The 144,179-nt window shown below is 40.2% G+C and overlaps 1 long non-coding RNA gene across 1 annotated transcript; it reads right to left on the minus strand.

Annotated features, from left to right (window-relative positions):
* Positions 1–43,299: 43,299 nt before the first annotated feature.
* Positions 43,300–44,091, minus strand: LOC149469147 (uncharacterized). Its single transcript, XR_016311633.1, has 2 exons — positions 43,938–44,091; positions 43,300–43,523 (listed from the first exon to the last, which is right to left on the minus strand). It is a non-coding gene; the product is annotated as an uncharacterized LOC149469147 (long non-coding RNA).
* Positions 44,092–144,179: the final 100,088 nt, after the last annotated feature.

Here is a 144,179-nt window from a genome sequence, read left to right on the forward strand (position 1 = left end):
ATTAATAAATTTGTGTTTACTGAGGTAATGCGCAAGGTTTGTGCTCTTCTCGTTTTTTTCGCTCTGTACTGTCCACATTGACCGTCATGCCTTCAATCCTTTATTTGCTGTTTAAGTTCCTGGTCAAAGCAGTTGTGGGCTGGGGCCGGTTTTACTGCACATGGGGTTTCTTTCTGTATGTGCATGCACTCACCAATGCCCGGGACAGGGGAGAGGCCGTGCTCAGGTGAAATCAACCATAAGGCAGCCCTCTTAGAGATGAGCCTTGCACTGTGTGTAATAATTAATGTGCAGAGTTCCACTCTGAATCAATGTCACTATAAACCTTACTGTAACTTTTGCATTTAGGAGGGACGCTGCTGAGCCCATGCCCTCTCCACCTGTCCAGTGTACCTCTGCCACCTTACTCCAAGTGACAAAATGGACCTCATGTGTGCACTTCATTAACTCCTCACACTCTCCCATACCATGTGGCTCAGCTGGTGGCCTCCATAAAGTGGGTTTGTTTCTGGTAGCTATGGGAAACCAATTGCTGGGGAGGTAGTCAGAACACTGCAAACACCTCACCTTATCCAGGTACCAAGCTTTATGAAAGAAATTCATTTTTTTTATTAACAATTGACATTTATTCATAAAAAGCAAAGCATATAAACATCAGTAAACAACAAAAAGCTTTGCAGGTTATAAAGTCATGTAGTACACGGTAACAAATGTTGGCTGCAGGAAAAGCTCAAAAGAACAATCAGATCAGTGGTCTACATGAAGCAGTCACAAATTGAGATGTTTATAAATTGCAGGTACAGACATTAAAACTGACATAAGAAAGCGCATGAACAGAAGAATGAAGTTTAGAAAAGAAAGAAAGAGAACAGCAATGGTAAGAACAGATCCAGTTCCGCAAGCGGTGTCAAGTATCTACCAGCATGATACGTACAAGTAAAAAAGTGTTATTTAGCCTTCTATACATTTCTGAGAAAGTGAAAGCATACCAACCGGACCATAGTTTGTGGAATCTGGCAACCATGTCATTAGTCATAGTCAATGTCCTTTCCAATTCCTGAACAACATTAACCTCTCTTATCCAATCTTGGATCGAGGGGGCATGAGTAGTCTTCCAATGCCTGGGGATTAGGGACTTGCCGCATTCAAAAGGTGCAGAACCAATGAGCACTCAGAAATATGGAGGAGACAGCATTTGGGGGCTAAGGGTAATGTGGTCTCAGTAATAGAGTATGTCAACTCGCAAACTTTCTCCTAACATGGCAATAGCCGTGGACATTGACATCAAACAATTAGCAGGGTACCTTCGGCTGACTCGCATCGCCAATATAAGCCTGACGTCTGGGGGAACCACCTCTTTAGCCTATCCAGTGTAGCATACCATCTTGTTAACAATTTGTACGAGGTTTCTTGGGTTCTAGTGCTAATGAAGCATTTGTGAGCAAAAATGCAGGCTCTTTTCCATTGCTCATCAGAGAACTCTACCTGAAGGCCTGATTCCCAACCTGTCCAAAAATTATCGGGGGGTTCAGAGTCAGTGTTTTGAAGCCATGAATAGGCCAAAGAGGTGGTTTTGTCAACTGGTTTACCCTTTAAACATAGCGTTTCTAGAGTTGTGAGGGGCCTAGAAAAACCTTCCTTCTGTCTGTGATTAGTCAGGTAATTGTGTATTTTGAAAACAAGTCCAGTACGGGATCAAAACCTTTCCGCATCCTTCACCCTTGCAGCAAGTGCATGATTTGTAAATATAATGGCACTAGAAAATTGAAGAGTGAATCATTTGTCTCCCACATCACCAGAAGGACTTATAAAATTCCACAATTAATTTCTTGTAATAGTAGATATGTGGTTTACCTACTGGAATGTCCGTGTCACAAACAATATGTGGGCCGGACAGCACGTAGACTGAGGGACAGGCTCAGAGAGCACGTTTATAATATTAAAAGAGGCTATAAGGAACATTCTTTATCAAAGCACTACAGGCACTTTCACAACAGAGATCCCTCGTCCTTAAAACTTGTGGGGATAGACATGATTAGGCATCACTGGAGAGGAGTGAATAGATGGAGAGCAATATCACAGTTGGAAACCAAGTGGATCTACGAGATCCAATCCTTAAGCCCCCGAGGGTTAAATATAGAAGTTGACATTAACTGCTTTATCAATAATAGTTAAAAGTGACATATTTTAACAGATTTATGAATAGAATAACCATGATTTTATTAGCAGAGCTTTTTACCAGCTCCCCCCCCCCCCTCCTTCTTTGGGTATGAGGGAGGTTTTTTTATTTTTTTTATGTATTTATGAGTTTTGGGTTTATTTATCGTATATGTTTTGTATTTTATATCATGTCTTATAGGTTATTGATTGATGCGTTTTAGGTTCATTCTATTCTGTATTTATAGCATGTCTTAAATCATTAGGTATTTATGGTTCGTCACTGTGTTGATTTTTTGCACATTCATTCGACCTCAGAGTTCTTTTATTTTTATATATTAACTTTTACACATACATTTTGATATAACGTATATTTTGATATATAATTTTTATAATCTTTGTAATGTTTATACATTTAAAATTTGCATTATTCTGTTTGTAATGGCTATTATTAATATTTTTTGTTATAATATTTTTTACTATGGTTTGTTTTATTTATATTGAGGTGTATTTGTTAATATAACTTATCTAGGCATCAAGTCTTTTCTTTTGTTTTATACCATAAATATCAGTAAGATGCTCACAGTGAGAAATCATAACTTCTCATTCACTATTCCTATGTCTAACACTATCGTATATATAAATTTATATATCCCCTATAATCTTCTTTGGGCTATGTATGTTTTCCCTGGTTGAATTGGGACTTGGAGTAATGTTTTTCCAGCTGTGGTTAACAAGATTGGCTTTTCTGCATAGATCGGTATTGCAGAGAGACCCGTGCATGCTGCTGTTATTCGGTCCTCTCTGTACTCTTAAAAAATTGCGCATGCACGGACGGCCATGCTCTATAAATAGAATCGGAGTTGACGTCCACCATTAGGCACACCCCTTTTGATAACATGCCAAAGCACGAAACGAGTTAAGGAGGAGCCCTAACGCGGTGATGTCACGCCGCCAAAGCCGCACGTGAGGTCCGGTGGCCATCTTAGATAGTGGCTGATACAGCCATCTGAATCTACTCTTACGAGATATCAATTTTAACATTTATTTATGCACATTTTACCCTCATTTTTAGAGGATACATTATTTTTAATGCTTTTACCACGCGCCTACAATAAATTTGTTATTATACAAAAATACTACACTATAAGTTTTTTCATATATGGCTTGGCTTTAAGCCATCTGCTCGGTGAGACCCCCAGAGGAAAAGGAGCTGTACTAGAGGCTGGTGTCCGGACAGAGGATCCACACTCCTGGCAGGCTGACTGAGCTACCTTAAAGGGGACCCTGCAGAGAGTTTATATTCAATGCACATTTTCCTTGTGCATCTGGTGAGTGCGCAATTTATACAATTGGAGCACGGAGTCATTTTTATTAACAACGAAGGAGAATTCACTTCCTTGCTGACTACCTCAAGTCAAGCCTTCATGAACACTCACACTCACACTCACACTCACATATTAGACTATTTTAATATATTTGGTGCAATCCAGCACAGTATGCATATGCATGTGACTATACTTGATTTTTTATCGTATTGTAGCGCTGCACCTATTTTATTTATTTATTCGTAAGTAAAATAAACTAGTATCACCTCATCAATTAAGCACATAACCATCGCTTAGGCAAAGCATATCAAACATAAATACACAAGCAAGAACAAACACACAGCAAGGGAAGCGAACCAACGGTGATTAGCCGCGGGCAAGGCCTCTCCTACCATGTGAATTCCCTATGCCCTCTCCATCCGAATAAAATCATGGATTGAAAAGAGCAACAAGGACTGTAAAAGAGGAAAAAGAAGGATAAAACCAACTAATCACAGTCAGGTATCATTGATTTCCTCTCTCGCTTTGAACTGCTTAGATTTCGGTGAGGACAAGCTTGAACCCAGACCGGCCTGCTTCTGGTGCCTGGTTTTCCTGTGCTATGATTTAGAAGGGGTTTGAGGAGGCGTCGATGTGATGGCAGGAACTGCTGATGGAAGACGGAATTCCTCATACCATTCCGGTAGTTCCACGTACGGAAGTTGGAGGTCATCACAGAAACCCCGGATATCTGCAGGCAGTCTCAACAGATTGTGCTTGCCATTCAGGGTGCCTTGCAAAGCAAAAGGAAATCACCATCTATAAGAAATTCCCTTCTCCGTAGAACGGTCAGTAGAGGGCATAGTGCTGTTCTATTTTTAAAATAATAGGGGAAAGGACCTGAAAGAGTGCAGGTTCATCACCATTAAAAGTTATGAGATCATTTCGTCTGGCTTTTTTGAGGAATTCTTCCTTCAGTGGGAAATTGGGAATACAGCAAATAATGTCCCTGGGCAGGAGCGTCTGCCCCCCTTGGCCTAAGGGCTCTGTTTGCTTTCTCAAAATCAATGATAGTGTCCGCAGGTCTCTCTAAAAGATTGTAAAAGATGGATTGTAATGCCGCCAGGAGTTGTTCAGCAGACACAAATTCAGGGACGCCTCTCACTCTGATGTTATTCCGCCTCCCTCTGTTATCTAAGTCTTCAAGGTGGCGATTCACATTAATCAAGTGTGAGGCATGTTATTCAGAAACTTTTTCCAGCCTAGATATCACCCTGTCCCTGTAAACACCATCCCTCTGCAATGTTGTTAATTGCTCAGAGAGAGCTAGGAGATCTTCTTTTAAATCAGTAATAGTAGATGTAAATGATCTCTTAAGATCTGCAGCAATCTGTGTCATCTCAGAGTATGTGAATGGTGGATCGAAGCAAGTGTCCTCTCTTACCATATCCTCAGAAGCTGGCTGGGACTCCTCACTGTGAACATCCTCATGATGTACAGGCGCCATCTTACTCCCAGCAGGGCCGCTCCTCTGTGTGCCTCTGCTTTGGAAAAGATCCTGGATGGACGTGCCAAGGACCCAGATTGTGTGAAGAAGGCTTAACAATCCTGCCCATGATCGCCCTGCAGTGTACCGCTTAAGTGGCTGTAGAGCTAATCTCTTCCTTGAGCTCTAGCAGTGTACTGCCATGCAGCTCAAGCTCCAAGCCACGCCCCAACCAGTCCTTAGTTACTCTTGGCAACATCTTACTTCCTTCACTCCTAAAGCTGAGTTAACCCCTTGTAATTGACTTGTTTCATACCCCAGTATGTTTTAACTGACCTCAATTCATTTAACTACCCTCGACCATCATGCACCCCTTTTAAATAAGTTCAGACCAGGCTCAGGAAACCCGCTACTGAAAGTCAAAGTATAAAACACAGTTCAATACAAAAGCATTCCTCACAAACTATTCTGACTTGTGGCTGCCCAGGCATACCCTACACAGATGAGAGGCCATAAGCTGGTGGAAGTCCATAGAGTGGCAGTTCTCCAGTAAGCCAGGCCTTCAGGTGGACTTTTGGGACCAGCAGTCCCCTTCGTAGAACAGTGTCACAGCATCTCAGCATGCAGGTCTGAAAGAGAATCCCCCTGGGTGGTTGCTGGTTGTAAAGGGTTACATCTTCCTCTGTGAGCCTCCTGCTTCTATTCCCATGTGGCCAGAGCATACAGAGCAGAACCCTCCTCCTTTTTATAATAGAACAGGGAGGAGGAAACTGCAGAGCTAGCATTAACCCTTCCTTAACCTGGGCAGACTAGCTAGCTCAGCTAACACATAATCCACACCTGTAGGCAACCTGCCTACACAATTAAATAAACCTTTTCAGTGTCCATAAAATTATGTAAAACATACAAATCCCCAAATAAAGTCCAAAAATCTTTCTCCAATTTCTGATTTAACTTCACTGTATGATTCCAATAATTGCCGTGTACCTCAAAAACAAAGACAACTCAGTAGTGTATTATCCTCAATAAATAGATGAAATTAAATTCATGAATAATTTCAAACCAAAAAGTTCTCATTATTTTTGTGCACAAAAACACACAAAACGTACAAACACTTGTGATAGTGAAACACTCTGTGTAATATTGCTATATACGCTTCTCCGTGAACACTCCGTGTGCACATCTAAGTGGCTGAATCACATACCCTTACCCTAATAAAATAATAAACCAGCCTCATATGAATCCAGAAATCCAGAAAGGGATATTGATCCACTGCAACCACAGGGATACCTTCTGATCCCAAAATGTTCACTCCAATACTCTTGCCTTCTTATACTCCATGTTATTCATAGAAAGAGAATAAAAGCCATATAGTGCTGTATGTTCAAAATGTAAAAATCCAAGCTTTAATGATTGTGCTTACATGTAAAAACCTTAAAACTCGCATTTAATTCCCATGACTCCACCTCAAGCAGCTTCCTGGAACGCCAGAATGTGATAACCACACTTAAGATGGCTGCTCCACCACTTCCGGTTTTTCATGCAATGTCCAATGTCTAGTCCCTTGATGCATTTCGTCACTTCCTTGACTTCCTTATTGGCAGTACAACTAGGGAGGGAAGTCAAAAGAAACTTGGTTTCACTGTAATTTCCTTTTTTCCCCAGAGCAGCAATCTGGTTGGCTACGCTGCATGAGGTGACCCTGTTGGACATCTTGGGTCATGCAAAGTCTTTTTAAGTCCCTGCCCCCAGGTTTTGGCACGCTTTTGCCAAGTAGCTAATGTAGGGAGAGCATACTCATTTGTCAGGGACAGTACCAATGGTAGGGACAGGAGCTGGAATTCGGTCATGTGACCTTGTAGCAAGGGGCAGAGTGGTGGTTGTTTGTCATGTTCTTCATGTTTTCCAACAAACTTGTTGAAAACAAAACAAGACAGGCTCTCTCTTCATACACATGGGGTACCTTTGCTTTGGTGCCATTTTTACTAATGCCCTGGGACAAAGCTGAGGTTGCCTTTAAGGAATACTTGACCTTAAGGCAGGCCTCTACACTTAGACATGAATTTACACCATGTACACTTGCAACACCTGTTCTCCAGTTAATGCTTGGGTCCTTGTGTAAATGTACATCTTCCCACTGTAGCTTGCATTTAGGCGGTCGATACCAAACTCTAACCATAGCCACCTGTCCAGCGTTTCCCACTACCAGTCCTGGTAGCAGCATGGAACCCTGCCAAGCACACAGCGGGAGCTGTGCATTTGACTTTGACTCTTGAACTCCTGTACCTCTATACAGAATGGAAACTTCTGCAGTGCAGTTCCTTTCCGATTGCTAGGGGAGATGGAGTGCGGTGTAGGGAGTTATGACAACATCTCTCTGGCAGCTGGATGCAATTCCACCTATAATCATTACACGTTTACGACAGGCTGTACCTTTGTTTCTCATGGCAACCACAGGTATAATTTGCATTAGAATGACTTTTAACATGCTGACTCTTCATACCCCATGTGCTATTGACCAAAGCTGTAGACTTAGTGCAAAGTTATGCCGACTCCTTGCATTACACCCCTTTTTAAAGGACTTTGGATCAGACAAATTACAAATTTTCATAGACTAATTAAATAAAGTGTAAAACAGCATACAGTCCAAGAAACACAAAGTCCAAAGAACAACAGCATTTTTCCCAAGTACTTTCAATGACAATCATTTTTCCTAATTCCCTAGACCCTAAATTTAACCAGGCTATGTACTGCCCTGGCATACCTGCAGATGTAGAGCCCATGTGGTCTCAGCATCCAAGAGAGGCATACTTCAGCAGCTGGTGTCTTCGGGGTGAACTCCAAGTTTTGATGACTTTACATCTTAATGGCAGGCTCTGTCATCTTTGTACGTCTTCCAGGTGTAGCTCTCTTTGGAGAATCGGGGAGACTGCCGAGACCGTAGGCAAGAACCAAGTCTAGACAATGGCAGCAGCAGTGATGGATCTCTGGACTCAGCCCACTGTCCATGTTTATATCAACAGGTGCAGTTAGTAGGACCCAAAGATCCCGTCAAAAGCCAAATAACTGGCAAAAACATAAACCCCTACCCTCAAGTCCAGGGCAGCACCTAACTAACTAATTTCAACCTCCTTACAACCTGACTGGAGAGACTTTAGAATAGGTAAGTATAGTTATCTTTTCTTTTACAGGGTAGATAGAACAGACTGAGAATGGGGGTGGGAGTAAATTTAAGCTTAGTGACTGTGGGTATAGAAAAGAATCACACCCCTTCAAAATAGTTCCATTTTGTTGCTTTTCAGCCTGAAATGAAGACAGACACAGTTTGAAGGAGAAAAAGGTGAATGCCCTTGTATGGCCTAAGAAGAGCCCAGACTTAAATACCCATTGAAAATCTCTGGAATGACTTGAAGACTGCTGTCCACAAATGGTCACCATCAAATTTAACTGAACTTGAGCAGTTCTGCAAAGAAGAGTGGGCAAATATTGGGAAGTCTAATAATGACATATCCCAACAGACTAAAGGCTGTAATTAAAGCAAAAGGTGGTTCAACTAAATACTGACACAAAGGGGTGATCCTTTTTCCAACTCAGTGATTATGATTTTTAATTTTTTAAAAAACATTCTGCCATGTTGGGGTTATAGCTTTCACTTGTATGTTATAGGTTGCATGGTTTAAATAAAGCTGGCTAAAACAAAAACAGTGTCTGTCTTCATTTCAGGCTACAAAGTAACAAAATGTGATTATTTTAAAAGAGGGTGATTCTTTTCTATACCCACTGTAGGTTTTGACTTGCATTCCACTCTAACATTTCAGTTTTGATAGCACTTAATGTATATGTCAATGAATCTCAATGCCTGCTGACATGCTAGGTCTTCCTCTGAAAGGGTACGTTGTTCATTAAGGAACATCTTATCCCATATAATCTGGTGCTGTTTATTCTGTCCTGGAGTCTTGAAAATCAATAAGATAACATAATATGGATTTGTTAGTTTGTCATTACAGTCATTCAGTGTAGGCAGCTATTTAATGAAGTTCTGTGCATAAGCAGAAGCTACAGTAAAAAATAGCGAACAGAGAAATATAATGCTTGTAATAGCCTATGCATAGCTGCTGTTGAACTGATTTGAAAACAATAAAAAAGTGCTCTTCTGACACAGTTCAAGACACGTAACTGCAAATTGCACAAATCAGTTCACAAAATCTCTACCTGTTAGCAGAGAAACACACAAAAAATAAATGCATTTTTCTGCTTGTATAGATAATAATGGAAAATAATGTAGAGCTGTTCTCTAAGCAGCAATTAAAACACTTTTAAAGGATAATGTCATCCCTAAAAACATTAAAATGATTCTTGCCACCGTTAAACATTTTCTGTGATTTGAGTTTATTGAGTGTCATTAAAGGCAAGAGAAAATGATGCTGAAAGCGATCACATCAGTTCAAGCAGATTTTTATGGTATTCACCCCATTGTCTTTTAACAGGTGAAAAATATGTAATCAGCCAAGTCTAGGATAAATCAGACTTTATATCAAAAGACATAACAAATGGTTTGTTACATTTTGTAGACCTGCATGTACAATATAATTCTGTCACTAGAGGTGCCAGCATGTCTGTGTAGATGCAGAAGCCTCACACTAAAAGGCTACACATTAAAATGAATTTAATGTGAAATAAAAATACACTACAGGGTCTGCAGAAATCATTATTGTACTATTTTTAACAGATATGTCATCACACAAAAATGTGTTACCCTATGCAGGTGCAAACTGACAAGTGGGAAGCAGACAAATGTATCCTTTGCAATTTTTAAATTATATTTTTGACAACCATTTATGATAACATCTATTGCAGTAATTAGCTTTTGATGAATTGCTGATCGTGTCACTATTAGTATGAAAGTATCTAATATACATAAAAGTACTGGAAAAGTATAAATTTTACATCTTTATTTAATATAAATGCTTCCATCAAATATAGGATCTTTTGGGCAGCCAAAAGACAGACACTGGAATTCATAAAGATTCTCTCTTGCATGAGTTCAAAAAGTGGTGCAACATTTGCTAAAATCATTAACCGGTCTAGAACTTGTACTTGAATTTGGAAGCATGCTGCGCCACTTTTAGAATGCAAGTGAGATACTTTTTGGAAAATCTGTCTCTGTACGCCAAAAGAGAGTTGGTCTTAATTAGCCCCACTTTTGAAAAATACAAAATGTTGGTATTTTATTTTGAATTCGGTGCAAGTATTGTGCCACGATACAGAAATGCAGCAAGCTAGAACTACCTGAATTTTTGCTGTCAAAACCAAAACTGTTGCAGATGTTTTTTGAATTAGGCACAACACATTAACAAGAGAAATTAATGCCAGAAATTGGCACAGCAGCTTTATTTAATTCCCCCAATATCTCTCTGTTTGTAAGTGTCCAAGCATTAGATAATTATTTTTGACTTAAATCATTTGAAAGCTTGTCTCTGTGTAAAAAAGTTCTCCCTTACCCCCTTACATTTTTTAGCTGTCTTCTGGAGCAGGGATTTACTTACCTAAATTGCTGTTTGTGTCATTTGTCAGTGCCATTTTTGGGTGAAGGGGTCAGTAATCCAGTTCTGGAGATGCATCCATGCATACCGGTCCTATTTAGCTGAAGTTGCTTCTCTTCTGTACATTGAGAGAACCATACCCCTTGATAGTCATTATCAGATGTACACATGCCTCATGTAACAGAGAAAAGACTCAGGACCTGAACTTCACATGGTCATGGAGTGTGGGCATGCATAGGTCCATATGTGCTTTCAACAGACAGGCCTGAATTGTTATCACATTTACTTTGCATAAGAAGAAACTTGCAGCTTTTTAATTTCTGTACTCAAAAGTGGATACTCTGCTCTAAAACCAATATTGAGCGTCTAGATCATTGGCTGGTGAACTATCAGATGATTGGAGAGTGGAGCAGGTGGAGCAGATGTTTCTGAAGCATTGATGGTGTTTGAGTAAAGTGCTATTGGACCTGTGTGGTCTGATTTGAAGGTGAGAGGCCACCCAAGATCACAGCTGGTGTATGCACGGCTATTTAATTCCATAGCGTTGGGTTCCTTTGGAAGTTCTTTACACATGAGAATGATGGAGCACTATTATGGACTGCACTTTGTAAATTGATTACTGTTAACCATCACAGACTTATATGGACTATATTTATATTTTTATTATTATTCCTATATATTGATTTTATTTTTCTTTATATAATCACTGTACATCTAAGGAATTCACTACATTTTTATTGTTAAATGCATTATGAATGTTGGTTGCAGAGTGATACAGATACGTTCGTTTCTTAACTATTTTTTGTTTCATACTCTATAGGTATGTAAGGATTTGTGACATAGGTGACATTTCGAGTTTATTGGAGAGGTATAAGGACAGTGCTAGAAATTTTATATTGCATACAAAATGATAAGCTGGCTAAAATGTATTGCTTGTCCATTGCTTAATATATGATACACCCACGCACTGGAACTTATCATTGGCCTTGCTGCAGAAGGACATCAATGAGTACTTGTGAGAGCACGGGACAAAGACAGGCTCTAGGGATCTGGGGTTCATTTCACCACATTAGGGGTTTATGATTTAGGATGCATGTACCATCTTATCACCATTAAAGACAAGCAGAATGGTAGGCTGCAATAAGGCAGGGAAAAGAAACACAATCCCTCTTGTATTCCATTTGGAAAACACACTGCATGGTATAATAGACCAGACACTGGAGGAACAGCAGCAGGAGGAAGGAGGCCAGCAGGATCCGTTGCCAACTGCCTTGTGAGTATGGATAAGCTCAAGCATGTTTGGTTATTAATCCAAAGGCATTCCCAGTCCTGCAACGCATGTATACAAAAAGCATATACACAAAAGGCTTTGAGAGAATACCTCTGTTGCTTATGAATGGTGGTCCACAGAGGCAACTTCCTGGTAGGATAGCTCAGGTGGGTTTGAACTAGTTTTCAGACATGCCTGATCTCATTTCTGCATGTTAGGCAGAGGGAGCAGTAGGCAGGGGAGGACTATGAAGAGAACAGTTGGGGTGCCAGTGGTGGGGAGGAGGAATAAATAGGACAGACTTCGAAGGGGATGTTTCACCCCTCCCACATGAGTGGAGTGAGGTGATTAGAGGCATCAAGGACTCAAAGTCCTTTCATTCATGCTGAAATGCATGCACAAGGAGCACAGAATTCATGCCATGAAAGAGAGGGACCGTTACTGGTTGGTTACACTTTAGTATCCCAAATCCAAAGGGGGAAATGGCACAGCTCATGCCACCATCCCAGAATAAGCAAAACATGTGCCAAGTGGAATAGGTGCTGTTTAAAAATCCTACTTTTCTGATTATGACAGGATCCCTTCTCATGCCCAACATGCCTCTAATTGCTGTCACATAGTTACATAGTAAGTGAGGTTTTAAAAAGACACTTGTCCATCTAACAAACAGAGAAAAATAAACATTGTAAAAACTCACATATACTCAATCCTATATCCACAGTTGATCCTCAGAAAGGCAAAAAACTTTAACAGATCCCACTCTGCTCACAGTGGCTGAGCGCAATAATATCTACCAGGACCTGTATTCTACAGGAGAAACCTATGGAATCAGACCTATATAATCATATGGGCCATGCACTGAGGTGAACATGCAGTCTATGTCGTGGGGGAGCACATTTTTGGTGAAGTGGATCATGGGCAAGATTTTATGAATTACCATAAAGTAGCACGGGTTGGATCTTTGCAAATTTGACTGTGGTGGCACTATAAGTAAACTGTTACACTGTAGTAGTTTTATTTATCACAGACTCACAATTATTATTGGGATTTATATATATATATATATATATATATATATATATATATATATATATATATTTTACTATTGAGCATTTAGGATCTTCAGCATTGTTTCAGTAGTATCACTTACTGACCTGGAAAAAATTGCTCATGTCATTTTGATTGGATGTTTTATATATTGATTTTTTCATCATTATAATTATTTATATTGTATGATTCACTTTATTCATATTGAATCTTTTGTGGGTGAGCATTTTTTAGTATCTTTTTAGATACATGTGATCATTTAAGATACACAATGTTTAGTGATGATTTTTTATTTTGGATTAGTGAAAAGCAGCACAATACTATTTAATATTTAAATCTTAATTACTCTTACATTGCAGTCCAATCAAATTGCTTACATACTGTCTAGCTATTTTCTATATGGGTTGCTTTGTCTCTGAAATATCAAACCCTAATTTTTATTTCAGGGTAAAAAGCTGTCTCATCTTTGGATTGTTGGGTTATGATTTTGAAGTGTTTTTGTGTACTCAGTTTTGACATTGTATTATAGTATTAAAACATTACAAAGTGGCACTGTAAAAAAATAGCTATACTATGAAACTGTTTTGCCGTTCACTGATTGGTACAAACGTGAGGGCTATAACAATATTTTAACAAGAGTAAACTTCCCTAAAGCTATAGATCTGTTGTGGCTCCTATATACTCTGTTAAATTCAGACCTATTATTACCATATAAAAAACAGATTCATTGAAATGAATCAGCTTGCGTGCTGCAGCTGCATTTACAGTGTACATTCTCCTTTCACAAAGATTTTCAGAAAATGCCCCTATGCAGTTCAACAATCAATGAATAGTACATACCATAGCTCCTCCTGTTGGAAATGGTGAAAGTGCTCCTATTACAGATGCAGCTTTGTGTCCTGCCCAGAAAAAGCACTTGCCTCTTATTCCTTCTGCCCTGCCATTTGCAAGCTTGAGCTGCGACAGGACACACTGAGCATGCACACAGTTTGAACATCTCAGAGTGGCCTCTAGGGGGCACATTATTGTGAAAGCCAGTCTCTCCTGCATATGGCCGGGCAGGGAGGAATGTGGAGCCAACGCTTTTTCTGGAAAAGCAAACTTACACTACACATAAGTCTCAGTTACACATTGCAAATATGTCTCTGGTGCTGTCCATGAGAATTGCATTGTCCAATAACACCACATACAGTTCAAAGGCATTTCCTAATCATTTAATAAAAACAATTTATGTTTTTTTCAATGTTGCCCTTGAAAACAAAATAAAATAAAAATCCTCTTATTAATGTACATACATTTTAAAGTGTGCAAAACCAGTATTCAAGGTCCCCTCCCCCCATTATCTTCTATAGGGACTGCAATTTTGGATTTTATGATGGATTTGATGAATGGCTTACAATCTAAACCCAGACAAACAAACTGATCCTTAGTAAAGCTTTGTTAAAGTGATCTTTTGTAGGAAATGGAATATTTGGGTGTTGAAATTATTTCACCTATAATTCAAACTTAATGGATGATACTGATGAGCGGAAGGATGACCTAATATCTTTGTGGCACAACATTTTGCTGAAGCAAACATTTGTTATCCTATACATTTTAAAGTCAAATAGCTGATTTCCTGTTTTAGGTCTGGAGGATTGTCCTGCCAGTAGTGGATTTAGCCATACAGAGCATTGGTTCAGCATTGCCTAATTGTCCATACCCCCCTCAGAGCTGTTCTTCACTATGCAGGACCCACATTCCCCTCTACATGCATTATTAGTTTCATATCCTCTCCCGTATCCCACAAGCATTGCTCACTGAAGATTGTCCACTTTTTCAGCAGTGTTCATGTTCTCAGATATTGCTCTGTGAGTTGGGACACTTACGGCTTAATTCACAAAGCTAAAACCCAAGGGTAAGGATCTTTACTTTCAAAGAAGAGACACTTATTCTCAAAGTCCAATGGAATGTGAAAATAACAAGTCCTTATCCTTGTGTAAAGTCCAGTGATCTAGGAGGCAGGGATGAAACAACAATTCAACAACAGTTTTTTCCCAATCACCATTGCAGAATGAAAGGAAATAAGAACTTCAGACTTCAGTGCAGGGGAAAATGTTTAATTCTCTTTCAGCAAATGTGTTGCAATGGCAGTGGGAGTTGGTGCATGCATATGTTTGTGTTAGCCTATGTAAATTTCAGGATTTTACATGTGTGTCTATCATGTAGGATTGCATGTATGTATGCATGTGTCTAGCTGTAGTTTACTAATGTGGTTGTGTAATGCAGGGTTGTGTCGGTATGTGGGTCTATAGTACATGACTCTTCGTGTGTTTCTATAGCACAGGAACTGTCTGCTGACAGCTCATATCCCGTATGCCAGCAGACCTGGTGGGGATTTGCGGCAGTTTTCGATACAGAAAAATATCTTTTAATATCTTAAACAGGTCTATTTGGTTAGTTAAAGTGGCACACATTGCTCCAGACAGTTTCCCAAATCAGTTTTCAGGTGTAAGAAGCTTATTTAATTCCCTGGATTTTGAGAGGAATGAATAAAGAGTGTTAGAGACAAACTTTGTCTCAACTGGAGTGAATCAGGTTTTACATCTCCCTTTTCTAGGCTGTCTGAGAAAAAAAAATGAAAAATATGGTGTCTGTGGTGCATTGTTCAGATTTTCTGATTCTCTGATTTTTATGCAAATTATTATCACTGCATATAATCTGTTCTGCCATTACATTGACTGTTTCTATATCCACCAACTACATACAATATATATAAATATATACAGTGTATGTACAGTAAATGTACACACACACACACACACACATATATATATATATATATATATATATATATATATATATATAAAATACAATAGTATATACTTTATGTACTATATCACTATATCACTGACCTTACACTGACTAATGAAACTGACTGTTATAGTAAGTGACATCACGGTAGGTCATTTGTCTATATATAATCAGTTACAGATTGTCATGCCAAATAATTTCTTACAACTGTCACAACTACAAATGTTAGTGTACATAAACTGTCACCAACCAGTAAAAATATCATCATTTGGATGACATACTATTCATTAAAGGGGCTATTTAATGACTACTGCATGTTCATGATGCACATGGTTTAAAGTCCATAGAAAAAATGAACTACCCAATTAGATTCCTTGTCTACCTATTTATGGCTCTTTGATACTTTTCATGAGATTCTAAGGACATGGTAACAGGAGTTCCCACACTTAATGGATGAAAGTGTCCTAATCTTATGATCTCAAATAAGCGCTTTCCTGTACAAGGGACTTTTAAAGTTATAATTCATGTGTCAGTGATTTTGTGCTGCACTATTCTCTCCTCTGTCCACTTTTGCTATAAAAATCTTCTCATCAAATGTAATGTTGTTACTTAACACACACAGTTTGTACACAAAATGCAAGATTAATATCTGAGATTATTTTTTTTTTCATTAAAGATTTCACAAGTACAAACTGACAGCAGCCAACAACATGCTTCCCCTCTTAGAAGTGCCCTATTGGTGAACAGACATATATTTATTAGTGATTTCAATTCCTCAAGGATATGTGTTGTCTGCAAATTGGTGTCTGTCTTATTTTTGGGAAAAAAAGCACTTTTTGTTATTTTTAAAATATTTATGGTATACTCACGATCTAACTTTTGGAGTATGATTGGTCAACATCATTGGTTGTGTCTATCTTTTTTCCAGGGGACCTCCAAGAGCAGCCTCTGAGGTAGGCTTTCATAACGGCCATGCTCCCAGCAGTGGATGCAATAGATATATAAAAATACAGCAAGCCCACAGTTCCTTATCTCTGAAACACATTTCCTCCCTTTAAAGGCTTGGATCCATATTCTACTTGGATCCAGTTTCTGATTGGCTAAGGTAAGCTGCAGCATGCAATGCTTCCTTTTGCTTGAGCCATTAATCAGAAGGCGATGCCCCATAAACTAAAAAGTTTGTTTGCATTAAACAATTTCCTTCTGCATCAGTGCTTATAAATGTATTACTGATTTTCCTTGGTAGAATATATTATTTCATAAATGTTATTTCCAAAATGAGCAACCATGTAATTAATATTAATATCAGGCAGCACAGTGGCTAAATGGTTAGCACTTCCGCCTGGCAGTACTAGGGTCGTTGGTTCGAATCCCAGCCACGGCACTTCCTGTCTGGAGTTTGCATGTTCTCCCTGTGCCTGCGTGGGTTTCCTCCCACACTCCAAAGACATGCTGGTAGGTTAATTGGCTCCTGTCTAAATTGGCCCTAGTATGTGTATGTATGAATGTGAGTTAGGGACTTTAGATTGTACACTCATTGAGGGTTAGGGACTGATGTGAATGAACAATATATATGTAAAGCGCTGCGTAAAATTGACAGCGCTATATAAGTAACTGAAATAAATAAATTTTGGAATGCTCCTGTATTCTTTGTTTGAATAGTCCATCCCCAATAATAGCCAACCTGTACTATAAAACAGGGGTCACCAAACTTTCTAAACAATGGGGCAGTTTACTGTCCTTCAGACTTTAGAAGGGCTAGGCTGTGGCCAGTAGGAATAGAACATGTCCTGGCATTGGTACCAATGCTCCATCATTGGTGTCCAAGAGAGGAATAGTACACCATTATTGGTCACATTGGGAGGTATAGTGCCCACTGTTGGTGTGAGTGGCAGGAATTATGCCTCATTTTGGTGTCAATGGGAGGAATAATGCCCCAAGGGCCACATGCAGCCCTCGGGCCGCAGTTTGGCAACCACTGCTATAAAATATTAAACGTGAACTCCAGACAAAACATTCAATTTAGTTATAAATAAATATTAGTTATGTATATATAATGCAATTAGCTATGTGTATAAAGATCACAAACTAGCCATTTCACACAATAGAGTTTGATTCAACAAACCTTCTCAATGATAGGTATTCTAATTTCTCATAACTGTAATTAGTGTTTCTAACCTTAAAAAAGGCACTTTTGCAATTTAAGTTAAAAAAGTGAAAGCTAATTTAAGTGTCAATGACAATATATTTATTTAAGTTTATTGGCATTGTTCTTCTTGGTTGGCATTCTACTTCAAAAGAGATCATGTAAAGCATGTTTAGCAGCTGAAAGATAAAATATCACATCAATGAAAACACTATTAGTGATGTCATAGTGAGCAAATAGGAAGCAAAATAGCCCAGATTTTGCACCTTAAGTGCTTTATTATTACCCCACAACAGAACATTGGATCTAAGTGGACTGGTAATTAATTAGAAAGTGTCAGCTATTTCATTATGAGGAGCAAATTGGTATTATGAAACTGTTACTGCTATAATTTCATTAACCAAAGTATTTCATAGTTAGTCAAAAGACACATATCTGTTGAGTTCAGTCATAAAAAACACAGAACCCTTGACTTCCATAGAAAGGCAAAAAAGAAACCTTATATAGTGTGGTCCAATGTGCCCCAACTGAGTGGCACATTTCATATATTTACAGCTCTTACAGTAAAGAATGCTTTATTTTTCTACCTTTTGTCCTACTATGCACGTAAGTTAAACCTCTTTTAATCCAATGACCATGAGTGCCTTGTTATGTCATATTTTTTGCTGTGAGGTCAACGCATTCTTGCATTTTTTGCAAATGATTGTATCACCCTTAGTTGCCTCTTCTCAAGGGTCAATTTTGTGGTTTGTTCATCTACTTTGTCACCAGTTGTGATAGCCAACTAGCAGACAAGACAGATGCTAAACTGATACAATGAGCAGGAGCAAAATCTATAGGCAGGTGGACTGAGCTGACAATCTATAGGCAGATGGCTAGAACAGGACAAAACAGAGTTCCGATACAGCTCAAATTACATGAATGGTCCTGAGCACAGCAGACAGAAAGAAGGCAAGCAGAACCTATTCTTCAGACTCTGGCTTGTGGGTGGGGCATTGGTTCTGTGTATGTGGTCTCTTATATATGATTTGAAGGCATGGGGGCTGTGGTTATGTGGCATCAACATTAAGGCAACACCCCAACATAGTAGGCAGCACAGATGTAAGTATTTGTTCACTAAGCACTTCCCGACAGGCAGGTAAAAAAAGGTAGGAGCTAGCCCTTTGAACTGTGAAACATAAGTGGTAAAACAAGAAAAACTGAAATACACACAACACAATTATAATTATACATCTACTTGATACTGTATGTGCAAATAAAAAAGTCCAAATGTGCAATTAAATATTGCCAATCACTTCATCCATATCAAATTGTTAGGTAACTTAATCTTCTTTATATCTTATTGCTATATATGTTATATAGTTATTTCTAAAACTTGTATTTTCCTAATGTTCATTTGTCATGTTGTATTCCAATATACCTTGGTACAATAAAGAATTAACAACTTAATCTTCTGTAAGTACCACAAAAGTGCTCCACCATATTCAAATATATTCCACACTCACCAGACCAATGCGGCTGACACAGCAGCCTGCAAGTACTCAAACAACTACCGTAAGTCCAGACCATGGGAGGACTTAGACTCATTTTTTTTCTAGGATTCACCAATGATTCTCATTCATCAAAGGTATACAATCCAAAAAAACAGAAGGAAAGTATATAATGTAGTTAGTATATTTTATTAAACACTAATACGTACAAAAGATATATGCCATATGCACTCACATAGAATAGTGCCAAAAGAAGGCAACAACATAAACAGGTCACTTGCCATAAACTTAATCCCAGACCTCCGCTTGTATTCAGAGAGCCAACATTGTTCCATGGGCCTGGAAGTTATGTAGGGACTAGACCTTGGAGTGACATCAGTGGCTCAAGGCTCAATGCAGTTAGCTCAAGGCTCATGCATCAGGAAACGTCTGTATATTTGTATATTTTGTACAGTATGTGTAACCTTTCTGAATGCAGCATACCACAGCAGACAGCACAGAGCCTGTGTCCCACTCCGCCAACACAGCTATGATTGCCACCTCACACTCAGTAAAAAACTGAGCCTCCCGTTTGTCACATAACTCAGAGCCATAATTATTCATGAGCTTTACATTATCCAAGGTTCTACTTCTCTCTCCTTCTCCCATGACTTCCAGGCTAGGTACATAGGTTCCCTGTGTTGGTTCCAGGTATGGGGCACCAGTTCCCAGGGAGGGAATTAAGCTCGCCAACTCCCTTGCTACCAGGGTAGGCCAAGTTACATAACTCCTGCTGGCTGGCTGCTTTAATATTCTCCTCTTCCCTTTTTCAGATACAAGCCCTGTTCTTTAATAAAGCATTCATGAACCCCTTGAGAGACCAGGCACAGTAGATGAACAATGGAAATTCTTTAATGGAGTAGTTAAGAATAACAAAAGGACAGTTCTCAAAGACATCTCCACACACCTCCTCCTGTGCAAAGATCTCTAAAAGCCCTTAAGGTAGGCATACTTAAGTTAGTAGCAAAGTTCTTAAAAATAATCCAGAGCAAGACAAAGTTCATAAGCAGTTATCCACCAAGACAGTAAGTAATCCACACAGAGTCCAGCAAAGCGGCAGAGTACCAGCTATATCTTGATAATATATCAAAGAGCCCTCTTCTCCCTGGGGCACCAGTGAGCCTTATTTATATGGGTAACCTGCAGGGGATGGCAATCTTCTAAAAAAAAAAAAAGCAGGACAAACCTGACCAGATGTTGTAACCCGTCCTTCTCAGATCCACCACCCCAAGTAGGTTACCCAGAACAAGTACTGCAGATAGTTAAATTGTACCACATATGACCTGAAAAGCCCCAGGGCCTGAGCACAACAGGAGTGTTACCCTTTGGAAATACCTCTTTACAGCCTGAATGTCCAGCAGTCTGTTAAAGCACTCTTGATTAGAGCAGCTGTGCTTTGCAGCATGACCTGAACAGAAGTGGTGACAGTGTTGAAGGTTCAATGCTAATCACTACAGTAAATGTAATAGGTTCAATTTATCTTTTCTTATAGCTTAGGTCCTTCATGCCCCTTACTAATTTAGTTTACTTTCTCTGCACAATTTGCACATCTGCAACATTCTTTCTATGAAGTTGTAACTAAAGCTGAGCTACATATTTATAACAAGTTTCTGCTAATGGATTGTATAGAAGCAAAATTATGTCTCTCTGGAGAGTATGTCTGTTTTACAACAATACCACACTAAATTAATAGCTGTGCTGTTAATTAATATCCGATCAGACAAGTCTCTATAATCAGAAGACATTTTCCAAATTTTTCTATTAAAGGATAAGTTCACCTTTGGGAACATATTACATGTTCCACCCATTTTTAGGGTGGAACACGTAACATTCTCCCAGTATGCTGCAGCCGCTGCCCACTGCATCATTCATTCACAGAGTTCTGTGAATTAATGAACTTCAAGTACCAACATTCGTTGCGGATGTCTGCTTTTAGTTCTCAATGAACTACCACGGTGCTGTGGAGCACTGTGATAGTTCATTTATTGTTCCTGTCAGTGTATCTGCTTGCCCATATGGGATGCATGGGCAAGCAGATATACTGACAGGTCTTCAGGAGTCCTGCATGGCACCAGTGATCTGCTGATCATCCTGCAACAAAAAATAATAATAGCACTTTGTTTTAGCTGCAAAAAATGTGCATTTAATATTTTTTGTCAAGATGCGAACGTATCATCAGGGGCGGACTGACAACTCATGGGGCCCCCGGGCAATAGGGGATCAAAAAAAATCAAAAAAACCTATGAAAAAGGTATCAGGGGCATCTCATGGGGCCCCCTACTGAACCCGGGCCCTCGGGCAGTGCCCAAGTTTCCATATAGTCAGTCCGCCCCTGCATATCATTTAAGTGCACATCACATTCTAGAGAGTTCCCTGCCTTTTGGAAATGGGCTACTCAGATCTTCTGGGGAACTGGAAGTTTTGATCAGTAACTACATTTAGTGATTGATGATCACTGTGACGGAGGTGTGGGTGGAACAGAACACACATGGAGAGCAGGAATACACTCAAGGCTTTTATTCAAAGGCAGGGATAACAGAGTTCTGGTAGGCAAAGGGCTTAGTCCGTAACAAGGTACTGGCACACTGCAGGGATATCAGAGCTCTGATGTGCAAAGGGTTAAATCCGTAAGACACTACAGGGATGGCAGGACTTCAGCAGACAAAGGGTTAAGTCTTTAACACAGGCAGGACACACAGCAGGGTTGGAAGAACTTCAGAAGTAAAGGGTAAGTCTGTAACACAGGCTGGGCACACAGCAGGGATGGCAAAACTCCGGCAGACAAAGTTTTAAGTCCGTACCACAGGCTGGGAACAAAGCAGGGATAGAAGAACTCTGGCAGACAAAGGGTTAAGTCGGTAGCACAGGCTGGGCCCACAGCAGAGATGGTAGAGTTCTGGCAGGCAAAGAGTTAATCCACACAAGGAATTGGACACACAGCAGGAATGGATAGGGATCTAGCACAAGAGGGGCTAAGTCCTTGGCACGGGGTGGCACTCTCGTAGAGCAGAGCTTAGTCCAGAGTCAAAGAGCAACCATCTGGGCCCAGTGAGTAGCAGGCTACAAACTGGTACAACAAAGTCCAGGAGCACAGGGCAGCAATTCAGGGACTCACCAACCAATAGTGGCCTCAGCAGAGGAAGTCTAGGCAGAGTGGCATGGAGAAGGAGGTCCAGAGGGCTGAGGTTATTCACCAACTCATCACGAGAGACCACACAGGCAACAGTTGACGGAAGAGCAGAGGGTAGAGGAAAGTCCCAGTGTCTGGAATACCACATAGACAATGCAGAACTACAAGTCACAGCAGTGCAGAAAGCAAAGCTCAACCCATACAGAACTATCTGTCTCAGCAGCTCATTGCATCTTCTCACGAGACCTGCAGCCATGAGCTCCTCATTGAATTAAGCTCTGAATGCTCTGACCCTTTCTGCCAGCATAGGGACATTATATTGTCCCTTCAATTCAACCAAACCTCAAGCACATGGTGCTGACACGTCTGGCTTTTTCCAGCTGCAGGACACTGCTGCTTGTGCATCCTGCTGAGATCAACCTCATCTCCCACCCCCTGCGGGGCACAGGAACTCATAGGTTTAATTAAGCAGACAAGCTTAATTAAACAGCTTAACACACTGCTGAGTTCAACAAAACAACACAAAAATAAAATAATATTTCTGATCTCCGTCATAACCACATAATCACCTTGATAAACCACTCATGATGAGGGGAAGTGCGTGCACAGTAACAAACTTTCCCTGTTGCCGGCTATTTGGTTTCACCTTTCCTCTCACTTATAGTGGCTTCAGGAGACAGACATCAATCAAAATCTAACAGAAGTTTTAGCACTCCCTACTTAGGTTAAAGCTGTATTAAACCCAAAAGCAAATATTTATTACTTTGCAGCTTACAAATTCTTAGATGTGATGACTGCATTAGCTTTCTTTTTTAGACATTCTTTCCTTTATGTTCACCTTTAGTTTCAGCCAGTAAGTCTATTGTTTTTCAAAGAACAAGCTCTTTCCAGATTTATCAGTTTACAGGGATGAGATGAACTACCACTGACAGGGGTGCTTACAACGATCAGCTTTTATTTATTCATGTAAAACCTTTATGCTGAAAGGAAAAAAGCTGTAGCTTACTATAAAATGTGAGCTGGAGTTTGGCTTAAATGTGTTGGTGTATTTAAATATGCTAGTACATTTAACACTCCCCCCCCCAGACTGACAGTGCTGATGTGTTGTTGTGCCTCCTGTACTCATTCATCCAGAGTGGGCACACTCTGATAAAGAAGGCGTGATGCTGGCCAGATCACCAGGTGAAGACAGAGGGAAAAAAAAGCCTAAAAAATTAAAACTAACGCAGCTACCACTTCCAATGATTGGTAAGCTGCAATATATTACATTTTTGGTTTTAACCAATTTATGACCAGTGACGTACCGGTATATAAATGGACTTTGAGTGGTTATACTGGGATGATGTCAGCAGCTATATATATATATATATATATATATATATATATATATATATATATATATATATATATAAAGCACAAGACAAATAGAACAAAAGTGCCTCATATCATGTGACCAAAAACCAATATATATATATATATATATATATAATATATAAAATCTTATTTTATGTCACTTGGAATAGTTATTGTAACTATTGGACTACATTGTATTTGCACATATTTTGCACTTTCATTAATGTCTTATGGTAATGCAGTCATGCACAATCTTTTTTTGGCTCACTCTTAAAGGGACAGTGCAACTGTTTTCACCTAGTCTATATTAGTTGATGTATTCTGGCAATTATAGAGTACACATCTGTGCCTCTTGAGAATGTCAGGAAGATGAAACACCACGTCGGGCATAGCAGGAAGGGACGTCATCCCACACAGCAACATCGGAAGTGGTTAATACAGGAGAAGGTGGCGGTGAGAGAGCCCAGAGCCAGATCCGTGTTATCCCTATGCTTATGATCAGGGGCGGACCGACCATTTGGAAACTCGGGCACTGCCCGAGGGCCCGGGGTCAGTAGGGGGCCCCATGAGATGCCCCTGGTACCTTTTTCATAGGCTTTTTTGAGTTTGGGCAAGGACACAGGGGCCCCATGATCCCCTATTGCCCGGTGGCCCCATGAGTTGTCAGTCTGCCCCTGCTTATGATGTAATAGGCATTTTTATCCTGGTTCAAGGGTATGCACCTAACAATGTCAGTAGGCATTGTGGAAATGGTTTTTAATAAATAAAAGCTTTTAAAGATTTCACACTATGGTTGTCTCCCTCCATCTCTCCCTACATGTTGTGTGAGACATTTAAAAGGAAAGAGTGCAACTCAAGAAGGAAAAGGCTGATGAGGAGAAGGTTACTTTTTTTGTGGGAACAAGTATTGGTGTATTACCAGCAGCTGTTTATTTGGGTTTTCACGTTTTATTTATTTATTTTCATTTATGCAGCAGTGCCCTCAGCACTGGTGCAAGCAGTAGACTAGTGTTATGTGATGCTGAGCCTCCATGTTTGAAAGAACTGAAATCTGATGATTGGAATGGACGTCCAGACAGGGTGAGGTTGGGGAGGAAAGGGCTAGACTATACTGGATGTCTTCCAACTGCAGGTTTTAACCACCTCCCGTCCGGCCGTTATATATAAACGACCTGACGGTGGCAGTGTAGGGTCGGCTGGCTGTTCATAAAGAGCATCCTAGCACCTTGCTTGTGCGCGCTCCTCCGGACACAGTGGATCACCGATCGTCGGACGGGACCTCTGTACGAGGTCCCGATCATGTGATCACTGATTGGCCAATCAGTGATCACATGCAGAGTAGTAAGCAAGATGTCACTTGTGACATCATTGCTTACTACGTGTGAAATCTGTGAATGATCACAGAGGTCACATGCTACAAGGCTATTCACAACAGCCTTGTACCATGTGAAAAGCTGTGACCAATCACAGCTCACTCAGTAGTTCTCAACGGCTGCAAGAATGCAGCTAGAGAGAAGGAGAAATGATTGCTTTACAGCCTTTATGGGTGTAAAAGCAATCAGTGTAAAAAAACTCTTCATCACCCCCCACAAGTAGTACAGTGTCACCATGATGACACTGTACTGCTACGGTGACAGTATGTAAAAAAAAAAAATAAAATAAAATAAAAAATAATATAAAAAAATAAAAAAAATGTAAAAAAAATGTTTAAAAATTAGAATTTTTGGTTATCAACTAATTTGGGTTATTTTTTTTACTAAAAATATAACGGAATAAATTTTGGCTAAGATTTATGATGAAATACTATTTATTTGCAAAATTTTATAAGAAAAACACTTTTTTAAAAAAATGTTGGACATTTTAATTTACATAGCAAAAAAAATAAAAATCCCAGTGGTGAATAAATACCACCAAAATAAAGCTTTATCTTTCTCAAAAAAAAACTAAAAAATTCATATGGGTACAGTGTTGCATGACCGCGCAATTGTCATTCAAAGTGTGATAGCACTGAAAGCTGAAAATTGGCCTGGACTGGAAGGAGGTGAAAGTGTCTGGACTTGAAGTGGTTAATACACTTTGTAAGAAGCTCACAGTCTGCAGTGAAATCATAAATTTCAGTACAGGAGAGAATTCTGTACAATTGTGCAAGACTGAAGGTAAGGTATGGCTTAACAGCTGTAACATACAAAGTGACCCATTTTTACAACCAATAAAACCACACTGCCGCCTTACTGACCCCTGTGCTACTTCCTCCTGACCCACCCACACTGCCCTACTGACACCCATATGTGGCCATACGTGGTTCAAAATTCTGCCGATCCCTGTTGAAATGACCACATTTTGATCCATGTGTGGTCGCCTTAAGAGTATGATGACCTGGAAAGTTTTCTGTAGTGTGTGCCCAGGTACACATAAGAATTCACACAGCGTATAAAAAACTATTTCTCCCCAGTGGGAGAGGAACCGGGGTAAACAACAATAAGCTGGTGCCTTCCCAGGGGTGGACTGACAACTCATGGGGCCCCTGGGCAAAAGGGGATCATGGGGCCCCTATGTCCTTGCCCACACTCAAACCACACCCAAAAAAGCCTATTAAAAGGTACCAGGGGCATCTCATGGGGCCCCCTACTGACCCCGGGCCCTCGGGCACTGCCCGAGTTCCCAAATGGTCAGTCCGCCCCTGTGCCTTCCTATCAGTGTGGTTCAGAAATGTGAAACTACATTATCTTTCGTGGCTGCCATTTTTGATGATGCCCAACCCTCTTCTGGGAGAAAAGTTAAATCTTAGTTCCTTATCTAGTATCTATGGGCAGTCAACCTTCATCAGCAGTAAGTTAGCAATCCTCACTCTCTTTCCTCCTCTATACATGTTCAAGCTAACCATCACATAGTGTCTGCAAATAAGCAAGAGGTTTGGGTTTGTGTTGAGCATTGGTTCATAAAAAAGGTGAATTATGTGCAAGTCCCCTTACTATAAAAGAAAAGGTTTCCAATAGCCATTTGTCAGTGTGTTTGGGAGTAGACAGGAAGAGCTGATGTGTGATTATGGATAGATAGTGCTATATCGTGCTGCACATTACTATTTACAGTACTGTACACAAAGTGTTAGACAGGCCTAAAGGGAGAGCCAGAGGTTATACAGTCAAAGGTAGTAGAAGGTAAGCAGTTCCTGTGGGACATAGTGGTGATCAGGCTGCACCATTCAGAGGCAGGGCACACTTGTTTTTTCTTTCTGAGAAGGTCATGCTATACAGGTAGAGCACACAAAGTAGTTGGGTGGCTCATTGAGCCTTCCTTTTCTTCCTCATCCCGGTTGCAGTTGTCTGAAACTGCTGAAATGCACTCTCTTCTTAATTTTCTTCCTATTCTGCTAATAACAACATAGTCCTAAAACCGTCATGCAGGAGTTGGCGGAAGAATTTCTGCACACCATCAGTCACCCACTGGAGGAAGATGCATACAAATGTTTTGCATCAGATGTTAGGGAAGAGAATGCCAGAGACATAGAGGGAGGGAATATCAAGCTGAGAGCAGGATCTCTTGGTGCCACCCTTTGTCCTGCACCTTGGACTCAGTGAAAGCACAGGTACCTCTACTCCCTCCTCCTCAATGGCCTCATCCTCTTACTCATCAGTTACATTAGCCTCCCCAAACATCCCAGAACTGTTTTGCACTAGGCATGCCTGGGTGAGAAGAGCCACATCATTACAGAGATTCTTGAAACTTTTCAGGGCCAAGCCGAGAGGAGGCTGACTCATGCCATCTTGTGCCAGACAATATCACGTGTTTTGCCTGATTTTGCCCTTCAGCAGGAAAGGTTTACACATGTACCTTGCCCGACACATGTCTTACACCTGGTTCAGCAGTTTCTGGTTAGTTACCCTGGCTTCTAGGATGTCCTTCAGTATGCCAGTTATGTGCAGCCACTTTAGGCTACAAGTGTCTGCCTGACCAAAATGCAATGGCAACACAAACTGCCTGTCACCCACCTAATATGATATACAGTACATACACATTCTGGAACTCGACACTGGGCATGCTACAGTGTGGTGGGGCATCAATGAGTACGGAATGTCATAAGCTTCACATTTAGGAAGCACGAAAAATCTTGTCACTATTGAAAAAGGCAACCAAAATGGTGAGCCAGGATAAAATGGGGATAAGCAACGCAATAAAATGGGTATTCCTGCTGAAGCACATACAGTACTGCATGGTGTGATAAAATGGGCTCTGTAGACACAGCAGTAGGAGAAAAAGGAGGACTTCCTGCTGTCTTAAACCTATCAGGATCCTTTGCCTACTTCTGCTATGCCTGTGGGGGAGTACGGGAAGGAGTATTTGGGCTTTGGCAGTGAGGAGGAAGTGAGTCAGGAGTTGTATGTGGGTGAGGTGAGATCAATGAGGACTTGGTATCCACTGGTGCAGGCAATTTGTGATACATAGGGTCTTTCATCCTGAAATGCATGCAAAGACCCCAAGATTTAGGCCATGAAAGAGGGAGACCATTACTAAGTGGTCACCATTTTGGACCTCTGACACAGCTGCTGGTGTGAACAAGCCTTAAAGTTGCCACACATAAAGTTTCTGCAGCTAAGCAGAGAGATATCTGTTAAAGAGAGACTAATCGGCTTGGACCTGGCACTGTGCATTTGCTAACATTAAAAAAATTAACCAATCCTGAAACAGCAATGATTACAAAACCCCTGTAGCTTTTGCTAGTGGGTAAATATTACTTTGCAAAAAAGGCATTTTCCACTGTTACCTGCTTCTTCCAACTTGGCTGGCCTGCCACCATTACCAACAACTGCCATATCTGCTGACCTCCCACCATTACCTGCTCCTGTCACTTCTCCTGGCCTGCCACCATTGCCAGCTCTTGCCACCTCTACTGGCTTACTATCATTACTATCTCCTGCTACTTCTCCTTGTCTTCTAATGTTAGCCTTCTCCCTGCTGTAATGTATTTTTTTGCATTAATACATGTCCCCCAGTGCAGTATCCAGATCTTCATGCCCCTTTTGAAAATTTCTTGCCTATTAGCCTTGAAAATGATGATCAAGATTTGCTCACCACTCCTACAGACTTCAGTTGGGTTCTCAATTTTTAGACTTTACACTGGGTTTGACGAATCCACTGTGAATCAAACTGCAATACATTCATTCATCCATATCTGGATAATAATTGAAATAGGTGTTGAATAACCCCTTCATTTACCAACTAAATACTATTCTGCTGGAGGTACAGTTTTTGTGGTACCAGTTAGATGATACATAGTCCTTATGCAAATGTATTAAAGGGTATGGGTGTATAGGAGGATAATTCATCTTTTGTATTTTTGTAGCAGGGTTGTCCCTGCCCCGATCTTCATGCCCTTTTTTTGACAATTTCTTGCCTATTAGCCTTGATGAAAATGATGATTAAGTTTTGCTCCCCACTCCTACAGACCTCAACTGGGTTCTAATTTTTTAGACTTTACACTGGGTTTGATGAATCCTCTGTGAACCAAACCTCAATGCATTCATTCATTCCTATCTGGATAAGTAAATGAAATAAGGGTTGATTTACTAAAACTGGAGGGTGCAAAATGTGGTGCAACTCTGCATTAAAACCAATCGGCTTCCAGGTTTTATTGCCAAAGCTTAACTGAACAAGCTGAAGTTAGAAGCTGATTGGCTACCATGCACAGCTGCACCAGATTCTGAGTGCTCTGGTTTTAGTAAATCTAGATGTGGAACAACGCCTTTGTTTGCCAACTAAATCCTATTCTACTGGTGGTGCTGTCTTTGTGGTACCAGATACATGGTCCTTATGCAAATGTATTGAAGGGTATGGGCGTATAGGAGGAAACTGAACCTTTTGTATTTCTGTAGCAGGGTTGTCCCTGTATTCCTATGCTCAAATTGCCTGAAACATGATGTACTTCTTGGATTTCTCCCTATGAAGTTAGGAAACACCTGGAGCAGTGGGCAGGGTAGTACTTGTTCTTTATTATCAACTTGGTAACTTGCAATGATGATTTACCCCAGCCACAGGAGCTGAGCTTCTTCTTCCAGATATCTTGATCACTGAGGTGCTTCCCATTCTCAACTCATCTAGCATCCTGAACTGGCCAATTGCTGACCTGGTGCTCCCATTTTTTACCCATGTATCCTGTATCTTGTTCATTGGTGTTAGACAATCATAATCCTTACTTGCTGCTGCTGATTTCATAGACTAATACTGCTCCACTGAAAAATACAAAACAGTACTGTTTAGCATAGTCAATGGCTGCAGCCCTTCAGAAAATCATTGTTCTGTTTTAACTTGTCTGCCGCCTTGCCAGTGATGTTGCTTCATGCTATAAAAAAAAAACAAAAAAACTTTTTTTTTATGTCAGCAACCTAAATGCTCAGTGCCCCTTGAGAAAATGCCCTCAAACAACTGAAACATTTTACAAATAATTATTAATTTAAATAACAGCAATTCAGTAACACTGCTAGCAAAACATTTTTAACCAATAATTATTTTCTTATCTGTAAGCCTTTCAAAATGTGTTTTCAGGTCAAAGAATGGGTGACTTGTGAGAACTCATTAGGAAGCTTTTTCCCTTACCAGAAAAAAGAAAAAATGTAATTCTATATTCTATACTGCATAGTGTGGGTTAGTCAATTGAATCTTGCAAGGAAAGAATTTTAAGACACTCACTCATCTCTGATCATAGGGAAGACAAATGAATACAAAACAAAAGCTATTAAACTGTTTTTTTTTCTGCATATGTTTAAACAACAATACCTTTGCTAAAGCAAAGGCACCGTGGAAAAATTATTAAGTTTGCTTCCGATTTTATATTGCCTTCGAGACATTTCTTTTCTGCTCATTACATAAGTAAATGAGGCACGCGGGATATTAACAACAATCACAAAACACCTTCCCTGCTATAAATTTCATGCTCTTATTGTTTCTTTAATGGTGTGTGTATTTGAAGCCTTCAGAGGTTTGTTTATTAATATTTGTTGGCTGCAACCTGCTTAAAAAACTGCAAATAACTGTATCAGATAAAACAAGAGCAAAAATAAGAAACAGGTAGCCACTTTTTGACTTATTTTTTCCCTGCTTGCACTGTTGAACTAATAAATAACCCCTGTTCCACCTCAATTTCACAGCCCATTAAATGGTTTGCCAGAAACAGATTTGCACCATGCATACACAAATGGCTAGCACAGGGACATCTTCATAGTTAATATAGTCTACTGTCAACACAGCCAGCAGAGAGCAGTAACACTCTAAATTAGCATCCTCCTTATATCATCTATTTTAGTTTTCTTCAATTTTCCTGGGGCAAGATATCTTTCTGTAATACTATATACTGCCAGATCAATTGGATTTTTTCTTACAATATATCAACCTTCTTTCGATGATGCCGCAGAACTTAAAAAATATGTCTATTAGTTACTCCCAAAAAGATCCTTGGTAGTGATAGATGCTACAGCTGAAGCTGGCAATTTAATTGTGCTGAATCCAAACCTTCCTATGTTATATTAGGCTTTAAAGTTCAATTTCCTGCTTAAAACTGCAGTATATAATTGAAAATGAATGAAATATAAGGCTTCTTTGGGTTTCCAGGGCAATTTAGTTATGATGATTAGCAAAAAAACAATGCTTTTTAGCCTCTTTACTAGCAAAATTATATAAATGTGTTTTCACAAAATATTTTGGGCAAGAAAAAAGTAAAAAAAGAAAACAACATATATATATATATATATATATATATATATATATATATATATATCTGTATATCTATCTATATCAATATATATCAATATATATATATAAATATACATATACACAGGCACACAAATATATATATATATATATATATATATACACACACAAGTATATATATATCACAAACTAAAACATGATGTTTCTCAAGCAGTATACGCTTTATTTTGTATAGTATATGCTTTTTGAATAGTGTGATTCTGTTTTTTCCCCCTATATGGGGGTATTATAGTGTTGTTTTTTATTTTCAATTGCTGTTGTTATTCTTTGATTCTTTGTAGATGAATCTTAACCTTTCATTATTATATACATGAAAGCTTACACTCCAGTCCTGAAAAAGTGGAAGCACCGCAAAATGCATAGAATTAATTATTGAATGTTAATGTTTCTTCACTGTTATATTACATTTACTTATTATTGCAAAAAGAAAGATTCTACCTTTTTTATGATTGGATTTTTTTTTTTATTTTAAAGTATTAAAATAAATGAGCAATGATTTATTATAAATGTTTTGCTACTTATCATGCTGGATATTTCTGGGTGAGCATGTTTAAAGCCCCATATACAGTCATGGCCGAAATTGTTGGCACCCTTGATATTTTTCCTGAAAATCATGTATTTCTCACGAAACGTATTGCATTAACACATGTTTTGCTATACACATGTTTATTCCCTTTGTGTGTATTGGGACAAAACAAAAAAAGGGAGGAAAGAAAGCAAATTCGACATAATGTCACACAAACCTCCAAAAATGGGCTGGACAAAAGTATTGGCACCCTTTCACAACTGCGGATAAATAAGAATGTTACAAGCATGTGATGCTCCTGTAAACTCACCTGGGGCAAGTAACAGGTGTGGGCAATATAGAAATCACACCTGAAAGCAGATAAAAAGGAGAGACGTTCACTTAACCTTTGCATTGTGTGTCTGTCTGTGCCACACTAAGCATGGACAACAGAAAGAGGAGACGAGAACTGTCTGAGGACCTGAGAACCAAAATTGTGGCAAAATATCAACAATCTCAAGGTTACAAGTCCATCTCCAGAGAACTAGATTTGCCTTTGTCCACAGTGCGCAACATTATCAAGAAGTTTGCAACCCATGGCACTGTAGCTAATCTCCCTGGTCGTGGACGGATGAGGAAAATTGATGAAAGATTGCAACGCAGAATAGTCCGGATGGTGGATAAGCAGCCCCAAACATGTTCCAAAGACATTCAAGCTGTCCTGCAGGCTCAGGGAGCATCAGTGTCAGCGCGAACTATCCGTCGACATTTAAATGAAATGAAACGCTATGGCAGGAGACCCAGGAGGACCCCACTGCTGACACAGAGACATAAAAAAGCAAGACTACAGTTTGCCAAAATGTACTTGAGTAAGCCAAAAGCCTTCTGGGAAAACGTCTTGTGGACAGATGAGACCAAGATAGAGCTTTTCGGTAAAGCACATCATTCTACTGTTTACCGAAAACGGAATGAGGCCTACAAAGAACAAAACACAGTACCTACGGTAAAATATGGTGGAGGTTCAATGATGTTTTGGGGTTGTTTTGCTGCCTCTGGCACTGGGTGCCTTGACTGTGTGCAAGGCATCATGAAATCTGAGGATTACCAAAGGATTTTGGGTCGCACTGTAGGGCCCAGTGTCAGAAAGCTGGGTTTGCGTCCAAGATCCTGGGTCTTCCAGCAGGACAATGACCCCAAACATACGTCAAAAAGCACTCAGAAATGGATGGCAAAGAAGCGCTGGAGAGTTCTGAAGTGGCCAGCAATGAGCCCAGATCTAAATCCCATTGAACACCTGTGGAGAGATCTTAAAATTGCTGTTGGGAAAAGGTGTCCTTCCAATAAGAGAGACCTGGAGCTGTTTGCAAAGGAAGAGTGGTCCAAAATTCCGGGTGAGAGGTGTCAGAAGCTTATTGATGGTTATAGGAAGCGACTGATTTCAGTTATGTTTTCCAAAGGGTGTGCAACCAAATATTAAGTTAAGGGTGCCAATACTTTTGTCCAGCCCATTTTTGGGGTTTTGTGTGACATTATGTCATATTTGCTTTTCTGCCTCTGTTTTATATTTGTTCCAATACATACAAAGGGAATAAACATGTGTATAGCAAAACATGTGTTAATGCAATACCTTTTTTGTGTGAAATACTTGATTTTCAGGAAAAATATCAAGGGTGCCAACAATTTCGGCCATGACTGTATATTGTGTGTTGTCCTGACTGATAGGTGGGAAGAATTTGCTACAATGACTGGCTATTCCTTTCTTACTTGCAGCATGCTCTAACAGTGATCAACAGTTACCGCCATAGCTGGATTTAATGCTGGGTTTAATACCTTTGCTAGATCTAAGGAATAATCATGTACCTTGAACTTACCCAAGAATGCTCTAGAGCAGGGGTGTCAAACTCAGTTTTCTTGTGGGTAGCATCAGCATTATGGTTGCCCTCAAAAGGCCAATTGTATCTGTAAGACTATATAAATGTATCTACTCTTTATCTTATTAATAATTGCCTCAACATTAGATCATTACTGGTATTACTAATAACTTAAAGTGGTTATAAAGGTTTGTTTGTCTTTAAAATTACAAACATTTCATACTTATCTGTTCTGTGCAGTGGTTTTACACAGAGCAACCCCAATCTTCCTCTTTTTGGGTACCCCGCCAGTGCTTCTGGCCCCTCCCCCCTGCTAAGTGTCCCCAGAGAAAGCTGCTTGCTCTGGGGTCACTCGTGTATGCTTGCTCCTGAGCCTTCTCTGTGTGTCTTTGGGACACACAGAGTGTGGCTTAGTCCCACTCCCTGTTCCCTCCTTGCTGGCTGTGATTGACAATGGCTCCCACTGCTGGGTCTCAACCAATGAAGAGAGAGAGACCCTGGAGAGCCTTGGCTCTCCTGCACATCACTGCATCGGGATAAGGTAAGTATTAGGGGGCTGATGGGGGAGCTTTACACTGAAGGTTTTTTACCTTCATGCATAGAATGCATGAAGGTAAAAAACTTTCAGCCTTTACAACCAGTTTAAGACTGGTGGAGCCAGTTGCAGAAGGTGCAGCCAGGTGCAGACACTTAGCCCACTCACACTCCTTCAGCCCAGGCGCCTTATGTTTGACAAATGTGCTCTAGAGGTTTTACAAATAAACGTTCTATATGTATGTTTCATGTGAGAATTTACAGTAGGTTCCTCAAGCTGAAACAATACTTGTTTCTAAAAACCCTATGTTATTTATTGCCTTGCTTACTGCCCTGCAGTATGATTAGCTATTAGGAAGGTGATTCTGGTAATACAAACTCTAGAAGATAGGCAGTAGTCCAGAGCAGAAATAAACTCACAGCTCTGATTTTGCTGCTACATAGAACCATTAACTTCTGAAGTAGCATCTATAGGAACAAAAACTATTCTTTCTCAGAGAAACTATGTCCATTTTATATCTGCATTTCTAGCTAGGAGTTCCAAGCTATCTTTCCTGTCATTTCTAGTCTATCCTAAATAGAGCAAGAAACTAACTCCCTCCTTCCTTGCTTGACTGTTTAGGGGTGCTTTAGATAAATTTCAATCACTTTAAAGTGGTAGTAAACCGCAGGTAAAAAAAAAAAAAATCCCCTGCAAGATAATGTCATAATGTGCTAGCATGCAACACATTTTAGCATTAAGAAGGACTTATCTTAAAATTAAGCACTTCAGCAGCACCCTGTCACCGCTGACAGGGCTTCCATGTTCACCCGGTCTTTCTTCTGGGTTTGTGAGCTCTGGCCGTCTGACTGGCTGAGCCGTGATGATATCATATGAGGGAGTCCCTGTCTATGGCACAGCGCTCTGAAGGAACGGCACAGGTATGCCGTTCCTTCAAAGCACATGCGCCAGCTCTCAAAAAGAATTAATATCTTTTAAACAGCGCACATTTAGGAGATATCCATTTTACCTACAGGTAAGCTTTATTATAAGATTACCTATAGGTAAAAGTTTAAAAAAAGAGTTCACTACTACTTTAACCTCTTTCCGCCTGGCCTATGGCCAAATGGCGGCTGGCAAAAACTCTTACCTTTCCGGGTGGATGCCATATGGCATCCTTTCGGGCATGCGCAGTTTGCGCGCCTGCAGAGCTGCGCAGCGGCACGATCTGTCTCCGGCCATGTACTTCGGACACAGCCGATGACAGATCTGAGTACTGGCCCTGTTGCCGGTACCATGTGACCTGCTGTGACCAATCACAGCAATCGATGTCATTCAGGTAAACGCTTGCTAATAGAAAAGTAATTCTTTGCTATAAGCAAATTGTGTAAAAAAAAAAAATACTGATCACTTCCCCAAAGTAGTGAAATATGAAAAAAAATCTTAAAAAAAGAAAAAAAATGTAATAAAAAATTAAAAATAATAAACAAAATAAAAAAAATGTAAAAAAGATTATACATTTTTTTTTTTCATTTTCATCCATTGTATACTAGTATGTCTAGCTGTGAATGGTCACAGCGATCACATGCACAAGCTGGGCCAATCACAGCCCAGCTGTGTCATGTGATTAGCCGTGGCCAAATCACAGCTAAGCACAAAAGAAAACCCCTGAATGAATCGATGTCATTCAGGTAAATGCTTGCTTATAGAAAAGTAATTCTTTGCTATAAGCAAATTGAGTAAAAAAAAAAAAATACTGATCTCTTACCCAAAGTAGTGAAATATGAAAACAAAATCTTAAAAAAAGAAAAAAAATGTAATAAAAAATTAAAAATAATAAACAAAATAAAAAAAATGTAAAAAAGATTATAAATTTTTTTTTTTTTTCATACTGTCACCAGTCAGTGTCCCTGATCACCGCCATGCCAGTTATATTATGACGCTGTACTGCACTGGTGACAGTATGTAAAAAAAATAGTGAAAATTATTTTTTTAATTTATTCATTTTCCGAAAAATTATTACAAAAAAATACAACTTCAAAAAATTTGCCAAGCCTCTTATGAAGTATGTTGGACTGTCTACTCTGCAAAAAGGGGTCATTTGGAGGATATCTGTACTGTTCTGACATTCTTGGACCTCAAGAAATTAGATTGGCTGTCAGTACTTCAGGATTAATCAATATTCAGATATATCCCATAGTTTGTGAGCTCTATAACTTTCCTACAAACTAAAAAATACATCCTAATTTGGGTTATTTTCACCAAAGACATGTAGCAGAATACATCTCGGCCTAAATTTATGAAGAACAATTATTTATTTGCAAACTTTTATAACAGAAACAAAGAAAATTGTGTTTTTTTTCAACATGTTTGGTCTTTTTTTGTTAATTTAGCAAAAAATAAAAACCCCAGTGGTGATTAAATACCACCAAAAGAAAGCTCTAGTTGCGTGAAGAAAATGATAACATTTTAGTTTGGGTACAATGTTGTATGACAGCGCAATTGTCATTCAAAGTGTGAGAGCGCTGAAACCTGAAAATTGGCCTGGGCAGGAAGGGGGTAAAAAGTGCCCGGTATGGAAGAGGTTAAGTTGGCCTTAACATCAAGCACAACATGCTTGATAAAACTTATGATAAAACATCCAGCTGATCTTTTAAAAAAATAAAGCCTCTTTATAAAAGCATGAAATAGAAAACATTATCAAAACATTTGTAATGCTATTTTTGCATGTTTAAATCAAAATCTGGGCTCATTTCTCACCCTCTTCACCCAGCTAGAAGAAACTCTTAAAAACGTACCTGAACTACTGCCATATGCTTTCCAGAGGAGAGGGGTCTCTTCTGGTAGCAGCGACTGGTGGTCTCTCTTCACCATGCTGGTCACTTCAGCTAATCCTGTGTTTGCCCCATGGCATGATGAAATTACTAAGTAATGCTGGACCATGAGATAGATAGTTGTAGCAGCCACAGGGCAATGGCCCCATGTCATCAGGAAACTGCAGACCAGACCCCCCTCCCCCCCATATTAGTAGAAAGAATTTAAAATTAATTAAAGAAGACAGAACAGTTTTAAAAAAAACTAAATTAAAAGTCCTTAACAAGTAAATACCCCATATTAATTTACCAGGTAAAACATTTAGATTTGCTTATTTATTCATTTGAATAAATCAAAAGCTTATATCAGAAAGCAATGAGCAAACTGCAACCTTTTCACCTGAGAAATCACACTGAATTTGTTGTATTAGACAAATCAACAGGCAAATCGCTCCCAGGCAAATACTTTTGTTTGGGTTAGAGATGACAAGTGAAAAATACATAAGGTAAATCTGACTTTGCCCAATAATTCTGCCACTACTCCCTTCCCTGTACAAATCCACAGGGAGACAGCTATGCTATTAAACAAAGGCACTGCTATAATCATTTGTATTTAAAAGGTAATGTAAAATCTATTTTGGAGAAGTGCTTTGTTCCTTAAATTCTACAATTTCAGTGTTACTATATTTTTCTTAACTTGTTCTTTTTCAGGTTATATCAGGTTATTTTCAAGTGCTTTGATAATGGCAAGTTCCACACTGAGAAAACTGAATTTGCTTAGGTCAACTAAATCATGCATAGTTCTCCTTTGATACTCACTGTCAAACAGTTACTTGGGAAAATGGCATTAGAGCCCATAAATCTGCTGCTGTCCTAGAAATTATTTACTGGAGTTTTCCTAATAATGGTATTAGCATTTTACGGCTTGTGACTGGTTTGAGAAATATGAAACATTTGATATATTAAATCAGACTGCTGACTTTACCACATTATTATTTATTGCCATCACTTTTCCATAGCATGCTTTGCCTGTTTACAGTTTGTTTTTGGAATAACTGCTGTAGTAGGGAAGACAGAATACCATGCAGACAATGTGGCTTTGTGTGGCATTAATAGCCATGTGAATTTCTAGATGATTTCTTCACACTGAGCTGCTACCTCCATTCTTACAAAGTGTTTGCGCTATAGGTTTTTATAGTTCAAATTTTAAAAAGCTGTGCTACCCTTTATTTATCAACATGTATATGTAGTATTAAAAACCTATTGCAGCTAAAACTGTACTTTTCAGAAAACAACTTTATGACTTGAACACCGATATAGACTTGAATTGTTTCATTACAGGTTTTCATGTAAGGATGCAGGTCATTTAAAAAAAAAATTTGTATTTGTAATTCCATAGAGAATCTTTTCCATTTAAATTATATTTTTATATGTTTTTATTCCTTTTTAGCTATACTATCAACATTAGAAATATGGGGTTTTATTTATCCTATTTGTCCACAAAATGACGATAGAAAGACAATCCTATGATTTTATATACATTTATTAAAGATGTTTTTTATTGTTGTTTTGTGCATAATACACTCATATCATTTTCTGAAATCAGTTTGATGTTAAATTTGAGACTAAATTATATTTTTTATTATCAAGTTTTCTTGTCCAATTATGAGGTTAAGCATAATATAAAAAAGCAGAAGAGATGGCGGTGGCCATGCCTGATAATGTCCTGGAAGTGACAAAGTCCATAGTGCGGAGACTTCAGGGACCATAGCACTTCTGCCTTTTGGAATGCACACTAGCTCCGGAACAGATTACATTTTTTCATGAACTCTGAACTTTGCAATTTTATCATTGGAACACAGAGCACTTTTTTACTTTTTTGTATGCACATATGCACAGCATATATTGACTGTTGGACGTTTTATGAAAAGCACAGTGTTAGCAGCAATAGGTTTAATTTTGTGTTTTTTTTTAAAACCACATATACATATTGATAAATAGAGGGTATTGCAGCTTTTTTTCATTGTGCACTAGTTTTACATGGTGGGTAATCACTCCATATTAACAGCAGCAGCCACTCATATAAACCACTCTTCACCTTTGTGCAGGTAGCCTTATTAATTAATTTCTGTAGGTTTTTATGTATGAAATGGTACTTTTAAAACTTTTTACAGTGAAACTGATTCTGTGAAAACAGTATTTTATTTTACTTTTATTTAGAATATCCAAAACATGGAAAAAAAAGGGAATGAACATAATTTATTTTTAAATTACTGCAGGAGTACACCTTTATTGGCACAATAGCATCACCAGATTCCTAGATTGTAAGCTCTAACAAGCAGGACCTTCTGTTTCCTCTTGTACCAAATTGTATTGTAACTGTAATGTCTACCTTCATTTTGTAAAGCGCTGGCGCTATATAAAGCCTGTATAATAATACAATAATAACTAATCAAAAGTTAGATACACACACATAGATCTGTGTAATTTACCCATCCGCATAGATCTGTAAAATGGTCTCCTTCAATGGTAAACATCATGGATGGAGGAACCTTCCCTGATAGTTATTGTATTTAGACAACCACTACACCAGCAGCTGTCTGAGTACCCAAACAGTGACTACACGTACTAAGATGCAGTCACTGTTCATCCAACAATCTTATACCTGTCTTTTTTTTTTTTTAATAAGAGTTTGTCCATTTGGGTATTGCCACCAGGTCCACCCATGGCTTCAATTTCAAAAGATTTAGCAGGAATCAGATGACATTATTGCCATGTATGGCCAGCTTAAGCAAATATGTTTGCTCATATCTAAAGTATACAGTATAATAATTTAGTTATCTTCAGTTTTGTTTTTATATCAATATCTATCTATCTATCTATCTATCTATCTATCTATCTATCTATCTATCTATCTATCTTTATTCAGTATTTTAGTGCATTCTATGCCTTTTGGTTTTGAAATGTATTGTACTAGTTTCACTGCAGATCCACTCTTTTCTTTTATTGAACATAGAACTCACCGTTGCTGCAGCAGCCTGTTTGCATGAGATGGTAGGTTCCTGTGTGCAAGGGACATATTATTATTTAATACTTAGGCTTTTATTATTCACTGCTCACAATGCTATTTTATCCACTGAAAGAACTCTTGGGTTCCAGACTTTCTGCTGTTCTTTCAAATTGTTAACGCCATTGTACCAAGCTACAAGTGTACTTCTAAAAAATCACGCCTAATTCCAGCTAAATATGACAAAGAGCAACTAACCTGGCTATAGTTGGATTCTATTCACTGATGTATTGTAGAGTTTGTGTATATCAAATGAATGTATTTCTTTTGTAACATGGTAAGTAAAAGGGTGTGTGAAATCTTGGCTTTAGGCTTTGTTGTTTGTATGAATCTTTTTATTTTCCTATAAAGCTGAAAGTAGAACTATTGGCAAAACTATTTTTTTTTCCATTTTGGCTAGAATAAGGGTTTTAACCCTTTTCAGTTTTTTGCCATCTGTGTCCCATTGAGATTTACCTTCACTTCCAATCACATAGCCAAAACAGGAACTAAGAGGAGATCTCTACAAATTAAGGGAATTCCTTGCCCCCCCAGGTCATCAGAACTAGTGTCCCCATTGGAATATTTCCCCTCTGTTAATTTTCTGGGGATAACCCAAAATTTGGGATTTTCTTATACTTTCAATTTCAATGATAATGGTAAACAGAACAAGTAGAGAGGGTGGATCTCCCTTACGGGGGCATAGACAGCAATACAAACTGACAAGTGTTCTAATCCATATCCACTCTATCTAAAACTTAAAAAAAAAAATGTTTTGGCTTTAGGTAATTTTAAAGCTGAATTTTAGGCAGATGTATAAGACACAAATAAATGCAATTTTGCAATCATTAAAACATCCTTACATGTATTTTAGAGGTAAACAGTGTAATCTGACCTGATATTAGCCTTGTGAAGTCTCTGTGTAGCAGGGCTGGAGTGTGAGAGAAAGTAGCAGTACAAGAAACAGATCATTTGATGTGCTGAAACACATGCTGTTGGAAGGAGAAAGCAGAATGACAGAGATATGATCTCATAACTATGCTACTTTTACTTTTGCTGTCCAGTCAAAAGCCAGGGTAGGTCCAAGATGACCTGGTCTTTGAGGAAATGGATTGTATGATGCTGGCCACCAGATTGAGGACATCTAATGGCAGAAAAAAAAGTACAGCAATGGAAATCTCTGGATTGAAAAGTGAGTATTGAAGAAAAAGTTGGTTTTATAGGCTGTTTGTTTTTATTCTATCTATTGGAGTTCTGCCTTAAAAGAATGTTCCCCTGATATGACATAACTAAACTTTGGGGCATTGTTGATGCTTGCTTCATACTACTTAGCTTCATACATTTTGTTTTTCAAATTCTTACCATAAATCCCTAAATCTATTGGAGAGTAGAGTATGTTCACTTTTCAAAGTGAAGTTTCACTTTGCAAGGGAATGCTTGCTTGGCTTAGTAAATATATTGAGAATTCATTTTGCAATGGATACGTAATCACATGCAAAGAAAATAAAAAAAACAGTATTTTTGATTTCAAATGATTAGATGAAGGAAATTAGAATGACTTCACCTCATTCATCAAGTTAAGGGAAAGATCCCTTTGCTAATATAACAGCCTGTTTGCCTTTAGTAAATCACCCCACTCTATTATTCAGCCATAGCCCTGTCAGTCTGATATACATGCTCCTTGGCATTTGCTTGCCTGTCAGGTCCAAACATGCCTCCTTGAGCTCTTCTAGGCATCATAATGGCCTACATGGAACACACACATCAGGCTAAAAATATATGCTGCTAAGAGAGAGACAGTAGTTTAAAAGAGAAGTAAGGCTTTTTTCCCCTCTTTACACTTACCTAGGTGAATGCAGCATTGGTCCGATGCTGCATCTGTTTCCCCTCGGCTCTAAGTGTGAGAACGCAGCAATCATATTACCGCTGATCACTGGGGTTTCCTCTCTGCTCTGAGCAGAGAGTGGAACTGTCAGTCACCGCTCTCTGCTCAGCCCCCCAGTGCTCACTGGAGCACTGGTCTATGGAGGCTGGAGGCTGGCTCAGGCTCTCAGTGCTTTGCTGCAAGGCTGAGCCAGGTTCCACTCCAGTGGTCAGCTGAAAACGGGTCACAGGAGTGCAGAATGAACTTCACCCCTGTGATCCACAGGAGACCTACAGCCAAAAAAGCTTTGGCTGTGCTTCTCCTTTAATATTGTCAGCCTACAATATGAATTATTACCAGCAGAATCTCCAGGTACAAAACTTTGCAGCAGAATCACAAAAATGATTTCTTAAGAAGACTAAACACAGTGAGATATGATGTCAAACATAATGAAAATACAGTACAGTTACAAGTATATTTAAGTACCAACATGGACATGCTCACCATGGGGAGAAGGAGCCCTAAAGAATTAGTGCACTAAAAATGAACTTATCTTTTAGCCCCTTGCGGCTGCTGCCCCCAGCCCTTTAAAAGGATCTTAAAACCAGAAGGAGCTGGGCTTTCAGATCTTGTGACTGCTGCGGTTGGCTTAGTCATAGAATCCATGACCAAGCCCTGTGGGTGGGGTAAAAAGGCTCAGAGGCATGGCTTGGATGGAGCCGAGGCTGAAGCAGCTTTTACTCATCTGCCACCTAGGCTCTTTTTGGGGTGTGGCAGTTTTGTTTTTTTTTGCTTCCCCTGTGTGTGCATTGAGCTGGGACAGGCTCTCATTATTCTGGCACCCTACTAGCGTGAGTCACTGAAGCTATTTAGGTTAGGGGACTTGGAGAGGAACCCAAAGCTTTTTTGATTTATGGTCACTGTGATTGGCTGTGAGAGGTCACATGCTCAGAAGCCCCTGATCTCAAGTATGCATCAGGAGCTGCTCGTGACATCTAAGTTACTGTGCTGAGAGCGCGCAGTAAGTACGTTTTAGCAAAGAAAAGTAGTTCCCCATGGACACATTAAAGCCCACTCACCCTGCAGTGGCATAAATGTGTATGGCTGGCAGGAACAAGCTAAGGAATGTATGCATCAATAATAGACTACAATACAGATACAAGGTGCAGTTATCCATCATGATTTTACTTTACCAAAGTCAAGTTAGTTAAAATTTACATTTGATTGATTGTCATGGTAAACAAGACTTTGCTCATCAAGCCTAATCCTTTTTTATATGAAGATTCCTTTTTCAGTTTGTTCTTGCACATAAGACATGTTGTCTGCTTGGCATTTACGGATCGAAAATCTTCTCTGTAATCGTTTCCAAACCTGCTGTTCTTCCACCACTGCAAGAAACAAGCAAAATGCCTCTAATGCATTTCAATGATAGATTTTTAAGCAACTATCAAAGATTAGACACATTGATTACAATGTTTTTGAAAAATATTATCGTAAATTTAAGCTGCTAGGTTTCCTTTCCATTTCTGTCCCGATGGAGAAGCTGGAAGATAACTAAAGGCCTTACGTTACAATTCTTTATCTTTTTTTTTCTGTCTTCTACAATGAGCTGTACTCTGGCAGTACAAAGGATTATCATTTGCTTCAGAACGTGCATCTGCTTCCTCATATATTTTATATCACACTGCACATCTCTACTCGTAAGGAAAAGTAAAAAGTCTGGTGGCTCTTACTGCATTATGTAACAATAAGTATGTTTTTTTATAAGTTATTTCTAGCAGACTTTGAATCTGTAGACGTACCATGCTCGGCAGGATCCTGTGAAATGTAGTCTGAAAGTAGGACATTCCTTGGTAGTTTGTGTCAACTAATGATTCTTTCTCCTCAGCTGTGTTACCACCTCCAGCTGCTCTCCAAGTATTTTCGGAGGAAGATTTAAAGCTTCAGCAAACTCCAAGCAAGAAAGCGGAAGTCTCTCGATTTTCATAAGTGGGCATCACTTGTAGAGTGGATCAAGTGACTGCATTCAAATTCAATCAGCACAGAAAATTGATTTTCTTATTACCTTCTATTTACTTTCTGAAACGATGGCACAGATTACACAGAACATAATACAGCAGAAGGTTACACAGCATCTGCATGGCAAATGGGGTGCTATATTTACTTAGTTGAGAATCTGTATAGCCCTTGTGTACAGAAGTGACTACTGCAGTTGAAACAGTGTCTGTGTTAACTATAATTTTACTTATAAATCAATACCAACAGCTCTATCAGGTATATTCTATTTTTATTGATTGGAAAAACAGTATTTGTTGTTGTTCTATTACTAAATAATAGACATAAAGTTGAACTCAGCCTTACCTTTTTTTCCCCTCACTTGTGGCAGTCCTCTATTGTGTTGAAATGAATTACTCTCAATTCCCTGCAAACTTGCATCTCCACACTATAACCCTGTTAAGCTGCAGCAGCTACCTTGAGCCAGCCTTTATTTACTATCTGAATTACTTCAGTCATCATCAATCTCCTCTCCTCCTGATCTGTACTGCTGTTTACCTGTCTCTAAAGCAATAATCTTTCTCTGCCATTAATACTTTTTTGCTGTTTGACATGTATGGGCTTGATCTTTACGGCTGGTATCAGTCACTGCCATGCGTTTGCATTATGTGAAAGAAAAATGTTGCTGCATCCCTTTAGATGTGCATGTTCCTCCCTGCCAGTGGGTGGTGCAGATTCCAGCTGCCCAATCTGCTGATCATTTGTTGATTGGACTCTATTAATAAAGTGTAAACAGCTGAAGTGTAAAGCAACTGATTAGCACATTGCTCAAGTAATATCTGCAGCAGGAAGGAGAATGAATGTCTAAAGGGGGCGGACTGACCATTTGGAAACTCCGGCACTGCCCAAGGGCCTGGGGTCAGTAGGGGGCCCCATGAGATGCCCCTGGTACCTTTTTCATAGGCTTTTTTGAGTTTGGGCAAAGACACAGGGGCCCCATGATCCCCTATTGCCCGGGGGCTCCATGAGTTGTCAGTCCGCCCCTGTTATATACTCAAGTTTTTAAAAGAAGATCCAAAGCAGGGTACTGTGATATATACAGGTGCCTGCTGTCCCCTCTCAACAAATTCAATATGACCACAGAGCAAAGACAGGCAGGAAGACTGTACTGTTGGATAGCGCTCTTATTGCACCAATTCAAACTGAAAGATGTGATCGTAGACTGTTAGCTGTTGCCAGATTTATTTGTGTTTTGAGAATGAGGCATATGCATATATTTAAGAATTATGTGTTTAACAAAAACCTTTGTAAAGTTTCTACTAACGAAGCCGTGTAAGTCTCAAAATATGATCTGGTTTTATTGAAGTTTTAGACACTGAGCTGGCTAATCTCCTAAAACAATCTTTCTCGACCTGTATGCTGCAAAACATTTATGTATCACCTACTCCTGCACACCCACTGCTCTAAACAGCATACCATTATTTTTGAGCCTTTCCTGATATAAGATCACTGAGGTCAGTAGATGCTATGTTGTATTTGTTCCCAGCTCCACCAATGACAGCTATATAATGCTGCTTCTGAATGATATACAGCTCCCCCTTTTTTCAAACCTTCCACTTGGAAATGCCTGTTAATGGCATGAGAATGTATTATCACAAAAAGTATGTTATTTTCAACAGAATTAAGGCTCAAGTTGATGGGAATTCTTTTCAAGTGCAAATGCATATGTATGAATACCAAACACAGGGTTTGACCCAGTTTGCCTGTAGTTAAAATGATGCTGACATGCTGCATCAAAGAAATGCAGCAAAATGCAAAGATCAAATGCAGCGTCTGAACAACCATCTGTACTGCTTAAATAAAGATGATGGGATTTTGCTGACCTGCATTTGATGTGTGTTCTAGATGTATGTCAAGTAAAGAAAATAATACCCATCTGCATGAACCCTAAATAAAGTTTTCTGAATTACAAACATTTTTAGGGGCATAGATGCCAGGAAAGCTATGTTGAAGGCCACGTTCAAAGGAATGACCATGCTCAAAGGAATGTGCATGCGTGAAGAACAGTCCATAGAACTGTGCACAGCACTGGGACCCTGCATGCATCTATACGGGCACGTTCACATTTATGTGCACACACACGTGCACATGAGCATTAGCATTGTCATGTGTATTAACGTGCTTGTTTGATGGACTTTGGTGCCTAGTGACCTATTTAAAGCCTTACAGGACTCAGGGTCATTGCTGAGTGGTCGTCAGCTCTTTCCTCTTGGGAACTGATCCTGTGCTCATTTGTATCCTGACCCAGCTTGTTGATCCTGCTTGTTACTGAACCTCTGTTGCTGACTGTGGCTTGTGACCCAATCTTGCTTCTTGCCTGCAGTTCCAGTACATCTTCTGCTCGCTTGATGCTGACCTTGACCTGGTTTTGACTATGCTCCTGTTTCCTGACTTTGCACTCCTGCTGTTCGGTTGTCGCTGACCTCTGCCCGTCTGACTATGCATCTGAGATCCAGTATCTTTGCCTGCTCCAGCTCTGAATCTGCTTCCAAGATATTCTGAACCCGATCTCCTGCAGGCATCTGTGCTACTCTGTGCCCTGTTATACCTTGGCATCATCCCCAGGGGAAACAGGACAAGAGGAATAAGGGCAGCCCACTCGTCAGGTCGGACTCGACCAGGTATGTGACAATAGGTCTCAAGAAAAAGAGGTAAGTTAGATTTGAGCTGTAACTTATTGAAATAGATATTGTGAACCCTGATATTTTCAGCGTACTTATTAATTTCAGAACTTGCAACTAAATGAATTATAAGTGTGTTTTTTTTAAGGATTTGTGGTTTAGGGGCCTAGTGCATTGCAGAAAACTTCATGCAGCTTTCCAATATTGGGTTTGAATGGTTAAAAATGCTTATAAGTGCTTATTTCAGAAAGAGCAGCTTAAATGTCAAAAGCCAAAATAATATCTCTGTCATTTTGGACACAAAAGTACTACAGATAAGGGAAAAAACATTCTTGAGATAACTATCCTAAGAGGTGAGCGAAAGAAATTTAGCAAAGGACTATAAAATATCAAAGCCACCTTGCCAGACTGCTAAAGCTCTGTGGGTATGAGCATCCTGGTCAAAGACAACTTATGGACATCATTTGAGCTATTCTAAGTAGTGGATTTTATTATGATTCACCATGATTCAATAGGTTTAGCAAAAACATATAAATAAAGTGCAGCGCTAAACGTTTATAGATAATGACAAATATTCGATCAATATTCGATCAATATAAGAAGTCCTCCTGCAAATAGATGAAAGAGAATGGGTGCTCAGGTGATCAGGTGACTTGATCCTGGTATCCGTGCACGTAAGTGATAAAGCAATGCGCACTCACCAGGCCCGCATAAAATATGCGCCTTTGTGTATAAATGATCCAGATGTCATCCGGTACTGGGTGGTCCTCCCTCAGCTGTATATGAGGCTGATGATCCTCTCCACTTAGGGGTCCCCCTGATGTTTAATGGTAAGCGATCTGGTCCGGGTCCCTCCGGTGTATCCAGGAGTAGGTCTGCAAATTAGAGTGCTCCCCCAGGGGGTAACAAAGATACTCCCATAGTGTAGTATTTGGTAATAAAATAAGGTTTTATTGAGGTTAGGCATAAAACGTTGCAGACAGTTATTAGTGCACAACTAACCGTCTGGAATGCTAAGATGGCCGCCAGAGCTCCGTGTTGCTCTGACGGCGTGACTTCACGGCGTGTTATGGCTCCTCCTTACGCGCGCCATTTTCCCTTGGTCTCCCCGGGTGAATAAACAGTACAGGCGAACCGTCTGTATATTCAATACTGTAATGTGCTAAAATTACACAGGGCAAAAAGTATAACGCCCTAGAGCAGAGAACGGATAAAAACATTCTATATTTACGCTATGGTAATAACCATACCCCAGCAGAAATACTGGATTAGTATGAATAATAGCTTAATAATAAGCAACTAAAAGAGGAGTTTTGGGGATAATCTATGTTACATATGGAAAATATAGCTAGAATTACTGCGCATGTGCGGATCAGAAAATACATAATAAAATCAAAAACAATAAAAGTATCAATAAAAATCAATTTTGGTAAACAATAATAATATGTATCAGCCAACTCCAAATTCGGCTAAATATTACATATAGAAGTGGTGTAACATCGTATGGCCCACATGGATACAAAAGATAATAATAAATCCTTACATACAGATGTGAGGTATTAGATAAAAGCAAAAGACAGAAATAGAGTATCCGGTTTCTAAATATTACTAGGACCATAGATGAGTGTAAAAAATGTATAGAAACATGAAATATATTAAAAATGGGTACACATAATATATATATATATGTATGAAAACATACATATATATGTATAAAAATAACATAACCGTAAAGTGGTAAAGATGGTATAGAAAGAAAGAACTGTAAATTGAGATCGTTCATCATAGAGAACAACAGAGGACGGGTGATAAGAATAAGTAAAATGTGTAAAATGTGTAATGACCCAATTAACTGTTCTCAATAAAACAGTTAATGTCTACCTCTATATTGAGTCCCTTAGGTTGTAAAGAATGGAGCTCATATATCCATTTCATTTCTAATTGTGACACAGCTCTTTTTTTGTGCATTCCTCTCCAGTGAGGTTTGATTAAGTCTATTCCTTTAAATTTAAGTGAGGTAGGGTCTTTATTATGAAACCTCCTAAAATGATTCGAAACCGAATGTTCTCTGTATCCACGTTTTATATTATTGACATGTTCCCGTAACCTATCCCTTAGTCTCCTGGTGGTACGTCTAATGTACTGCAACTTGCACGGACATTCGAGCAAATAAACGACAAATTTACTATTACAAGTAATAAATTTGTTAATATTATAGGTGTTACCCGTTATGTGTGACATAAAGGTGGTTTGTTTATGTTTTCTAGTGTTATCACATCTACAAGCTATACATTTATTACATGGATGGTAACCATTCAGGTCATTAAATAAGGAGATCTCTTTGGGAGGGTCTATTACGTTTGGTGCAAGATAGTGGCGTAGGTTAGTCGCCCTCCGGAAAACAATCTCTGTTTTTTCTGGTAATATATTAGCGAGTACTGGGTCGGCTTTTAGAATCTTCCAATTCTTATAAATGATATGGTTAATTTCTTTATATTGTCTCGAAAATGTCGTAACAAACGGACATACGTGGCTTTTCTTAGGCCTCTGTTTATCAATAAGGAGGTCATTCCTATTTAGGTGTGCTACAGAGTCAAAAAGATTGACATCCTGTTAATCTGTTAGCACAGACATGCATCTGTATTTAAAAAGCCTTGCATTCGAATTTCCTAGGTAGACTATGCTATTTCAATTCAATGGACCAGGAAATGCACACGCATAGTGCAGTACATGTGCCCGGCTTCACTACAAAGCAAAATACTGTCCATTCCTGAACAGTTAATGGTGGTTTAGCTAAGAATCTGAGCCAGAGGTCTAACTTGAAGCTTGTGGGCCCCAATGCAAAAGTTGACCAACCTGGGGCCTCCCACTATCACCCTCCACTTCCACCACGTGCCAACATGCTCAAAGTTATTTCAGATCTTTATTTACACATTGAGAGGGCAATTCAAAAGATTTTGGAGAAGCTGCCCACATTCAGAAATACCTCTTCAATTATTTTGAATATTTGTAAGCAGACCCCAGTGTATGTAAAAACACTATCAAGAACATATTACAACCTTTTATTTCCATCCCCCCAGTGAAATCATTAAACTCTCTCTCTCTCTCTCTCTCTCTCTCTCTCTTCTCTTCTCTTCTCCTGTTCTCTTTCCTTGTCTCTCTTTTTTCCTCTCTCTCTTTCCTTCTTGCTGTCTACTCCTCTCTTACTGTCTCTGTCTCTTAACTTCTCAAACTTTACTTCTATCTCTTTCTCTCTTTCCGTCTTTCTCTCCCCCATCTCTCTCTTTTTCTCTTTCCATTTCTCTCTCCCCCCTTCTCTCTCTCATTTTCTCTTTCCCTCCTTTTTCATCTTCATTTAATCTCACTGCATTAGTTCAGTGTCAATTCACACGAGAAACTGCATGTAATATGCACAGTGACACAATTCCTGTGCAATTCACATGCAGTTCTGCACAGTGCAATCTCAGCCCATTCATTTTGAATAGACAGAAATTGCAACACACCACAAGTATTGCATGAACTACTGTTTAAAATGCACTGCAACAAAAGTACCATGCGATCTGGTGTGGGCAAACACACTGCTTACTGACACCCACTGCAGATCACAAATGGAGTGTGTTTTGCATGCAGTGTGAATTGCACAGGAACGCACAGCACATTCCCATGCAATTCCTTTGCAGGCATGGTGTGAACCAGCCCAGGTTTCTTTAGGTGTTCATCTCTCTCTTTTGTCTGTATGCAATAAAGTAAATAAAAAGGGCCCTTGAACCCCTCGTGTATTGTTTGTTACTGTATTGTCTCATGTACTGTCCCCCACTATAATGTACAGCGCAGAGCAAACCTTTTGGCGCTATATAAATACTGTATAATAGTAATAATAATAAAAGTTTGGGTTACTGCGCACTGAAGGACATTTCCATTATACAGGCTCAAATAATACAGGCAATCAGTGTTTAACCATTCCCAGGCAGGACTGTAGTATCCATAATGTGAAAGTTAATGCTTCTGTCTGGTAAACAATTGCCACATTAACACATTTTACCTGTCTGTACCAGGGGCAGACTGACCATTTGGAAACTTGGGCATTGCCCGAGGGTCAGTAGGGGGCCCCATGAGATGCCCCTGGTACCTTTTTCATAGGCTTTTTTGTGTGGGCAAGGACACAGGGGCCCCATGATCCCCTATTGATCCCCTATTGCCCGGGGGCCCCATGAGTTGTCAGTCCGCCCCTGGTCTGTACAGAGTTTGGACTACAGAGCCTGCCGAGGGTGATTCCTTATCTGCCCTACAAAGAGCACTGACTGGACTGACACAGGGAGATGGACTCTCAGCCTCCGAACGTCTGCAACTCTTCCTGTTCTCTTTTCATCTTGTGTCCAGTTCTAGATAGGAGATCACTGGGAATGTGAGGAGGGGGCTGTGCAGAGAGAGATAGTATATTTTATCAGACAAGGTTTCTTGACAGGATGACTAAGGGGTGGATGTTAACTCTTTCAGCGAAGTAGAAGGAAAACAGCACATTGCGATACACTGGAGAAATCTGCTTCTGCTTTAAAAAAACAGGAGTTGACAGGCAGTCCTCAGGGCCCCCTGGAGCAGGGGCAAGGTTGCAACTGCGACTTCTGAGACCCCTGTTGTTATGCCAGTGATCTGAGCTCTTAAAATTTTTTAGTTTCTGTCATGAGGTAGCGCGAGATAGTTTGCACATTTGTTTTTAACCAAACCTACATTTTAAGTGAATCTATGCTTTGTTAATAAAGTCCAATGCAAACCAACTACTCCAACACATATACTTGTCCACTGCTTCATTCAGCTGCTGATAGCAGGGGCGGACTGACCATTTGGAAACTCGGGCACTGCCTGAGGGCCCGGGGTCAGTAGGGGGCCCCATGAGATGCCCCTGGTACCTTTTTCATAGGCTTTTTTGAGTTTGGGCAAGGACACAGAGGCCCCATGATCCCCTATTGCCTGAGGGGGGCCCATGAGATGACCGTGGTACCTTTTTCATAGGCTTTTTTGAGTTTTGGCAAGGAGACAGGGGCCCCATGATCCCCTATTGCCCGGGGGCCCCATGAGTTGTCAGTCCTCCCCTGGCTGAGAGTGAAAAAAGAACAGTTGTGTAAGTTACTAGAGTTATAACTCACAGAGACCTATGGACTTTCCTCTGACTGTGCTGTTCACATGCTTCAAATTGGTCACATACACAGCAAGTACTGGGTATTTGCTATGGCTCCTGACCTAGAATAGAGCCAAGTATAGATTTCTGGAAATAAAGGTAGGGGAGGGGTTAAAGCAAACCTATTGCTTTACCCAGTCAGGATGCTTCAAAGCATCCCATGCAAATATCACCCCTCTCAATGCAACATGTTTTCTTCTTGTCACATATCTTAAACCAAGTATGTCACAGCATTACTAAGCCATTAATGTTTTCTGTTGTAAAATTTTATATTTATTTGGGCTTGGGTCACTGCAGTTTTTGATTTTCTTTTTCCTTTTGTTCTGGTTAGCTCAGAAAACAAAAGTCTTCAGGAAATGATTAAATTTTCATTTAGGGTCACTTTCCACAGCATGCTTTCTTCATTCCCTTTCTTCTTACGAACCTTGTCTTAAAACTCTATTAATGTAGCATATATTTATGGTCCCTTGCAGTCACACTGCAATAAAAAATTGATAAAACCTTTAGTCCTTTTAGTGGGTCTTGTTCTTTATTATGGTAGAGTTATTTTCTACATTTTACGCTCAGAATATGTTCAGTATATTATCCTGTATAAATTACTGAAAGTAATTGCTTAGTTATTTTATAGCCCAGTCACAAAGTATTTTTAAATGTTATTAAACTTTTTTTTTTAGGCTGGACGCTACAAATGCTATAAATTTCATAGCAGCCCGAGTCTGAAAAAGAGGTGTCTTAAGCTTTCTGCGCTTGTGATGGCGATTTAATAAACAGTTGAGCTGAGACACAAACTCCCTCTAAATTACATTTCCACATGGACTTGAGTTCACACTGTTTATTAAAAAATCTTTCTCCAGTTGTTTTAATAGAGTGTTTCAGATTAATGGCCCCAGTGGAGTTTAACTGCATTTCACTTCATTATTGTGAGATTGGACAAAAGGTTACTTCAATTAAATTCAAAACTTAACCTTAAATCTGTATAGATTTTTTAAGAAAATGTGATAAAATTGCCAGGCGAATCTTTCAAGATTAATGGACAACATCCATTTTGCTTTTGCCAATGCCAAATATTTTTCTGTTCTAGTTTTGCACGCAGATGAATAGTGGCATTTTATGGTGTTGAAAGCCAATTTCCAATTGTATAAATGGGATGTGTGGACACTAGGGATTATTTAAACATTAATACTCCATGATAAGGGCTTTATCTATCAGTAATTTCACAGTAGATATATTCATTCCTCTAAATCATTTAATTATTGATACTGAGTGTGGGGGTATGAGGTTAACAAATTTGTATTCCTTTTACTTTTAGACTATATATTACAGTTTTATTCATTACAGTCTCTTTACGGTTATAACATATCATTTTGTCCAGAGTATTTTTCACTGGTTTGTGTGACTGCATTTTAAGTTGGAGAAAATAAACCTAGAAAGCCTATTGCTGAAATAAAATGTTTTCAAGTGGTAAAAGTATAAATTACTCTTTTAGGACAGGTAGGGCTTAACTCAGTTTTAACGACTTACACCTTTCTCATTTTATGTAATTATATAGGGCAATATGTAGAACAGCAGGATGTACTTTTTTTTTTGCATAAGGCCCCTTTCACACAGAGCGGACCCATCAGCGGATCCACTTGCTCAATGGAGGATCCCTGCTGAGCAAGCGTATGACAGATCTGTGTCCTCTTCGCTTATGCAGAGTGGACACAGACACGGCCCACTGTCCTCTATGGGTGGTCAGATGGAAACAGACCGCCTGTCCATTTCCATCCAACTGCCATCCAATCCGATGGATGGAAGGGGAACAGATCGGATTGGATGTTGGCGGGTGTAAACGGACACGTCGCTCCATAGAGAATAGAGGTTCCAATCGGGTCCACCTGAAAAACAGGCAGGCAGACCCAATTGGAACATCCGAGTGAAAGGGGCCTAACGTAAGCATCTTTGTTTCACTAACAGAAATTATCTGATTTTCTTGATACCCCAGCTGTTTTCTGTTTATAATCTTCTACAGCTCTACCTACCCCACAAGTAAAATAGCCAGCCGACACTAATCAGTAAAACAAACATTCAAAATAAAATATAATGAATATGAAGGTATTACGTAATAGACATGCAGCACATAAATGAATGACACCAAATCAATCATTCTTAGGCAAAAGCTATTTTAGCATAGTGTCTACATTACATGCATTAGTCCAGTAATCTATTCCCACCCACTGATGTTCCAAAATAGCATTCCCCAAAATTATATATATATATATATATATATATATATATATATATATATATATATATATATATGCCTTCCCAGACCATCACTGACCCACCACCAAAACCGTCATGCTGAACGATGTTATAGGCAACATAACATTCTCCACGGCTTCTCCAGACCCTTTCACATCTGTCACGTGTGCTCAGGGTGAACCTGCTTGCATCTGGGAAAAGTACAGGGTGCCAGTAGCAGAACTGTCAATTCTGGTGTTCAATGGCAAATGCCAATCGAGCTCTATGGTGCTGGACAGTGAGCACAGGGCCCACTAGAGGATCAGGCCACCCTCATGAAGTCTGTTTCTGATTGTTTGGTCAGAGATATTCACATCAGTGGCCTGCTGGAGGTCATTTTGTAGGGCTCTGGCAGTTCTCATCCTGTTCTTCCTTGCACAAAGGAGCAAATACCAGTCCTGCTGATGGGTTAAGGACCTTCTAAGGTCCAGTCCAGCTCTCCTAGAGTAACTACCTGTCTCCTGGAATCTCCTCCATGCTCTTAAGACTGTGCTGGGAGACACAGCCAACCTTCTGGCAATGGCACATAGTGATGTGCCATCCTGGAGGAATTGGACTGCCTGTGCAACCACCGTAGGGTCCAGGTATCGCCTCATGCTACCTGTAGTGACACTGACCCTACCCAAATGCAAAACTAGTGAAAAACAGTCAGAAAAGATGAGTAGGGAAAAAAAGTCAGTGGCCTCCACCTGTAAAACCATTCCTGTTTTGGGGGTCTTCTCATTGTTGCCCATTTAGTGCACCTTAATTTTATTAACACCAAAGCAGCTGAAACTGATTAACAACCCTCTCTGCTACTTAACTGACCAGATCAATATCCCAGAAGTTTAATTGACTTGATGCTATACTCTGATTAAAAAGTATTCCTTTATTTTTTTTTTTTAGCAGTGTATATATATATATATATACACTGGGACTGATGCGAATGTGCAATATACATGAAAAGTAAATTGACGACCCTGTGTAAGTACCTGTAATAAATAAATGACTACATCCCCTGTACCCAGGGCCACTCACCGCTCCTGTAAATGCTGGCTGTTAGCACCACTCACTGGTAATCCTGCCTCGCAAAAGCTGATATGCCACTGGTGGTATCTTGATATCATGAAGCTCCACCCTACACATTCCGCTGACTGAGTGTGATGTCGGGGCGGACTGACTATTTAGGAACTCGAGCACTGCCCGAGGGCTCGGGGTCAGTAGGGGTACCTTTCATAAGCTTTTTTGGGTGTGGTTTGAGTGTGGGCGAGGACACAGGGGCCCCATGATCCCCTATTGCCCAGGGGACCCATGATTTGTCAGTCTGCCCCTGGTGTGATGATTAACCTATTGGAGAGGAAAAGTGATATAAGGACCTATGAACCACTGGGTTCCATTTTAGAAGGTGAAAGCACTACTGGTGATTGATCAAAGTGGAGCTGGTACATGGTGGAGCACAACAGTGAAATTGTAGTTTTGTGCAGAGTTGCACATTGAAGTGTTTTGAATAGAAGACAATATATATATATATATATATATATATATATATATATATATATATAAAATTTTGGGAAACATTATTTTGAAACATCAGTGGATTGGAGTAAAATTGGACTAATGCATAGAATGTGGACACTATGATACAAATAATTTATGTGTAAGAATGATTGATTTGATGTTATTTGTTTATACGATGCAAATCTGGTTTGTAGCTCCAGCCTTTATATTCATTATATTTTACCCCAGCAATTTTGTTTTCAGTCATAAAATGTTATTCATTCATTACTTCAGTTTTCAACCCCTCTACCATATCACGTATTCTCATAACCCGAAGCATTGTTCATTGGCAGTGTCAGCTGGAGAAAATGAACCTGGCAAGCATACTGATAAAATAAAATCCTTTAAACCACTTCTGTCAACTTTGTAGATTTAACAACCTGAACAAAATTTTCAATTGTGTTGATGCATCTTATGGAAAAAAATACTTCAAGGATACTGGTAGCAGAATGTTAGAAAACTGTTATAGAAGTCAATGTAATCAAATAAAAAAATCAAATGAAGCCGGAAAGTGCAAATAATTTTTTAGCTTCTAGATAATTTATTGTTAAATCATTTTCTAGACTTCAAGATCTTCTTTTTAGATTTTTTTTTAATTCTTTATTTTGGTAACAGCACATGGCAGTGTATTTTACATCTCCAGAGACCCATACAAGTGATCAACATAGTACATGAGAAACAGACAGTGTTATTCATACCTCATATCTTCCCTGAGTAGTTGGGCTCGCAGGTCTAACTCTGTAAAAATGGAAGACACCTTCTTTTTAGATTTTAAATGATAACATTAATTGAAAGCTTTTCCACGTACGGCATATCGCTGGCTAATACACCCATAATTCCTTTGATAAATCACCAAAATACTTTGGGGGGTATTTACCAAACCTGGAGAACTCAGAATCTGGTGCAGCTGTGTATGATAGCCAATCAGCTTCTAACTTCAGCTTGTTCAATTAGGCTTTGACAACCTGGAAGGCGACTGGTTCCTATGCAGAGTAGCACCAGTTTTTGCATGCTCCAGTTTTAGTAAATCTCCCACTTTATGTAATTTTATGCAGGTGCATTATTTTTCTATAATGTGCAGTTAGAAAATGTATAAATTATTTAAATGTATTATTAACATTGTAGAAATATTACTGAATTTATCCCAGTTTTATTAAGTGTTGTTTGTTAGTAAAGAGAATCTGTCACTTGCCTCTTTAGGACTCTCTGTTCCTCTGCCACTCTGCTTATCTGTCAAAGTCCCTGGAAATACCCAGTAATTGGCAAGCCCTAACACTGCTATGTGGCGGGCAGGCCATTAACCCAATATAAGCACAAGCAAAGAACTTAAACAAGATTTTGGGTTCTGTAATGTAGCAGCGGGGTATTTGGGGTAAAGCCGAGCATCAGTGTGCATGTGTGTTGCTTTGGCCTATCTATTAGATTGTAAGCTCTTGTGGGCAGGGCTGTCCTAACCCTTTTGTATTGTCTTGTATTGTAACTGTACTGTCTCCCTTTATAATGTAAAATGCTGTGCAAATTGTTGTCACAATAGAAATCCTAGTCACAGGCTCAGCATTTCGCCTTTTATCAGGGATCAAACTAGAATATTGGTAACCCTAAAGCACAAGCTCCTACTGCTCATTAATAGAATTGGTGTGGTGGTGGGGATATAAAGATATAAAGAGCAAATCTCAGCAACTTGAGTCAGGTAGGTTTTAATATGTATGGAAAAAAACAGCAATATCAGAGGCTAAATTTGGGGGGTATAAGTGAGATTCCACAAGCAACATGTATTATAATGTACATTAAAAATATATGCCCTGCATGTTTTACAAGAAGAAAGTCCAACTCAATGAGAATTTAAAAATAAATTCCTTACAGCGCCCCCCCCCACTTCATCACTTACTTTACACGCCATTAATCTCCCCCTCCATCCGAAGGTCTGGTCTGTGGGTGGAGCCTCATCATCACCTGCAAAGCATTAACCCTATATTGCATGCTTTGGACTCTGGAGTAGACCTGGTCACAGCTAACAAAGGAGCCACAAGGGACTGTTTGCTGTGCTGGTGGGAGCCTGCTGCAGTAAGGAAGAAGGTAAGTATTTTCTCCCTAATCCTCTGGTACTAGACATACTGAGCAAATAACCTTTGCAGTTGAAGATGGATTTTTTGTAGTTCCAAGAAATTGGGCTTTATATATGTACATTGACCTTAACCTCCCTAGCGGTCTGATTATGTCCATATTTCTGTGCTCAAAGCGGTACATTTTTTTTGCATGGAAATATGTTTTTTTTTATTGTAGGCCTGTAATTTTTAGGAATAACTCACTGAAATCTGTCCGAACAAGAGTCTAGTAAACATCCCGGGTAGGATAAAACTTGAAACACGAAATCATAAATGATAATTTAATAAATAATCATAAAAAATAATAATATAATAATAAATTTAATTCAATAATATAATCAAACCAAACACACTGAAATTTGAAATATAGCGCCAAGTTCGCACATCACTGAGCAAAGTTGCAAAATCGTTTTCAGTGTCTGATGATGAATTTCCCCACAAATCATTATCACTCAATTCTGCAAGTAGTTCTGATTTACTGTTCTCTAGCTGGTCTAAAACCGCTTTTGACCTAAAGGGACACTTTTTGGACACCATGGACGTTTCTCAGTTTCAAGGCAGAAAGAACAGTAAACATGCAGGCAGGGCACAGGACAAAGCACTCGGGACAAAATGTATGTCAAATGGTTTGATACAGTAATGTTTTACTATGTGATTTTTGTGATTTTACTGAATGTCACTTTTTGTCATTTTCAAATTTCCCGCCGTTCCGTCCCCTGTACGTCCCGACGCTCACAGGGGACGGAACCCAGATGACAGATGCCGGCATCTGCCGGATTACATTGCCGGGGACACTGCAGGAGGGACATCGTGGGAGCGCAGGACAAGGTAAGTAATCGAGGGATCCTGGAGCAGAGCCGCATGGTAAGCCCGAGTGTAGCTCAGAGTTACCGCTTGTGGTACTGAAACTTTACCACGAGCTACACTCGGGAATACCGTCAGGGAGGTTAAAGTATATATGAACCCTAATCTTGTAAAAAACCTATTCAGTTTAAAATAGAAATGAAAGACATACTGTATGCTGTATGTATATAAAAGAAATATATATAACAATATAAATACAGTCATGGCCGAAATTGTTGGCACCCTTGATATTTTTCCTGAAAATCAAGTATTTCACACAAAAAAGGTATTGCATTAACACATGTTTTGCTATACACATGTTTATTCCCTTTGTATGTATTGGAACAAATATAAAACAGAGGCAGAAAAGCAAATATGACATAATGTCACACAAAACCCCAAAAATGGGCTGGACAAAAGTATTGGCACCCTTAACTTAATATTTGGTTGCACACCCTTTGGAAAACATAACTGAAATCAGTCGCTTCCTATAACCATCAATAAGCTTCTGACACCTCTCACCCGGAATTTTGGACCACTCTTCCTTTGCAAACAGCTCCAGGTCTCTCTTATTGGAAGGACACCTTTTCCCAACAGCAATTTTAAGATCTCTCCACAGGTGTTCAATGGGATTTAGATCTGGGCTCATTGCTGGCCACTTCAGAACTCTCCAGCGCTTCTTTGCCATCCATTTCTGAGTGCTTTTTGACGTATGTTTGGGGTCATTGTCCTGCTGGAAGACCCAGGATCTTGGACGCAAACCCAGCTTTCTGACACTGGGCCCTACAGTGCGACCCAAAATCCTTTGGTAATCCTCAGATTTCATGATGCCTTGCACACAGTCAAGGCACCCAGTGCCAGAGGCAGCAAAACAACCCCAAAACATCATTGAACCTCCACCATATTTTACCGTAGGTACTGTGTTTTGTTCTTTGTAGGCCTCATTCCGTTTTCGGTAAACAGTAGAATGATGTGCTTTACCGAAAAGCTCTATCTTGGTCTCATCTGTCCACAAGACGTTTTCCCAGAAGGCTTTTGGCTTACTCAAGTACATTTTGGCAAACTGTAGTCTTGCTTTTTTATGTCTCTGTGTCAGCAGTGGGGTCCTCCTGGGTCTCCTGCCATAGCGTTTCATTTCATTTAAATGTCGACGGATAGTTCGCGCTGACACTGATGCTCCCTGAGCCTGCAGGACAGCTTGAATGTCTTTGGAACATGTTTGGGGCTGCTTATCCACCATCCGGACTATTCTGCGTTGCAATCTTTCATCAATTTTCCTCATCCGTCCACGACCAGGGAGATTAGCTACAGTGCCATGGGTTGCAAACTTCTTGATAATGTTGCGCACTGTGGACAAAGGCAAATCTAGTTCTCTGGAGATGGACTTGTAACCTTGAGATTGTTGATATTTTGCCACAATTTTGGTTCTCAGGTCCTCAGACAGTTCTCGTCTCCTCTTTCTGTTGTCCATGCTTAGTGTGGCACAGACAGACACACAATGCAAAGGTTAAGTGAACGTCTCTCCTTTTTATCTGCTTTCAGGTGTGATTTCTATATTGCCCACACCTGTTACTTGCCCCAGGTGAGTTTAAAGGAGCATCACATGCTTGTAACATTCTTATTTATCCGCAGTTGTGAAAGGGTGCCAATACTTTTGTCCAGCCCATTTTTGGAGGTTTGTGTGACATTATGTCGAATTTGCTTTCTTTCCTCCCTTTTTTTGTTTTGTCCCAATACACACAAAGGGAATAAACATGTGTATAGAAAAACATGTGTTAATGCAATACGTTTCGTGAGAAATACATGATTTCCTGGAGAAATATCAAGGGTGCCAACAATTTCGGCCATGACTGTACCTCTTTTCCCCTTTTATTTATAAGTGATTGCACACCTTCTGTGGGAGAAGGAACAGCAGCACACTAATCTTCCCAGTGAATGGCTGTGTGTGGGGGCATGTCAGCACAAGTCTGACCATTGGAAGAAAGCAGGCTGAGTTCTCAGCACAGCTAGAAAACTGACCACACTGTGCTCTCATGGCTAGCTTGGTCAGTTTGTAATAGGAAAGCAAAGGGACTTCCTGGAACAGCAGGTTTTTTTTTACACAAATGAAGTAATACAAAGGGAACTGGATACTTTTTAACACAACCAAATGGTACAACAAGCACATATCAGGAATATGAAATGTTGGGTTTACATATTCTTTAACTCTCTGCTTGCTCACCCTTTGATTGCTGTTTACCTTTAGTAAACATATTAGGACACAGAACTCCATTCCATTTCCCAGATGTTGGTGCAGTAACTCTCCATATATCATGCATGCCCAGTCTCTCATAAGTTTTTGCTTTTAATGCATGACAGCTCAAAAATATGAATACAGCACCTGGATGGTGATCATTCTGAGAGATCAGTCATATAATGATGAATATTCAGCTCTGCCCTGCATATCCATACTCAAAACAGCATCAGTCAACAGAGGATCACTGAGCTGCTGGCAGAAAGTTTTTTCATGTATTTCCAGGTTTTATATTGGTTAAAATTTATTTGAACAGTAATTTATTTAACCTATGCATAATGCTTTTATACACAGAGGGCAGTTTCACATAACTGAGCACTGAACTGCATGCTGTAATAAACATTTTTCAATAGCTAAAGTTTTTACCCTCTGCTTATTATCATACATCATTGACAGATTTATATTTCTTTAATGTGAAAACCATAATAAAATGCCATGTCATTCAAAACAATCATTCCAGGATAAGACCAGCTGACCTGAGATGTTGGTACACTTTATGGAAATGTTGCAGTAACTAAGAAATCAAGCAAAACAAGGTTCATTCACAGTACATAGTTGACAGTAACAATAAATCCAAAATAGTGTCAATGAACATTAAACTGCTCATGCTGTATAGTCAGTACCAGTGCATATAACATGGGTCTGTCTGGTATGATCATGACCATCGGCGTTTGACTACCCAACCTAGAATACTGAGTAAATGAACTTTATGTGATGGTTTGTGGGAGAACATCATTTGACATCAGAGAAAGACCATATAGGGAGTTGAAGTAAGAGTAAAAGGGAGAAGTCGATGTTGGGAAGGTAAACAAGGGGTGCTATCCCGATCCTGCCAATGAACTTGGAGACAGGTGCAGTTTGTATTCTCCACTACAGATGGCGCTGGACCTCAGCGGCAATTCAAAGGGTAGAGGAAGTGGAGGGAAACATGGTTTCTCTATGACTTCCTCAGTCACACAGGACAGTGATACAGTTGAATGCTCTGGTCCAATGTGACCCGGGTGGCCATCTTGGGTCAAGCAAAGTCTATTTAGAATGCTGAGCCTGGGTTTTGGCAAACTTTATGAGAGTGGAAAGAGTAGGGACAGGTTCCCTTTCTGTCAGGGACAGTGCTAGCAAAAGGGAGTAGGAAAAGAACAAGGACTATGTCTACCTTCCCAGGAAACGTCCCCTTTTGAGTTGGACTGGCCAGGTCTCACTTCGCTCCAGATGCTGTCGGTATCACTGAGTCTCCCACGAGTGTTCCTGGTAGGGTGAGCCTCCACGCCGGGACTTTTTGTACTGTTGAACTACTTTTACAATACATCGCCTTTTGCAAATCGGGACTCTTTGTGCTTAATGCCTGCCACACCACTCACTCAACAAACTAAATTTTGCCCAGGGAAAGTTTGTGCAAACCAATTTTGATTTTTACAATTTCTGTGAGTAGTTTTACATAAGGGATCATCTGTAGTTAAGTTTAAGTTTTAAATCCTGAGCTGTTTGAACAGCATTTGTGTTCAGGGCTACACAGCGTCATAAATCATGGGCATATCTGGTGTAGAGCTTTCAATAAAGTAACAATGAAAGAAGATTTGTGTTCTATTTTTCTCTATATACTAGGTACTGCATGTAAATTTCCTCTCAAGGAGTTTTCTTGTTTGATGTCAGATTCAGCGTGTCAGGCTCCGCCCAACGGGATCTCTAATGGTCCACAGAACGAGGTTCCCCAGGACGCGGAGTCTAAGTCCCAGTCTGCCTCTTCACCAGAGCCCCTGATGGTGGGAATGGACTTGATGCCCGACTGGAACCAGGTCGCGACCCCTGGTTGCACCCAACTATGGTAGAGGGTCCCGCTGAGGGTACGTGCCCAGGATGAGCCTGCTGTAAAGGGGATGACAGGTCCGAGCGGGATGGATGGATGACTGCCGGAGTGAGCGTGGTCAGACTAGCCGGGTCGGTAACAGTGGGGGCAGATGCGGTACTAAGCAGCAGACAAAAGAGTGGTCAGGTCACACGCCGGGTTCAGTAACAGAGGGTCCAATAGTAGTAACGACAGGCAAGGAATAGTCAGGGATGAGCCGGGATCAGAGCAGGAGAGGGTCAGCATAAGTCAGAACAGGCAGAGTTTGGCAACAAGGAAACGTACTAGCAGGAACACAGGAACAGGAACAAGACCTTGCGGCAATTTGGAAATGCACAGGCAGATTTAAATAGGGCGCCCTGTGTTTCCATTGGTGCGGCCGCGATTGCTAGTGCGCATGCGCGGCCGCCGCCGCGATCTCTGTGTTCGCCAGCCAGGAAGAATCGGCGATCTGCGCATGCGCGCGACGCTGAATGGCCAGGATCCCTGACATTGCCCCCCTCCTACGGGCAGCCTCCGGATGCCCAACCGACCCCTTCCTAATGCCTGGTTCCGAAAAAATTTCTGCACAAGTCTTGGGGCGTGCACATTTTGGGCCGGCTCCCACGAATTTTCCTCCGCCCCATATCCCTTCCATTTAACCAGAAACTGAGTCTGGCCTCCCCTTTTCCTACAATCCAGGATAGCTTCAACTTCAAATTCCTCCTCCCCATCCACGTTTACTGCCTCCGGTGGTTTAGACCTTTGATCCGGGAAGGGGTCTGGAGTTGCTGGTTTCAGTAGAGATACATGGAAGACCGGATGAATCTTCATAGATTCAGGCAGTGCGAGCTCGTATGCTACCTCATTGATCCTGCGTTTGACCCGGAACGGGCCCAGGAATTTGGGAGCCAATTTCTTCGATGGGCAGGACATCTTTAAATTTGTGGTGGACAACCAAACCTGGTCCTCCGGCCGCAAACTCAACTCCCCTCTTCTTTTCTTATCAAAAGCCCTCTTATTGCTCTCCTGGGCTTTTGCCATCGCCTCTTGGAGCAATTTGCTATTAGAGGATAAAAAGCCCAGCATGTCCTACGTGGCCGGGACCGTGACTTCCGGAATCAAATCCAGTAAAAAAGTGGGATGGAACCCATAATTTGCGAAAAAAGAAGCCTGGCCTGTACCAGAATGACTCGCGTTATTATAGGTGAACTCCGCTAGTGGCAGGAGGGTCAACCAGTCGTCTTGGAGGAAGGTAGTGTAGCATCTGAGGTACTGCTCAAGTGTCCGATTCGTTCGTTCTGTCGGGCCGTTTGTTTGTGGGTGATATGCAGAGGACAATGACAGTTTAATTCCAAGGGTCTCACATAGAGCCTTCCAAAATCTAGACGTAAACTGAACCCCCCTATCTGACACAATATCCTTGGGGATTCCGTGGAGTCTCACCACCTCCCTGATAAAAACCTGTGTGGTCTCATGGGCTGTCGGCGTGTCCTTTAAGGGTACAAAATGAGCCATCTTGGATAACCGGTCTACAATCACAAAGATTGCTGTGTGTTCCTGGGAGGGTGGAAGCTCTACAATAAAGTCAACGGAGATCATGCTCCAAGGTCTGTCAGGTATTGGTAGTGGGCGTAATAGGCCCCCAGGCCTTGTTTCTAGTAGTTTTATTCCTCTGGCACACGGTGCAAGTCTTAACATATTTCTCGCAATCCCTGGTCATAGTGGGCCACCAAAAGGTGTGTTGCAATAGTTCCAGGGTCTTGCGTATTCCAAAATGTCCCGCTAACGGGTGGTCGTGGCAGTATCCAAGTACCAAAGTACGGGTCTCCTCGGGAACTACAATCTGGCCTTCTTTCCAAAGAAGCCCCTCCCGATTCACTAAGGAAATACCGGGTGTGCCTGGCATGCCTATGGATGCAGTCTGCAGTTTGGAGCGGAGCTCAGATTGTAGGATCAAAAAGTTCCCTGAGGACAAGATTGTGTCAGGTCGGGGCGTCTCTTCAGGGTCCCCGAACATACGGGAAAGCGCGTCGGGCTTAGTATTCTTTGATCCTGGTCTATAGGTAATGTGAAAAGCAAATCGTGAAAAAAAAAGTGCCCACCTAGCCTGACGTGGTCTCAAGCGCTTTGCTGTCCTCAAATATTCCAGGTTTTTGTGATCTGTGAATATCAATATTGGGTGTACTGCCCCTTCTAATAAATACCTCCATTCCTCTAGTGCTACCTTGATTGCTAGAAGCTCCCGGTCCCTAATATCGTAATTCCTTTCTGCGGAAGTCAGTTTTCTAGAGAAAAAGGCCACCGGGTGCATGAGCTCTTTAATGCCCTTCCTCTGCGACAAAATCGCCCCCCCACTGCGTTTTCAGACGCATCCACCTCCAGGATATAGGGCATAGATGAGTCAGGATGGCTCAGGATAGGGGCCTCAGTGAATAACCTCTTTAAGGTCATAAACGCTTCCTGCGCTTCTGGTGTCCACTGGAAACGGACCCCCTGTCTGGTTAACTGAGTAATCGGGGAAACTAAGCCTGAAAAGTTCTTAATGAACTTCCTATAGAAGTTTGTGAAGCCTATGAACCGTTGGACCGCCTTCTTGTCAGTGGGTATGGGCCAATCTAAGATAGCTGACACATTTTGGGGATCCATGGCTATTCCTGTAGTGGAAATGGTCAGACCCAAAAAGGAAATGCTATGCTGCTCAAAGCAGCACTTGTCTGCCTTAGCATATAGACCGTGTTGGCGGAGCCGTTCCAAAACGTACCTCACGTGCCCCCTATGGACCTCTAAGGATGGGGAAAAGATCAGGATGTCGTCTAGGTATACGACAACAAAGATGTCCAGGTAGTCCCTAAATACGTCATTAATGAAGTGTTGGAAAGTGGCAGGCGCGTTACATAGGCCGAAGGGCATGACCAAGTATTCAAAATGCCCGAATCTAGTACGGAATGCTGTTTTCCATTCATCCCCCTCTCTGATGCGGACTAGATTGTATGCTCCCCTCAAGTCCAGTTTAGTGAAGATAGAAGCTGACTTTAATCTCTGAAAGAGCTCAGGGACTAGAGGTAGCGGGTAACGATTCTTGACAGTTACTTTGTTCAGATCTACACAGGGTCGTAGGGATTTGTCTTTTTTTTCCACAAAAAAAATACCAGCCCCAGCTGGTGAAGTGAAGGGCCGAATGAACCCCTTGCGGAGGCTTTCGTCAATATACTCCTTTAGAACCCCTAATTCCCGTTCAGTCAGCGGAAATATTCGCCCAAAAGGTATTTCCGAGCCTGGGAGCAAATCAATCGGGCAGTCATATGTTCGGTGCGGGGGCAGGACCTCTGCCCCCCGCTTACTGAATACATCTAAATAACTATGGTAGGCTAAAGGAATGGCTTGAGCCAATTCTGCATCCATATCCAGACAGAGCAAAGCCTGCGGTGCCAGAGACGCACTAGGAAGGCAATGCTGCTGGCAATAGGATGACGTGAAGTGAACTGATCCAGACTTCCAATTAATCTGCGGGTCATCGGCTTGTAACCAAGGGAGGCCCAAGATCACCGGGAACAGAGGGGATGCAATGGCATCCAGGCGGAGAAGCTCCTGGTGATGGTTGGCCACTGTAGTAAAAATAGGTGGAGTTTCACGGTCCACTACCCCTGACCTAATTCGGGACCCATCAGCTAAGAATATATTTAACCCCGTCTCTTTTGACTGTAAAGGAATCTGCTGCTGAGCTGCGAAATCCAGATCTATGAAGCAGCTACATGCTCCAGAGTCTATAATTGCGGTAGTTACCACAGTTCTCCCTGGCAGCTGCAGTGAGATAGATACTGCTAGATAACTGGTGTTGTTCCTATCCTTAGGAGTAACTGTGGAAAATATCGCAGGAAACCTCCTCCTCTTGGCAGGGCAGGTACGTACTATATGGCCCGCTTCCCCACAATAAAGACAAAGCCGATTTACCTGACGCCTCTGGCGCTCCTCAGATGTTAGTGGAGACCGAACCCCTCCTGCTGACCTGAGATTTGACGTATCCGTGAATTCCTGGTTCCGGTTGACCTGTGGGGACTTGGTCTGGACTGGAAGTCGCCTGGTTGATCTCTGCTCTTGGTTGGACCTTTCCCTCCTACGTTCCCGCAACCGGCGGTCAATCTGAATAGATAAGGTTATTAGGCCCTCAAGAGTATCGGGCATGTTAACTCGGGCCAGCTCGTCCTTCAGTGGTTCGGTTAACCCCATGCGAAATTGGTGAGACAGGCCCGCCTCATTCCATTTGGTGTCACCACCCCAACGCCTGAATTCGGCGGCGTATTCCTCCACTGCCCGATTACCTTGCCTTAGGGTATGTAGGGACATTTCAGTCGTCGCGGCCGTATCTGGGTCGTCATATAAGAGCGCCATTGCTTTAAAAAATGCTGTTACTGTACCTAACCGAGGGTCTCGGTTCTCTAGCAGTCGGTGGGCCCAGGCTTGGGGTTCCTCTTGTATTAAAGAAATAATGAACCCGACCCTTATGGTTTCTGATGAAAACGTTCGAGGCTGGAGGTCGAAGTATAACTGGCAGGAAATACGAAACCTCCTGAATCTACCTCGATCCCCGAAAAAATGTTCCGGTAAGGGAACTCGGGGCTCTGGTGCAGGTGTCAAAACTAGTGTTTCCCCAGGGAGCTCTTTACCCTGCCCGGTAGGGGTGGCTAAGGTCTGCATACGGTCACTTAATTCTGTATAGCCCTCCTGGAGGAGCCTAACCCCCTCTGTGAGGGTGGCAATGTGTCGGCACAGATCATCCAGGGGGGAAGTTCCCCTTCCAGACTCAGTCATGGCCGCAAGGTACTGTCAGGCTCCGCCCAACGGGATCTCTAATGGTCCACAGAACGGGGTTCCCTAGGACGCGGAGTCTAAGTCCCAGTCTGCCTCTTCACCAGAGCCCCTGATGGTGGGGATGGACTTGATGCCCGACTGGAACCAGGTCGCGACCCCTGGTTGCATTCAACTATGGTAGAGGGTTCCGCTGAGGGTACGTGCCCAGGATGAGCCTGCTGTAAAGGGGATGACAGGTCCGAGCGGGATGGATGGATGACTGCCGGAGTGAGCGTGGTCAGACTAGCCGGGTCGGTAACAGTGGGGGCAGATGCGGTACAAAAGAGTGGTCAGGTCACACGCCGGGCTCAGTAACAGAGGGTCCAATAGTAGTAACGACAGGCAAGGAATAGTCAGGGACGAGCCGGGATCAGAGCAGGAGAGGGTCAGCATAAGCCAGAACAGGCAGAGTTTGGCAACAAGGAAACGTACTAGCAGGAACAGGAACAAGACCTTGCGGCAATTTGGAAATGCACAGGGCAGATTTAAATAGGGCGCCCTGTGTTTCCATTGGTGCGGCCACGATTGCTAGTGCGCATGCGCGGCCGCCGCCGCCACGATCTCTGTGTTCGCCAGCCAGGAAGAATCGGCGATCTGCACATGCTCGCGACGCTGAATGGCCAGGATCCCTGACACAGCGTTTTCAGTACCTCTACATTTTGACTTATATTGGAACAGCAAAGTGTCCTGTTGTGTACCAGAATAGTCCACCATCACAACAGTCAAAAAATTATGGAAAAAACAAAACAAAACAAAACCTGAACATTCATAGTCACCTGGTTCAAATTGATTTGGTCTTATAATTTAGTGGGCATAGTTGGTACGTAGATTCACTTTAAAGTAGCACAGAGAAGAAGAGTAGCAGGTTGTGCTTCTGTGTTTTCTGATAGATAAGGAAGCACAACCTGTATATTATTATTATTATTATTATTATTATTATTATAATACAGGATTTATATAGCGCCAACAGTGTGTGCAGTGCTTTACAACATGAGGGCAGACAGTACAGTTGCAATGCAATTCAACACAGGAGGAATCAGACGGTCCTGTTCGTTAGAGCTTTCAATCTAAATAGTGAACAAGTATGGCTGCTCCCATATGTGTAAAGATTTGCAAACTATAAAAAAAAAATCACACATTAAAGATTTACATTAAAGCAGAATTAAACATTCTCAGTTTTAACCACTTCTAGTCCGGACACTTTTACCCCCTTCCTGTCCAGGCCAATTTTCAGCTTTCAGTGCTATCACACTTTGAATGACAATTGCACGGTCATGCAACACTGTACCCATATGCGTTTTTTAGCATTTTTTTGAAACAGATAAAGCTTTATTTTGGTGGTATTTATTCACCACTGGGATTTTTATTTTTTTTGCTATGTAAATTAAAAAGTCCAAACATTTTGAATAGAAGTGTTTTTCTTATAAAATTTTGCAAATAAATAGTATTTCATCATAAATCTTGGCCAAAATTTATTCCGTTATCTTTTTAGTAAAAAAAAAAAATAACCCAAATTAGTTTATAACCAAAATTATAATTTTTAAACTTTTTTTTACATTTTTAAAATGTTTTTATATTATTATCTATGGTTTTTTTTTACACACTGTCATGCTAGCAGTACAGTGTCACCATGGTGACACTACTACTTGTGGGGGGTGATGAAGATTTTTATTTTTTTTACACTGATTGCTTTTACACCCATAAAGGCTGTAAAATCAATCATTTCTCCTTCTCTCTAGCTGCATTATTGCAGCCATTGAGAACTACTGTGTGAGATGTGATTGGTCACAGCTTGTCACATGGTACAAGGCTGTTGTGAACAGCCTTGTACCATGTGACCTCTGTGATCATTCACAGATTTCACATGTAGTAAGCAATGATGTCAAAAGTGACATCTTGCTTACTACTCTGCATGTGATCACTGATTGGCCAATCACACAGAGGTCCCATCCGACGATTGGTGTTCCACTGTGTCTGGAGGTCCACATACACATCATCATTTACAGTGGTTTACAGGCAGTTGAGTTTACAGTCGTTTTTTTTGAATGCAGAAAAATTGCGTTCAGGAGTAGATTTTACTAGCGTTGCAAATGCCAAATGCTTGTAAATGCTTGTAAATGCCTGTAAATGTGGTTAACCGCATTTATAAGCGTTTGCATTTAGGAGTGTTTTTAACTGGTCAATATCCAGGGCACAATTCACTAAATGGTATCTTACTGCATCCGAGTATGTGGTAGGATACCATGTAGCATTTAAAAAAAAAAACTCCATTTGAATCCACTAAAAAAGGCTACTAAAATATCGCATGAGTTATTGTATCAAATCATGTGGTATTTTGGTAGTGAAAAGCATGCATTAATGTTTCAGCTATCAGCGGGGTTCCCACTGACAGCTGAATGTAAAAGAAAGAATTTCCAGCAATTAAAAAATAATTTTAAAAAATCAGCGTGAGGTCCCCCCTCCCATCCATATCAAACCCTTCGGGTCTGGTATGGATTTTGAGGGGAAGCCCCACGCCAAAATAAAAAAAAAATGGCGTGGGGGTCCCTCCCAAAATTCATACCAGACCCTTATCCGAGCATACAGCCTTGCAGGTCAGGAAAGGGGGGGGGAGCAAGCGCCCCCCTCCTGAACCATACCAGGCCACATGCCCTCAACATGGGATGGTGCTTTTGGGTAGGGGGAACTCTCCCACCAAAGCACCTTGTCCCTATGTTGATGGGGACAAGGGCCTCTTCCCCACAACTCTGGGCTGTAGTTGTGGGGGTCTGCGGGCAGGGAGGCAGGGAGCTTATCAGAATCTGGAAGCCCCCTTTAGCAAGGGGGCCCCCAGATCCCGGCCCGCCCACGTGAATGAGTATAGGGTACATTGTATCGCTACCCATTCACAAAAAAAAAGCTGTAGTGTGAAAAAAGACAGGAGACATTCTTTGACAAGTCCTATATTAAAAGAAGGAAAATAAAAGAATGCCCCCTGAAGTAGATCCAACGTCAATCACGATGCCTGCCGCCACCGCTCCGAAAAAAAAAAGCCCGCTCCCGATGCTTGCCCCCAGCCGTCTGCCTCTGAGCTGGTTTGACAGTTCTTAAATATGTTAGGGGTGTGGCCACCTGGTGTCATCACCAGTATGACCCCCTGTATGACATCACATGGGGGTGGGGTCACATATGTGATGGCCCCCGCCCCTTACATATTTAAGGCGGTGACGGTGGGCATTGTGATTGACCTTGGATCTACTTCGGGGGATATTCTTTTATTTTCCTTCTTTTAATAAAGAACTTGTTAAAGAATGTCTCCTATCTTTTTTCACACTACAGCTTTTTTTTGTGTGAATGGGTAGCGGTACCATCTACCCCATACTCATTCACGTGGGGGGCAGGATCTGGGGGCCAGATTCTGATAAGCCTGCAGACCCCCACAACCGCAGCCCAGGTTTGTGGGGAAGAGGCCCTTGTCCTCATCAACATGGTGACAAGGTGCTTTGGGGGGGCCCCCTCCACTCCAAAGCACCCCCCCATGTTGAGGGCATGTGGCCTGGTATGGTTCAGGAGGGGGGGCCCTCGCTGGCTCCCCCCTTTCCTGACCTGCCTGCTCGGATAAGGGTCTGGTATGGATTTTGGGGGGGAACCCCAAGTCATTTTTTTTTTTAATTTTGGCATGGGCTTCCGCTAAAAATCCATACCAGACCCAAAGGGCTTGATATGGATGGGAGGGGGGGACCCCACGCCATTTTGGTATTATTTTTTAAATGCCGGCAATTATTTATTTTACATTCTGCTGTCAGTGGGGAATTCCGCTGACAGTTGAAACATCGTCTTCATAGTTTTCACTACTAAAATACCGCATGACTTGATAAAATAACTCATGCGATATTTTAGTAGCCTTTTTTAGTGAATTTACTATTTTTCAGTGCATTTTGGGCATTAAGGAGGATCTCCTGAGGTTATCTTCTAAAAACGCTTCTAAACGCAAACATGCATAAATGCGGCTAAACTGATGTTTTTTAATGTTTTCTAGCAGTCAGTTTCCAGTGGTCAGAAGAGTTTTTCAGGGAGAAGCAGTTATGATAGAAGAGACCAATAGGATCCCTTCTGTCATAAAAATACTACTTGTCATCGTTTTGATTTTTTTTTTAGTTCAGTTCATATTTATGTTGATTACTTTCATTGTGAGGATTTAGTTTGGAAGAAGGATGTGTCTGGTTCAAAACACTTTAAACAGGCATAGCAAATAGTTGAACACACATGCATCATATTTAGAAATACTATACAGGAGAAATAAACAGAAAAACAAAACAGAAAAAAAAAAATAAAATCTTGCCACTTGGCAACATAAAACACACAGAGTCCCTGGCTAACAGACCTGGGGCAACCTACTGCTGAGCAGGTGGCTAACTCTATGCAAATAAAGTCCTTGCCACACAGGCCATGCCTCGCCAAACATAAGCTGTCTTTCATCATATAGGTAGTCCAATGGTCCCCACACTAACATGCACAGAAACTGGTTCCAGTTTGGAACAAAATCCCTGAGTAGGCTGGGATTGGAGCTCATAATACCAGACCTTCTTCAGCTGGGCTCATTGACTAATCAGACAGCCCAAACAACCTCAGCTCCCTCATGTAATCAAAACCAACAATATCCCACGTACTGCCGAAATCTGGGACATACATATCTTTCATCCTGAATGCAACCAGAAGTTTTTAATGGCCTGCTAACAAAAAAAAAAGACTAACGTAATAATGTATCCCTTTAGGTTTTTTTTCAGACTTCTGTTAAAGTTACTATTAAAAACCCCATTCCAATATGTTAATAATCCCTTTGCAATTTATTGAACACTTGTGCTTTAGAGACCCCATTAAAATGGTCTTCTTCTTTTAATCACACAGCATGAAGTAAATTCTAAAAATTGATTTGTTTATTAAAATATCTCACATGTAGCTGTTTTCTAAATATGAATTTGCATATGTTGTGTGGCAAGTCTGTTCATTATATTCTCTTACATTTATACTATTTAAATATATGAATTTGCACATAAATGTGGTTTACATTGCAGCTGCTGATTCAGTGTTTCAGCCATCTGCTCTTTAGATCCACATGCTGCTAATGCAGATCTATGTTTCATATTTTTGTTACATATACTATTTTTTTGTAACTATTATTATTTAAAGTATTTTTGAATTACAATAAAAAGATGATGTACAGTAAACCCTAGGGTAAAAACCAATGATCATACAAAACAGTGTTTCAAGTATACAAAAAAAGTGGCTTGCAGTAACTCTTACACCATGGGCTGAAAGGTCAGACATGAGATTGCTAAGCACATCCTGTAAAGGCCAAGGTCTATAAATGAGCAAATCATCTGAGTAAATCAGTCAGCATAGCCATACACCAACATGATACAAGAAACAACTGAGGTGTTAGTGAGGCCACAGAAGGGCTTTTGCATTAAGGCTCCATGTACACTGCAGATGATAAGTTGACGTTCAGGAGCTTTTCTGCGTTTTTTTTTCAGCAGCCCCTGAACTCTCCCTAATGTTTTCCTATGTGTCCATGTTCACTATGTCACTTACAGTCATTTACAGGCAGTTGAGTTTACAGTCGTTTTTTTAACGCACCAAGCTTGCATTCAGGAGTAGATTTTTATCAGTTTCAAATGCCAAACGCTTGTAAACGCGGCTTACCACATTTCTAAGTGTTTGTGTTTGGAATTTTTTTTTAACTCTTCCATTTCCAGATGCTGCCCAGAGCCTTTTTTCATCATGAAAAATACATGCAAAGCGTTTTCCCGGTACTCAAATGGACCTGGTACACCATACTTTGAGGTTTCGCAAGAAAATATGTTAGACACTGCTGCAATAATTTCTGCACAGAAATTAGCTGGAACCCATCCAAACACCACAAAAAAAAGACAGCTAATCTCAACAAATACTGCTCTCTATGCTTCTACTCTCTCTATTTCTATCAAACAGTCTGAAATAGTTAATAATTTACCATTTTCCAGTGCATTATGGGCATTTGGGAGGTTCTCCTGTGCATATCTTTAAAAAACGCTTCTGAACGCAAACGCTCATAAATGTGTCTAAACACACATAAACCCAGTATGCAAACGCGGCAAAACTGATGTTTTTTTAACGTGCGTTTTCCTGCTGTCAATTTCCAGCGTTCAGAAGAGTTCTCCAAACACACCGTGTACATGGAGCCTAATAGTTGTCATTAGGTGCATCAATCAATCAAGTGAGGAGATAGTGTAGCAACTCGTGTAAAAAAAAGAAACAGAAGAGGAACAACAGAAATCTGGAGAAAGAAGTGACAGTGGGAAGGGAAAATGGGATAAAGGACCAGCATCCTTGATTACCATCCAGGGCCCCTGCACCACCTGCCTAATACCCACATTTAGTGGGTAGGCTTATAAAGATGCAATATGGTAGATTAGGGAGGGTTCTCCAAGTTATGCCACCGTCTCCACACCTTATTGCATTTATTGACAGTCGTTAATGATAGCAGTAAAGTATTCCATCTTTTTGATGTCCCTGATCCTGGAGTAAAGCTCCATCAGAGAGAGAGGTTCACATGTTTTCCAGCCATAAGGATGTGTGCCAACAATTGTTTAGATGTCCTAGAAAATATTGGAAGGAGGTAAATCTAAAAGAAAAGTATTAGATTTAAAAGAGATCCAGGTGTCAAAAAGGCAATAAATCAGGGTATGAATAGTTTGCCAATAAGATGTGATATGGAGGCAATACTAATATATATGTGGAATTGTTCCAAGACCCTTTCTGAATCTCCACAATCTATCATCAGTCAAAGGGAATAGGGCACATAGCTTGTCTGGAGTGTAGTACCACTGAAAATGTATTTTGTATTAATTATTTTTGTACTGTCTTTCATATTGAGGATCTAGCAGCTTGAAACCATAAAAATTGCCACATCTCCCAGGGCAGCTCCTTACCTGGTATTTGCTCCAACGTGGCCATGTATCAATGTTTGGTGGGGGGGGGGGGGGGGCAGAACTTTGTATATTTGTGAGAACAATTTCTTGCTTGATGGAGCACCCAGGCTGATTTTCTTGCATGGCGGTAAGTTAGGGAATTTAAGGGAGCTTGAGTGTAATTTCAGATCTGCGAGTGCCTGCCTGGGAAGTTCGTAAGCATTTTGAAGATCTTGAAAGGAGCACAGTTTCCCAGTTCTGGCATCTATCCAGTGGTCAAAATGGAACAAGGGCTTTTCCTGCCAAGGTTGGGACATCTGTGTAGTTAAGTTGTCTGGGATAGCAGAGGTAAATAGAAAGGATGTTGCAAGAGATGCAGTGGTCATTAGGGGTGTTGATTTCTGGCTCTACACTGTAAAGAAAAAGTAAGTGTCATAGGTCATAGAAGATTGGACAGGTTCACAGAACCATTAGAGCTCCACATCATGGAGTTTGGGTGGGTGGGGGATAACCAGAGCTTTTCTATTTCAATCCATCGGTTTAAGAAGTCTAATGTGAGCCAGGAGGGCAAAGATCATAACTGTGCTGTGAAGTAATGCTTGGCCACATTTGGAAAAGCTAGGCTTCTTGTTCTTTTGGAGAAAATAAAAATGATCTAGAAAGCCTATGATGTTTATAATTCAAGACCAAATTATACATATACTATTTAAAATAATTTCCCCAAATAGCTCATTTATACTATGTATTTGTAAAACTCCAACAAATTTCTGGTCTCACACCATTGATGGTATTCAATAAAAATTCACAATGCATTAATGTGGTCATAATTGGCTTCTAATGCTTTATGAGTGGCAGTAACCAAATACATGATGTCTACTCAAGGGTGGGGTGATGAAGAGACCAGTGTTACTGAACTGCAGCAGAGAATGTATATGACATCACCGGTTTCGCCACCAATCAGCATCATCAGGGGAATGGAGCAATGGGCGGGCCCATGCTGATAGTCGAAGCTTTGGTGTCTGTTTCTTATGTGCTCCTATACTTCTTATGTTTGTGAGTATATGTCTGCTTATTTTAAATAATTGATCTTTTTCTCTGGAGGGAATTTCTGTTTATTTCACAAGAAGATTCCTTCTGATGTCTGTCACATTATGCTGTGGAGGCGGTGAAAGTATCCTATGTGAAATGAGTGCTGAGTATGAGCACACAAGCGTGTATTGATCTCTGGAATGTGAGATCAATATTTTTGATAAGAGGAAGATCATTTATTTGGTGGAGAAATCGCGTTTGCTCACCAACTTTCAAAATTTGATTGATTCTCAGAGAATATATGTTGTACTGAGCACTTTTTCACTTTTTATATGGCTGGTTTCACTTTTCATAGGGTGGATTGCACTTATTTATTATAAAGTTGTGGTATGTTAGCCTTTTTGTATTGAGAAGGTTCACAAGAGTATATTGTATTGCTATAAATGTAGAGATGCACACCAAGTGTACGTTTGAATTGTTACAAGGGTATTACTTGACTTTTTTGGGAGCAGCACTCTTTTTGGTTTTTGTTTCATTAAGTGCAAATCATTTTTTATAGGGGTATATCATTGTTGGGGTGGGTCTTCATTTGCTGGGGAGGATCTATTGTTGCTAGCTGCAATGGATCTATTTTACTGGTTTTCTTATTAACAGAATCCTTACAAACTACTTAGCACCACATAATGAATGTTCTGTATTCCCTAAATGGGGCAATACTGGGAGGTGGGTGGGGGGACCAAGGAACAGAGCTTGGAGATGGGTAGGGGGCAGAGACAAGGGTGACTTGGGGGGGAATACTTGTACCTATTCTCTGAGAAAAAAAACCCTGCCTACAATACATTTCTGAATGCATTAATGACCATAACCAATTTCTACAGATGATTATAAAACGTTACTTAGTCATGATTTATAAACTAGATCTCCAGTCAAAAATGTTTTTGTGTTGCATAGAATAGGAAGTGATAGAACCTTTGTCTGGTCTTTATTGCAATCCATCCTGTGCTAAGGGACACAGACAACAATTTGTGAAAACCTTTTCCTACACTGTCCACAACTAGAAATAATATTTGGCCTGGAATTCTATTTTAAAGAGACTGCCACCTGACTATTCAGAACAAACTGATAAGAGTCTCCTGATATCTCACCTAACTAATATACTCATGCAGTCTGTGCTCCCCCAGAGAAACAGAGCAGGACTTTCAGGTATAGAGGAACATGTCACTTTCCACATGAATAAGTGCAGAGCAGTCAATCACCAGGCCTGAACATGCTCACATGAAGCTCATTGAGGTAAGCTCTGACACCATCAAACACTGGAGCTTACTAAGGGTGCACTCAAAGGGGGATGAACATGTTGGATGTTGATCTCCTAGATTGTAAGCTCCAAGGAGCAGGGCCCTCCTATCCCTCTTGTATTGAACTGTATTGTTGTTGTATTGTCTCCTGTTATATTGTAAAGTGCTGAGCAAACTGTTGGCGCTATATAAATCCTGTATTATAATAATACTAGGAGGAAAATATCACCAATAAAGTATCTTAAGGGTATACAAAGCAAATTGATTTAGTCAACCAGAATCCCTGTAGACATGACTGGATTAACTAGGGCAAACCACAATACATCTGCTTTGTGCAAAATTTTCATGGAAAAAGTTAGCTGAATTTCTTATTCATGTTTGATTGGTTTAACCAAGGTGCCCTGCATGTATATCCTCCCAGCACTCCTCCTATATGCCTTAATATCAAAATCATACGTCTGGTGATGCCTTCTGGTATAGGGGCATTGGTGGGCCTAATTCTAGTGGATTTATTTTGAAGCCATTCTAGCAGATATCTGGACAACTGTTGTCTTCCTGTGGTCCAGACCATGGTTTTGCTAAAAATGTATTGGATCTGGCTACTTCCAGGAATTTTTGCCCCTGCCTGGATGGAAACACCAGTGTTTCTTCTTCATAGCTCAAGAAATGATGTCATGAATCCCATGGAGATTCCATTAATTTGGGTTGTATCTGTTCCTATAAGTAGCACTAGTAGAATAATTCACCTAAAAGGTTTCCTTTGATGTCACAACAGCAATTCCTTTGCTGGCAGCAACTTGCTCATTGACCAAAACTCAGCAGAATCTCTCTCACCAGTATGGAAGCAGTTACAGAACAATGCCTCCTTGATTTGATAGCAAGGGTGCCACAAAAAAGAAACAGGCAGTTTATTAATGACACTCTTGGGCGTGGCCAGCTTTTCATGCAGTAGGACATGTGCTCAGTGAGCTCTGCTCTGTATCCTATTAATTATGCACGAGTCATGCGGAAATCCTGAGAGTTTTTCATCACTTTTATGACCATCTGTACACTTCTAAAACTATAACTACCCATTCTGAGCTTTTGCAGTTTCTAGACACCTGCTCTTTTCCTGTTTTATTGGAGACTGACCAGAGAGAATTGTAGATGCCAATTACTGTTGAGGAGTTACCTGAAGCTTTGGCAAGAACCCCCAGTAATTAATCTCCGGGTTCAGATGGACTGCCATTCGAAATTTATAATAGATACGGTACACAACTCCTCCCGGCATTACTCAATACCCTGAATGCCGCCATGGATGGAAATGGTTTTCCCCCCTCCAGGAATTAAGCTGTTATTATAGTATTATTGAAGCCTGGAAAAGATCAATTAAAACCTGACTCCTACTGACCTATTTCCCTTCTGAATACAGAAGATAAATTGTTGGCCCGGGTTCTAGCTACAAGACTGGTGTGGATTATTGGTAATATCATACATAAAGATCAATCGGGGTTTATTCCTTCTCGACGGCTAATAATATTCGTAGACTTTTTCTGGATGAACCAGAGGTTGTTGCTGATGTGGTTTTTTTTTATTGTTTGAAGACATGTTTTGGGCTTTGTTCCTTTCCCCCATTTCTGTTTACATCTGGTCGGGAAGGAAAAAGCAAGATATTGTCAAGAAAGTTTTGGATCCTTGTGGTCTCTGTTTTGTTTGATTACCATTTCTGTTATTCTGTTTATTACGGGATCTGTGTATCAACATTGTTCTATTTATGTGTAATCCTGCTGTTGCAGTAATGTCATTGTGGATTCTGTAAGTACTGTTCCATTTTCTCTATTATCTTGACAATAAAAGTTGTTTGCATTAAAAAATGACACACTTAAAACATTAAACATCACAGCAAACAGGCAGCTGATTTATGGACTCTCAGGAAACAAATCCAGACTGCGAGAGTTAATTTACAATTTTTATCCTGTCATTTTCACATTTTTTATTAATTTGTTTCAGCTGAACTGTTTTCTAAGCAAGAAAAAAGTTATTCAAAGGGCTAATACAAAGTTGGTCATCTTTGTAAACTGTGCTGTACATTTCTTATTCCACACTGCCTTATCCTCTTATCCCCTTATCTCCCTTCATGACCTGGCCATTTTTTGCTATTCGGCACTGCGCTACTTTAATTGGCATTTGATGTATCATGTAACAATGTATGCAAATAAAATTGATATGATTATTTTTCACACAATTAGAGCTTTCTTTTGAAAGATGGTATTTGATCACCACTGGGATTTTTATTTTTTATTATATAAATGAAAAAAGAGTGACAATTTTGAAAAGAAAATCTGAATATTTTATATTTACTGTTATAGAACACATCCAATAAAAAAAAATCTATTTTCTTCATGCATTTAGGCCAAAATGTATTCTACTATATGTCTTTGGTAAAAGAAATCCCAATAAGTGTATATTAATTGGTTTGTGTGAAAGCCATAGCATCCCCAAACTATGGGTTATATATTTGAAAATTACTCAGTTTTGATGTACTGATGTCTGATCTCAATTCTTGAGGCCTTTAAAATGCCAGGACAGTAAAAATGACCCCGAAATGACTCCTTTTTGGAAAGTAGACAGTCTGAGGTATTTAATGGGAGGCATGACAAGTTTTTTGAAGTTGTAATTTTTTGTCTTCATAGAAAATGAAGAAATTAAAAATATTTTATTTAACATTTTTATTTTTACATACTGTCACCTATACAGTACAGCATTAGGATATGACTGGTGTGGCAGCGATCAGGGACACTGACTTGTGTCAGTATGTTGAAAAAAATAATAATACAAATATTTTTTCCCTTTTTTTAATCAATAATGTAAATATTCCTTTTATTGTTTTTACCAAATACAAAAATACACTGTATTACTCTGGGTGGTGATCAGGGATTTGTTTCTACACTTTCATTGCTGTTACAATGAAAGCCATTGTAACAGCAATGTTTTGAACTGTCAAGAATGGGTTACATTCATGACAGCTGTGATTACTACTGATCTGTAATTGGCTACAGCTAATCACATGGTACAGGGTGCTGTGACTGACCCAGGTACTATGCGATAGCTCTGGGTCAATCACAGCTCATTGGCAAAGGAAGCAAAGCTGTTATGAATTGCATTCATCCATAACAGCTTTGTAGACATTGTGATTACGTGATTGCATAGTGATCACATGATCCCCAGGCTGCTTGAAGCCGGCCAGTGCCATGAGCAGCAAACAGCAGGTACCAGACACAGCAGTCGTGGAGGGAGTGCGCTTCGTGCCCCAGCGGGCGCACAGCTCCCTCCTGAGTTTGTTTAGGCAGAATGATGTGCAGGCCCATGATTTTGCCTGTATGTGCCACCCTCTGTGGTGTGCAATACATGTTCCATTGAAAAGTGGCAGGGTGCTGCGCTACTTAGTGCATAAACGATGAACCATGACAACGAAGATAATTGAATAAACATATGCCCCTCACCCAAGTGTAAACATGACATATACAAAGGACATGTGAATGGGTGCAAACAAATACAAAAAAAACAATAACAACAGCACAAAATACTATAATGTGCTGGTGACAACAGTGAACATAATAATAATGAGTATTGTGTTGATAACGTACTTCAGTTCCAAAAACTTGATTAAAGTGACTCAGTCCCAAAAAATATAACAGTCCCAAGACTCAGGAAAAATAATAATCAATCTTCAGTGCACGCTGTGAGACATCCAGTGCAGCAAAAAAAACTAAAATATCCTCCACCGGCTAGTGTGCGCACTCACCTTCAAACTGTGACCCGCAAGGAGTCACAAAGCATAGAGAACCTCAAATGATGTTTCCAAGAAATTGGTCCTTAATAGCAATCAGAGAGCGAAAGGTCATCTCCAATGGCGCTGACAAACACTCATAGGTATGATCCAGAAATGGCCGCAGACCTCTATCTGCTTCAGTCCCTCACATAGAAGATGCAAGCAAGAAGACTCCCATAGTGTAATATGTCACAAACCTTAATATAAGCAATATCCACACATAGCTACTCACATTTAAAATAGGTCCGCAGACCAAAAAAAGCTATATTCTAGCTGCAAAGGGCTGCAGGGAAGGTGTATGGGATCGGGAGTACCAAGATGGCGGCTGCCATCCGTACCGGATATGATGTCACCACGTTCTGTCCTACGCATTATGCCACAGGTCACATGACTTCCTCAAGAGTCTAAGCCCAAAAAACAACCCCACACCATAATCCCCCTCCACCAAAATATACACTTGGCACAATGCAGTCAGGCAAGTACCGTTCTCCTGGCAACTGCCAAACCCAGACACGTCCATTGGACTGCCAGACAGAAAAGTGTGAGTCATCACTCCAGAGAACATATCTTTACTGCCCTAGAATCCAGTGGTGTGGTGCTTTACACCACTGCATCCAACGTTTTGCATTGCACTTGGTGATGTAAGACTTAGATACAGCTGCTCAGCCATGGAAACCCATTCCATGAAGCTCTTTACGCACTGTTGTTGTGCTCATCTGAAGGCCACATGATGTTTGGAAGATCTTTAGCTATTGTCTCTGCAGACAGCTGGCGACTTCTGCTCACTGTGCACTTCAGCATATGCTGACCCCGCTCTGTCATTTTACATGACCTGCCACTTCATGTCTGAGTTGCTGTTGTTCCCAGTTGCTTCCACTTTGTTATAATACCACTAACAGTTGTACGTGGAGTATTTAGTAGCAAGGAAATTGCACGGATGGACTTATAGCCAGGTGCAACCTAACATGGTACCAAGCCTGAATTCACTGAGCTCCTGAGAGCGACCCACTCTTTCAAAAATGTTTGTAGAAGCAGTCTGCATGCCTAGGTGCTTGATTTTATACACCTGTGGCCATGGAGGTGATTGGAACACCTGAATCCAATGATTTTGAGGGTTGGCCCAATACTTTTGGCAATATAGTGTACTTAGAGTTCACTAATTTTATGTGCCGTTTGAGATGTTGTGGACTATTCAACTGTTAATCGGAGCCCTTGCTTACCAGTGTTCAATTTAACAGTGGCTACTATAGAACTGTGTCTCTTGCTTTTATTAGACTCTTTGATAATATTCTTCATCACTAGTAAACATTAATTCTGTGTTTAAACATGTCTGAACCTAGAATGCCAGAAGTGTTTATAAGCTTGCAAGGTTAGGGCAAAAACTGAGGACAAGCATCATCTTCATGCATCATCATTCACATGTATCATGTGCTATACAACCCCTACTCCACATTGCCTCCTTCTGAATGCTGTACAATACCTGTTTCTTAAGACCTCATTCTGTAAACTGTGCTGTGCATTGCCATCCCCACATTTCCATTCTTTTGCTGTGTTTTACATTCACTATTCTACACCATGCTATTTTGCATGCTGTAACGTGCATTTTTATTGTATACCTGGATGCCAAAAAGTATTTGGTGCTTTCAAATTGCTTTGGTGTGTTTGTACATCAATATATCTGCATATAGACTACCAAGTCTGGCTACCAAGGAGCCAGTTGGTTGTGTTTTCCCTCCCTGGCTAAAGGTTTCCAGTTCTCCCCTGAAGACAGCAGTTAAGACGTGAGAGGTTTTGGATGTTTCCTGCTCTATCCAAAACTAGTATTGGCTGAAAACCCACTCTGATATTTCCAGCTTCATGGGGTTGATATGTTTAAGGAAAATAGACTATTCACTTTGCAAAGGAAGTTGCACTTTGTAAGGGATAGTTCTCCAGAGCTTAGTGAATGAGGTGCAGTTCTACTGACTTCCATGGAAGAAAAATGCTGATTTGTTTTAATTTTCCATACATGTGATTTGGTATTCTTTGCAAATTTAATTCTCACCACATTCACTCATCTCTGGGGAAATTACCTTGCAAAGAGGAACTACCTTCACAAAGTGAACAGCCAGTTGCATTTGGTAAATAAACTCCATGTGTTTTACAATCAAAGCACTATCCAATAAGTTAGACTTGGGGTGAATGGAAGCTAAGATAAATAGAATGATATAATATTTGCTTTAGCATGCTTTTTTCCACTGCAGTGACAAAAAACACAATGCTTGTATCTCTGGCAAACATGTATGATGCATGTTTTATTATATATAATGGACTGAATACTGTGTTTGACTGAGAGATAGCCCATTATTCACTGAAGTATAACTGAGCTGTCAGTCAACAACTGAATTTTGTGGTTGGGTTTTGCACAGCCAAATATAATCGCCCCAGGCAGTTAGTGCTTCTCAAAGTGAAAAATATCATCAAATATACGTATGCAGGTTTTAGCGTTCTAGGTTGATACAAAATCTAATTATAATCCTTCATGTTGAAAATCTTGTTACATTATGAAAATTCAGTTTACTTTTTAAAAAATATTAGCTAAATGATATTGACAATACATTTATATAGACGATTTATGTTCACAAGAGAAAAGTATTTGTCTAACAAAGAAGAAAATAAACTGATTAAAGTTACAACCACTGAGAAATAAAAGCTCAGCATGAAGAAGAAATACAATATGGAGACATCTATTGCTGAGAAATGCTGAAAATCAGTGCCACAAATTGAATATTCTGGATGTATCTCAGGCATATTTCTATTTTTAGTCAAAATAATACATATCTGGGTATATACAATAAATATAAGCTATGAATATGATATGTATATATATATATATATATATATATATATACATTTATATATATATATGTATGTATGTACAAATGTAATTCTAAAATATGTAAATGAGAAACAAACAAAAGGCAATTACCTGGACCCCAAAAATAACGTCAACCTAACAAGTCCCTCAAGCCATACCTGTGCTACATATGTCTCCTTATACCAATTTCAGATCAGATATAGACCCAGATCAGGAACCATGGCACATGCAGCACTTTGATACTTCTCAAATCTAGAATGGCTGTGCTGGCTTTGAGGAGGATGGGAACAAACCCCAGCCTAATTTTAACTGATGTGAGGTATGTTGTTGGGTATGTACAATGATATATATATATATATATATATATATATATATATATATATATATATATATATTTAATTCTATTTTAATGTATTGTTATTCTTTAATGACAGGCATTCAATTATTTAGATAGACTGGAAATGTCCTAAACACATTGGGATTTATTTACTAAAATTGAAGAGTGCAAAATCTGATGCAGCTCTGCATAGAAACCCATCAGCTTCCAGTTTAATTGAACAAGCTGAAATAAGAAGCTGATTGGCTACCATGCACAGCTGCGCCACATTCAGGGTACACCAGTTTTAATAAATCTGCCCCACTGTTTAATAGTACAGCACTACCTCCCTCAAAGAGAAGTCTTGTCTCTAGAACAACTAGAAAAGGGAAGTTGTATTTCTTAGGCTACGTTCACACTAGCGTTGTGTGCAAGCGGCAGAAAGGCGTTTGGGAAGTGTTTTTACCGCTTCCCAAACGCCTCGGACAATTCTGCACATTGCAGCACATGGTGCTGTTCTAACGGTAGCGTTAGCGTCACAGCAAAACGGACGCCTCTGGTCGAGTCAGGAGGCATTGAAGCCTTCTATTCTAGTCTATGGTGCTGCTCCGCAAACGCCCGGCCGGCGTTTGCGGTGTGGCTGCATCACGGTTGCGGAGCAGTAACACCATTCAAACTTCATTATAGGCGTTTGTAGGGTGTTTTTAACGCTCGGCAAATGCCTAGCAACCGCCGCTGAACCGCGCATGCGGCATTTGCAGAGCGTTAAAAAACGCTCCGCAAACGCCAGACCAACAATTGCAAAACGCTATAGGGGCGTTTGGCAAGAGTTGGTAGAACAGTCAAGTATGAACGAGCCCTTATGTAAAGTCAGTGGGCAGAGACAAGCAAATTATTACTTCTTTGCCCAACCATCCATGCCTGTGGAACCACTGATAAAAAACACAGATGAAATCTAAAATGTTAAAGCCATAGTTTGAGTAAGATGAAAGCAATCTTGCCATTCATTTTAATAATAAAAAAAAAAAAGCAAAAGGACACTAATTCACTGTTTCCCCCAGTGAGTAGGAAACCAAGAGTAAGGCAGGTGGGTGGGTCTAAGCCCTGGTTTACACTGGCGCGACTGTTTTTATTTTTGTCCATTTCAGGTGCAACTTGCATAGATGTCTATGGCTGAAGTTACGCAGATGTTTGACAAGCTGCACCTGAAATCGCACTGAACTGCAGCTTTGAAATCACGCTACTTTAAGTGAAGTAACATGATTTCAAAGTCACTTTCATTGTGAAACAGGACTTAGAGAAACTTTAAAACCTAGAAGGTCTTTGGCTGGTGGCAGTGAGCAGTGAGCGGGAAAGCTTGTGTTATTGCTCCCAACCAAAATATTACTTTTTCAAACACAATCCAAAAGTTAGCCAATTTATTGATCTTGAATCAGAGGCACTGAAAATTCCTACACTGTTCTTGTCAGAGCAAGAATTTCAAAAACCCTTCCTAAATATTTAGCAAAAATGGATGAGAGCAGCACAATATTAGCTAGCTAGAATCTAAATTTCTAAAATCTAAAACTGATCTACAGCATTCTCTAAAATATTAAGTAGAACATTTACTCTCTGAGTACTGCAATTTTTGTTGACTAACAAATATGTAATGAGAAGTTCCTTGTCAAATGCCAAAAACATATAGCATGCTTCCTTTTTTTCTGTGTCCTGTCCTTCCCTCACTTTCTGCATCACAGACACCAGGGCAAGTAATGGGAGGAGTAGACCCAGGGCCGGAGCTTCCATTAGGCAAACTAGGAAGCACAGGCTGGCACTTTCTCTATGTGGGACGTCGCCACGTCATAAATGATCCTTCGGTTGGAGGAGGGGTGACAGAGGGGAGAAAGAAAGGAAAGAGGAAGATGCTGGGTGTCTGGGGCCAGTGTAGTAGCTGGCTGCAACTGCTGCTGCTTCCAGTGTTCCTCTCAGATTCAGTCCCTTACTTCAGTGGCTGCTGATCACTGTTGTGTTCCAGGCCTTCTCTTCCCATTCATCAGTGCAAGCAGAGATGCGCCTGCAGAGGAAGATAATGTCTGACTCTGATGTCTCGTGTGACCCGACTGGATGGCAATCCATCACATGTGCAATGTGCCAATGAGAGATTGTAAGCCATTTCCCGGGGTGGGCTCCCCAGGATACAGTGAAGTCACGAACGAGGAAAGCAACCCCAACACCAGCTTTTGCCACAACAGAATTTTACTTAGATGTGGCAAATAAACACAACCACAAATGCTAAAAACATACAATAAATTTACATACACACAGCCCAAAGGCTGAGACCCTTGTGCTGCACAGCACGGCTCCTCCTGATGGATGAAGGTAGAAAGTGAAGTAATTTACCTACTGGCGGGCACAACTAAGCTGCCACACCTTACCCATTATTACCCTAAAAGAGCAGGAATCAGTGTATGGGTGTATGGTATGGGCTAGCCTGCGGTGCAGCACAACAGCTTACAATCTTACACAAATCTACAGCATTCCCCCTCCCATAACTGGTCCTGTAGCACGTGCCTGAGTATTCCTTCTGAGAAAAATGCCAGTCTGGCTTGAGTTTGTGTAATTTTATCAGCTCTCCAATGTGAAATGTCACTTTAAGTTATGGAGTCCTTCCAATGATCAGTAATAACACTTGTGGCCTGACACAAACAGAGACCCTAACTAACTAACTATAGGCCTGTCCTCAGTCTCTAGGCGCCAACACTGAAATGAGGTGCGTGCACGATCTTACCAACCCTGGTCTGTTTTGTATCCACTGGTGACTCTGAACAGAACAAATGTCTCTCCAACAAGCAGGCAGTATCGCAGTGTATGTTGCTTTGTTCCTCTGCTCTCATCAGCATTCCTGGCAGCAATCTTCCTTTCTCTGAACAGGATCAGGGTCTTGGACACGATCAGCTTCACTTAGCTGCAGCTCTGGTTACTGAGGGATGCTCTCACACCTGGATGCCATCAGATTCTCTGCTCACACGGCTCCTGCATTCACCAGCCACAAAACATGGCTGCTGTCTCTCCTCTTCCTGTTCCCTCAACTCTGTGTGAAAACCCCACCTCTTCATGAATATAGAAATATCTATGCTATTCTATTGTACAGCGCTGAGCAAACCCTTTGGCACTATATAAACTCGTAGTAATAATATGCAGTCTGAGGCTATGTTAGGAAAACAGTGGCATCTTGTGGCCAAACATCAGAATGTCAGTCCTGAATATTTAATTTACTCCACACAAACAGTGTTCAAACAATGAGAGCTGTTTCCCCATCTTACAAGATGAATTCATCTTCTAGTGCCTGCTGATCTGTGCCAGTGTTGGTGGTGGTGTGTTGTGTCGGATCTGTCACTGTGTGGGATTGCTCAGTTCAGGTGTTCTTTGTGTGTTTGTGGGCTGGTCTGCCTGCTGTCACAGCATTTTATCTCCTCCCATTGCCTGGGGATTTCCAGCCGTGGATCTGTCAGAGTGTGGATCCATCATCCTCCACTCACTGCAACTGTTACCCTGCCATTGACAGCCACAGACATAGTCCACCCGTGACACTGATTATGTCTTTAATATTGGTGCTGGTGGCATCTTATGGAACTTATTTTTGAAAATGAAAAGCAATTTAGCAGTTTCATGTTTAGTATTTTCTTCTGTTTTTTTTTTTTTTTGGGGGGGGGGGTGAAAGTAGCTGGTCTTGCCTAAGGTGCAAAATAGTCTAGCACCGGCCCTGAGTAGACCTTTATTGGTTAAAGTGTTACTAAACCCACAACAGTAAAATCAGTGTGTATATGCAGTAAAGCATGCTTGTTATACTCTGTGGAACCTAAGGGTTTAATAATCTGCACTGTGTAAAAACGCTGTTTGATCCTGACTTCTCTGCCCTTCCTCTTGTTCAAATGTCCAAGCTGATAAGACAGACTGAACCCGTAGCCCTTCTGCATATGCACAATTTAGTGTGTATTGTTAGAGACGTTTTTTTTTCTTGCATGTGATCAGCACAGGGCCAATCAGAACTTTCCAGAAAGAGGTCATGGGTTCTACATCCTCCTAGAGCAGAAAGAAAACTCATACAAGCTTTAATCAGTGCTCTGCTGAAGTCACAAGACTGATCTAACTGCTGATGAGAAAAGGTATTTAGCAGTTTATATTTACTAAAATAATTGCATTTCTATGTTATGTGTACTATGGGAGACCAGATATGGTGAATGCAGAGTCCTGGGTTTAGTAACACTCTAAGTTAGTCCAGAGGATGAAAATGTCCTGTAACTCTCCTGATCTCTGATCTTATGCTTCGTATTGAGCCCAGGAAACGTAAAGCCAAAAGAAAGGATAACAGTGGGGGATTGATAAACTCCTATTTAGCACTCAGCTCTTACCACTCTTGGAATCACAGCCCAAGTATCCCAGTGTTGGGACACTGGTGATCTACAGATTGGGGACCCATTGTTTGATATGGAGCAGGTTAACCTCCCTGTACAGTAATAAAACAATTAATTCAAACCATTATCAAAGTTTTTTTTTTTTATTTATATGGTTAGAACTTCTATAATATTTTCTGTGGATTCACTGATTAGATTTACCAAAACATTTCATCTGTGACAACTAGAGTTAGGATTTAAGTTAAGCAATTAGTAGCACATCTGGATCGAGAGGGGAATAAAGAGATTTATTGATGGATGAATACTAAGTTTTGTAAGGATATTTTGGCATGTGAATCTGGAGAGTGATTTACAATGGGGATGCACAATGGATAGTAGCACATACAGTATATGCGAGCGCATTACTATAAGAGATTGATTGTATGTTGTTTGTGGACATATTACACTATATAGCTATTTTTTTGTTTTGGGAAAACTATCTTTGAACCTTAAAGGAGAACATGTGAAGAGAAAGAGGACACGAGAAAGAAAAAAATGTCACCAGCACACCAAGGATCACCAATATGGGTCCAAAGGTTTTAATAAACCATCGCATAGTTACAGCAAGGCAACGTTTCGGAGTCTCGCAGAACCCCTTCATCAGGCATGTGACGTCACATGCCTGATGAAAGGGTCCTGCGAGACTCCAACACTGATTTTGTTCGGTTCCAGCCGACGGTCACTGCAGCACCCACTTATACACACAGCCATTTTTAATGCAGGAACACGTGCGTTTTGATAATACACTTACATTCGAGAGAGAGGACACCACACACATTTGATTTGGGACATACTGTGTGAGCTTTATTTGACCCTTAATCGTACTGGATCATATAGTCTGGTGAGAGCTTAAAATTGCTGCAAGAGTTTTGCATGTTGGTGAACAGCAGAAGCTTTCTTAGCACAAGAAGGTGTGGGGTTCAGAAGCGGTTCTATAAGTAGGCAAATTAGGCGGTCACCTAAGCTCTCACAGGGGCCTCACGGCCGCTAAATTTGCCTTACTAACACCAGGGCTTTTTTTCTGGGCTGGTCTGGAGGCTGGAAAGTGGCCACAAAGCGAGCTGCTGTCCAGTGATCGGCAATAGGGCTCGGGTCAGCTCAATAGTTCCAGTGGTAACACTGCACTGGAAGGGAAGGCAGAGTGATATCAACCTCTCCCTGCAGACCAGATGTGTCCTTGGTGGCAGTCGCTCTCAGGAGCTCAGAGCTGTGTGGAAGTCTGGAAGAGGAGTGATTCCGTAGCCTGACTGACTGCTCTCTGTGATCATCACTGTGATGCACTGCTGTGGACTATGGAAACAGCAGCTAGTGGTGGCAAGTTGTTCAGTGTCAGCCACCTTGGTAAAGGTAAATTATTGATGATTGGCATTTGAAATGGCAATGTTGCAGGATGAAGGGCTTGTCTATTAATGCTGCTTGAATGTGGGTCTCTCTGTGAATGTCTCTTACTTAGATTGGACCGTCTTTTAGCTGGACTGGGCTGCCTTTTAGATGGATTGGACTGTCTCTTAGCTGTATTGGACTGTCTCTTAGCTGGTATGGACTGTCAGTTAGCTGGGATTTTCTCTTAGCTGGATTGGACTGTGGATTGGACTGTCTCTTACCTGGACTGGGCTGTATGTTAGCTAGATTGGCTGTTTATTAGCTGGCTATATGGAAATATCTCTGTGCTGGATATATGGGGAATATCCTCTTGCTAAATATATGGGGTATATCTCTTTGCTGGATATATCAGACATGTCCCTTTGCTGGATATATGGGGATGTCTCTTCGCTGGAAACTGTAAATTCATAGTTCATAGGGTTTAAAGTATTACTAAACCCACAACAGTAAAATCAATCTGTATATGCAGTAAAGCAAGCTTGTTATACTCACTGTGGAACCTAAGGGGTTAATCCTCTACAATGTGTACAAAACGATGTTTGATCCTGCCTTCTCTAATCTTTCCTTTCTTCCAGTGTTACCCTCTTATCTCCTGATAAGACATATCATGCGGAGTCACTCTGCACATGCTCAGTTTGGTGTGTATTGCTAGAGAGGTTTTTTTTTTCTTGGGAGAGTGCATGTGATCAGCACAGGGCCAATCAGCACTGTCCAGACAGAGATCAGGGTTACTGCATCCTCATACAGCAGAATGAAAACTCCTCCTACAAGCTTTAACATGTGCTCGTCTGGACAATAATAGAAGCCACAAGACTGCTGTAACTGCTAATGAGAAAAGGTATTTTGCAGTTTATATTTACTAAATAATTGCATTTCCATGTTCTGTGTACTATGGGAGACTAGATATAGTGTATGCAGGCTCTTAATATATGCAATTTATACAGCTAATTTTTATCTCTTTAAATATTTTTTCCATTATAGGCGTGAGTGGGGTCTCATGTCTAAGTTTGCCTAAGGCCTCACAAAGCCTAGAGCCACCTCTGGTGGAGTTAACAACCTCTCAGCCTGCCCTTGCAGAGGTGGCAGAATCCATGCCCAAAGAGAGTATTGAGAAGGGGATGGAGACTAGTGCATTGTCACCACCACCAGCTGTACGAAATGTATTATTTCAGTAAAGTGGTATGTTTTTATTCTATTTACAATAGAATGCAGTGAACAATTTTTTTCTCTAGTGCTATTCTTGTTACTCTTTGCTCTATACATTGTACCCCAATCTATCCTGCCATTTTACTTTTTAGCTTTTGTATCACTTTCTTGTATTGGTTTGTAACAGAAGCCACTATGCACTTTGAAAAACTTTCGACTGAGACATGACATTGCTGTGAGCTGTCTACAAGACATCTGAGTATAATTTAAGCCAGTCTTTCTCAACCAGGGTGCCTTGAGGTTTCTTCAGGGGTGCCTGGGCAAAATGTGTAAAAATTCCCCAAAACATGTAAACAAGCCAGAGGGTGGATCAAGCCTGCCTTTTAGTTACACAAAGTCTCAAGTTTTCATTGTGCACCATTATGACCTTCTAACTGCTGGTGTCCTGACAACCAATGACATCATCCTTTGATAAGGAGGAAGTCAGATGCTTGCACAGCATCCTAGTTTGACCCTTCCCTATCCCTCTCCATCAGTACTGGTGTCACACTAACTTAGTGATAGAGAAAAATTGACGGAGAAGAGAAACATTGGAATGCTAGTCATACCAGTGTGCAAAAGTGTATTTGCTTTGGAAGAATAAATCACCTCTTATGCTGGGTGTCCTACATGTGTGGATGTTGCTGCATGATATAAACCTATTAGAATAGTTTTTCACATTTTTAAATGGGGTACCCTTTTAAAATTATGGACAGTCTTGAGGCACCCCATTTTAGAATGGGGTGCCTCAAAACTGTCCATAATTTTAAAGGGCACCTCGGGCCTGTCCATAATTTCAAAGGGTGCCTTGACTGACAATAGGTTGAGAAACACTGTTATAGACATTAGGTTGTTGTGACTAGGTTGTCAATATATTGAAAATATATTTTATCATATATGCATAAAGTTGGTACTTGTGCCAGTGTTTACAGTATATTTAGTGGGTAATGAAGTCTAATTTTTAATAATTAGAAAATTTGGAGGTCCGCATAACATTTCGCAGTATCAACATTGCTTGTCACTTATCATTCTGTGATATAATGCATTACTATTTGTAGGTCAAAATTTTACCAATGCTAAAAAAATACCTTGCATTTAGTCTTTAGAACACATATAAGAAAGTAGTGCACATGCAGTGTCCTGAAAATATTTAAAAGTAAATTAAACTTCTCAAAGACACAGGATTGAAAATATACTTCCCAGTTCTCTGAGATGTGAAAGAATGGCATGTAAGCAGTATGTAGCTTAGTTGAAATATGCATAGGCAAACAGCCATGGTTTAACAGGTCTGCCTTAGCTACAAAAAATTAAGAATAGATGGGGAAAAAACATTTTTGTATTAAAAAAAGTTTGTATTCATTTTTTTTTTTCAAAGAATACCCTACCCAGCCCTTCAAACACATAGCATTCACCAATGGCATGTTACAAGAAAGCAAATCCATGTTCAAAGAGAAACTGTCCTCATGTTTGCAGAGACTGTGTTTGGTTTAAAAAAAACACTTTGCAGAAGTTATTTATCACTTCGATAACATATTAAAGTGTAGAAAAATGTTTCAAATGGATAATTTACCCACAATGAAGTTGTTGACAAACTATAAAAAAGAAGAAAAATCAGAATGATTTTTTTTATAGTGTGTGCTGCCATTAAATCTTTCTGACTTTTATCATACCCTTAAAGCACATCCGTGGTAGGAGAAAAATATGCTGCATTTTGATCTGACAAACTTAGATTTTGCCCTTGAAGGGCTTCTGGTTTGTGCATTACATTTGACCTGCTCTTTGATTGATTATTTGTGTTTTTTTTATTTCTTCAGATCTTTGAAATACTGATGGGCTGTCAGTACTACTGAGTCCTGTTTCCTCTTTACCAATAACCTTTGGTTCAGATGTGAGTATTAACTTTATGGCAATCTATTCTCCAAGGTTATTTGAATTATATTATACTGTATTTTATCTTCAATAGAAGCACTGATGAAATCTCTACTGACAACCTGAAGAATCTATTTTTACTTGTCTTCTGTTTAAAGTGTGTCCTTAGAAATCACTGAGGCGCCCTTGTTGTAATAATTCCTCATTGATGAAGTCATACACCAATGGTACAAAATTAGAAGCTTGTGTGATTGCTTCAGTAAACATATTAATAATCAGCACTGCATTCTTTCAATATCTTTTCTGTTTTAATACCAGTGGTGATGAGATATAATGTTATTAACTTTCAGTCATTGGTGCAGCCAATATCCTGTGGCAGTTGTTTATGCATGATAATGTCACAAATTTGTTGCCATGGGATAATATTATGAGATATGAAAGTGATATATCATTGCAAGCCTGTCATTTTGCACTTTTTTTTACTTTCCACAAAAAAAAGCAATTAGAATTTTCAGTACCTAAAGAGATAATTAACCATGCAGTTCCTAAAAACTTATTTTGTAGTGTATTTTCTCTGCTAACTTTTTAATAATACACATATGCTCTTGTTCTTCTCAGCATTGTGTTGCAGTAGACATTTTTACTGTTATATTTCTTAAAGTGACTATTGAGAGTGATTTTGCACACATTTTTATTTATCTGTTTTGATCAGGATCAAAAATATATTTTTTTCTTTTAGGGAAATATGAAATTACTTATGAATATTGAGTAGTTTTACTGGCATTCAGAAGATGGAGTATTCTGCCACTTTTTACTTTTTCAGTTTCTAATTACCTCACGTTTTAAATAACCTGTTTTTTTAGAGTGCTCATTAGCTAAAGTTAAAAATTACACACAGGTTTGGCAGCTACGCTCAAGGTTTCAGTGAAAGACAGCATGTCCAGGAAGAAGACACCTATATTACTCTAGGAATTCTTTGTCCTAAATATTTATTTCCAAAGTAAAAAAAAAAAAGATTTAAAACATCAGTTTAGTCCCCGCTGCAGCGGGGGGCGTACCACCAGAGGTACAAAAAAAAAATATGGAACGCTCACGTAAAACATCAGTTTAACTTTGTCCAAACTGTAAAAAAACAATTAGAAGATAAAAAGTAAAGTTTCTAAGAGCCTACAGATTTCATGATTTAATGATACATAAATGTACCTAAACCTTTCTGCAATAAATACATTTTTTATTACATTTTCTGCAGGCAATTCAATTAGACCATTTTTTTTTTGGGAAAAGCTAACTATAATCATTTTGCATCCTTTTCATTTTAGTTTGCACATCTCTAACATTGATTCATATATCTTTTTTTACCTATCTAAACACAGAATTTGCTTTTAAAGAAACATTTAATTAATGCCAAAGGATTTAATGAGCACTATGGGTTAGCTAAGTGGACAACACAACAAATGCTGCCTGTTTTGAGGCTGTGGTTTTTCTGATTGAAACTTTCTAAAGTTCAGCTGAAAATGGAAAATATGAAAAGGAGTCTAAAGTTGACTCACGAGAAGAATGAAAAATAATAATATGGAACATTCAGTTATCTAACATAAAAAAATAACATTTTATTTAACATTGTATTGTTTTAGTCCTGATCATAAAAAAGAACAAAACAACTGCAGATTCTCATTAACCACTGGTAAACAAAAGAATCCTCTCAGTATTCAAATTATTATCTCTTGCTCAGTACTGCTCAGTATGGCTGAGCTCACAAATGCCTTGTATTGCTTTACAAAGGCACATACCAGGGGATTTAATATAGATGGCTTTAAGATAATAACAAATGTGTTCTTGATGTGTAATTCATCTCATATCTCATTACAGCTTCATTTGCTTAACAACACAATACAAAGTGGTATTTATGACACTTTTGTATTTTTTAAAACAAACATTGCAAGTTGAAATTCTTTTAACTGCAAATCCCTGTGTTAGTAGATTAGCAGATACTGTATTAGTGAGACAAGCTAGGGAATTTAAGTTGTATCAGGGAGACAGGTTAGGGGATTAAAGTCACTTGCCTGTGAACTGTAGAAAAAAACAGGTCCTGCAGTTTCTGTTTGCAGGTCAAATGGAGCTGTGACAGCAACATTGTGGGTGCTGACATCAGCAGAGTCATTCCTGAAGTTATTTATTTTATTTATCACAGGTGTTTATATAGCACTGTCAATTTATGCAGCACTTTACATATATATTGTACATTCACATCAGCCCCTGCCCTCAAGAAGCTTACAATCTAAGGTCCCTAACTCACATTCAAACATACACATACTAGGGCCAATTTACACAGGAGCCAATTGGAGTGTGGATCTTTTGAAGTGTGGAAGCAAACCCATGCAGGCACAGGGAGAACATGCAAACTCCAGGCAGGAAGGACCGTGGTTGAGATTTGAACCGTTGACCCTAGTGAAGTTGAATAAAGACTAAGATGACTTTGGCATCCACAATGTAGAGATGTTACAAGTCACGTGGCAGGACAGTGTGCCTGAATAATAATAAAGTGGACCTGGTTTCCCAGTGCATGAATCTTAGTATATTACCATCAAAATAAAATAATTTGTGGACTTGTTTATTTCCCTTAAATTATACATGTTACGCACAGTTTGAGGCAGAAGGATCTAAACTGTAGCAGCATATAATGTTACCTGTATCCAGAGAGCATTCTGCCAACCAAGAACCAAGATGTATCTATTCCAAGAAAACCAATTCTTTATCACACTGGTTTTCAAACAAAACTTAATAAGACATTATTTTAAACAAATGCAGCAAACTTTCTGGAATTTCTCCTTTTTTAAAACAACTCCTTTCTACACAAGGGAAATCTTCAAATTAGGGCACCTCTCCTGATGACAACTGTCAAGGAGGGAATTATCCCAGATTTTTTACAGATTCTTCTCTCACTTCCTGCTTTGGCTGAACAGAAGTCTTTCCAATAGGACACATACAGCAAAACCTGACCATTCTCCAAAATAGTTTGACTTTAAACACACTTAAATGAAAAAACTTCTGTGCTCACCAAAAATTATTTTACAGTGTTTAAAAGCTGCCGCATCCTGATTAAAAATCACCTCTACCAAGATATAAAAATATATAAAAAGTTATAATGTGTTCAAAATGTGAATCATAACATAACATACTGTATATCAGCAAATGCACATCACAACTCAATTAATAGAAAGGCATTTTAAACAATTGTATTCCAAATCAATCTAATAATCAATAAACATTACAGTCCATATACGTGCTCTTTAGACACTCCTGTAACACTTGAACCTTAAGATGATAAAAGGTCAGAAACACAGGATCCCTTTAAATCAGCTGGGATAAGCTGTTGTTGCTGCCAGGGTCAATTAATTCACTCTTGTGTTAAACAAGGATCATGATCAGATTGCAATGGTGTGCTCAATGGATAAAGTAAATACGTAGTGTTCTCTGAATTTTAAAGAACAAAGCATCTTTGTTAAAACAGCACTCACATGTAGTTAAAATCTGTTACGAGAGCTGCTGCTGAATACTGCTCTGCAAGTTTCACAAGCACTGCCACAATAGATATATCATACCTCTTGAGTGCAGTGAGCCTTACACATAGCGTCTCTGATCAATCCCCCCACTCCCTACGTGTACGTCATCAAAGACGTCATCAGGATTATGGATCAAAGAGATACCAAATGCCTTAAATACAAAACACACCCAATTTCCCTACGGACAGTGCAAGTGCTGCTGTTTCCATTTATCCAGCTAATGGTGGTGGAAGTAGGCAATTTTTTTCTTACCAAGGCTAATTATTTAAAATAAATAGTGTACCCTAGACGTAGTTATTATGTTGCTAGTGGTGATAAAAAGAGGGCATACAGTATATATATATATATATATATAGATAGATATATATACATTTTAGAGAACATTTTCTTTTACAATATTCATACATCTTTGAATCCTACTACAGTGCATTCCTGTCCAATTTCAAATGTTGGGTTATCGCCTTACTGATGTTTACTTTCAGCAGAACCATGAATTTACCATTGAAAGAAATAATTTTTTTAAAAAATATTACATGCACCAAACATTAGCCAAAGGCAGGTCAGTCTTCTGCTTATGCAGAAAACTTCAGAAAAAATACTTGTATACTAAAATATTTACTTTAAATAAATGGAGAATTAATGAGAAGTTTAAAGCATTCATAGAAAATAAATACTGCATACTAATTTTGCCCGTAGTTGCATCAAAAGCTAATTTCACTGTAAGATTAGTTTAGGAGAATTCCACTTTACTTTTAATCCCTATGACAGAGTACCATATTTTGACTTTGTTAAATGTATGAGCTGTGCTATTCTTTTTAAATATCCATTAAGTTCAATCAATATCTGTAGAATCCTAGAACATAAAAATCTTTTCCATTAGCAACATAAAATACCTGTGTGAGATACTTAAAACTTTCTTATATAAAAATAATCACTTGAAATATAAAGATTCAGGCTTGTCGAAGTATTATAATTTCTGAAATAAACGAGAAAATAGAAGACTAAAAACAGAAAGAAATGAACCTTTAAAGACCAGATAAACTCAGAAATATTGATACAGTATGCATCCTGATAGATGTTGTACTAACACAGCTTTCAATACCATAGCTCTATTTTTTAAATACGACTCTGCAGGCCAATAGGCACTAGCATTAGACCCAGTGTTCTAAGTAACACAGTCACTAACAGAACTGGTCTAACACACCCCCTCTCAATCTCTGCAATAAAAGTTTGTGTGAAGAAAATTGTTCTGAAGTGGGGGCTGTTATTCAGATCTTCCAGCACAGAGCACTGAACAGAGGGGGCAGAGGGACAGGAAGTATAATTTTACTAGTAAAAAAATAGGTAATAGAAAGGATTTCCAAACAAAAGTAAGTCACAAATCATATACCCTAACCTTCAGAAATACAGATTATAAAGAAAAAAAGGCATGAATATAAATCATTGCAGCCTAGATTGACATTTATGGTTGTCCATTGGGTAGGTGTGTTGCCGATAGTCCACAGAAGACATGGACGAAAACATCAAGTAGTCTATAAGTTACTGTAATATTGATGCTGTGTATGAGGTCTAACCACTATACAGGCACATTGTATTGATGTCTTTTCTTGTTTGAACATTTCTGTAACGTAGATGTGGGATTCAAGTGATTGGACTGAGATGTGATCAATAGCAATACGTAATTGTAAATTTAGTTTCATTCCTTGTTTTTCAAGAAATGTGCAGTCATAGGTATTCAGAGACATGGGCTCACCCATTAGCATCTGAAAAGACAGAGCAGCTTCCAGGCTGGAAGTGACACCTAAGTGCCAATAAGATTTGTCTATATATATATATATATATATATATATATATATATATATATAAAATCAGACTTTGACACCTTCCTGAAGTTTAGAAGAGGAATGCAGACGTTTCGGCTTCATGACACCAGGGGGGCTCCGATCTGTCTGGGAAGCTTTAAAGTATATACACAGATCAAAGGAATAGATTTAATCTCTCATAAAAGCTAAAATATTAGTTGCAGAGAGATGAAAATACTTCCTTTTGATTGGACACTCTGTAGCCTACATCTGCATGTAAAAACTGTATTTGTAGTCTATGTAGAATGCCATAAAAATACAGGAAATGGTTATGTGGCGCCGGATTACGACAGCTGAACAGTGATTGGTACTGTCGCGATCGGACTGATGCTCTGGTGTCGGAAATTCAATCCCTGACTTGGTGATTCAAACCGTTCCTGGTCCAATCGACTTTGGGCATTTCAGCACCCAGAACGTCCTGTGGGCTGGTACAGGAACACCCCCCAGGGTTGATTGGCCAAGGACTAGCCCACGTCCATATTCCCATAAATTGAGGACTTGAGGTATGGACGTTGTGATTCGTATGGAGCCCGTTCTAATTGACTGACGGATCGTGGACTTTCTCTGACTTGCTCCAGTCGCAGCATAAATCTTGGTAAAAGTGTTATTTCTGTTTTATTTCCCTTTTATTTTATAGTCAATTGTGTGTCTTCTTGTATATCTTGTACTTTCTGTAACTTTTTATACTTTGTACATATTTTATGCACTGCCCATTTTGGGATATTAAATCATAAAATTAATAAGTGACTTCTGGGTACTTAAGCAGGCTCATATCTTTGGAGAGATTGGATTGTGTTGTATTTTAGTGTCTTTATTTGCTCAGTCAAGTTCATTTCCAATCTGTATGCAATTGCACTGCGTGTTGGCAGATTGCGTGCAGATTGTAAGGGTGACAGGTCTGGCAGATGGAGATCTGTGTGTGTGTGGTGTCCCAGCAGACCATTCTGCGGATAAACTGTTGGGTGGTGACAAGCTACCGTTTGTAGTGTGTCTAGTATCGGGGTGTGTGGACAGTGGAAGAGTGATTAACACCGGGGTTCTAGCTTGGAGGACAGCTGGAGGAATCCTAGAAGGGTGTGTGATTGCTAGGCTGCTCCTCAACCCTAATTAGTGCACCAGATTGTATATAAGATCTTGTCTGCCTGTATGTGTGGACAGCCAGCTGGATTAGAGTCTCCCTCCGGTGGTGGCCAGAGGTAGTGCGGGCTGTGAAAGTGTATCACGGCCGGTTTTATATATTAGAAGTTAAGCCCCCCTTATTCCCTCTTACACCAAGTCAAGGCCACACGTGCACGCCTTGGTTAGCTAGTTGCTGTGGGCGTGGCGTGTGGGTGGACCGTGACAATTTCAATAAAACTTTTTTCTTAAAAACCAAAAAAAATAGTCTAGAGTTTAACCTGTAAGATTATGGAGCCATTGGGGGGAGGAAAAGGGAAGATATTAGGTGGAATAAGGGAATGAAGAAATTCCTAAATGTCCTTGGGTTTGAAGTTGAGGGAATGCCAGCAAAAACAAGCCCCAGTGAACCCCACTATACAAGGGTTAATATTTCAGGTAGGATATAACCAATCAGACAAGATATCCTGGAATTGCTCTAGAGTATTGTATATTCTAGCTGAACATTGTCCCAGCAATGATATTTCCTTAGATCTATTAAATAAAACTCTGTGCGTTGGAAGCTGCATATCGCATTTGGAGATTAGAAAAGAGTATTTTGTAGCTTTTTTCAATGTTTAGATAAACATGCAATCAGTAATTGGGTTAAGGGTCCCACTGAATTGTGCAGTCTGTGATCTTCGAATGGAGCTTATCCTTCTGGAACATGGAGACCCCCCCCCAGGCAGGCCCACAAGATATGATAGAGAGAACCCACTTAAGGTTTACATCTCCAACATTGTTAGTGGTAGGATAGATCTTGCAGAGTTTTTCCAGGTTGTAATACTAATGCTTTAATATTTACACCATGCAAAAAAAAGCCTTTGTGGGCGCTTCTGCATAATGTTTTCAAAAACTCTAGCAGGAGTTTTCTTCTCACTATCACATCACATCTTTTCATATATATAGAATAGATTGACTGAATGTACATTTAGAATTCTATAGATATTTGAAATTAAGTTCTTTCAGCATGGACCATGAGCACAGGCCCGACCAAAGGTAGTTAGACCTGAAAATATTAAATATATAGTAAAAGAGTGGGTGAAATGACAAATGTGCAGGTAAGTACCGAACACTGTGTGGGGGATTTCAAGAAGAATTTTAGTGCTATGGGTGACCAAATGGCTGAATTTAAAAAGGACATTTTTATTCCAGAGTTGAATCATCTGTGAAGTAAGACTGTTAGACATCTGATGTGGAAACAAAAATTATGTCATCAGAGATTTTTGGGTAGTCAGGTACTATTTTTCCCACAATCTGCAAAAAAGATTTTTGCATTGAGCCTAACAAATCAGTGTCATGATCGCGCGTCAGACCCCAGACCTTCTCACCAAACTCGTGACCGAAGGACTAGCCGATCTAGAACCGCGATGTGACGTGCATAACAATGCCACACCCAGCTGCACCCTGCACAACGATTTTCCAGCTAATGGACCACAGTCGATGCACCGTCAGCCTGAGCGATTGTTACTGGGTCAGGTAAATTACGCAATTAACCCTTCACACTGCCACCACCTCCTTTTTGTACAGAGAAAGAGGAAACTCTGTGTTATCAGCTATAACACTATAATGATTGAGATAATCATCTGTATAAAATGGTCCGCAGGCCGGTTATACAGAGGTTTAAACAAACACAGTAGCGTTCTCTTTAGAGGCAGGAATTCGTAAATTGCAATAAAGCGTTATAGAAACAGTTCAACACTTTCAGAAGGAAAGATTTATTACTAAAAGGTCAAACGAGTACAATAAAAATATTTACAGAAAAAGATGTACCTAAGATATATATATACATATACAAAGAACCATAACACAGCAAAGAGATATCAGAGAGAGGTGAAAGGGTTAAAGTAGTTGCCAAAGTCCTGGGTTAGCAGATCCAAGTTTTAGAGCAAAAGGCAGGGGTCTTCCCAGGTGGTATTGATGTTAAAATGGGAGACGTCTTCAACTTCTTTAATCGTAGGCCTGACAGCCTGTTTTGTAGTCCCCAGCAGGGGGTGGCTCTGCAGTCAAGGACCAATCTTCGCTTAGGGCATGGAGAGATGGGTGGATGCCTCAACTAGAGCAAAAATCTCCCATAACTCATATTTGGCCCATAAAATTTCATCTGCACAAGTGACATTCGACCCACGGGTAGATTATTATGCAGACAAGTCTGAGGATTGATTAGATATGAATTATGAAAGTGTACAGTGTAGAGTGACCAATCAAACTGTTCGCCTGCTCATTGTCCATCTGACGATATGTTCGGTTTTTATGTAGGTCTCTCATATTCCAAGATATGAGACATAGGGGAAAAATGGTTTTAACCGAGGTTATCTGATTCTGTCACCTACGCTGAGTTAAGTTTTATGAGGTTGGAATCTCTCTCAACTCCGGAGGAAGCTTGCCTTATCTCTTCCGAGGTGTGAAATGGTACAGCTTTCTGAGACAGCTAGGCACCTAGCTCAGGGATGCCTTGGCCTGCCTCTGACCCACAACCAGCACACACACACACGTGCTGTCCAAATGTCTCCTCTCAGAGAGGGAGGGGGAGGGAGTGAGGGGAGAAAATGGATACTCTTAACAAAATGGAGTCTGCGTCCTTCACTGTGTGCTGTGCACGTTTGCGACAGTCAGCATCCCGGATTGGGTTGGACTAGCTCCATAACATTGGATTAAAATGCATGGGTGCTATCCTCACTTTTACCATTTCCTTCCATCTGATGTAGAATGGTAAGGTAGCCCAGGAAGCCAAGTGTTGTAAGAGGGTAGCAAAGTAATGAGTGGAAAAGTCAGGTGTTCCCAGGCCACCATGAGATCCCTAGTGGGGACAGGGATATACAAAATTTTACATTTTAACACATAATTATTGAGTCCAGTGACATTTCCTAGGTGGGTCCTATTGCAACTCAAGGGTCAGGGTGATGGGGGCATGGTCCAACCAACTAATAGGAAGGATGGTCGAGTGCCAAGTAATACATAACACTTGAATAGTGACAAAAAATGCTAAATAAAGTGTAGGTATCATCAAAGAGGCCATGATTTCTGATAGTTGTTGAAATCATCTCCCTCAGTTTCTCTCCCTCACTCAGCTTATGTGACCCCAGTTCTGACAGAATCATGTTAGCTGAGTGACCATCTATCATCTAGATAAAAACACTCATTTTAGCAATTTTTAATTCTGAGCTCTGTTACACTTTAAATAAGAAAATGTTACTCTGCTTGTATTTTGACTTTAAACACGGAAAGTAAAACTGATATTAGGAAAAGCAGGTTTGTGAATTTCTTCCTTGCCTCCCATATTCTTAATACATTTTTAAATTACTACCATTATGAACAGTACAAACGTATAGGGCAGTGGAACAGCTTTTTAAAGAGGATGACAAAAAGTGGAGATGGCATAAAGCAGAGGAGAAGAATACTTCTCAACATCATAATACATTTTATTGCATGATTAAAACAGATGAATATCGATATGTGTGTGTCCTTCACAGGATAAGGCCCCATGCACACTGGGCAATTATCCCCGGTGCATGAGGCTCTGGCATTTAGGTACTGGTGGAAGGCACAGGTGTACTGTCCAGACCAACTACTGACAGCCTGTTAAATTCTATGAAAAGCTGACAGCTGCTGTCGCTGTACTAGACTGGATGATGCACAGGGTGCTACTCTTGTTTATGGCAGTATGTGCTATGGCACGAATAGCAAGAATGAAGGCTTCTTGGTTTCTGGGCATTGGTTCCTGGTGTACGTGGAGCCTAAAGTTCTGAGAAATTTTAATGGGAGCATATAGATAAATCTATCTATCTATCTATCTATCTATCTATCTCTCTATCTATCTATCTATCTATCTATCTATCTATCTATCTATCTATCATATTGTTCCTTTGTATCCTTCTCTATTTATAAAAGCAAAGCATACAGCAATAAATAAAACCTACTCGGCTGCAACTGTTGGTGTAATGCCATCTTTTTCCCTTTTTATGCCTGCTGCTCATGCTTGAGAAATTTGCCATACAAAATGTTATTTGCCCAGCCCATCTTATAAATATTGGTAAAATCTCCATTTTAATTACATGTATCTCTCTGCATGGCTAGTGAACATCTGAGACACAGTGTACATGTCATAAAGCTGTTCAATCACAGAAGATGCTGAAGGCATTTAAACTATTGATTAGAACATTCAAAATGTTGTTTACTTTGATTCACTGCCATTCAAATGCAGGCAGTGTTCTGCTGTTGTTTAATAAATCAGGTAGATTTGAGAAAGAGTTGCCATGGTGAATGCAAGAAAATAAAAAGCATCAGGGCTACTTGTACTCTCATAAATCTTCCCTTTGGCCTGAACTTTTTTTAATGTCTGAATCTCCTGACAAGGTATTATATTGTATCTCCTGCAACAGGGCAACGTATAGGCTTCCTGCTTGAGCGGCTACAGGGATTGCTCCTATGCTTTGTTTCTGTAATGTTTTTAATATAGTTGTATCCCTGGGCATAATTACTCATATATGTGCTTTATATGTCTTCGAATATCCCTACGCACTTATAGACCTAGTCTAAAATGTAAAATATACAGCAATGCCTCCATACTACATACTGTTACTATAGTGCTTGGTAGCATGGGCGGACTGACCATTGGGGAACTCGGGCACTGCCCGAGGGCCCGGGGTCATTAGGGGGCCCCATGAGATGTCCCTGGTACCTTTCATAGGCTTCTTTGGGTGTTGTTTGAGTGTGGGCAAGGACACAGGGGCCCTATGATCCCCTATTGCCCGGGGGCCCCATGAGTTGTCAGTCTGCCCCTGCTTGGTAGTATATACTGTGACAGTTAAATTGTATTCTAAACAAATTCAATCATATTATAAGCTTTTCAATCAAGCATCGGGTGTTCATTTCAAAAGAAACATCTTACAGTAGCAAAGAAACTGGTAGGTTTGATCAGCTGCTGTACAAGTCAGTAACAGCTTGTAAACATCCTCCTTATGTCTGGTTTCACATTGGGATGAACAACATCAGTTGCTCTCACTGTGTGCAGGGAAGTCAATGTTGTTGGTTGCATAGGTACCAGGCTTCCCAATGAGACTGGAGAGCAAGCTAAAGGCAGCAATGGGAGAGTGGGACCCCCTTCTGCTGCCTTTAGAGAGTTATTTTACATATTTTTTAGGATCCCCATTGGAGTAATTTGGTGAAATATCAGTAGCGAAATAAACAGGCAACCAATGTCTCACTTTGTGAGACAGAGAAAGGGCCTGTGGGCATAGATTCCCCAAATACTTTCTCTGCAGCCTCATGCACTGGACTGTGAATGAATGGGAAGTACTCTGTGCTGAACAACCTTATGTTCATTCACAAACTGAAGCATAGTAAACACTTGTTACAGTTATAAATGAATGCAGCAAGTGATCGGTACAGATCACTCACTGTGTTCAGTCAGAAAAGAAAGGGGCTTGTAAATTACAAATTTACTGGCCTCATCCACTGCTCTCCATCCTGAAATATCCCCCTGTGTGCCCGCAGCAGCAGCTGGCTAGAAAGGAGAGGAGGGAATCTGGCAGCACTGGGGGCGGGGGGGAAAGGAAGGGGCAGGAGGAATCTGTGCCACACGGGGTGATCAGGGGTGTACCCAGGCACATCTGAGACATCCCATGCACACACCTATGCGTAAACATTACTTAGCATTCTTGCATGTAATAAATATAACTGATATAACCGATGCTGGTCAACTTTAATGATACTTATCTGTCTTGAACAGGCACAATAAAATCCCAATATGAAGCATATTCCAAATGTGTCAGTTATCTATCTTATTTCATGTCCATCTTGAGAACATACTGACATTTATATGCAATATATAATTGTATGTATGTCGCTTTCAACAATGATTAGAACACACCCACCCATTCTCCATAGGAAGATCAAATATAAAATGGTGGTACCTGTAACAACATTTGATCAAAGAGACACTGGGCAGAGACATTAAATAATCATTCAGGGCAAAGGGACATTGTGTTTCTAAAGGGCACCCCTTACCCTTGTTATACTCACATTACCAGCTACAGCATGTCACACTGTCCCTGCCCTTGCTGTCATCAGGTAGATACCCAGCACTTGTGGGCATTTTGGAGCATGTGACCTCCTCAAATTGACAGTGCAAGGGTCTATCACCCATTCCCTGAACCTGAGCACTATCACGTGACAGAGGGGGGTAACAACATTGTCCTCCCATTGCCTTCCACACAGGTGACACACTGGATTCCAGTGCCAGCTGTAGTGAAAATAGGATTTGTGCAGGATCACTTGAATGTCCCTTACATATTCTAATAGCACACAGGTAAAAGCAGCAGCTAGGTCCACCTTTATGTCAAGCACAAGCATTCTCTGCTCGGGAGTAAGTGTCTTTACCGCTTGGTGAATCTGCTCCTCAGTCAATTTCCTCCAGTTCAGCATTTTGCTCTTGGCACCATTAGACAGCTGCAGCGGGGTCAATGTCCACTTCTTCTGGCTCATTATTTAGGTTACTGGCACTCAGAACAGAGGATTCCTCGGATGAGCCCCCACATATAGCACTACCCCCATAGGAGCCACTGATTAGAATGGGTCTTCTGTTATTTGCCTTAACTTTTTCAAGAACCTCAGCCCCTCTAACACATCAGGCTAAGTATAAAAAACATGCAACATCACAGGAAATCATTGGAAGTAATACTTAGTACCCAGGAGTAGCGCTACTTCAAAGAAAAACACACCAAACCAGGTAGTAAAGGCAAACCTAATATATTATTGCCCAATATGGTTGGTAAATAGGCAAGCATAAAATAGATTAACAATGGTAATGACACAATTAAGCATACAAAGTAATCAACAGTAACAGTAAGGACAAGGCATAAGATGACATTTGGTGTTCAGATCAGCATAAACAGTAGCATAAATAGTAGCAGGACCACCTCAAGTGTAGCACTATGAAATTCTAAACTATAATGCCATATACTTAGTTAATTTATGGGAGCAATGCTAGGGGCAGCACAGTGGCTAAATGGTTAGCACTTCTGCCTGGCAGTACTAGGGTTGTTGGTTCAAATCCCAACCACAGCACCACCTCCCTGGAGTTTGCATGAGTTTTTCATGTTCTCCCCATGCCTGCGTGGGTTTCCTCTGGGTATTCCGGTTTCTTCACACACTCCAAACACATGCTGGTAGGTTAATTGGATCCTGTCTAAATTGGCCCTAGTATATATGAATGTAAATTAGGGACCTTAGATTGTACACCCCATAAGGGTTAGGGACTCATGTGAATGTACAATATATATATATATATATATATGTAAAGCACTGCATAAATTGACAGTGCTATATAAGTACCTGAAATAAATAAAAAAAGATAGTCCTAGACTGACTGCATAGGCACTTTCCAAAGGAAAATGGTAGAGGAGGGGAAAGGGAACAAAGGTGAATTGCAGAATAATTATTATGGGAGGGGCAGGCCTTTGAGATGTTCTTCTGCAGGCTATCATTGGGGCCCTGTCTATAGTTCTCCCTCTACTGACTGGAGGGGATAGTGCAATATAACAGTAAGCAGTGAATTAAGAGCATCACATTTTTAAGCACATACAACTGAATCCATTTTCCACTGTCAAAATTGTAAATGCAAATTTGTTTTACTATTATTTCACTTTCATTTTAACAAAGCTACTTAGACATAAAAAAAAGCATTTTGATGGTATTCTTCGTAGCAATTTACAACAACTAAGGAGAAGCTCTATAAAATTGATATTTGTTGTTGTGAGGAAATTCAGTGTTAATTCTGGAATGTTTAGTTCCTAATATGCTTAGTGAAAATCTCAGTTTTCCATGTGCTTCCAGCCCCTTCACTCTGTAGTGAAGATAGGTAATTTCTTCTGGCATTTGCTCATTTTGCTACATTTTTAAAGCTAAACTCTAGGCAGATATAAAAGACTGAAAATAATTCAGCTCTGTAATCATTGTTACATTAATTGTGGTTTTTAAATGCAAGCACTGTAAGTAGCTAATCCTGACCTAATATCAGGCTATGGAAGTCCCTGTAAACTTTAGATGGAGTATGAGAAGGAGTATGAGGAGCCAATCATTTCATGTGCCAGCAAGAAACATTTGTATAGGAAGAAAAAAAGGATTACCTGGATGACCTGGGCTCAAAGGAAGTGGGTTAAATAATCCCAGCCATTAGACTGAGTATACCTAGCAGCAGAAACAAATTATTGCAGGGGAAATCTCTTGACTGAAGGTGAATACCACATCAAGAGCTGATTTTGTTATTTTATCTTTTAATGGGCTATGGAGCTGTATCTTGTTATTTTTGACTAGAGTACTGCTTTTTAATGTGCCACATTAGCAATTCTAAGGTTTTCTGCAAACATAATATAAACTAAGTGTACCTTCGAATCCTTTGACTTCAGGTCACAATTCTTGATTAACTGAGAATTAGATGTAAAGGCTCAGAGAGAAGAACTTTCCAAAAGTGCTGCTCATCACCTTGTACTTTTTCAGTGCCGGTACATTGTCATCTGAGTTATTAACTAATTCATGACTTTGGCAGGAAAAGAGGCAATGCATCTTGTTTTCAAGAGCAAGACAATGTGTTCTCAGCCACTGGATTTTTAGCTGACAACTCCCAATTAAAATCCTGGCACCCTCTCTTTGTTCAAGTCACTCGTAAATCAGCACTAGAAACTATCCATCTCCCACAGGCACAATTGATAGTGAGAAAACATCTGAGGTTTACTGTCGGATTAAAGATGTAAAATGTTAAGAAAGTAAATCAAACCTATTTTTTTCTTTCTTATAGAACAGATAAAGTGTATCCCTTTTAATATAGCTATTAATGGTTATATAAAGTGAAAATGTATAACTCTTAAAATCAGATCTCAAATCAATATCCAGTTGTAATACACATGTAAAGTGCATACTATGTATCTGTATCTGTTTTTTGGATGCACCTATGCAAAGAATAAATAATAAATATCCTGTTTCAGTAGCTTCTGAATGCCATCACATACAATGCAGTAAGCTTTTCCTCACCAAAGATTAGACTTAAGGGACATATTTAAAAAGCAGTGAATGTGATATTCACAAAAGCATGCACTGCAGGAGAATGTTCCAGGTCCATTCACTGCAGGGGAATTTGCACCATTTAAATCACAGTGATTGATTCACCTACAGGGAATGTTTCATGGATTTCACATCCACTGTTTTATAAATACCTCCCTTGATCTGTGCATTGTGGTCTTCAGTATACAGAAACTACCAGGGGCGGACTGACAACTCATGGGGCCCCCGGGCAATAGGGGATTATGGGGCCCCTGTGTCCTTGCCCAAACTCAAAAAAGGCAATGAAAAAGGTACCAGGGGCATCTCATGGGGCCCCCTACTTACCCCGGGCCCTCGGGCAGTGCCCGAGTTTCCAAATGGTCAGTCCGCCCCTGGACACTACTGCAGATCACAATGAAATAAGAAACCATATGGCGCATACCATGATTTTAAAGTGGCCCTGAACTCAAAAAGGGAAGAGTTTTTAATGTTATAGAGAACATCTAGATATGTTATCTGTGTGAAAAATTAACGTTTTGAATTCCCCCTGAAAAATATCAGTGCACATCCTGTGCCTTGAGCCTCAAATATCTGCAGTGTGAGATCATCTAGGGCACTGCTATTTGTGACTGATAGTCTCAAAAGATTTGAAGTGTGATTTGCTGATGATCATTCTCCTTGCTGAAGAGGAAACTCTACCTGAGGTGGATCCTTTCTTTGGGCACATTTTTCACAATTCAGATATTGTTTAAGTATAAGCAGGTGATGGGCAACCTAAATGTTGTGTTCCTCAAAATTGAACTCCAGGCAAACAGATAAACAGATGAAACACATTGGGGTTTATTTACTAAATCTGGAGAGTTTACCCTCTTGTGCAGCTCTGCATAGGAACAGTTTTTTTTGTCAATGCTTAATTTTACAAACTGAAGTTAGAAGCTGACTGGTTACTATGCACAGCTGCACCAGATTTTGCACTTTCCAGTTTCTAGGCTACTTTGACACGGAACTGTAGCAAAAACACATATGCATTTGCAAGGTGAGTTTTTATTAATTATAGATCAATTTACGCAGTACTTTACATATATATATATATATATATATATATATATATATATATATATATATATTGCACATTCACATCAGTCCCTAACCCCCAAGGAACGTACAATCTAAGGTCCTTAATTCACATTCATACATACACATACTAGGGCCAATTTAGACAGGAGCCAATTAACCTACCAGAAGGTCTTTGGAGTGTGGGAGGAAACCAGAGTACACCCATGCAGGCACATGGAGAACATGTCAACTTTAGGCAGGTTGTGCCATGGTTGGGATTCAAACCACCGACCCTAGCTCTGCCAGATGGAAGTGCTAACCATTTAGCCACTATGCTGCAAACACTGGACATGTGACTCAAAAATCACACCAAAAATAATGTGGGTGTATTGTTTTATGCATTTTTGCTATGTTTTCCATTAATTTCAATGGGGAGGTGTGTTTTTGGTGCTTTTTTTACCACCCCAAATCTGCATCAACAATGCAGCAAGTAGGATTTAAAAAAACACAGTGGACCCACAACAGGTCAGTGTGGAGAGTACCATAGGATCACATGGTCACACGTTTTTCTTCTGCTTTGACTCAAAAGCAGAAGAAAAATGGATCAGTGTGAAAGCAGCCTTAGTAAAGAAACCCCACTGTAGGTCCTACAGGGACCAGCAGAGATTCAAACCATCTATGGGCATGTTTATTGTACCAAATTCAATTGTTGCGTGGATTTCACATGCTATTATCACTGTGTTTTCCCTGCAGGGATGGCTCCCTCCCCTGCTGGGAGAACACAATAGCGACTTAGGAGGGATTCCCCCACCAACATTGACTGTGTTGGTGGGGGAATCAAGCAATTATCTTTCCCTGCCTAACTTGTCAGATTTGTATTTCTGGCCTTCCAGTCCAAAGATTTAATTAGCTGTGCCATACAGCACAGCCCTCTTTGCTCAGGCAAGAGACCTAACTTTTCTCTTGTTCAGAAATAGAAAACAAATCTGAATTTATATATATATATTGATGTATTTCATAGCTGGTTGTTTAGGGTAAAATAGTCGGCCACTGAAATTTATTGGTAAAATGTAAAAAGTAATAGTAGTAATAGTAGAAACAAACCATTTCTAGAAAGCGTATGGTGAATACCTTTGTTTCCACATGGCCTTTTTCTGTTAATGAATACATAGTATTCAAAGCCCTCCAAAAAGGTTCCCAGGGGTCCTTGATTTCCAAGAAGACCTGAGATTATGACAAGGAGCAGAGGCATGCCAGACCTAAGATATTCCATGTTGAATGATGACTATAGGTCTGTACAGATAAGGATTAAAGGAACTTTATTTACACACGTAACACGTTTTACAGTTTAACGGCTGCTTCATAACAGCATACATCACTGTACTGTGTTCAGATTAGGTTTTCAGTATCCAGAACATTCACACCAGTTATTTCCAAGAAAAGCATTGCATATGCAAATAAAAACACAATTTTCTTTATCCATGCTGGCTGAAATCTGTTTTCTAAATTTTAATCATTGCACCTGTGACTACAAAATATCTGTGAAATAAAGGAAAAATCTGTACATTTGCAAGCAAGGTTTGCTGAGTGAAGAGAAGCTGTGATTTAGCTGAGTAACTTAACAGTTTAAATCAAGAGCATAGCAAACAAGGGAAGTCTTTGCTCACAAATTATCATTGTTATTCTTGTGGTAAGAGCAAGAAATCATGTTGTGGTCGCATTTTGTTACTTGGTAATTCCCTTAGTGAAAGCATCTCCATGTACAGTTGCAAGAAAAAGTATGTGAACCCCTTGGGATTACGTGGAGTTTTGCATGAATTGGGCATAAAATGTGCTCTGTCACAACAATAGAAGAACACAGTCTGCTGAACATAATACTACACAAACATTAGATGTTGCCATGGTTTAATTCCACATAACATGCAAACATTCACAGTGCAGGGAGGAAAAAGTATGTGAACCTTTGGACTTAATAACTGGTTGACCCTCCTTTGGCAGCAATAACCTCAACCAAACGTTTCCTGTAGTTGCAGATCAGACATGCACAATGATCTGGAGTAATTTTGGACCACTCCTCTTCACAAAACTGTTTCAATGTAGCAATATTCTTGGGATGCCTGGTGTGAATCGCTCTCTTAAGGTCATGCCACAGCATTTCAATCGGATTGAGGTCAGGACTCTGACTGGGCCACTCCAGAAGGCGTATTCTGTGCTGTTGCAGCCATTGTTTTGTTGAATTACTTGTATGCTTTGGGTCATTGTCCTGTTGCATCACCCATCCTCTGCGGAGCTTCAGTTGGCAGAATGATGGTCGTACGTTTTCCTGCAAAATGTCTTGATAAACTCTGGAAATAATTTTCCCATCAATGACAACAATCCGTCCAGGCCCTGAGGCAGCAAAGCAGCCCCAAACCATGATGTTCCCTCCGCCATGTTTTACAGTGGGGATGAGGTTTTGATGTTGGTGTGCTATGCCTTTTTTTCTCCACACATAGCATTGTGTTGTCTTCCCAAACAACTCAATCTTGGTTTCATCTGTCCACAGTATGTTTTGCCAGTAGTGCTGTGGAACATCCAGGTGCTCTTTTGCAAAGTTCAAACGTGCTGCAATATTCTTTTTGGACGGCAATGGCTTCCTCCGTGGTGTCCTCCCATGTACTCCATTCTTGTTTAATGTTTTCCTTATTGTAGATGTGTCAACAAAAATGTTAGCATGTGCCAGAGATTTCTGTAGGTCTTTAGCTGACACTCTGGGATTCTTCTTTACCTCATGCAGCATTCTGCGCTGTGCTCTTGCAGTAATTTTTACAGGACGACCACGCCAAGGGAGAGTAGCAACAGTGCTAAACTTTCTCCATTTGTAGACAGTCTGTCTTACCGTGGACACATGAACATCAAGGCTTTTGGAGATACTTTTGTAACCTTTTCCAGCTTCATGCAAGTCAACAATTCTTGATCGTAGGTCTTCTGAGAGCTCTTTTCTGCGAGGCATGGTTCACATCAGACAGTGCTTCTTGAAACCAGTAAACCCAAAACAGGTGTGTGTTTTTTAAGGGCAGGATAGCTGTCAGCAACACATCCAATATCATCACACTGATTGGAGTCAAGGTTGGCTCACTCCTGGCTCCAATTAGCTCTGGGAGAAGTCATTAAGCTAGGGCCTCACATACTTTGTCCTCCCTGCACTGTGAATATTTACAGGTTATGTGCAATTAAACCATGGCAACATCTAATGTTTGTGTAGTATTATGTTCAGCAGACTGTGTTCTTCTATTGTTGTGACTTAGATGACGTTCAGAGCACATTATATGCCCAATTCATGCAAAACTCCACATAATCCCAAGGGGTTCACATACTTTTTCTTGCAACTGTAGTTTATCATTACATGCTCCTTATGCTGTCCTAAGCATTTTGGCAATGTAATGTGGGCTAAAAGACAAAAGCAAAGTGGTCTAGATAGTGCAAAACATTATTTATGTCATTATAGGTAAAAAAACTGCATATACATTTCTTACTTTCCTATTCACACTGAACAGTGAACATGCGCAGCATAGTGTACAATTTTGGCATCTGCCAAGATAAACAAACTCCCACTTGTGTGGGAGTAATGTCATCGCAGCCCAGTTAATTGAAACGTCTGAAGATCGGAAACCAGAAGAAGACCAGCCAAGGATGTCAGTGACCAGTGAGGAAGATCCACGACTTCATAGTCCTGGGATATATACCATGTATATTCATTTGAGCAGAATGTTTATGTAATAACAAGGAAGTATATCAGCCTGTAATTATTTGGAATTTAGAGCTATGAATGTTTGCTATACTTGTAGCCAGGGGCAGACTGACAACTCATGGGGCCCCCGGGCAATAGGGGATCATGGGGCCCCTGTGTCCTTGCCCAAACTCAAAAAAGCCTATGAAAAAGGTTCCAGGGGCATCTCATGGGGCCCCCTACTGACCCCGGGCCTTCGGGCAGTGCCCAAGTTTCCAAATGATCAGTCCGCCCCTGCTTTTAGCCCTTGTAGTGCTCAATTTGTAACTCCTATGGTGGGGCCACATCATGTAAAACTAAGGAAATAATTTTTTTCCCCTTCCCCATTCTCTGTGTGGCTGGTAGGGGATGCCTGCGGGTTTCCTGCCAGATGCCCTCTCTGTCTTTAGTATGCCACAGTTTTATGTTTTGACATCTTTTCAACTTTCTGTAGAATCACACCTCATTTGGGCTGTTGTAGAGACTGAAATGAAATTGCCTTTACAGCTAGGGGAAAGTGTAACTTTGGTTTGTGGTGAACAGATAAAGCTGTTTGTAATGATGTGACATAATTATGTTAATGATAGAAAATGGTGGTGTGTAAGGTTACTATGATGTCTGAGGCTGCTATATTTCAAAGTGTTGAACGTGTTACTATACAACTTATGACATACAGTATGATATATCTTTGTTACAGAGACACTGTTACAGCACAACTTAACAGGGTACAACATCGAGTTATCATTCATTGTGGACACAAGATACACCCTGGTCCTGAGGGATCATATGTATTGTCCGAAATGCATAGACCTCAGAAAGTGGCATATCTATACTGCCATTTGTAAACGCTATAACTTTCATGGAAATCAATTAATGTACACGTATTGGGATTTCTTTTTAGCAAAGACATGTAGCAGAATACATTTTGGCCTAAATTTATGACGAAATTTGAATTTTTAATTTTTTTTACTGGACATGTTTAATAGCAAAAAGTAAAAAATATAGTTTTTTTTCTTCAAAATTGTCTTTTTTTCCATAGTGCAAAAAATAAAAAACACACAGGCGATCAAATACCACTGAAAGAAAGCTCTATTTGTGGGAAAAAAGGACATAAATTTAATTTGGGTGCAACATTGCATGGCTTCGTAATTGTCAGTTAAAATAACACAGCACCGTATGGCAAAAAATGGCCTGGTCAGGAAGGGGGATAAATCTTCTGGAGGGCAAGTGGCTAGAGAAGCCACATTTAGCTCATGTCCATACTGCACTGATATAAATTCTTATCCAATATTACACAGTAATAGATCAAATAATAATTTTACTTGATAGAATGTGTGGTGTTCCTTATGCTTTTTTATGAATTTAATTAAATAACATGATATACTGTGTATTTTCTTTACAAAAAGACAACTACTTTTGGAGTTTTTGTTTCCTCATGGAGAGCTGCATGAGCTTAAAACGGAGCACCACCCAAAAAGGGAAGTTCCTCTTTAATGCTTTGTTCCCTGCTCCCCATTAAGGACTGGCACCTTTGGGGAGTGGGAGGAAGCGGGTACCCGGATTTGATAGGTACCCACTCCCACTTCCGTTGCGATCACCTAGGTGATCGGAAGAGGATGTTGTCCTTCTGCCTCTCCTTCCCTGTAGTCTTCTGGGACATGTGACAGGTCCCAGAAGACTATGAAGCCATTCACAAAGCTCTGTGCTTCTCGCGCATGCGCAGTAGGCACCTGGCTGTGGAGCCGCAAGCTGTCACAGCCAGGTGCCCACACTAAAGATGCCGGTGCCAGGGAGAGAAGACGGCCGGTGAAACCAGCGGTGGTAAGGACACTGCTGGACCGAGGGATGGGTAAGTGGCTGTATTTTAAAAGTCAGCAGCTACAGTTTTTTAGCTGCTGACTTTTTTTTTTTGTTGGAACTCTTTAATATAACGCTTTATGAGTATGTTTTTGTGTCAACAGGGCAGTTGGTGGAACTGTTGTCCTTCAGGATGCAGTCATTGTTGTCTAGTCAACAAGAACTGCTACATCAATCACTAGTGAAAAACATACTTTTGCTTGCTGCAAGGTCAGGGGATTATGACTGCACCTCAACCTTGCTCTATTCACACCTGGGGTGCGGCTTTCATACAGAAACCTTCCACCTGCTCAGTGTCAAGAGGTCAAAAACCTACTGGATAATATGTTGCAAAGTGGGGTCACCTCAGACACAGGGGTGCTTAAATAATTTCCTGCATCATTTAGATGTGCCTGTAATGTGGGAGTAGGATAGGGACAGAATCCCACAATAGTCATAGAGAAAATAAGCAAATTGGAAGGGAAAGAAAGCAAACAAGGAGGTTTAGTGCAGGTTTCACTTACAGGGTGGTATAATGAGGAGCAATATCCATCTCAGCCATTTAGATGGTACAAGGACACCAATTGGTCACATTCTTGTTTTAAACTTTTCTATAAAATGACATTCTTGCATCAATGTTGTGTAGCCTGCTTCTGTTTGTTTGGTGCTTTCCATTCGTTTGGCAGAAATGTGACCAAGCTTTATGATTTTCCTACAGTGAAGAAAAGTTAGGTGTCAGAGAATCAATCTCAGAAGAAAGGGCACATCTTCCAACACTTAGTAAGGCCACGCTAAATTGCGCAGAAATGCATGCAGATGTTGTGTGCAGGTGCTCAGGTACGCAACCTTGTGAATAATGCCATGGTGAATGCAAAGAGTGACAGTTTCTGGCACCCAGTGGCCTATTTAAAGTCTGCACTCTGGTGTACAAGTTGCTGGATGTTCGTCAGCCCCGTTACCTTGTGCTTCTGTGTTCCTATACTTTTGGATTCCCATTGCTGACTTGGCTTCTCCTGTACTTGTCTTGGCTCTTCTCCTGGCTCTTGTTACACGGACTCTGCTACTGCCTGCCTCTTCTGTATGACCCTGGCTTGTTATATGGACTTTGCTTACTGCCTGTCTCCTGTGTATGACCTCATCTAGATCTGTGTCCACGCTTGCTTCTACTCCGGACAGACCTTCTTTGCATGATTCCTGGCTCTGGTTCCTGACTCCGTCTCCTCTTCTGCTCTCCTGTCATGATCTGCCTGAGCAGCTGGAGTTCCGCCTGTCCTGCTGATACCATGGCACAAGCAAGACTTCACCTGCCCATCTGCAGTGTTTTCTGCCCTTCTGACACCGCCGCAAGGTCAAGTCCATTCCAAGTGCCTCATCCACTTTGCCCATCAGGCTACTACATAACAGGCAACCCGTGCTTCTTTGGGTGCAGCACTCCCTGTTCCCACCTTCAGGGGTGCTCTGCACTCAGCTGCAAAGGGAGCCATCTTGTCACTTCAGCCTTTGACCAGGTACGTAACATCAGGTCAGAAGCCTGACTTTGCTCTCTGGCAGAGTTGTGTAAGTGTTCTTTGCTTTTTGAATGTCGAACACAGCATTTGACAACAAAAGGCCTCAAACACTGCTACTTTAACCAGTTGCCATTGGGGCCTATGACCAAATGGCAGCCGGGTAAAAACACTTCATCCCTCCGGGAGGACAGATATGACATCCTTCCCGGAACACACATTGCGCATGCCAGTAGGGCTGCGCTGTGGCAAGATCTGTCACTGGCCACGGACCTTGGACACGGCCAATGACAGAACTGTGTACCGGCCCAGTTGCCAGTACCATGTGACCTGCTGTGACCAATCACAGCAGGTCACATGACAGTTGTATACAATGAATGGCTTCCTTTCATGCCAGCCATTGTACACAAGTGTGTCTAGCTGTGAATGGTCACAGCGATCACATGCACAGGCTGGGCCAATCACAGCCCATCTGTGTCATGTGATTAGCCAAATCATTTAAAATTAAACAAAGAAAAACGTGTTTTTTTTTCAAAATTTTCGGACTTTTTTTTTAAATTAGTAAAAAATAAAAACCCCAGCAGTGATTACAAAAGAAAGCTCTAGTTGTGTGAACAAAATGATAAAATTTTAGTTTGGGTACAGTGCTGCATGACCGCGCAATTGTAATTCAAAGTGTGAGAGCGTTGAAACCTGAAAATTGGCCTGGGCAGGAAGGGGGTAAACGTTCCCGGTATTGAAGTGGTTAACTGGCAATTGTATGATTATGCAACACTGTAGCCGCATGACATTTTTATCATCTTTTTCACACAAATAGAGCTTTCTTATTATATAAACCAAAAAAGACTGAAAATGTTAAAAAAAAAATTTCTGCATTCTGCTATAAAACATATCCAATAAAAAATGTAAAAAAGCTAATTTATTCATAACTCTAGGCCAAAATGTATTCCACTAAATGTCTTTGGTAAAACAAAATCCCAGTAAGTGTATATTAATTGGTTCGTGTGAATGTTATAGCATCTACAAACTATGGTATACAGTGCATCCAGAAAGTATTCACAGCGCTTAACTTTTTGTTATGTTACAGGCTTATTCCAAAATGGAATGTTTTTTTTTTTTTCTTAATTTAAATATTTATTCATTTTCAAATATGACAATACAAAATCCAAAATGGAAACACAAAAACGTTCTCATAAAACCACTTATTTCACATCATTTTTTTCCCCTTCAACCCCTTTCCTTTAACCCACCCTCCACCCCACCCCTCTTCGATGAACCCCTGACATCTATCTGATCAGCATTTATCTCACATCCTCTGGATATAAAGATTAAAAAAAAAGCATAAATTACAATATATTTACTTATTTGTACTTAATTACAAATTAACTTATTTTACCTTTACCTTAAACTCCTCCCATTTCTCCCATTTCATATAATATGCCTCCATCCTATCTTCCTGTATATAGTATAGTTTCTCCAACCTAGCAATCTGGTCCACTCTATTCATCCAATCCTCTTCCCCCGGCGCCTCAACTTTACGCCAAAACCTACAGTGGGGATCGAAAGTTTGGGCACCCCAGCTAAAAATTTGTATTAATGTGCATAAAGAAGCCAAGGAAAGATGGAAAAATCTCCAAAAGGCATCAAATTACAGATTAGACATTCTTATAATATGTCAACAAAAGTTAGATTTTATTTCCATCATTTACACTTTCAAAATAACAGAAAACAAAAAAATGGCGTCTGCAAAAGTTTGGGCACCCTGCAGAATTTATAGCATGCACTGCCCCCTTTGCCAAGCTGAGACCTGCCAGTGTCATGGATTGTTCTCAATCATCATTTGGAAAGACCAGGTAATGTCAATCTCAAAGGTTTTAAATGCCCAGACTCATCTGACCTTGCCCCAACAATCAGCACCATGGGTTCTTCTAAGCAGTTGTCTAGAAAACTGACACTGAAAATAGTTGATGCTCACAAAGCTGGAGAAGGCTATAAGAAGATAGCAAAGCGTTTTCAGATGTCAATATCCTCTGTTCGGAATGTAATTAAGAAATGGCAGTCATCAGGAACAGTGGAAGTTAAAGCAAGATCTGGAAGACCAAGAAAAATATCAGACAGAACAGCTCGCAGGATTGTGAGAAAAACAATTCAAAACCCACATTTGACTGCACGATCCCTCCTGAAAGATTTGGCAGACACTGGAGTTGTGGTACACTATTCCACTATAAAGAGATACTTGTACAAATATGGTCTTCATGGAAGAGTCATCAGAAGAAAACCTCTTCTACATCCTCACCACAAAAATTATCGTTTGAACTTTGCAAATGAACATATACACAAGCCTGATGCATTTTGGAAACAAGTTCTGTGGACCGATGAAGTTAAAATTGAACTTTTGGCCGGAATGAGCAAAGGTACGTTTGGAGAAGAAGGGGCACAGAATTTAATGAAAAGAACCTCTGTCCAACTGTTAAGCATGGGGTTGGATCAATCATGCTTTGGGGTTGTGTTGCAGCCAGTGGCACAGTGAACATCTCACGAGTAGAAGGAAAAATGGATTCAATAAAATTTCAGCAAATTTTGGATGGTAACTTGATGCCATCTGTGAAAAAGCTGAAGTTAAAGAGAGGATGGCTTCTACAAATGGATAATGATCCTAAACACACCTCAAAATCCACGGGGGATTACATCAAGAGGCGTAAATTGAAGGTTTTGCCATGGCCTTCACAATCTCCTGACCTCAACATAATTGAAAATCTATGGATAGAGCAATGCGTGACAGACAGCCCAGAAATCTCAAAGAACTGGAAGACTTTTGTAAGGAAGAATGGGCAAAGATACCTCAAACAAGAATTGAAAGACTCTTGGCTGGCTACAAAAAGCGTTTACAAGCTGTGATACTTGCCAAAGGGGGCAGAACAAGATATTAACTCTGCAGGGTGCCCAAACTTTTGCAGACGCCATTTTTTTGTTTTCTGTTATTTTGAAAGTGTAAATGATGGAAATAAAATCTAACTTTTGTTGACATATTATAAGAATGTCTAATCTGTAATTTGATGCCTTTTGGAGATTTTTCCATCTTTCCTTGGCTTCTTTATGCACATTAATACAAATTTTTAGCAGGGGTGCCCAAACTTTCGATCCCCACTGTAGGTATCAAACTCTTTGCTGCATTTAAATAGCACCATATACCCAGTTCTTTATATTTATTAACTGATATTTTTGTACTATGAAAAAAACAAGTCTCAGGGTCCAGTCCAATCTCAGTTCCAGTAATAATCCTAATTTGATTTATAACCTTTCTCCAAAATACTTGTATTTTTGAACATTCCCACCATATGTGATACATCGTGCCCACCCCTCCACACCCCCGCCAACACCAAGGTTGTTTCTCCCCACTCATCTTGTGCTCTACCAAAATGGAATGTTTGTAGAATGTTGAGGAACATTTTTTGTCACAATTCTTTGGAAAATGAATAAATTAAATAAAATTAGTTTTTTTCAGAATCAGTTTTTTTTAAATACTGCCACCAGAGCAGTACAGTGCCATCATGTGACTGTGTGGTGGTGATTTTTTAAACTTTTTTTTAACTATTTTTTTATCCTGTCATCAGAGTAGCTCAGTGTCACCATAGTGACATAGTGACACTGTACTACTCTGGGGGAGTGATTAGAATTCTTCTTTTTTTGCACTGTAATTGATTTTACAGTGAACATCGCTGTATAAGCAATAGCTTTAGCTGTCATGAATGGGTTTCCCATTCATTAACAGCTTGCTTTTGATTCTGATCTGTGATTGACTAAGCTTATCACATTGTAAATGTAGCCAGGTGATTGTGATGGGCCAATCACAGATCACAACAGTAAGCAAACTGGTAATGAATGGAAAGTCATTCATGAGAGGATGTTTTCATTGTTATCATGAGATTGCTATGACCAATCATAGTGATCACATGATAACTGGTTATCGGTAACAGTGATCCGCTGTGTCTGGTGGACACAGAAGTCACAGGAAGGGCTTGCTTTATACTCCTAAACAGGAGCAGGCTCAATCACATATATATATACATGACTGAGCCAGCCTGCACAATGCTGCCCTGCTGCAGTAAATCTACTGTGCCGGAGAGGCAAGTGGTTAAGCTTTGCATCTGTCTGTTTGTATAGAATTAGACCTTGTTCACACCATGTGCAATGACGTGAGCTTTTCTGCATCTCTCTCTGCAAGAACACAAAGAAAGGGATTGTTTTCTACCACAACACTGGTGTCATGCATGTATTTTGTCTGCACATAAATTTGCAATATATATTCAGTTTTCTGCATATAAAAAAAAAAAAAAATGACATTAACATTGTAGTATGAACAGGGCACATGTAAAACAGTTGTTTTCTTTGTGCCCTTGCCAGCACCAGGTTAGGCTTCCAGTGAACACTTCAAGATCATTAGCTAAGAGGTCTGGTTGCATTTCAGATTAGAAACTGTTAGGGAGGGACTAAAGCACAGAGTAGATAGGCTAACACCGAGTTCCAGTGCCACACCACAGTCCCTGCTGGTGAGAAGCTGCATTCCAGGCTGGTTGGACAACAGTTGGAGGATCTCCCCATGACTGCAGATCTTGTCTTCAGGTATTTTCAGACCAACCTAAGGTTCCTTATTATCTACTGGTTTCGTAAAATATCCTGTTTGAGGAGGGACATTTGTCATTCTCCGCCCCACTAAAGAGGGTTACACATATGTGTCTTAAGCTTTAAAGATATATTTAAATTTTAACTTTACCCAAAACAACAACAAAAAAATAATGTTTTTTTTTCAGTAGCAAAAAGATAATGTTCTTTAGTAAGGATCATACATTCAATATACATAATAATGGTACCAAAATTAGTGCATGCTGTAAAGTGTCTAGAGTATTGCTCCTGCTTCTTCTTGCTGGAAGCTGCCATTTTGCTGAAGCCCAGAGCCCCTGAACAGTAGTAAATCTATAGGATGTGAGCAGATCCATCTCTACATTTTCAGCACAGTCCTGAAAAACAGAGAGCAACTGAGCACGTGCAGAGAGTGAGACAGTGCATCACTGGATTTTAAACAGTATAGGATCTTATTTTTTTTTTTTTTTTACATAACTATACTTGCAAAAGGGGCCAACAAGAAGTAATCTAGCAGGACTTAATTTTCTGACTAAAATTTCACTTTATTTGTAGAGGACAAAGCAAGTATATACTTTACAAAAGAGTGGCTGATGCCATAAAATATTTGTAGAGAGAAAATCACTGAATATTAAATGCTTCACATAAACAAACTTAAGATAATTAATCACTTGCCCTTCAGAAGATCTACCCCCCTTCATGACCAGCATATTTTTTGCTATACAGCGCTGTGTTACTTTAACTGACAATTGCGCGGCCATGCTGCACATAATTGAAATTTATATATTTATTTTTCCCCACAAACAGAGCTTTCTTTTGGTGGTATTTAATCACCTCTGAGTTTTTCTTTTTTCGTGCAAGAAACATGTCCAATAAAAAAATTAAAAATCTAATTTATTCATAAATTTAGGCCAATATGTATTCTGCTGCATATTTCTTGGTAGAAAAATCACAATAAATGTATATTGATTGGTTTCTGCAGAAGTAAAAGCATCTACAAACTATAGTATATATACTGTTTTTTTTAAATACTAGTAATGGTGGCAATCAGTGACTTATAGTGGGACTTTGATATTGCAGTGGAAAGCCTGACACTAACTGACACTTTGTGGGAACCAGTGACACTAATACAGTGATCAGTGCTAAAAATATATACTGTTACTGTATTAATGACACTGCTTGAGAAGGGAAGGGGATAAACATCTAGGGTGATCAAAGGATTAACTGTGTGCCTAACCAGTGTTTTTTTGTGTACATTTAGGTGATTTTACTAGGTAATGTGCTGGATTTTATTCCCTGCTTGGCAGGAAAAGAAAATTCAGCACATCACCACTGACAGGACACAGCTCTGCCTTGTTTACACAGGCAGAGCTGTGTCCTGTCACTCTCCTCGTCAATTAATGAGTGCCGGAACTGATCCATTGGCTGGTACCCATTGATCTGCTTCTGCTGAGACTATTCACAGCAGGAACGGTGCACCAGGGTTGCAAGGGCACCCTCTACACCAGGAACTGCAAAACCACTTATATATATGTGATTTTGCACAGAACTGCCACCCTGTAGCAATACACCTGCTATAGGGTGGTCTACAAGTGGTTAAAACACCTAGCCCAGGTGACATCCTTTCCAGAATACTACAGGAATAGCGCTCAGTAATTGAAAAACCTCTACATCTTTTTTTCCTTGACTGAGACAGTTGCACAAGACGACAAAAAGCTGACATTGTGCCATTATTTTAAAGGGTAAAGATCTTGAACCAAGAAACTCTAGGTCAGTGAACCTGAACTCTATCGTATGTACATTTTCTGAAGGTATTCTCAAGAATTTTACACAAAAAAATGAGTAGTTAAGAACAATCAGGATGGGTTTTAAATTACATGAGCAGCTTTTGTGAGTTTGAAATGTTACTGATGTGATTTATTAGGATTTTAATAAGACATACAGAAGAATGTTTATGCATGTTTAAAGTGGTTGTAAAGGCTGAAGGGTTTTTAACTTAATCCATTCTCTGCATTAAGGTAAAAAAAAACTTTCTTTACTAGCAGCCTCCCCAAATACTTATCTGAGCCAATCTCAGTCCAGTGCTGTGACTAAAAGCAGTGGCGTTGCTCTTTCTCTCCCTCCTCACTGGACTTAATGAGAGCACCATTTGCTCTTCCTGCTGTCAATCAAGTCCAGTGATGAGAGAGTGGTGGGAAGGGTCTGCGTCACACCGTACGTGCCAATGGACACACAGAGCACAGCTCAGGATCAAGCTTGCATATGTACCACCATAGGAAGCAGCTTCCTATGGTGGCACATGGAGAAGAGAAGGAACAGAGAGCACCAGCTAGGGACCCAAGAAGAAAAGAATCTGGGCTGCTCTGTGGAAAACCATTGCACAGATCAGGAAAATATAACATGTTTGCTATTAAAAAAAACAACTTTAAGATTACTTTACAAGTGATTTTAAATATTCTTTTTTATCTATTAGGTAATACAGAATGCATTACTGACCTATTAGGTGAATACAGATACATACAGCAAAGTATTAAAACTCATTAAACTAGAGAAAATTTGCTGGTGGGGGTGACATGGTTTGCTAAGTAGCATATTTATTGTTGCCAAATGTAAAGTCATACATTTAGGCAAAGGTTATAGCATTGCTTCTAAAACCGTAAATGGAATACAGTTTGCCAAATCAGAGCTGGAAACAGGGGTGTATTTCCCTCGAGGGAAACCAGACATTTGCCTAGGGCGGCACTTTTCAGGGGGGCGGCATGATGGCAGTGCCGCCCCCCCTTTTCCACGGAAGGGACACTTCCATAGAAAAGGGACAGGGGCTGCTGTGTCTTACCTGTGTCCACGACTCCGTGTCCCACATCGATCCGGCCCACAAGGCGCTGCTGGAGGAGGGGTGCAGAGGGTGTCCGTCCGGTGTCTTCATCTTCCTGGTCTTGATCGTGATGTGGGCGGGATGACAAGCCACCCCTCGAATCTGGCCACACCCCTGGGATCACTGGGCAGCCTATGGCAGCCTGTCCCTCCCTCTGCAAGCTCCGCCTCCTCGCCGGTGATTGGCCACCAGATCTGTAGCTCAGAAAAGGCACACAGGCAAGGAGGCAGAGCTTGGAGAGGAGGAGCTGAGTGGCAGCGCGAAGATTGAAGATCGAGTGAGGGAGCAGCTGGAGCAGGTGAAGAGCAGGAGAGCGGCTGGAGAAAGAAGACAGCTGATGGGAAAGTGTCTGAGTCTGAAGGAGGGAGCCCGGGCTGGAGCAGGGGTCAGCACAGCGATGTAAGTATAATTGGTGTCAGTGGGAGTAATAGTGCCCCATCATTAGTGTCAGTGTGGGAGGAATAGTACCCCCTCATTGGTGCCACTGACACCAATGAGGGGGCACTTTTCCTCCCACTGACACCAATGATGGGGCACTATTCCTCCCACTGACACCAATGAGGGGGCACTTTTCCTCCCACTGACACCAATGATGGGGCACTATTCCTCCCACTGACACAAATGATGGGGCACTATTCCTCACACTGACACCAATGATGGGGCACTATTCCTCCCACTGACACCAATGATGGGGCACTTCCTCCCTCTGACATCAAAGATGGGGCACTATTCCTCCCACCTGAATAACAGTAAGCAGCACCACTAAAGTGATAGTAAAAGCAGGCAACATCTTAAGGGGAAATCAGAAAATTTAGTTATTATGACATTTTAGGGTTTTTTTTCTGTGTATTTGTGTAGGGGGCATTTGAGGGTCCCTTTAGATTTCTCAATATTCAAGGCATATATAAACAAAGCATTGCCATTTACTTCAATTGCATTTTATGATATTCAGACCCAGAACTTTTAAATGGTTATTTTGGGTTAGAATGCGGAGGGAAGGGGGGCAGGGTTGGCTGGGTGATGCTCTATCAGTAACTCAGTAACATAGGAGGTACAAGTAGTGTTGTGCTTGCCAAGCCGCTTTCTTTCTCAGTAGGTATTGATAGTGTCAGTTAGTGCTTTCAAGTGAGATGCCAATAGAAATATTTATTCTGTGGCATTAGAGGTGGGCCTCAGAAAGTCTTGGATAAAACAGAAATGTCAACCACTTGAAGCTTGTGGAAGACTGTCTAGTTTACTTTTTTGAGATGATGCCACCAAATGTACAAATTACTCCAGGAAAGAATCTTAGATAGGGGCTAGAACACCTTGGCATTTAAATGGGCCATTGGTTATGTTACAAAGTTTGTGAACTAAGAACTTTTAGCAAGATCCACTAAGGCCTCATGCACATAGGGCAATTTTGCAGCCACTTATAGGGGCGTTAAGCGTTTGTTTGTTTTTTTAACTGCTTCCAAACGGCCCTCCATGTTATCCTATGTGTCCATGCACAAAGAGACTTTTAGAAGCTTTTAGTAGCAGTAGCTTTTACCAGCAGGAAAAAAACCCAGGGCTAGTGCGTCCAGGAACAGTAGTGTTTTGGCAGAAAAAATGCTTGATGCAGCGAAATGCATCTAAACAAGTCGAAACGCATCTAAACTCTAGACGTGTTTAGCGCTTGAGTGTTAATTCATTTCAATGGCCAGAATAAAATATCATTTTGGCCATTGAAATGAATTAAAGCCCAAGCTCTTGACGCTTTTAAACGTGCTTAAATGCTTGTAAAAGCGTTATATACTTTTACAAGCGTCAGGCGTTTTTTCTGCAAAAAAACACTGCTTCCAGGAGGACAGCTTCTAGGAGAGTTTTTTTTTTTACATCCTGTGTGCATGAGGCCTAAACTGTTTGCAAACTGAACCTAGGCAAATTCTCTCATCGCTATTGATAGAGACCACGCAATTGTCAGTTAAAGTAACGCAGCACAGTATAGCAAAAAATGGCCTGGTCACAAAATGGAGGGGGGGGGAGAATCCTCTGGAGGGCAAGTGGTTAACTTTATTCCATTAAAAGTCAAGGGTATAATTTGAGAAGTATCCAACGCATTTTGGGGGTCCAAGTGCCCCCTTCATCAGGGTTTGCCTGGCAATAAAGTGAACAGACCAGAAGTGAACTGGACCTACAATGGTGTTTATTCCAGTGTGAATTTAAAGCAAAGGCCTAATCAGCAGCTTGTTTGGCAGCACTTTACACAACACATTAATAAATTAGTGAGAGTCACTTTAAGGCAGATTCAAGCACTTTTGCTAAGTATATGTCAAATACAGTTAATGCCCTTCTAATCAATCTTCAACTAGCTTAAATTGTGTTTTTTTAACATTTATAAAATGTTTAGGAGTAAAAATATTCCACTAATTTAACACCTAAACTATTAATGTTAGCATAAACAAATCTGTGAATTTTAGAAAGAGTATTACTTTTCATTGTTAGTTTCTTGGATTAATATTTAGCTTTGGCAATAGGTTTGTTTAGAAGAGCCATTTAAAGCCTAATGAGAACAATTTCAACATAATGAAAATGTGATTAACAACTTGTGCCAATTGGCAGCACATTTCTTGATAATGAAAAATGACACAAATTAGTGCAGTGCTGGATAACTATGTTACACTTATTAAAATGTACAAATCAAATTTTCTCTGTTTTAAATGATTTGATCTGTTTTTCAGCTGTCTTAGAGTGGAGCAAAGATATACACATTATTCTACTTTTTATAAACTATAGGAGATAGTTGCAGATGCCTCAATGAATTATAAAATTATAAAAATATTTTGTCATTTCTTAAGCATGAACATTTGGCCAATGTATAACCCTCCTTAATCACAGTATATTGTATATACATATTTTGTTATTATATTATTTTTAGACTGTGATATTTTAACAATCTGTAATAATTCCTTATCTTATATTTTCAAGTTATCTACAACAGCTGACATCATAATAGGTATTTTAAAATTGCTCCTGAAATAATAGAGGATAGAAACATTAACAACTGATGTGTTGGCTGCATTAGTTTTCTTTTTTTAGATTTTTTTATTTATTTTCATCTGGCGATCCAGCCAGTAAGTCTATTATTTTTCAACGTACTTTAGCAGATCAAGATCTCCAGAAAAAAGTAGCAGTTAGAATGTTCAGACAAACCATTTAACACTGACAGGGGTACCTACAATGGTCAGCTTTTTTTCATTCATGTAAAACCTTTATCCCAAAACGAGAAATAAAAAGGTTTGCTGTAACTGCTTTTAAAGTGTTATTTGTAGTTCACCTTCAATTTGTTAGTTAAGTCCATCTAATTCTGCTAATCCTATACTACCCTCCCCCCAGACTGACAATGCCGCTGTCCAAATGTGTCTGTTATATTACTTAATTTAAAAGACACCCTAAGGGCTCATGTACACTGCAGCTGATAAACTGACGTTCAGGAGCTTTTCTGCATTTTTTTCAGCAGCCCCTGAACTCTCCCTAATGTTTTCCTATGTGTCCATGTACACTATGTCGTTTATAGTCGTTTACAGGCAGTTGAGTCTACAGTCGTTTTTTTGAACGCAGCAAAATTGCGTTCAGGAGTAGATTTTACCGGCGTTTCAAATGCCAGAAGCTTGTAAACGTGTTTAAATGATTGTAAATGCAGCTAACCACCTTTATTAGCATTTGGGTTTAGATGCGTTTTTGGTCCATATCCAGGGCACAATTCACTAAGCGGTATCTTACCACATCTGAGCATGTGTAAGGCTACCGCACAGCATTTTAAAAAAAACCCCATTTGAATTAACTAAAAAAACTACTAAAATACCACATGAGTTATTTTATCAAGTCATGCGGTATTTTAGTAGTGAAAAGCATGCATTAATGTTTCAGCTGTCAGTGGGGTTCCCACTGACAGCTGAATGTAAAAGAAATCATTTCTGGCAATTAAAAAATAATTTAAAAAAAAACGGCGTGGGGTCTCCCCTCCCATCCATACCAAGGCCTTTTGGTCTGGTATGGATTTTGAGGGGAAACCCAAACACCAAAATTAAAAAAAAATGGTGTGGGCGCCCCCCCCCCAAATCCATACCAGACCCAATATCTGAGCATGCAGCCTGGCAGGTCAGGAAAGGGGGGCTGGCCACCCATTAGTGCCCAGCAGAGCCACTATTCAGTGTACAGCAGTGGCGCCAGTCAGTGCTGTCAGTCAGTGCCACCCATCAGTGCTGCCTATCAGTGCCCATCAGTGCTGCCTATCAGTGCCCATCATTGTTGCATATCAGTGCAGCATCATCAGTGCCACCTCATCAGTGCCAGCTCATCAGTGCCACCTGTCATTGCCGCCTATCAGTGCTTCCTATCAGTGCAGCCTCATCAACGCACATCAGTGGAGAAAAATTACCTGTTTGCAAAATTTTATAATAGAAACAAAGAAAAACTTTTTTTCAAAATGTTTGCTCTTTTTATGTTTATAGCGCAAAAAAAAAACACCAAGCGGCAAGTAAATACAACCAAAAGAAAGTTCTATTTGTGTGGAAAAAAAATTATAAAAATTTCATATAGGTATAGTGTTGCATGACAGCGCACTTGTCATTCAAATGTGACAGCGCTGAAAGCTGAAAATTGGCCTGAGCAGGAAGGTGGTATAAATGCCCAATAGGCAAGTGGTTAAAATCCATACCAGACTCAAAGAGAGTAGTATGGATTTTTGGAGGGACCCCATGCCATTTATTTTTTTTTGTGGGGTCCCCTTTAAAATCCATACCAGACCTCAAGAGGCTGTTATGGGCTCATGCTTTTTTTCTTGCTTTTTGCATGAGGTTCCCCCTTAAAATTCATACCAGACTTGAAGGGTTTGGTATGGAATTTGGGGTGGGGCTTGTGACGATAGCTGCGTCAGACCCCAGCCCTTCTCACCAAACTCGTGACCGAAGGACTAGCCGATCTAAAACCGCACTGTCACGTGCGTAACAATGCCAAGCCCAGCTGCACCCTGCACATCAATTTTCCAGCTAATGGACCACAATCGATGTACCTGCAGCCTGAGCGCAATTGTTACTGGGTCAGGTTAATTACGCAATTAACCCTTCACACTGCCACCACCTCCTTTTTGTACAGAGAAAGAGGAAACTCGGCAATATCAGCAATAACACTATAATGTTTGAATAATCGTCGGTATACCACTGTCACCGCAGGCAGCAATATACCAAAGTTTAAAACACACACACAGTAGCGCTTTTCAGAGGCAGGGGTTCTGAGTTTGCATTAAAGAGCTTTAGAAAAAGTTCAACACTTTCAGAAAGTAAGATATATTACTAAAAGGTCAAAAGGGTGCAATAAAAATATTTACAGAAAAAGATGTAGCCAATATATATATATGAATATACAGAAAGCAATAGTACAGCAAAGCGATAACAGAAAGGAATTTAGATAAAGGACTTGCCAGAAGCCTTGGGATAAGCAGCTTTCAAGTTTTCTGAGCAAAAGGGCATTTTCTTCCAAAGTTGGTTCCGATGTTAAAAAGGGAGATTTCTTCAACTTAGCTCAACTCAGCTTAGTTTAGCTTTTCTAGGAACTCCACAGGGTGTCTCCCTGACTCAGAGAACCAATCGCCTCATTTGGGGAGGGGGTTGTGTAGGCGGGGAGCTCAGGCTTTGACCAAAGCCTTCACAAATTATACTATGGCCAAAAACTTTTCCTCGGTACATATAACATTCTATCCACGAGTAGATTAATACCCAGAATCATCTGCTGAATGGTTAGATATGAAATATGAAATATCTGTTTGAATGATTAAGGAGATATAATTTTCTGCTCTCCTGTGTATATCAGATAGGGGGTGTAATATACCCGGCAACTTGTCTTACAGTGAGCCATCCGAATATGTGTTCCATGTTTGCATAATTATTTCCTATTTGGAGATATAAAATTATATGGAAAACTGGGTTTTAAAATGTAAGTCTGTTTTTATGACCACCTGGAATGTCGTTTGAAGCTCAGTGAGGGTTGGTTTATGGCTTGATGACCCCTTCTCGAGCAAGAGTCTTGCAGACAGAGGGGCACCTAGCTAGTGTGGGATTTACAGCCCTGGAGCTCTCCCACTGGGGCCTGTTGCCTGTTGAACTCAGCAAACACACACAGACCACATTCCTGAGGAAGGGGGGGAAATTGGAGGAGGAAGCCTGATTTGGGAGAGAGAGATGATACAAAATGGAAGATTCTTAACAAGATGGATGACCACGTCCATCTCGGTGTGCACGATTGCTACAGGGCTGTGCTTTTATTATTTTACAGTATTTTATTTCATGGAATCCCCTTAAAACCCATACCAGACCAGACCTAAGGGACCTGGTAAGAATTTGTGTGGGAGAATTTTACACTATCCTCCACTGTTTGTATCCATTCACCAGTCAGTCGGGAACCCCTAGCTGGCAGATGAATGTGCTGGGCAGGGAAGAATCACTGGTTGTTAGAATGCTGGATCCCTAACTCCCAAGAGAAGGAGTGGTAATAATACCACTGCTAAATGTTTCGCTTCACTCGGTAGCTGTAGGTTCATTCAGGCAAACACCCATTTGCACAAGATTCTCTATAGGATACACACAGTGCAGAAATCTCCCTCATATTATGTCCCCTGTTGGTTGTGTGTTCTTAAGCTATTTTTAGGACTGAATGTTAGGGGTTGTTACATTCACTCGGAGAAAGACAACAAGGAAACTATTACACACATTTTACAAACATTGCACAAATTATTTCTTACACTTGCACATTTTAAAAATTGGCCCCTTAAATTATTTATTATATAAAATGCTGTGCGTTCCAACTAACCAACAGCTACTTTCAGTAAAAAAAATGTAATGGCTCAGCAGCTGAAAATAGAGAATTTAGTAAAAAAACTAAATTGAAGTGATGTCAGGGGAATGTCTAGGAAAGATAACATTCACCATTTTCTTGCATAGAATGAATGTTACAGTAAAGACCCTTTCCTGTTAAGGAACAAATGTTGCAGAATGCAATTTTCGCAAGGTAAATCTTTGGCAAATTCTGGGTAAATGTCCACTAATTTGGCTTGATACATAGGGTGAATGTTTACCAGAGAATTTTTGGCAAATATTGAGTCAAATTATTGATAAATATACCCTTTATTGTACGATACAGTACAAGAAGCAAAATTATAATGTGAAGCACAATGCCCACTGCAACCAATCAGAATCCATCTTGTGCTAGTGTGGCTACAGTAACATACAATTCTATTGGCCAGCATTGGTTTCTGTACATAGTATTCTGCTCCTTCTTTGAAATAATATGACAGCTTGAGGTTCCCTCCACTGCAGCTGAATTCCAGGCTGTTTTGATTGGGCAACCTCTCGGTACTGGCTCTATACTGTAGTAAGTTTGGAACAGTTGTTTCACGAGGATTTGACAGTAACATTTTGTAAATATATTCCATCTATTATTATTATTAGTATATAGGATTTATATAGCGCCAATAGTGTGCTCAGCGCTTTACAATATAAAGGGATACAATATTTATTTATTTATTTCAGGTACTTATATAGCGTATATGTCAATTTACGCAACGCTTTACACACATATATATTGTACATTCACATCAGTCCCTAACCCTCAAGGGGCGTACAATCTAAGGTCCCTAACTCACATTCATACATACACATACTAGGGACAATTTAGACAGGATCCAATTAACCTACCAGCATGTCTTTGGAGTGTAGGAGGAAACCGGAGTACCCGGAGGAAACCAACGCAGGCACAGGGAGAACATGCAAACTCCAGGTTGGTGGTGCCGTGGCTGGGATTCGAACCAACGACCCTAGTACTGCCAGGCGGAAGTCAATACAGCAACAATGCAGTTCAATACAAGAGGGATAGGAGGGCCCTGCTCCTTGGAACTTACAATCTAGGAGGGAGGGGCTAGTGGTACAAAAGGTAGTAACTGTGGGGGATGAACTGGTAGGAGGAGTAGAAGATTCCATTATTAGCTGAGGGCTGGATAGGCTTCCCTGAAGAGATAGGTTTTCAGAGATCACCTAAAAGTGAGCGGAGTAGGCGATAGTCTGATAAATTGGGGTCGAGAGTTCCAGAGGATGGGGAAGCTCTGGAGAAGTCCTGGAGACTAGCATGGGATTAGGAGAAAAGGGAGCATATCCATATATTCAAAGATCCACTGTACAGACAACCTTATAAGCACTTTAAAGAAAGTATAGCAACAGGGTGCAGGAATTAATAAAACCAATGTAGCATCATTAAATCATACTTACATATAAGAAGCTCATGTCCAGTTTGGAGGGGATGGTGGAAAAGACAATATCAGAAACACCTTATGATTTGACTACCAGATAACCTCTTAACTTCTACCTGTTCACCACTGAGAAATCGCTCTGTCTTCTGTCAGTGAGCTGCACAAGTCACGGCCGTAGAAGCCACATACATGGTGGGTCTGGCACCATTGCACAGAGGCTACCCGATCGGTAAATTGGAACCTTTTTTTGGCATTGTCTTTTTCCAGTGCTCCAAGCTGGACATGAGTTTCTTATATGAAAGTGTGCTATGTTTTGATAAAGTAATGTTCATCTCAGATCTCCCTGCTATGAGCTGCCAGCATTCCTTGGATCTATCGCATTACCACTAAAGCCTTCTATTGTTTTTATTTATGTTTTTTGGAGTGCTGAGTATGTTATGTACATTTATTGTGCATAGATTTCAGTTTGACCAAGAACCTTATAGATTGACTTTCGAATGTACTTTATAAAAATAGTTAATAAAAATGCAACATGGTAATTGTTTTTATTATAATTATATTTCACATTCCAGTTCTGCTATATTTAACACAATTTTACAAGTTTACTAACCAGATTTTTTTTTCACTGTGTTTATTATGTAGGCATTTTCCCTGGGGCACAGAGTTAGCAAGGATGTTTATTTGGCATGCACATTGTGTTTATCTCCTCTTTGTCTGGATTTATTTGTTAAAAAACTCTTTTTTTGTAATGTATTAAATGTTATCTTATTTGAAAACAATTTTATTGTATTTACCCTTTTCTTTGACTTTTCTCTCTCTTGGAAAAAAGGCTTTTAATTCATTGTAACTACTTGTAAATAAGCATTGACAACGAGCAAACTATAAGCATTGACATTAAGCAAACTCAGTGATAGGCTTGATGTCTGATTTTAATTTTTCTGTAATGGGAATGCATGATGTTTTTGGATTCTAGTTTTATATTTATTATGATCAGGACTAAAAATAAGCTTTTAAAATGCCTTTCTTTTTTATTTAGGTAAATATGAGACATTCCATATGTATATTTCATATCTACTGTTTTTAATTGGCAGGTGGAATTCTAGAATCGTTTTCACATATGTGCCAAACCTGTTGTTTACAAGGCTAAATAGCTGAATTTCAAATTACAAACATCACTGAAATGTGAGTAGTTTAGTTCCCCCCCACATTTATTTGCTCAGATGGGGCAGTTGCTACAATGCAGCTTACAAAATCCACAATGCTATGCACATGTAGTCTCATGGGTGCACTCTATATTAAATGTAATATTTATTTGTAAAACTTTTTTTTTAAATGAAATATAAAAAATCAGTTTAAAACCTTCGCAACTTAAAATACATTGACTTAAATTATACTGTAGTTTATCTTTAACTGCAATAAGCTGTGCGAATATTAAAAATGTATTTTTAATTTGAGCCAGTGTTAGCACACCAGTGGTAATCAAGCATGTAAGAACTCTAGGATGAGATTTTTTAGGAATTCAACAAAAAAGAGGTTTCATATACTAAAAAAGGAAAATATTATCACTTGAAAGGTGAGTGTAATTATTTCTTTCAATTGAAGATAAAATACGAATCTATTCAAAGAGCACATTTTTAACACTAAAGTTATGATGAAACTGAACCTTTTCTCACAGAACAAATAGATGATAAAAGCACGTATTTCCTTCATCAGGAATAAACAAATATTTAATGCATTTTTTGCATTGATATTTATTGTATAAAAGGAAATTGTTCAAGCAGGTGGTAAAAATTCACTTACAGTAAAACACCCTAACAAAATCATAAAAGTATATAATGAATATGGCTAATATAGATATATGAAAATATAATTGTGTTTTGTTTCTAATGCAATATTAATAAATATTATACACAAGATAATTGATTACCAATTAAAGATCTACTTAAATTGTTCTAATAATTAATCCAATGTTACCTTGGTCTGTTCAGGGGCAAAACTATCTCATTTTTAGCCACAATTTAAGAATGTATTAATTATCTATAATGTTTATTCACATTCCACTGCATATTCCACACATCTAGAAAGGAGTCCAGATAATATGTAAAATAATTGTGTGCTTTGCTAAATTCCAATTTTTTTCTTGTTAGTATTGCCACCACCATTAGCAAAGCAGCGCCAATATCCTAAATGATAAAATTAAAAATGAATGAAAATAAGTATTTTAAGAAAATGATTTTAATATGGTGAGCAGGGTTGGACTGACCATTTGGAAACTCGGGCACTGCCCGAGGGCCCGGGGTCAGTAGGGGGCCCCATGAGATGCCCCTGGTACCTTTTTCATAGGCTTTTTTGAGTTTGGGCAAGGACACAGGGGCCCCATGATCCCCTATTGCCCAGGGGCCCCATGAGTTGTCAGTTCGCCCCTGATGGTGAGTCTAGAGACCAAGCGGAAATACTCTTACCTGTTTTTTTTTTAAAAAACATTAATATTCTTTTTTTCTAAAATACACTTGCAAAAAAATCTCTCGTAAACATTTTGAAGGTGCTATTGTCATACCTTTTTCAAACCTCAAGTGAGAGAAAAGTCACACAAGAACAAATCACCCAAAACATAAACAAAGTACATTCATGGGCCATTCAGAGCTCTGAAAAAGTACCCACCCTTAATTTTCCCTTTGCTTTTGTATCCAATTAATTTTACTGAAACAGTGAAACGTGGCAACATGTTCAGGACTTGAAGTGAAGCAACATAGTACAAATTTCCTAACACTTGTTCACTGGTAGTATGCCAGAAAGCTTAAAGCGATTCTAAAGGTTCATTTTTTTTGGGAAAATAAGAAACATGTCTATACTTATCTATTGTGTGCAGTGGTTTTGCACAGAGCAGCCTGGATCCTCCTCTTCTCATGTCCCCCGCAGGCTCTCCTGGCTCCTCCTGTCTGTCGGGTGCCCCCACAGCAAGCAGCTTGCTATGGGGGAACCCATAGCTCCATGTGTCCATTCACACATGGAGCTGTGGCTTGGCCAAGCCATCTCTGTCCTCATTGGCTGACTGGCTGTGATTGACAGCAGCGGAAGCTTATGGCTTCCTCTTGCTGTCTCAGCCAATAAGGAGGCAGAGACCCATCACAGCTAAGGCTGTCATTCATATCGTTGGATTGCGATGAGGCTCCGGTAAGTATTGAGGGGGCTGGGGGAGCTGCTACATACAGAAGGTTTTTTTAGCTTCATGCATAGAATGCATGAAGGCAAAAAACCTTCAGCCTTTACAACCATTTTAAACAAAATATCTTCGAACCAATTTGTTTACTTTCTATTATCTGCGCTTTCATGGAATATTTTCTAGACTCGTGTTTATCAATAAAATGCGTTGCCATGTTAGAGATCACATAAGTACCTGGTTGTCCCCTATATACTACATTATTATTATTATTATACAGTATTTATAAAGCGCTAATAGTTTGCTCAGCGTTGTACATTACAGAGGGGGACAGAACATGTGACAGAACAATACCAATACAATGCAAAACATGAGGGGATCGAGGACCCTGCTCTTTCGAGCTTACAATCTAGGAGGGAAAGGATGGTGGCACAGGAGGAGATAGCTGTGGGAGATGGAGTGGTAGGAAGAGTGGAGGAGGTCGGCAAGTTAGCAGGGGGTGGGGTAGGCTTCCCTGAAGAGATGGGTTTTCAGGGTGCGCCTAAAGGAGAGGAGAGTAGGTGATAATCTGATGGGTTGGGGCAGGGAGTTCCAGAGGATGGGTGACACCCTGGAGAAGTCCTGGAGGCGGGCATGGGAGGAGGAGACCAGGGAACTAGAGAGAAGGAGGTCTTATGAGGAGCGGAGTGTGCGTGCTGGGCGGTACTTGGATATTAGGTCAGTGATGTAGTTCTGGGCAGTATGGTGGACAGCTTTGTACATCAGCGTTAGGATTTTTAATTTGATCCGTTGCGCAATCGGAAGCCAGTGGAGGGATTGGCAGAGGGGGGTGGCAGAGACGGAGTGGTTGGAAAGGTGAATGAGTCTTTCAGCCATATTCAGGATCGACTGAAGCGGGAATAGCCAGCGGCGAGGCAAGCCAGTGAGGAGGGAGTTGCAGTAGTCGAGTCGTGATATGATGAGGGAGTGGATGAGCTGTTTAGTGGTTTCTGGAGTTAGGAACGTGCGGATTTTGGCGATGTTGCGGAGGTGGAGTCTGCACGAGTTTGTTAAAGATTGGACTTGGGGCTGGAAGGATAGGTTAGAGTCCAGAATGACACCAAGTACTCTGGCCTGCGGGGCGGGTTTGATGGTAACGTTGTTGGATGTGACAGAGAAGTCAATGGGGGGTGGTGTCCGGGCTGGGGGGAAGACAAGAAACTTGGTTTTGGAGAGGTTCAGTTTAAGGAAGTGGAGCGACATCCAGTCTGATATGTCGCTCAGCAGGTGTGTGATTCGGGCGGAGACCGAGGGGGTGAGGTGGGGGGTTGAGAGATAGATTTGTGTGTCGTCGGCATAGAGGTGGTAGTTGAAGCCATGAGAGTGTATGAGTTGGCCAAGGGAGGAGGTGTAGATGGAGAAGAGAAGGGGCCCGAGGACAGAGCCTTGAGGGACACCCCAACAGAGAGGGGGAGTGAGGGGGAGGTGGTAGCATTATAGGTAACGCTGAAAGAGCGTTGTGACAGGTAGGATGAGAGCCAGGAGAGAGCAGAATGTCTGAGGCCGAGGGAGTGTAGTTTTTTGAGGAGGAGGGGGTGGTCGACTGTGTCGAAGGCCGCAGAGAGGTCAAGGAGTAGGAGCACTGAATAGTGGCCATTAGCTTTGGTGGTTAGCAGGTCGTTGGAGAGTTTGAGTAAGGCAGTTTCGGTGAAGTGTAGAGGACGGAAGCCGGACTGTAGGGGATCAAGGAGGTTGTTGTCATTGAGGTGAGAGCATAGGCGGGTGTAGACTAGGCGCTCGAGGAGTTTAGATATAAATGGGAGCAGGGACATGGGTCTGAGGTTGTCCGGGTCATTGGGGTCCAGGGAGGGCTTTTTAAGTATGGGGGTGATGTGTGCATGTTTCAGAGGGGAGGGGAAAGTGCCGGAGGAGAGGGAGAGATTGAAGATGTGGGTGAGGGAGCATATGTCACAAGAGATAACATCATGTCAAGGTCCTCCTCTTCTCGGGTCCCCCTCAGGCTCTCCTGGCTCCTCCTGTCTGTCGGGTGCCCCCACAGAAAGCAGCTTGCTATGGGGGCAACCATAGCTCCATGTGTCCATTCACACATGGAGCTGTGGCTTGGTCAAGCCACCTCTGTCCTCATTGGCTGACTGGCTGTGATTGACAGTAGCGGAAGCTTATGGCTCCCTCTTGCTGTCTCAGCCAATGAGGAGGCAAAGACCCATCACAGCTAAGGCTGTCATTCATATCGCTGGATTGCGATGAGGCTTCGGTAAGTATTCAGGGGGCTGGGGGAGCTGGTACATACAATAGGTTTTTTAGCTTCATGCATAGAATGCATGAAGGTAAAAAACCTTCAGCCTTTACAACCATTTTAAACAAAATATCTTCGAACCAATTTGTTTACTTTCTATTATCTGCACTTTCATGGAATATTTTCTAGACTCATGTTTATCAATAAAATGCCTTGCCATGTTAGAGATCACATAAGTACCTGGTTGTCCCCTATATACTACATTATTATTATTATACAGTATTTATAAAGCGCTAATAGTTTGCTCAGCGCTGTACATTACAGAGGGGGACAGAACATGTGACAGAACAATACCAATACAATGCAAAACATGAGGGGATCGAGGGCCCTGCTCTTTCGAGCTTACAATCTAGGAGGGAGAGGATGGTGGCACAGGAGGAGATAGCTGTGGGGGATGGAGTGATAGGAAGAGTGGAGCAGGTCGGCAAGTTAGCAGGGGGTGGGGTAGGCTTCCCTGAAGAGATGGGTTTTCAGGGTGCGCCTAAAGGAGAGGAGAGTAGGTGATAATCTGATGGGTTGGGGCAGGGAGTTCCAGAGGATGGGTGCCTGGTTGTCCCCTACATACTACATATAGCATATGTCACAAGAGATAACATCATGTCAAGGTGTGCCGGAACGATGAACTTAGGCAGCTAAATTGATTGACTCAAAGTATCTCCAATACAAAATAATTTATAAAAATAATTTAAGTGACCTAATTAAATATTTTGAGCCAAGCGGAATTGTTTAAATAACCCAATAAGATCAATGTAAGTATAGACTGAGGCTATCGATAATAAATTAATATTTATTACACATACAAACACCACTAACAGTTTGATTAATAGGTTGATACAGATACTATGTTTTGCAATGAAGTTTAAAAAGTATTTTGTTACAGTAATTATATACCTATGAGATTGAATACAATAACACTTTTTCCTTTCTTTCGATAAAATTTGGAAGATAATAATCTGGGTTTGACGAACATGATCCGTGAACGAGCTGCAGTCGAATCACCGAGTGAAGTTCATTGCAAGTTATGCAAATTAAGCAAGATTAAAATGATCAAATATTAGGGTGTTAGGAGACCTAATGGGGTAGCAAAGCAAATAGCAGAAAATACTTGCATACAAAAATATCAATAATAAATGTGGAAATTATAGTTACCCTTTTAAAATGGCTATTTGGCCAGACTCTTCCCAAATGGCTGCCGACTAATGGGTGGAGTTGATCTTTTCCAAAAATGGCATCTATCTAGGCTGAAGCTAGTTGCCCTGGTTTCAGTAAGGTGTCAGATCTAGATTAGGTGATCCTGTTGATGATGGGTCTCATTCAAATTATGTGTCTCCTCCTATCTACCTGACTTTTCATATATTCAGTTACAAACAATACATTAAAAAATATCTCACCCAGATGGTGTAATCGTCCTTCACATTGGTGGACATGATAATCATCATTCATGTGTTTACTTACACATTCTCTTCCTTGGCTATGGATGGCACTCTAGGGCCAGAAATGACAGTTTTCCAGTGGAAATGGATCTTATAAAATAATCTGTTATAGGACCAATTAGTATTTTACTATAACAAGTATGTGTTCTAAAATACATAGAATGTCTATGAGAGCCAGGTGATTTCTAATTGGTGGCAGCAGGCTTTAGATAGAAACATTTTCCTACACAGAGGGGTCATTTCAGAAATAGCAATTGAAATACATAAAATAATTAGAACACATTAAACTAGTATTTGAATATATTTACATCATAACTCACAATTCTCTAACAATATTAATTACAAATAAACAAACATATGATTATATTAAGAACCCTTTTCCTTGCGCTGGGCTACTTTGTAAGAATAAAATATTTTTTGTATCCAAGATACATTGCAACAATTTGTTACCTTCTAAAGTCATATATTCATGGATATGTCCATGATAATTATAGTTATTTTGTCTGGTAAAGAGTTTATAATCCCTTGGCTTGTAAGCAGGCATAGATAGATATATGGTCATGAATAAGGCCAGTTTGGCTGAAACATGTTGACTTTTGAACTGACTTACTGTATATTATATAACTGCTTTTACATAGTTACATAGTTAGTCTGGCTGAAAAAAGACAAAAGTCCATGCAGTTAAACCAATAAAAAAAAAAAATTATAATCCTATACCCACAGTTGATCCAGAGGAAGGCAAAAAAACCCAGCAAAGCATGATCCATATTGCTCCTGCAGGAGAAATATTTCCTCCCTGATCCCCCGAGAGGCAATTGGATATTCCCTGGATTAACTTTACCTATAAATAGTAACCAGTTATACTCTGTGTATCTAAGAAAGAATCCAGGCCTTTTTTGAAGCAATCCACTGAGCTGGCCAGAACCAACTCTTGAGGGAGTCTATTCCACATTTTCACAGCTCTCACTGTGAAGAAACCTTTCCGTGTTTCGAGATTAAATTTCTTTTCCTCCAGACTTAAAGAGTGCTCCCTTGTCCTCTGTGATGCCTCCAGGGTGAATAAACTCTACACCGAGTTCACTATATGAACCACTGATGTATTTACACATGTCGATCATATCCCCCCTTAATCTCCTCTTCTCAAGAGAGAATAAATTCAGTTCCTCTAATCTTTCCTCAAAGCTGAGCTCCTCCATGCCTCGTATCAGTTTAGTTGCCCTTCTCTGTACTTTCTCAAGTTCCCCAATGTTCTTTTTGTGAATTGGTGCCCAAAACTGAACTGCATATTCCAGTAGAGGTCTCAGTAATGATTAGTACAGGGGTAATATTATATCTCTCTCTCTGGAGTCTATACTTCTTTTAATACAAGAGAGGATTTTGCTCGCTTTAGAAACTGCAGCTTGGCATTGCATGCCATTATTAAGCTTGTGATCTACCAGAACTCCCAGATCCTTCTCCACCATTGATTCCCCCAGTTGTACCCCCCCTAGTATGTATGATGCATGCATATTCTTAGCCCCCAAGTGCATAACCTTACATTTATCAACATTAAACCTCATTTGCCACATAGTTGCCCAATTAAACAGTGCAATGAGGTCGACTTGTAAATTGGAGACATCCTGTAAGGGCGTTATTCCACTGCACAGCTTGATGTCATCTGCAAAGACTGAAATGGTATTTTTAATCCCAGACCCTATATCGTTTATAAATATATTAAAAAGTAAGGGTCCCAACACTGAACCTTGGCGTACACCACTGACAACCCTAGACCATGCAGAGTATGAATCATTAACCACTACTCTCTGAATATGATCTTTTAGCCAGTTTTCAACCTTTTACATACGGATTTTCCCAAGCCTTTAGACTTTACCTTACACATTAGCAGTGTGTGGGGAACTGTGTCAAACACTTTTGCAAAATCCAAGTATACCACGTCCACCACCACCCCTCTGTCCAAGGTTTTGCTCACCTCCTCATAAAAAGAAATCCGATTTGTTTGTCGTTCATGAATCCATGCTGTTTGTTGCTTAAAATATTTTTTTCCAGCAAGAACTCATTCATGTGGTATTTTATTAAACTCTCCAGTATCTTTACAACTATAGAAGTTAAACTAACAGGTCTATAATTACTTGATAAAGATTTTGACCCCTTTTCAAATATTGGCACCACGTTGGCCTTACGCCAATCCAGTTGTACTATGCCAGTCATTGAAGAGTCCCTAAAAATTAGAAACAATGGCTATTAGAAATCACTATTGTCCTCTAATTTGTCAGTTCTGTGCTTACATTCCATACTCTATTCCCATGATTTCAGCAGGAGGTAGTTCCAATTGTGTGTGCAAGAGACACAGGTTTTTTGCTCAGATTAGTTCTGCTGTTGCCTACAGTGAAATATTCCTCTCTGGTCATTGTACATCTCGTGTTCTTAGCATCTGGTTGTGTAAATAGCTTAAGTTATTGTAGTCTAGGATTCCAAATGCAAGGGAGAAGCACTGCTGAATTGGGTCTCTTCAGCCCATAAGCTACTAACAGTTTTAGGCAGTCTATAGTACTCTGGAACCTGACAAAAAACAGCCTGGACCACTGTTTCCTACTTGGGCCTACACACTTACTTTTCCCTTACATGTTTAGGTGTAACCCCCTGTTCCACCTTATTCTGGGTGGACTTTTGTGCATCAATGCCTAATTTATGGACAAAATCACAGCTATGACTGCTGACTTGGAATGCAGAGGCTGTAAGTATATACAGTTGCAAGAAAAAGTATGTGAACCCCTTGGGATTACGTGGAGTTTTGCATGAATTGGGCATAAAATGTGCTCTGAACGTCATCTAAGTCACAACAATAGAAGAACACAGTCTGCTCAACATAATACTACACAAACATTAGATGTTGCCATGGTTTAATTGCACATAACATGTAAACATTCACAGTGCAGGGAAGAAAAAGTATGTGAACCTTTGGACTTAATAACTGGTTGACCCTCCTTTGGCAGCAATAACCTCAACCAAACGTTTCCTGTAGTTGCAGATCAGACCTGCACAACGATCTGGAGTAATTTTGGACCACTCCTCTTCACAAAACTGTTTCAGTGTAGCAATATTCTTGGGATGTCTGGTGTGAATCGCTCTCTTAAGGTCATGCCACAGCATTTCAATCGGGTTGAGGTCAGGACTCTGACTGGGCCACTCCAGAAGGCGTATTCTGTGCTGTTGCAGCCATTGTTTTGTTGAATTACTTGTATGCTTTGGGTCATTGTCCTGTGTCATCACCCATCCTCTGCGGAGCTTCAGTTGGCGGACAGATGGTCGTACGTTTTCCTGCAAAATGTCTTGATAAACTCTGGAATTCATTTTCCCATCAATGACAACAATCCGTCCAGGCCCTGAGGCAGCAAAGCAGCCCCAAACCATGATGCTCCCTCCGCCATGTTTTACAGTGGGGATGAGGTTTTGATGTTGGTGTGCTGTGCCTTTTTTTCTCCACACATAGTGTTGTGTGTTCTTCCCAAACAACTCAATCTTGGTTTCATCTGTCCACAGTATATTTTGCCAGTAGTGCTGTGGAACATCCAGGTGCTCTTTTGCAAACTTCAAATGTGCTGCAGTATTCTTTTTGGACAGCAATGGCTTCCTCCGTGGTGTCCTCCCATGTACTCCATTCTTGTTTAATGTTTTCCTTTTTGTAAATGTGTCAACAAAAATGTTAGCATGTGCCAGAGATTTCTGTAGGTCTTTAGCTGACACTCTGGGATTCTTCTTTACCTCATGCAGCATTCTGCGCTGTGCTCTTGCAGTCATTTTTACAGGACGACCACGCCTAGGGAGAGTAGCAACAGTGCTAAACTTTCTCCATTTGTAGACAGTCTGTCTTACCGTGGACACATGAACATCAAGGCTTTTGGAGATACTTTAGTAACCCTTTCCAGCTTCATGCAAGTCAACAATTCTTGATCGTAGGTCTTCTGAGAGCTCTTTTCTGCGAGGCATGGTTCACATCAGACAGTGCTTCTTGAAACCATTAAACCCAAAACAGGTGTGTGTTTTTTAAGGGCAGGACAGCTGTCAGCAACACATCCAATATCATCACACTGATTGGAGTCAAGGTTGGCTCACTCCTGGCTCCAATTACCTCTGGGAGAAGTCATTAAGCTAGGGCCTCACATACTTTTTCCTCCCTGCACTGTGATTGTTTACATGTTATGTGCAATTAAACCATGGCAACATCTAATGTTTGTGTATTATTATGTTGAGCAGACTGTGTTCTTCTATTGTTGTGACTTAGATGACGTTCAGAGCACATTTTATGCCCAATTCATGCAAAACTCCACGTAATCCCAAGGGGTTCACATACTTTTTCCTGCAACTGTATCTACACCTTTCCCTCCAGATCTTTATCTGATATTTTTTGCAGCTGTAGCAACCTCTGACCTTTCTTCTGCAGATACACTTTTGAATGAAGAATCTTATGAATCCATTTTGGATGAGTTTTTTCTTGAGCAGCAACAATCAACTGATATAGCTTCAAAACCTAGATACTATATCAGTTCTTATTGATGTGATACAAGCTAACAGGAACAACCTTAACACTGATATTAGTATTGTTGCTAGTTTGCAATCCTTAAGAGGCATAAAAATATGAAAATATTTCCAGGTACACTCCTTACTTGAACCAAACTCCTCTAAAGCAATTTACTGATCAACCTTACACTTGGCACAATGCAGTCAGGCAAGTACTGTTCTCCTGGCAACTGCCAAACCCAGACACATCAATTGGATTGCCAGACAGAGAAACATGATTTATCACTCCAGATAATACGTCTCCACTGCTTTAGAGTCCAGTAGTGGCAAGCTTTACATAACTGCATACAACACTTTGCATTGCACTTGGTGATATAAGGCTTGGATGCAACTGCTCGGCCATGG

This window comes from Staurois parvus, unplaced genomic scaffold (genome assembly GCF_062004578.1).
Source record: "Staurois parvus isolate SC_StPar_1 unplaced genomic scaffold, SC_StPar_1.0 ptg000080l, whole genome shotgun sequence".
NCBI classification, from domain to species: Eukaryota; Metazoa; Chordata; class Amphibia; order Anura; family Ranidae; genus Staurois; species Staurois parvus.